This window comes from Anoplophora glabripennis, unplaced genomic scaffold (assembly GCF_000390285.2).
Source record: "Anoplophora glabripennis isolate ALB-LARVAE unplaced genomic scaffold, Agla_2.0 scaffold112, whole genome shotgun sequence".
NCBI classification, from domain to species: Eukaryota; Metazoa; Arthropoda; class Insecta; order Coleoptera; family Cerambycidae; genus Anoplophora; species Anoplophora glabripennis.
Genome location: NW_019416609.1, coordinates 324,105 through 468,283, shown reverse-complemented (window position 1 = coordinate 468,283; position 144,179 = coordinate 324,105). Strand labels below are relative to the sequence as shown.

The window sequence follows — 144,179 nt, the reverse complement described above, 5'->3', positions numbered from 1 at the left end:
AACAAATATTTTGAAAATAAAACGTCCTGATAATTCAATTTTTGAAGAAGTTATGGTTACTTAAAAAAAAGCTATTGTTTCAAAAATTCATAACCTTTTTAAAGTTGGGTGAAAAGGGGACAAGGTTAAAAGTGGTCGATTTGGCGTAGAATGCCCCATATACATATTGGCAACAAAATTTCATGATTTTGAAGTTTTACAAATAATAATTACCAAAAATGTACCTATAAGTACAGCAAATTAAAGAACAAAATACTCTTTTAAATATCTTTTGTGGAAACAAATTTTGACTACAGGAAACCAGGAGACAAAAAAAATTCTACCACCTCTGTTATATAGGGTGTCCCAGTTTATTCGATCACCCCGAATAATTTTCCAGGTGAAATTGAAAAACTTTCAGAACAAAAGTTGTATAGTTTTGAGGTGGGTCGTACGATAGTGACCTCGGTGTGATCAATTAAAATCGGACACCCTGTATATTATATTTCAGTTTTTGACAATAACACTGAAATTTAAAACGATGGAAAATAAAAATAGATTTATTTATTATCCAAAATGATCTAAATATGAATCATATTATATGACGAACGTCTCGTCCTTTGAAAGATTTCTACGCTTATCCTGTCGAGATGTGACTCAGTTCTTCTGTTCACTATAACGTATCGTTTTTCACAGTCACACAGATTCTCGTCATCCAACAAAAACAAATTAAAGATATCCGACACCGAATGGGTCCTATTTAAATGGAACATATCCCCTAGATGGATGTTATTTTTGTCTGGCCATCGTACTTTGCTAAGCAAACATTGGAATCAAGCTTAGCAGTATATATCGCATTTATTTTTTAATTTAGTAGAGGGTACCGTATCAATTCCATACACACAATTGTCTGTAGGACTTTTCACAAAAGGAAAATAAAAAATCTCCAGGGGTACATTGCATCCCATAGATGTTTTATTAGTCTGGACACTTTATTTTAGATTTTTTCTCCTCAACATTTATTTTTTAACTCCAACTGTTTTCGATTTAAAAAACTAACAATTTTTGAAATGGAAATCATAGTTGACCGTGGCTTAGTTAAAAATAAAGCGTTTTTCTCTCCAAAAATATATAGTTTATCATATTTGTGCGAAAAAGTATAAAGTTTGTATTTATTCTGCCGACTATACGAACTTGAATTTGTTTTTCTCCATGTCCAGCTATGTACAACAATAGCACCAAATGTTTAGTAGTGCAGTTGTTTTTAATCATGGCCAACTTCAACCTTTTTTATTTAGAAAAATGTAACGGTTGCAGATTTATATATTCAAAACGCTTAAAAATAAACAAAATAAAACGTATACCGGTAAAAATTTGATTTACCTTTCTTCAAGTCACATTTTTTTTTTACTTTTCAGAAATAATGTTACTAATTTTGTTGTTATCTAACCATTCTAACAATGTTTAAAAGCTTTGTATACCACATTAGGTAATTTTAAATAAAAATCGCGATTTTTTGTTTTTTGAGGTTATTATCTTAAATAAATGGAACAATGTTACACTAAGAAAAATGGAATTTTTGCTCTGCCTCCAATTTTATCCGTCCCTGAATGATTCTCTCTTAAAGAGAATAAAAAAGTATAACTTTTCACATGGTTATTTTTAAACATTTTGAGTAGAGTCAAAAACAAGACTTTTAATTTGAACTCTGTATTTAGAAAATTAAGTATTTTACGGTCAATGTTTATAAACTTTTTCTTACTCTGAGTTCTTCTATTACCAGGTAAAGTTTGGCTTAGTAGTCCGGGACAGACTGTATAGTACCCTGTTTGTTAGTGTTTTATTGTTCTTAATCTTACTGGTATTTTTTTTCATCAAATGTTATTTTAAGTGTCGTTGGAAAAACCTAGTTTGATAAGCAAGCCATGGAAAAATTAGAGTGAATTTGATAAGACACTATTTTGTGACAGAGAACGGATATAGGGTGTATCATGAATAGGACCAGTAGAGCTCAAAAAGTAGTCAAAATTGAAATCTGAAAATTTGTATACAGGGGTTTATCAAAAAGATCTATTCAATGAAAATAGTATCAACACTCTGTATATTTTTGTAACGGAAAAATCTATATTAGTTTCATATAAGGTACTGTAGGCCAAAATATGACGGTTTTCAAATTATTATCAATTTTCGAAAAAAATTGTGGGATGCAAGTGATTTTTGAAAACAGAATAACTCCGCCATTTAGCTTTATTTATTAATGAAATTTGGCATGGGTAATTTAAAAGCAATGGAATTCAACCATTTTATGTCAAATTTCCAAAAATTCATACAGAGTGTTTAAAAACGTGTGACCAATATTGTGACGTTAAAGTTGGATTTACTCAAAAATTTCAATTGGTACACCCTGTATATTATTACATTAATTAATACAGAATTAAATTTACTTTAAAATGATACTATAGTTCCCTATACCCAAAGTTAACGTTCTTGTGTAAATTGGTAATGATTGATTTCAACACAGAAAAATGTACGGTGGATTTGATTCACTAAAGAATTAAATAATTAACGGTGTGTGATTAAAGAACTGTAATTTTTATTATTGTTATACCTTCATCAAATACAATAATTCAGTATATTGAATTAAAAAGGGCGATGCTTTAAATAAACCCACCGCATTCGTAGATTTTTTCTGTTGAAATCAATAATTTTCAATTTACACAAGAACTGTTAACTTTGGGTATAGAGAACTAAGTATCATTTTAGAGTAAATTTAATTCTGCATCCACTAATGTAATAATTAATAATATAGAGGGTGTACCATTTGAAAATTTTGAGAAAATTCAACTTTAACGTCACAATATTGGTCACACGTTTTTAAACACTGTATGAATTTTTGCAAATTTGACATAAACTGGTTGAATTCCATTGCTTTTAAACTATCCATGCCAAACATTAATAAATAAAGCAAAATGTCGGAGGTCGGAGTTATTCTATTTTTAAAAATCACATCCCTCAATTTTTTTCGAAAATTAATAATAACTTGAAAACTGTCACATTTTGACCCATAGTATTTTATATAGTCTAGAATTTGTCGTAGAAATAAAAAATGCATAAATATACACTGTGTTCCGTTTGCAATAAGAGAGCTGATGACTTCCGTTATAACCGAAAGTGCGAGGAAGTTGACACTATTTTCATTGAATAGATCTTTTTGATAAACCCATGTATACAAATTTTCAGATTTCAGTTCTAACTACTTTTTGAGTTAATCCTACTGGACCTACTCTTCGTGATACACCCTGTATTTCATCATTATGAGTAAAGGATTCTGCAAGTAAATTATTGACATTTTAAATATGTTTTCTAAGTTTTCTAAGTGTCAAAAGGACGTTTTAGTTAACTGGGACGATAAACTATTTTGTTCTAAAACAAAAGAATCTTTTTCACACTGCTGTTATTTATTAAATTATTTGGGTAAATTGGTTCCTATTTTTGAAAAGTATGAATTTCAAATTGGTCAAATTTTACACCTCAAACTAATCAGCTGCCATTATTTTCTTCGTCCGAAAATGGAGTTTTTTTTAATGGATAAAGTTTAGACGTGAAGGCAATTCTTATTTTGTAGCACCAACGGTTTCATTTAGCGTATTAAATCATATTATTCTACATCGTAGTTTAGTTGATATGCAAAAAATCAGAATTTTGTTTCAATAATTTCTCCCTCAAAATAATAATTAATGAAAACGGAGAGCGGGAAAACACACGGAAGCCATATTGTGACATCACACCACTCGTTTGTGACTAGCCCACATACTTGGTGTCGTCCCATTTTGTTTATTCGTTGGCGCTGGCAAAAAAAAAAACTAAAATTAAAATAACTATTTTCAATTCATACTTGCAAAAGAAGAGTAATTAAAAAATTATAGAGCATGTTTGCATGTTATAAATAAAAAATAAGGCATATCTCTTCAGTGGCCACTTATACGTATTTAAATCAACATTAAACAACCCCATCTGATCTGTCGGTCGCCACGCAGTGCCGGGCCCTCCGCCCTGTTGCAAACTCTCCCTTTTTATCGATCCCCGGCAAAGGAAAACGGGAAAGCCGCTTCCACGACAGGAGTTTTCCAGAAATATACGGACATAAACAATAGTAAATCTGCGTCCTCAACCCACCGCCACCATTTGTTTGGGACCAGTGATCCGGTGGCTCGCTTAAATTACTTCGCAAACTAAAATCAATAGTTTTGGGATCTGGAGGCGCACGTGGGCGACCGAGGAAAAGCGGGAGGGGATGACGGAGATGACGGATAAAATAGAAACGTTGACGTGTGTAATTCGATTCGATGGACCGCATCTTTTGATACATGAGGGGAATTCATTAAATAACATGAATCGTCGAATAAGATTAGAAGAGCGGTTACAGAAATTATTTGTATCCTATTTTTCAATACAGCTGCGCTTTGCTTCGTAGGCCTAGTAGGCTATTGAATATATCCAAAAAAACAGTGTTAAAGGGAACTATGACGTTCAAGATACATATTTTATTACATGAATCGTTCAAATGGTCATTTTAGATGAAAAAACCGCGGAGTGCTATTAAATTAGAGGGTGGAAATTGGAGATAGGGGTGAAAATGCTACCCTTTCAGTTTTTTAATTCTAGCTCGAAAACGAAGCAAAATTTCGCTATAGTTCATAAGAAAAATTATTTAGAGAATTGAATTTCCCATGGAAATAGCTTATTTAAAAAATTTAAAAGAAAAATTTTATGCAAAAAACCGTTAATAAACTATTTGAAAAAAAGCAAAAAATTCGATTTTCTGATTTTATTTCACTTTTTTGCCTCTAGTTTTTTTTTGAGTAGAGATAGGTATAGGCATTGCTTCATAGAAACAAAAGTAGATAAAATTTCCTTCAAAACAAGAGGTTGTAAAGTATTTTTGGATGAAAATTGACTGACATATGGCCTCTCAAACTTAGACAATTTTTCGAATTTCGTCGCGTATACATTTTAATTCTCATTTTTTGCAAAAAAGGAAGGAAATAAGACGTTCAAGGATTTTCATCACATGACTTGTTCGAAGGGTCATTAAAAATGAAAAAACCGCGGGGTGCTATTAAATTAGAGGGTGGAAATTGGAGATAGGGGTGAAAATGCACCCCTTTCAGTTTTTTAATTGTAGCTCGAAAACGAAGCAAAATTTCAGTATAGTTCATAGGAAAAAATATTTAGAGAATTGAATTTCCCATGGAAATAGCTTATTTAAAAAATTTAAAAGAAAAATTTTATGCAAAAAATCGTTAATAAACAATTTGAAAAAAGCAAAAAATTCGATTTTCTGATTTTATTTCACTTTTTTGCCTCTAGTTTTTTTTTGAGTAGATAGGTATAGAAATTGCTTCATAGAAAAAAAAGTAGATAAAAGTTCCTTCAAAACAAGAGGTTGTAAAGTATTTTTGGATGAAAATTGACTGACATATGGCCTCTCAAACTTAGACAATTTTTCGATTTTCGTCGTGTTTACCCTTATACATTTTAATTCTCATTTTGTGCAAAAAAGGAAGACGTTCAAGGATTTTCATCACATGACTTGTTCGAAGGGTCATTAAAAATGAAAAAACCCCGGGGTGCTCTTAAATTAGAGGGTTGAAATTGAAGATAGGGGGTGAAAATGCACTTTTGCAGTTTTTTAAATATAGCACGAAAACGAAGCAAAATTTCGGTATAGTTCATAGGAAAAATTTTGTAGAGAATTGAATTTCTCCTCGAAATGGCTTATTTAAAAAATGTAAATGTAAAATTTTATGCAAAAAATCGCTAATAAACAACAAAGAAAGCAAAAAATAAGATTTTTTGATTTTTTTTACTTTTTTAATAAAATAATTTAGTAAAATCTTGAGATTTTAAGTACAATAACGTTTATTAATAATGTATATACAGTGTGTCCACGGATGGAGTTAACAAGAGGAGAAACTCTTGTTTTTGAGTTTATCGAAAAATGTCACTCTTTATAAAAAGATCTGCCCCTCGAAAAAATGAGTCATATAAACATCTTAGATTAGATATACAGGGTGCTCATCAATTAAAAAAACACGAAAATACCCATGAGAGAAGTACCATTATTTATTATTTTTATTATTTTTTTACACAACATTTTTATATAACAAATCTGTTTATAACCTCAAATAATGTCCTAATACAAATTTTAAAATCAAAATTTCAATTTTTGAGGAGGGAAGTAGTTATACATATACAGGGTGTCCCGAAATTCATGCAACAAAATTTGGTCATAGATTCTTAATATAAATTTAGGGGACCCGTATTTTTTCTTTTTGCCAACTGGCCCCCTCTTTCGGAGTTACAGCCCCCTGAAATCTACCCCTAAAAAGCCTTTTTTATATCTCAAAACCATGTACGAGAATCACTAAATTTGGTACACAGGGGTTTTATAACATGTGGAATCTCACAGTGCTACGTTTTTTGGAGAGAAACCCCCTTAAGACACTTTTTCGTGGGCTCCCTTGTCTTTGGAAACAGAAAAATTTGGAAGCAAATTTGATTTTTTTAAAAATTATTATTTAGAAAGTCATTTAATTTAGAAACTTTTTTGTCTCTTGATATTTGTTTCGTAAAACGCAGTGTTTTTGAGGAAAATGGCGAATCACGATATGCATTCGATCACATTTTGACATTTTTCTCGAAAATATTGCGTTTTACGAAAAAAGTTTCTAAATTTAATGGCTTTCTAGTGAACTGATAATTTTTAAGAAATTTAAATATGCGACCAAATGTTTTTAGCTCCAAAGACAAGGGGGCCCACGAAAAATTGTCTTAAGGGGGTTCCCCGTCAAAAAACGTAGCACCATCAGATTCTACGTCATAAAACCCCTGTGTATCAAATTTAGTGATTCTCGTACAACAGGGTTCTGAGATATAAAAAAAAGATTATTCTTAGGGGCGGACTTCAGGGGGCTGTAACTACGAAAGAGGGGGCCACTTGGCAAAAATAAAAAATACGGGTCCCGTAAATTTGTCTTAAGAATCTGTGACCAAATTTTGTTGCATGAATTTCGGGACACTCTGTAGAGTAAAAGTTAGAAAATCCTCTATTCAATAACCTATAGTCCAGATCTACAATCTTTTACCCACAAACCTGTATAAAAACTGCATTTATGTAAAAACATAAATTCATCTGGTTTTTGTTTTTCGTCGAATATTGTTAACAAAAATTGTCAAATTCAGAGTACCGCCATTTTAAATTTTGTATTTTGTATGGACATAAATAGACGAATTCAAGATACAGGGCGTTGAAAGTAATTTTTTAAAATCTAGTTTCGGTCCTATCTTCCACAAAATTCGACCGAATAAACTGAAATTTTGTTGTGTGGGGTTTCTGAGGATGCTAAATGCTCTGGAGTTATTAATTTTTGGCTATATCATACAGGGTGTTCAGTGCAGTACTCCGCGGGAACTTTTTTGAGGTTAATATTTTTGCCCCTTTTGTCACTCGCTGTTATGGCAAATTTTATTCTAAACAAAAAAGTGCCCTTGTAAGAAGTGCTAAAATTTGCTCGTTTTCGAGATAAACCAGGTAAATCAGGCGTCGAATTTATGCTAGTGTCTTTCAGAACACCCTGTATATAAAAATCCATAGAATAGCAAGAATACAAGATGTTTCTTCGAATAATTACATGATTTAAAATAGAGTATAAAAAATACGAGAACTAATAAATAGAATATATGTTTGAAAATATTCGGAACTAAAACGATGATCCAAAATCTGGAGTTCGAGTTGGTTACTCACAATCAGATCAGAATTGGTTCAGAGGTGAAACATGAACCACGTAAATCAGCAGGTATTTATTAAACGCTTTTGTATTAAGTTGCTATTGTGACGCATAAAATAAGTATTATAACTCCATTTTAAATGATATTTCGTCTATGTTTTGCTATTTACTTGGCTTGTCAACGCACTGAGTCAAACTTAGTAATTTCAGAGATAATTCCTAGATATTTCTCAGTTGATTCATGGGTTTATTACTCCGTGATACGTCGAATTACGTTAAGCACAATTTCTCTGTAGAGAATTATCGAATTTTTAAAATATTTCCATATGTTCGCACTATCAATGAATTAATGGGTACTTAGACCTATTATCTCGAACTGTTAGATTAAATTTTAAACGAGTAAAAGCATTGCTGATAAAGGTGAACGACTAATTAAGGTGATTTTTATGTTTTACGGCGACTAAAAATGACACACAAACCTAAAAATTGCGATTATAAAGATGCAGAGTTTCTTTTCTATTTCTTTTTGCTCTTCGCGAATATTTTCGGGTATAAGGCGCGTTTAGTGTTATTTTTGTGAAACTCTGCGTTTCGCAGAATGTCAGAATCAAGTCACGAACGTGGACAACTATTTTTAGCAATGTAGCGACACATTCGGTGTGGGCCGTTAGAAATGGGTCAATTGTGATATGTTTTTGTCACGTATTGGATGACAAAGTTTTGCCGTCTGCTAAATCTTTCCATTTGTGGGAATTTTAGTTCGGTGGAATCGAAAATGTATCGTGTAACATGCGCAGAATGTTATTAACTATGAAAAATGTAACAGAGATACGCGATTAGCTTTTGACGGAATATGTAGTTTTTAAAGTTCATATTTCTTGTTGACTCTCAAGAAATACGTTGCGATACTGTACTTTCAACTTCTTCCACTTGAATTCTAAATTCTAAAAAAATACACGCTGGTATTTTTCTCTCTCTATATCCACTCTGTTCTGTTTTTCTCTACAAGAAACTTAAAACTAATTAAAATAATGCAATAACGAGCAACTGGAACTTCTTTAAGATATTAAAGAAACTTCAGTCCGGTCCTGATAAATCTAGAACTGCGAGGGGGCTATTTTCTATGTACATAAAACACTTGCACTTTTTATCCAGTTCTCGAATCGAACAATCGAACTTGGGGTTTTTATAAATTTAGGAGGAAGTAAACTTCCGATATCTGTCGACCGATAGTACCAGAACTAATGGATGACATCATTTTTTATCTGTTCCGGCTTCGCTCACAAATAGATTTATTCGTTGCACATTCCCCAGATTGAACGGAAAATCAACCGCTGCTATCGCTAGTCCAGAAACTCCTGCGATAGAGTCGTTAATGGGCTACTAGACTTCTAAATAGGTAGACTCGGGTACATTAGGCTATTTAGATAAAACCCAAAGGTCTCAGCTCACAGCTTTGTTGGAAACGGTTTGAGAGCTAAGGTGGTTTTTACGACTACAGTGGCGTAGAACCGATGTTCAGGGTACTTTTTTTAAGTGGTAATTCCACTGTAACTTTTATATGGGTTGTTTGATTGAAGTAAGGGTAAAAGGGTTGATTTGATAAAAGCGATTGTATTATTGTCACGTTTTCAGATATACGACGAAAAATGCAGAAAAATCCATGTAATTTCAAAGCTAATAAACTTTAAACAACACCGAAGTTATAAATAACAGTGATACATTATTGGAAACTATTCAATTTAGATATTGTTGGAATATACAGTGTCAAAAAGTAAAGATTTGATACTTAACTTAAATTTATTGAAGATAATGATTTATACGGAATTTAAAAAAAATATTTTTATAATTTATAAGAAAATGATTTTCAAAGTTCAATATTTCGAAAACAGTTAATTTAGGTACATGATGTGCTATATGAATTTAGTTTCGAATTTCGAGAACAATTGAACTATGGAATAATATTTGACTTATCCTGTATACTTAACTTTTCTTTATTGTAATAGATTTTAAAAAACCCTAAAACGTTTGTGTCGATAGCGATCTCTCTTTAGGCGACAATCGACCGTTTCCATACGTATCAACGACCCTGTATAATGCTTACATAACGTTTAAGCTTCATTGTTTCTACTCAAATAACATTGCTACTAAATTTATACGGAGCTGTTGATGAAAACTATAAGTTAACAGTACACCTTTATATACAGCGATTTGTAAATTGTACGCCAGCCGAGCTATCGATGGAATCAGTAGTTCCAAAAATGTTTCTTCGTATTATTGTGGTAAATCAGTGAATATAAAAAATTTATTCTATTTGTATTTTCAAGCTTGTAAACATCCTGTATTATGCAGATACGAAAGGTATAGACAGTAACGATCGTTTCAGGAACACCTCCCACAGGCCTGAGCAGTTTGAAAGCGGTGTCGCGCGTACACAATGCACATCACGTTACCTTTGAAACTATTGTTTTTCGTCGTGTGCACGGGATTATCGGGCTTTGGAAAATGAATCCGCTGCAAGGGGATGTCTGATTATAACGATTTACGTCCAGCTGGCCAAACACCACCCCCGCCTTCTACCGGGGTGGCGGCAGGGGCTGCGGAAACTCGAATGAAGCGTTATTTCCCCCCACGCGACCATTGAGCGGTTTTCAGGACGGTGAAGTTTGAATATAATTCAATTAAATGAGTATCGGGCCCCTGTCAGAGCACGGCCATGGATTTTTTCTATAAAGGCGCCTACACACGGACGTATTGACTGGATACGTTTTGACAGCATCGACATGACGAGATCAACAACTTCAAAAGCTCCTCGGGTATTATTATTTCGACAAATCGATTCGTTTTAATTTTGACAGTCTCGATATGACAGCTGCTGGCTGTCAAGAGTGATTTACAACGTAAAAATTTGTATTGTCGCTCCCAAAATCCCTCGGAAATCTCTTTATCCAAAAATAATTCATTGTGTCATTTTGACAGCATCGATATGACAGCTGTCAAGTGTCAAGAGGTATTTGTGGTATCAGATTTGGAATCGTCGATGTCAAAAACTCTTTACCAGCAACATTATCCTTGATCTCGATTCGCTTCGTCAATATGACACCGTTTTGGCAGCTGTCAACAGTTAAATTGTATTTTTGATCTCAGAATCGTAATCAGTGACCCCGAAAACATAAGTGACGGAAATGTCGCTCTGTAGTCCAAGCATTATAGAGAAATGCTTACAGAAATTATTACCTAGACAAAAAAAATATGACCGTATAGAAAATTAAATTTTAAATTGAGTTTCCTGTTCTTTAAACTCGATCCAATATGGCGAACATGGTTAAAAAAATAGCAAAGTTGAAAAAAATGGTTTTTCTAAAATAACTAAAAAAATATAGCACGGATTGAAAAATTTTAAATGAGAAAGTTGTAGGTTTTAAAAAGATCTATCGACTGATTTTTTGAAAGTATCGATTGCTTTGTTACTTTTCGAGATATATCGAAAAAACCGTTAAAAATCTTCTCTTTTCTCTTCTTCTATAACTCGTTTACATTTACGTGCCCATATTTGCTATTTACTGCAAGCATAGCCCGCGGCAAGCCAAAAAAGTACATTTTTGAAAAATTTAAAAATATTAATTATTTTTCGAGATATATCGATTTTTTGAAAAAAAGGCGCTCTCGAAAATTGGCTAGATCTTCTCAGCGGATAGCCCTACAGTAACGATTTTCGGTTTATTTTCTTCGTAAAGAGTTATATTATCATGCTGTTAAAAAATGTTGACGATTTTATTAATTTTAAGGATCAAAAAATGACTTTGAATAAGTTGCACTTTTTTGGGTATGTTTTTTTCAAATTACTATTTCAATTTTTATTTTATGAAAATGACTTTTAAAGAAAGAAAACTAAACATTTACGGGTCTATTTTGCTTCTAAGGCGAAAATGCTATAATATTCGTGTTTAGCTACCCCAGATTAAGTACAAAAAAATAATAAAAATTGAAATAGTTATTTGAAAAAAACATACCCAAAAAAAGTGCAACGTTTTCAGTCATTTTTTGATCCTTAAAATTAATAAAATCGTCAACATTTTTTAACAGCATGATAATATAACTCTTTACGAAGAAAATAAAGCGAAAATCGTTACTGTAGGGCTATCCGCTGAGAAGATCTAGCCAATTTTCGAGAGCGCCTTTTTTTCAAAAAATCGATATATCTCGAAATATAATTAATATTTTTAAATTTTTCAAAAATGTACTTTTTTGGCTTGCCGCGGGCTATGCTTGCAGTAAATAGCAAATATGGACACGTAAATGTAAACGAGTTATAGAAGAAGAGAAAAGAGAAAATTTTTAACGGTTTTTTCGATATATCTCGAAAAGTAACTAAGCAATCGATATTTACAAATAATCAGTAGATAGATCTTTTTAAAACCTACAACTTTCTCATTTAAAATTTTTCAATCGGTGCTATATTTTTTTTAGTTATTTTAGAAAAACAGTTTTTTGCAACTTTGCGATTTTTTTTAACCATGTTCGCCATTTTGGATCGAGTTTAAAGAATAAGAAACTCAATTTAAAATTTAATTTTCTATATGGCCATATTTTTTTGTCCAGGTAATAATTTCTGCAAATTTAACATTAATCCGTGACAGAATGCTTGGACTACTGTTCTCGTGAAAAATGTACGCTTCAATTGCTCGAGTTTCAAGTATTTATTTTTTTTCTCTCCCGTTTTTAAGTACAAAACCGGCCCGAGGAACGGAAACACCTTGTATTTCTAATATAAAAATCCGTCTTTATTTCGTGAAAACAAACGCGACGTGCAATAAATTTTCTGGGCTTTCCTTGTCGTTAAATGTGAACGTTATTCATTATATAATAATGATGATAAATCTAGATAATCATGTCATCCATAAAATTCATTTTGTCGTGAGATAAATTCTGTTTGTTACTCACAAACCAAACAGGCTTATCTCTCTTTTTTTTGAGTACGAGTCAACAAATAATAAGCAATAACTGGGTTTACAATGTCGTAGCACAGTGAAAATGTCGTTGATATCATATCGTTGTCTCTAATGGTACTTTTAAGGGTGCCACATGGAGCACTGATGGTTACCCATCGTAATAAGAGGCCGCAGGTATCGTAAATGTAAATGCATACTTTGTTCACGAAGTTTATTTGATGTCAGTGACGGTCATTTCTAATTTTATTTAGGGATATGAGAGATGTAGTAAAATTGACAGTTTTGTAATGAAATTGTTCGAATTTAAAACAACTGAATGTCATTAATGTACTTGATTACGTTTCGCATAGGTGTCTTTTTCAGGTATAATAGGAAACTTTGTCTTTTATGTGGAACATATTTGAATAAAATATTTTTTTACGACTGTGTTAAAAAGTTTAATAAATATACAGGGTGTGCCATTTTAACACTCCCGCTGCCAATATCTCCGAAATGAAGAAATTTATTTTAGTTCCGGAAGCTGGGGCTGTTAAGTCCTTCGAATAGCTTCAAATTGCAGTTAGAGTTGTTAGTTCAAATCTTTCTGTATACATGGCGTGGCGATACTAAAAAAATTTTTGATTCCTAGAACGTCATTGTCAAAATAATCGAAATTGTTCTCTATCGACCAATATAACCGAGATTATACCTACAGAACATAAAATTTTATAAACCTCCTTTCGAAACAAACTATAACGATCGCAATAGAAAGTATAAAAAGTCTCATATTTATTTTCTTTAGTTTCAGGCGAAGAAGTGCAGAAGAAGAAGGGCTTCTTCAAGAACTTCTGGAAGAGATCGCGCCACTACTCCCTAGAACAACAATAGTAGAACAACATCCCCCCGCCCCTCTCCCCGCATAGGACGTTTTTGTGTACATTTTATATAACAATACTTTAATATTTCTAACCAATTAGTATTACTATTTGTATGGCTATTAAGATTTAAAAAAAGCACTTGGATCCCTAATATTGTACGCAGGGCGTCGGGCGTAACTTAACCCATACCAAATAATTGTTAAAAAAACAAATTTTCAAATAACTTTGTACCTACTTGAATCTAAAAAAAAAATGAATCTTGACCAAACAAAGCAATACAGTTGTTCAAATAAATATTGGTTAATTGCCCTGGGTTTTTGTTGTGGGACAATAGTCTATTGCCCCAGATTCTGTACAAGTAGACTTGGCAACGTTCAATGAAACCAACGCAGGAATTTGGTGTGGGCCGGCTCGGGTGCGACGCCCTGTACATGTAGATATTACCTACTAATTTATTACGTAAGTTAAGTGTAATAAATTCTAGAAACTCTCTCCTTGTATTCGTCTCATCTTGCGGATTACCCTCGTTTCGCTTTATAAGGAAAAAAATGTATAATTGTACATTAGTTTATTTATATGAAATATTTTTTGTCTGTGTGTTTTATGGTTTAATAAATTTATTTAACGATGCGTTTTATTGTGATTTTATTTCGCCTTATCGTTTTTATTTATAGCGCGAGTTTTACTGCAATCGCAGAGCAAATAAGATAAGGGGCACAATAAAACACGGAGTACTGCTTTCTCTGACAATAAAAATCGAGAAAAAAAAATCTGTACGTCCTTGAGGAAGAAGTGAAACCGCCCAGCATCGCGAAAATAACTTCGGTGTATTGTCCATTCGAGATTATTTGGCCACGGATACGACCTTGTACCTTTTGAAAACAAAAGTGATAAGGCTATTCGGCGCCCAACTTGCAGAAAACCTGTCGACTTGATAAACTCGTATCTATATCTGAGTTGTATTAAATCAACAATTTAATGTTAATAAGGAAATTATCCTTAATCTCTGCAGTGGAGTAATCTAGGTGTAATCTTGATAATAATTATTTGTTAATAATCCTTATCGAATTGCAAATGTTTCTCAATAAAAGCAATTATTTTTTTTATTCGATATCCTTATACGTGCGTCACCTGATTTGATCATTTGGTTATCATTAGAGAAATTACTTTTGGATCAATTAAATTAATAAATTTCCTTATGCTACAACGAGACCCTTACTTTCGTGCAACAATGTATTCAAAGGAACGTACATTTTTAAATAAATGAGTCTAGTGAGTCATTTTTAAAAATTACGAATACTTACGTTTATCTTTTTTTTTATTTCGTCCATTCACTTGTACAGGGTTAGTCACTATAACCTGACAACTTATTGTGAGTTTATTATTGAAATTACAAGAAAGTTTTTAATCCAAAAGTTTTAGCTTTTTTATGAATTTTTATAATACAGTATTGGAAAAAACAATTGAATAATGGAAATCACTAAATTAAAGATTTTTTTAATGCAACACCCTATATATTAGTGCATACTTATATAGCTTCGATTTCTTTGTTAAAACATTTGTTATATTAAATAAATTAATGATGATAAATAAACTTCTGTCAGTCATTTGTTTATTGCGCATGCCTCATCCATAGCCACTGCGATCCGTCCGACATCAATTTCCCTCCTGTCTTTTCAAAAATAGTTTTAAACTGAAAATGTTGAAAAGTCCTGAATCAAACAGTAACATATTACATATTTTTGAAAAGAGAAAAATTTAACGAAGCTAAGTTTGCACTAATATATATGGCGTTCCATTTAAAACAAAAATTTTCTTTAATTTACTGATTTCCATTATTCAGTTGTTTTTTCTAATGTTGTATTATAAAAATTCATAAAAAAGCTAAAACTTTTGTATAAAAATCTTTTTTTGCAATTTCAGTAATAAACTCACAATAAGTTGTCAGATTATAGTGACTAACCCTGTACATTTGAGAGCAACTATCCACATGGAACCTGATCAAAACCCCCCGCTTTGCTGGTTGCCGAAGTGAGAGTTCGGGAGAAACGGCTCTTAACAGGCCCGTACTTGGCCCACTCTCAATATTCATTTCAGTCTTTCGCCAGATTTTATCTCGGCTGTCCCATGCTTTTATTTTATACCTCTGTAAACCACTGGAAGTTGCAGTGGCCTAAGCATTTAAATATTTATACAGGGTGTTTCAGTGTATGATGTACAAGCCATTAACAATATATTATTCTACATCATCCAAAATCTTACTTCGAGAATGGTTATTAGCAGCTACACTTGAACAGTATACTTTTGTACGTAAAAAAAAATTGGAAATTGAAAAAGCAGATATACCTAGGAACAAAAAAGTTATCGTATTTTACAGACATACAAAGTGGCGCCCTCTATCAAGTAACAGCAAAATTATTAACTGGACTTTAATTCGTTGAACAGGTTATTTAAAAATAATGAAAACAAATTTCTTACTTTGATGTCCTGTATCTTTTTAAGTATCGACTTGTGCACTAAGGTAAGTTAATTACAATTTTTTTTTTGTATTCCTGTTTAATTTACGTTATGCACATTTTAATATTTACATTTTTGATTGATGTCAACTTACACCCAAAGAACGTGTATTTGTTTTATATTGTCTTATTTGTATGTGTATTGCTTAGTTTGTGGCAAATAAGCTATGAATAATACAAATTTGTATTTTTTATGCATTTAGGTTTTTCTTTTACTAAGAATATATCGGGTGTTCTCAAAGTTGAATCATTTATTTTAACAGCTGGTAGAACTCGTTAAAAAAGTCGATTTACTAAAAATCGTTTATATAAAAGTTGTCAAATTATTAACAATTATTAAAAAAAATTGAAATTTAAAAACTTTATAATACAAACCAGATTTATTGTCATTTTCGACCACTGCGTAGTAAAAAATAAATAGTAAGCAAATGGTAACAATTTTGAACAGTTGAGTCGTTTATTTTAACAGCTGGTAGAACCCGTAAAAAGTCTATTTACCAAAAATCGTTTATATAAAAGTTGCAGAAGAAGACTGCAACGTTGATAAATTCAAATTTCCCATACAAAAAAAAACCGAATACGAAATTTCACGAAATTAGTTCGAAGTAGTCGAAAAATATTAAAGATATTATTTATTTTTTCAACTTTAACACTGTAGCTCCGTTATTATCAATTTTTGGACTAAGGCAAGTTTAGTTAAATCGACTTATTTTGAGCCATACTCTGCTGGAGCGTTGTACAGACCTTTTAGACACACCCTGCATATTTGGACATTATTAAGTCACTATTCCTTCAAGTAAAACAGTTTATTCCATTTTTTTTCGAAACGATGATCGACAAATTACGTATAAATCATGACAGATCATAGTAAAAAGTTCATTAAGTGATCTACGATTTCCCAAAAGCCACATTCCTGCGTAGAAACAACCCAGAAAAAAACTCATCAGCGCGACCATACCTCTCGATACATCAAAGTGTGCTTTGTTTAAACAATATAGTAACGTTAAAGAGATTGTTGCTATAGGAGAGAACGATCGCGTAGTGCCATGGAGGTTGCGTATGGACCAGGTTCAAAGACCCTCAGAGTACAGGACTGGCGTAGGATGCTTTCATCGGTTTAGTTAGATATTCCTGACATTTTTTCAGTTCCAATACAATAAAGATTGTTTGATATTTTTTAACGGAAATATGAATATCATCTGTTTTATTCTGTCACCACATGAATCATTGCAAAATTTTTATTATGTTGTAGAACTAAGATGAGTATCAGCGTTGAATTTGATATACCCTTATCGCCTATTAGGTTCGTGACATTTTGAATGAGTTTAATTCAAAAAGTAAACGTTCAAGAGTTTCATCAGACTTGATTACTGATTAGGCAGAGTGAAAATCAGTGATTCGTCAGTGGCGTACCCTGAGGAAAGTATCAAATCCTAATCAAAAATCAAATTCTATAAGACAGTCGCCAGTGCTATGATGCTTTATTAATACTTTATAAAAAAAAAGGTGTAACGTTCAAGGATACGTCTCGGCAAGCCGATCTAATCAGCAGATTGCTTTGCGGGAAATTCTATTTCATCGCCGCTATGCTTTGGTTAAACGAAGGAAATTCCTTGGAGGTTTTCGTGGGGGGGTGTAGTAGTAGGGTAGTATTAATTCAGGCAAGTACGACGCCCGAGAGTGACCGGCTGTGTATCCAGAATCCAGCAGAGAATCGCACAGGCTACGCCCCGCCGGCTTCGATCGATGCGGCGCGAGTTGTACCTTTACAACTACGGCGTTGCCAAGTTTCCGGAAAATCCCCAGATCTGACGAATTTCATATCGCTCCTGATAGAAGGAATACAATCAGAAAGCAAGTAAATTCTTTCAAGAAAAATGCTTTAGGAATCTATTAATATTTTCTCATTTTATAAATGACAGGTATAATAAAAAAACTGATATGTAGATAGTTCTTTCTAGTTTTCAATATTGTGATTTACAGGAATTTTTGACGTGTGAAAGCATTTGTTGCATCTGCAAGGACTCGAAGAGAAAGCAATAGGACATTCTGGCGCCTGGGGCACAAGTTCGCGACATTTGGCAACGCTTAGAATTCCAATCACATCCACTTGAACGTGGGCGGAAATATCGCCGGCAAGGGACATATATTTAATAATGTTTCAGGAATGAAACGAGTTTTTATGAGTCATAATATATCACGTTGGAAAAGATTTTCAATGATATATTGTCGTGCCGTTGTTAATTATGAGTACAGTAAATTCGAAATATTAATTATTTTATTAGTCGACAGTACACAAAAACTCAATAAAAAAGTAGGTATATTTTTAAATTATGTGGATGTTAGACCTGAAATATATCGCAGATAAGATCTTACAATAGTTATTTATGCTATACATAACTACATGTAATGCCTTAGGGTTGATTAATAAACGAACATATAAATAAAACTGTAAACAATATTTATTGAATATTAAATGTCTGCTCTCTTTACAATCATTCTACAGACTGCCTAGCCCTTATCCCTTTTTCCTACATAATATATAAACATCGCTTTCAACTTACAACTATGATGGCAACACATACCAGAGTGGCATCATTGGACACACACCTGCATAAACATTCGTCCGTCATCTAATAAACATCTCAGTGGATATACAGGGTGCTAACATAAAGCAGTACATTTCTGAGGCGTAAATCAGAATATAAACTTAAAAAATCTAAAATTGCAAAATAATAACAAAATTCATGACATCGGATATTAGTTACAAGAGAACAAAAGCAGAAATGTTGCTGTATCATCGGAAAATGGAAGAGACTGGGATATAACTCTTTTTTATAAACTCCAGGCATTGTTTATGATTTATTTTATTTGTATTTATCAAATAAGTTTTATAAATTAATTAATTAACTGTGTTATAAACATTATGTGCCATTTTTATACAGGGTGTCCCTGAAAAGGATGGACAACGCTTGACCACAGGTTCCTTGGATGAAAATAAGACTATTTAGCCTAACTTACCTATATTAGCGCTGGCAACTGAAATCGGTTTTTTGGATAGTCGGTTAACCGGTTTCGGATAATTCGGATTTTTATGAAATCCGAAAACCGGTTATTCGGTTATTCGATTTTTCAAATATCCGAAAACCGGTTATTCGGTTATTCGAATCTTCAAATATCCGATTATTCAAATAACCAATTATTCGATGATCTACTTCCTTTTTTTTAGACATCGATTTGTCCGATTGCAATTGACCTTTTTTTTTGGAGATCGATTTCTTCGTAAACAAATTTGACTTCCAGATTTTTGTACAGACCTTTTTTTTAGACAATTGCTCCGGGTCTGTCTTTGTAAAGCACCGATTTTCAGATATCCGGTTTTGGCGATTCAAGTAACGGGTTATTCGAATAACCGGTTTTAGCAACTATTCGACTAACCGGTTTGATCTGAAATCGGTTTTTACGGAACCCGGTTAACCGGTTTCACTTTTTTCCGGTTTTTGCCAGCACTAACCTATATACAAAAGTGCACGCCTACTGAGATATAGCCTTCTAAATATAGAATAGATAACCCATTTTTTCAAATAATTCGAAAACTATTTTTCTTAGAAACTTCAAATTTGGTACACTTATTTCTTTATATAAGGGCAAGGTAAATATAGAATTTGGAGAGAATACATATACAGGATGTTCTATTGCTAGTGCATGTGCGCCACTGGCTATCCCATAACTTTTTGTGTATATGCCAATGACGACAGAATTTATATTTTTAAAAATAAGCGCTATTGTAGAAGTTTTTTTTCCCTTACAAAATTTCGATATCGTTTGTGGATTTCGAGTAAAATTCGCATTTTTTATACATGCCTTTTATTTACTTGAGGAATTTCTTCGACCCTTTCCAAAATTTGATCCTCCAGCCGAATAATTCCGGCCGTACATTATCCACGATTTAATATTGCAGATAAAAAACGTCCTGTTTCCCGAAGGTGTCTCTCCGCAGTAGCAAATGTTTTGTGATTTGGAGTTCTTCGATTAGGAAATCTTTCAGCATATGTTCGAACAGTAGCACAACAATTTCCTTCACACTAACCCAAANCAAACTTGAGCCAAAATTTCGGGGACCTTAGAAGATTGTTCGAGCATTAAATAACCGTTGTTATGAAGTAATTAAACCTACACAGAAAAGTAAAGGGACAACATTTAAATTTGCACATGATCAGCTTGTTACCGTGCCACAAAAGACAAGGTGAAATTTTGATTGATACAAGCTCTGACATTGAGCTTGTATCAATATATTGCTGTTATGTTAACGTTAGCTTATCTAGTTGATCCCGGTTTAGCCGGAAGAGATTTGTATCTGTTTTGAGTATTTAGTTGATCCCGGTTTAGCCGGAAGAGATACGAGTGTATCTAGTTGATCCTGGCGAGGCCGGAAGAGATACATGTGTATCTAATTGATCCCGGATTAGCCGGAAGAGATATGTGTCTATTTTGAGTATTTAGTTGATCCCGGCGTGCCGGAAGAGATACGTGTGTATCTAGTTGATCCCGGGTTAGCCGGAAGAGATATGTGTCTGTTTTGAGTATTTAGTTGATCCCGGCGAGGCCGGAAGAGATACGTAATTATCTATTTTGTGTACCTAGTCGATCTCGGCGTGGCCGAAAGAGATACGTAGGTATCTATTTTGAGAATTTAGTTGAGCCCGGTATATCCGGAAGAGGTACGTGTGCTACCTGGAGAAATCATCATAAATGAGAAAATATTTTATTTTTTAAAAGCTGCCTTTTAAAAACAAAATATTGTCAGGATGGACGAGTGGTGACTAATTTTCCACTCTTATTTCAGATATTATTCAGTAAGGGAAGTACCCGAGGACGTGCACTATTTCAGGATGGCCGTGTCGGCATCGCCCTTGTAACCGCTTATGAATTCGTAGCCACTCGAAGAACTGTCGTCGTCGATGGAATGTTGAGAGCTTGTTTTTGTTTATGTTACAGAAATATTAGAGTACCAAATTGTTATGTCTTCAGGGTTAGGTTTAGCCTGTGTGTGAAAGACCATCATTATCTAACTTTTGTAAACACTTCCTTATATGGTCATGATTGGTAAAAAGTAAATTGATAGGTTAAAGGAATGCACTGGGTACCGCCCCTGTGAACGGAACAAAACTGAAAGCCCGGGAAGCAACTGGATCATTCAATTGATGAAACAACCATAGCCGTGTGGCTTTTACTATTATTATTATTATTATTACTGTTATTATTGTTTTGATAGAAAAGTAGTGAACAGGTTGCTAGGGCTGACAGTGGCGGACCGTTAGTTCCTATTTTATAACTTGTATACCAGCTCCCGTATTTGTAATAAATAGTGTCACGTCACCCGTGTATTATTTCGATGGAGACAACATAGTAAACTAATTCCCATGTCCACCAAGTGTCTCCGACATCAGAAGTGGGATTCGTACGGCCAAATGGACGAAATGTGCAAAAAGTGAGTGTGCGAAAACCTGTGACGAAGGTTTGGAAAAAGTGAAGAAGTTAGAGAGACGTGAGATGTTGTTCTAAACATCCTGCAGTGTTGTGTTACCCGTTTCATCGTGCAGAAATGTCAAAATGCCTCCATTTGACCCGTTTTGGAGATTTGTCGACCCCGAAGGGTGATGTGCAATAGTAGATTTGTGGGTGACAAAAAAAACAAACCAGACGAACTGGAACTAATAATGGTGTTATCGAATTCCCGGAAAGGTGAAACTACTAGGTGGTTTGTTACTTTGGTTCCACGCGCGAAAGTCTTGTTAGACGAAGATTTCAACTAGAGCAGCCGAATGATGCTAAAAGTATGTGTGCTATGCTGCAAGGGAGACTTGGTAAGCGTCCGACGCTATTTCTTTCCGGTCATCATACTGGAACGAAGCGTCGCGCCCCATCTTCCGAGCACGAAAGTAGCCTTAACTTCCCAGTGAAATGTCACACCTGCGATCAGAATGGACATCGATCAATCCATTGTAGAAATCGTCAAGAATCGTCAGCAAGGGTTGTTATTTGCTAAAAGGGTTGAAGACCGGACTATGTTGCTCCCAACTGCCCATCTATAGTCAGAAAACCAAAATCCGACATTCCTGTGAAAAGAGTCAGTATGTATGGGTGAAAAGCAGACCCAGCTAGTTGATATGGATAGTTGAAGCTGAATTCTGGTGAGATCTTTCCTTTTGTATTTGACACAAGTTTAGATTGCTCTCTTGTTAACGAAAGTTACGTAGGTCACTCGTAGGTGGACGTTTTATTTAAACTCGCTGAGGGGTATTGATTCTGGCTCTTTCTTAAGTAGGTACCTTATATGCAAATTTTAATAGTCGTAGTAATTCAAGAAATTCAAGTCAAATAATTATTTTTGTTGTGCTCCATAATTTTATGTCTGCTCAAATTATTATAGGTAAAGATTTAATAGAACAAAATATCAGCGTGCGATATAACGCAGACCGTTTTTTTTATATATCGAGAATATCTTGTACAAACTCTAGTTGTAAATTTTGATGCCATACAAACCGATTTTAAGGGTAGCGATAAACAAAACTTAATGAGGCTTTTGTCAAAATATCGTGAAAACAGGTAGCTTAGAGATACGTTTGAAGGACCCGATTACATACGTTCAAAAAAAGACCCTATCGACAGTCTCTGTTGAACGAGATTTTGTGCGTAATAAAATAGATAAATTATTGCAAGTTAAAATAATCGTTCCTAGTAATTCGCCCTTTTCTAGTCTAATGATTTTAGTCGAAATGAAACATGGTTCGAACCGCATATGTATTGACTATCGGGAGCTAAATGCCAATACTGTACCTAATAAATATCCTTTGCCGCTCATAAACGATCAAATTAACAGAGTGCACTTAGCCTACTATTTTACTTCACTTAACATGGCATCTGGTTTTCATCAGATCCCTGTTCATCCAGACTCTATCGAAAAAAAAAGGACTTCTTTTGTTACCTTGTAGCATATTTCAGTAAGTCAATTACTTAGTGCAAACCTCGTTGTTATTCGTGTGATTTAGAAATTCTAGCTTTTGTTAAGGTTGTCAAACATTTTCGCCATTTCCTATATGGAAAACATTTTACAGTTTTTTTTACATATTGCAACTCCTTAAAAGCTTCCTACAGAAAACATGATTTAACTCCTAAAGCACATAGGTGATGGGCATATTTATAGTCATTTAACTTTGGCGTATTTTATAACCAGGGGAGACAGATGAAATATGCAGATTTTTTCTCCTGAAATCCTACCGATATAATAGTGATAGTGTCACTCGTAAAGGAAACCCTTCTACTCATATCGTTCACATTATAAACTTGCATATAGATTGGCATACAGTCACACAACAACGCAATGTTATAGTTAAAATAATTGCAAACTTAAAATCAAATGAACTCGACTCTTATCTAGCCAAAACTTACGATATTCGAAATTATACTCCGCTGCGTAAAATTGAAAGAAATGGTCGATCGTATTATTTAGCCGCACTTCCTAGGTCGGCTACCTGGTCTGTCATAAATCACGTACACTTATTTAAAACATCTGGGCTGGCAGAAGACTTTAGATAAACTTTATGAACTCTACTTGTTTCCTAAAATGTCTAAAGCGGTTAGAAAATCTGTTGAAAATTGCTTAGTATGCAATACATATACAACTAAATCGTGAAAGATTCAAATTCTTATACACCCCGTACCTAAAGTTTCTCAACCCTATTTATTTCTGGAAAATTAATAGATAAAAGCGACAATAAAGAATACGTTTTTGTAATCTTAGATGCTTTCACTAAATTTGTTATTTTACGCCGCATTCGATGGCTAACTGCTACATCTGCTCTTAATTGTCTTAAGAGAATTTATTCCCTTGTTTGACTGTCCTTCACGTACAATTAGTGATCAAGGTAAATGTTTCACAAGCACTGAATTTCGTACATTTTGGCCTAACTTTAATATCGAACTTCATTTTATTACTCTAGGCTGCAGTCGCACAAATGAACAAGTAAAACGTGGCTGCAAACTTTTAAAAGATATATTTTGACTACCGTTGAAACTGAAGAGAGAACAGCAAGATAACTTGGGTGAAGTTTAATTAGCTTTAAATTCCTCAAACAGTCGAGCGACCGGGTTTAGCCCTGCTGAGATTTTATTTGAGACACCAACCCATTCCTTGTAGCTGTTTTGCATTGACAGTTTGTTGATCAATTAATTCATGAAGTCGCTTCATCAAGAAATACAAGTGTAATGCACCAAATCTGCTGTCAAATAATTTCATGAATTTATTCATCAAGTTCTTGACGAATGTTCTAATTTTCGTCAATTTCTTCGTGAAGTTCGGAAGTACCAACCCAACAGATTTCCAGCCTCAGATCAGTAATGAGGTTATGTTATTGGAATATGTAAATAATTGTGTGGCGTCGTACTAGTTTTGTATTGTTTTCACTGATTTGTTACTTACAAATACTAATATTTATATAATATGTGCCAAAACGGTACCGCTGTTGTATCGCTACAATTATGAGTGGAAATGTGACATTTTTGAAATTTATTTGCTTCTTTGATTCGTTGGTAGAACTGATTCATGCGTCAAAGAGGTTGGCAAAGTCTGCAGCAGTGTAAAACTACTCTGTTTACCAATAAATTCGTGAATCCAATATAATTTACCTTCATCCGAATTTCGGAGATTAGCAAGGGAAATATGATAAAAGTAACACGATACGCCACAAATCGAAACAATATTGGAAGAGCCACTATCAAACCTTTTTCAGTAGGTGACTACGTGTACAGCAAAGTTAACAAAAATATGATTTTCAAACTTGAGCCAAAATTTCGGGGACCTTAGAAGATTGTTCGAGCATTAAATAACCGTTGTTATGAAGTAATTAAACCTACACAGAAAAGTAAAGGGACAACATTTAAATTTGCACATGATCAGCTTGTTACCGTGCCACAAAAGACAAGGTGAAATTTTGATTGATACAAGCTCTGACATTGAGCTTGTATCAATATATTGCTGTTATGTTAACGTTAGCTTATCTAGTTGATCCCGGTTTAGCCGGAAGAGATTTGTATCTGTTTTGAGTATTTAGTTGATCCCGGTTTAGCCGGAAGAGATACGAGTGTATCTAGTTGATCCTGGCGAGGCCGGAAGAGATACATGTGTATCTAATTGATCCCGGATTAGCCGGAAGAGATATGTGTCTATTTTGAGTATTTAGTTGATCCCGGCGTGCCGGAAGAGATACGTGTGTATCTAGTTGATCCCGGGTTAGCCGGAAGAGATATGTGTCTGTTTTGAGTATTTAGTTGATCCCGGCGAGGCCGGAAGAGATACGTGTGTATCTAGTTGATCCCGGGTTAGCCGGAAGAGATATGTGTCTATTTTGAGTATTTAGTTGATCCCGGCGAGGCCGGAAGAGATACATGTGTACCTAGTTGATCCCGGCGTGGCCGGAAGAGATGTGTAAGCGTCTATTTTGAGCATTTAGTTGAGCCCGGTATATCCGGAAGAGGTACGTGTGCTACCTGGAGAAATCATCATAAATGAGAAAATCTTTTATTTTTTAAAAGCCGCCTTATAAAAACAAAATATTGTCAGGATGGACGAGTGGTGACTAATTTTCCACTCTTATTTCAGATATTATTCAGTAAGGGAAGTACCCGAGGACGTGCACTATTTCAGGATGGCCGTGTCGGCATCACCCTTGTAACCGCTTATGAATTCGTAGCCACTCGAAGAACTGTCGTCGTCGATGGAATGTTGAGAGCTTGTTTTTGTTTATGTTACAGAAATATTAGAGTACCAAATTGTTATGTCTTCAGGGTTAAGTTTAGCCTGTGTGTGAAAGACCATCATTATCTAACTTTTGTAAACACTTCCTTATATGGTCATGTTTGGTAAAAAGTAAACTGATAGGTTAAAGGAATGCACTGGGTACCGCCCCCGTGAACGGAACAAAACTGAAAGCCCGGGAAGCAACTGGATCATTCAATTGATGAAACAACCATAGCCGTGTGGCTTTTACTATTATTATTATTATTATTACTGTTATTATTGTTTTGATAGAAAAGTAGTGAACAGGTTGCTAGGGCTGACAGTGGCGGACCGTTAGTTCCTATTTTACAACTTGTATACCAGCTCCCGTATTTGTAATAAATAGTGTCACGTCACCCATGTATTATTTCGATGGAGACAACATAGTAAACTAATTCCCATGTCCACCAAGTGTCTCCGACATATATTTAGAAGGCTATATCTCAGTAGGCGTGCACTTTTGTATATAGGTAAGTTAGGCTAAATAGTCTTGTTTTCATCCAAGGAACCTGTGGTCAAGCGTTGTCCATCCTTTTCAGGGACACCCTGTAGGTACACTAACTGCAATTATTTCCATAATACAACGTTGCCAAACGTTACAGAATTTCCCTAGAACCAGCACTATTCGAATCTACAATTAATTCATTTCCGGTACTAAATTTTAAGGTTCTCGAATGTAGGTTTACTTCTTTCAGCTTTTAGTAAGCGTTTCCCAACTACTATCGATTTTATCGTTCCGTCTCTATTGGGGTCCAAATACCCTTCAAGGTCATGGACTTTAATACGGTATAAAGAGACGTCACCCCTACAGACAATAATCTTGCAACAGCGTTCATTTAGCGGGGATAATCGCCAGCTGTACATTCTTTATGGACTCATTAAAGTTCCCTCTGAACATTAAAGGGTATTATCGGCTGGAAGTTTACTCTTCAATAAACTAAATTTAATGCCAAGGCCTGTTTGTTTGCCCCAACTTTGAACTTGTCGACGAAACGTTTGCGATAGCGATTAGGGATGTAATCATAGCTGATTAGGCATCGTTTGTTGATAGAATTATACTAGATCGCAAAAAATTCAGTTTATGACGGCATCAATAGGTCAAAAAATAGTTGTTTCCTTTTTTTTCTAAAATATTACGCTTATGATATCGCTTGAATACGCCACAGCCCACTAAAAGTTGATTAAATACATTTAAAGATACTTAAAAGTAAAACACCGTCCGTAAAAATAACAAATCGACACAAATACGTCAACATTCATCCATCCACCCATCCAAGGTACAATGATCCTACAATTCGGGGATGCGCTAATCTTAACAGCAGATGCGGCTTGTGGATCTTCAAATAGGGAGGCCAATAGACTCTTTTAGTGTGACGTCACATATTTAGACAACCCGCAAAAAATTGTCATAGTTGAAATTGTACAGACTGAATCTGACCCTTGTGTACTATTTACATAGATACTATAAAAATGAACAACTTCAAATAGTTCAAATGAATTTATTTTTACGAGGATTTAGAAGTATTTAAGAACAACCAGAATGTGTTTGGTATAATAGATAAAATAATGTGCTTAAAACTTACAAAAAACGATATGAAAGAATATTCCTACATTTAAATAAAGTAAAAATTTAACATTAGCCGTGTAATACTTCATGCGCATGCTCGGAAAGAATAGCCTCATGCGCATTTTCTCTTTTTTGTTTAATCTTGGCATTTTCTAGTTATACCAAGTATTTTATTGTTTTTCTTGGTGTTGTGTTATGTCAGTGTGTTTATCGAGTGTTTTTTTTTCTTCAAATGGTTTATTATAGAGGTACTCTTAACGACAACCAAACTTTTCTTGAATGCGCCTGCTCAGTAACATTGATGTAATTTTAATTTGTTAATTTTTATAAAAGTCAATATTGTTCTATAAATTTAAATATCTAAATTCTATAATTCTATTAGTTTGTCACTTGGGGTTCGAAACTTCTTAAATACTTCTAAATTACCAGAATATCGCAAAGTTCATGACAAAAAAGTCATTTTTTGGCACTTATGTCTAAAGCACATAAGGTCGAAAATCGATCTAGTAAAAATATTGAGAAATTATTCATGACGATGTGCACTGTGTGGTTGCCTATTATTTGGTGTATGTGACGTCACTACTAAAAAGGTCTATTGCTGATTGACAATCGCAAACACGATGACAAATCTTCGTCAATAAGCTGACTGNCTAACATTGATATAGTTTTGATTTATTAATTACTATAAAAGTCAATATTGTTCTATAAATTTAAATATATAAATTCTATAATTCTTTTAGTTTGTCGCTTGGGGTTTGGAACTTCTTAAATATTTCTAATATTGCCAGAATAGGTATAGCGATATTTAAGATCTTGACAAAGACATTTTTTTGGCACATATATAAAAATACTGAGAATTTCTTCACGGCAGTGTGTATTGTGGGGTTGCCTATTATTTGTCGTATGTGACGTCACTACTAAAATGGTCAATTTTAAACAGTACCTAAATGTTAAGCAGAAATAACTACTTTACTATGTTAATTCGTAGGGAGCGGGGCGAAATGCGAAATGGAGAGAACTGTTTTCTTAAAAAATATATGTCAAAACTAATTTATTTATTAATAAGAAAAATTAAAAAACATGATTTAATGGATTGATTTACCATATTGCATTTATGAACGATTTATTATAATCTGAAACCGTTTATTTTGCCCAAATGCACAAAATTGCAAAAGTATTTTCCCTAGAACTAGGGAAAAAATCCCCAAATTTGGCAACATACTTCAAATGATTTATGCGGTAAATCGATTATCTGATCCTTTTGAGACGCGAAATGGTGAATGATTTTCCCGTTGAAGGAACATCAATACTTAAATACTCTCTTAACTACAATATTTCTCAAATATACCTAAAAGAGGTGTTTATCAAGGGTTTAGGAATTATTAATGACAGTAAAATGATATCCAAATGTCAAAAAGATTAATTTTTTTAACGTATTATTCCGTTATTTGCGTTCGTACTTATTTACTTTATTGTAAATCAAACAAATTCTAAAAAAGTCTCATCAAATGAAGTCAATGTTCTTCGACACCAGAAATCTAGTGCCCCTACCAAGAGAAAAATTCTCGGCATTTGTTTCTACTGTCATGGTAACGTCATTCGATCGGCTACAAAACAGACCTGTGACGTTTTCGCGGTGATTTCTGCATACTTTGCCTTGCGATCGAATAGCGTCATTAAACGAGTTTTACTTCAGGAAAATTTACTTTTTGCGCGACAAACCTTTTAAGCCATCACAATTAATCAAGGCAATGACAGAAAATGATTGCATTAAGTCCGCGCCGTTAATTGCAGGATACAATAATTAAGCACCGATTAAGATGAATCGAACTAAGGTAAATCTGTTTGGTAGTTTAAAGTCAAATTTAAAATGTCGAACTGCTGATTACTTTGCCGCGAAAAGATACGGGAGGAAATTGCCTCGTTTAAGGCAGATTAGTCGGTGTTACAGCCTTCAATTAAGGGAATGAGAAAGTTTATTGTGAGCTTAAATCTCGATTTTGTATTAAGCCACAAATCTTTATAAAAACTTATTACTTTTTTTCGTTTTTGTTTGACGCAAGTTATTTTTTTATATTTAGGGCGGCAAAACACAAACATCAAATCAGGAATAGCTTTTATAGTATTTCCGAAGTCAGTTGAACATGTATAAAAACGCCTAACAATAAAATTTAATGAGTTTCATAAGCGTCCCTAAAAAAGTTTCCTGCTAAAGGTAAAAAATTATAATAATTTGTATATAATGTGTAGAAAATTTCTATTATATGTTCATTTGGCCAATAACATATGTTAATTATTTATGCCCTCAAACAATTTTATTATATTGATGGTAAATTTCGTTTTGTTCCGTTTCAAAAGGTCTCCAAAATGCCATGTTGTGATAATATTAGTAAACAAAATATCCCTTTTATTTCTCCCTTTCGCAATTGTAATATAAATGATTAATAGAAGGTGCCTATAATAAATTAAAATTACCTGAATCGCGCCAAATTACGCATTGCTGCACTGCACTGCTAGGTAATTTGTCAGCCACATGTCAGCTTGACAGCTGATTTATTGCCCAGTCGCCCAGGCTGTCTGTGTACGCCGTTTTCAGATCTTAATATTAATAAATGGGGTCCTAGCGATATTTTGAAAAAAAAAATCTGGGCTGCTATTTGTAATACATTTTTTTTAAGTTCGTAAAAAAATGTCAGCTTTCAAACAGCAATAATGCCATTCCGATTAAATTTTAACGATAAGGAAAATATCTACTTTTTTCGACCCAAAAAAAGGTAGATTTTTCGCATATTTCCAATTATTTTGCAATCCGCACACAATTTGCAAAGGAAAGTACAACCTTTAGAGAAAATTTTAAGCCCAAGATGGGTCACATAAATGCATTAATATGATTTATTGAAATTTGAAAAAATGTCTTTTTTCGAAAAAACTGTTTTTTTGCAAATACTATCAAATATTTTTCAATTTTACAAAAATGCATTTATTCTACTTGCCAAGGACTACATATTCTGAGTTTCAAAAAAAAACCTTTTTTCGTTTTAAAGATACTTATAGAAGTTTTTAAAAAAATTGTTACAATAACTAATACAATTGTTTATCAATTGGCTCAAAATCTTTATTTTTTTAATGAAAAAATACTGTTTTCTGCGAATTTTGGACGCCATTTTCAAAATTAAGCCCTAACATTCAACTGGGGTAAAGTAGTTGGTTCAATTTTACGGAATTTTTCCTAATTTTTACGTGTCTTCGCTTACTGAACTAAATTTTGGCAAAAAAACGAGGTATTTTCGACAATAGGCTTATAAATAATGAATAGACTTTTCCGACATAGAATAAAAATTACCTTAATATCTTCAAAAAGAGTAAAAATAAATGAGAGCTAATAATAGAATGTTTTTTTAAATGTATAATTACAATAAGATAAAATAAAAATTAGTTATATTGAAATATTTTGAAAACTGTAGTAATTGACAGTGGATGAAAACTTTGGAAAAGTTATCCATAATTTGCAATGAACAAGTGGCATTTTCCCAGAAAATTTAATGAATCGAAAGAATTTTTTGATTTACTCATATGTACTATAATGTACAGGGTGATTCACTTTTTATGGTTAGGATTTTAACCATCCATAGATCTCGTCAAAATAATGTCATTTTGAAGTATACACGTTTTCTTCCAGACTTCCTTTTACGGATATAAACTCTTGAAAAAATTTTTGATTTGGTTTTTATTTATTTTTTCATAAACTGTCAGACATTTGTTTTATATTTAGTATAAATCGATTTTACAAATTATTATGAAAATAGAACAATCGTAGGCGTCCGTAAGGTGCTCTAATAACCCCTATTTTTAATATAATTTCTAAGCCATTGGAAATTATTCAAAATGAATATATTTTTTTATATTCCGGATTATTCTACAGCAAAAAGGTTTCATCCTATTTTTAAATGAAATGCTTGGTATTTAAGAAAAATGGCTTCTTATGGACTCATTATCATTATATCACCCTGTATAATATTCATGTCACTGTAACCAATTTAATAACGTGGGATTTAAATTTGCTAGAGATGCTGCACGTTTACGTGGAAAAGAAAAGAAAGTCATCAGAAATTTCTAGAACTTTTGAAACTTTATGATGAAAATACGCCAGACAGTCTTTAAGAAAGAATTGTTTATGTCCTACGAGTTCGTCTTTCGAGGTGAGGCAGCCACATGTCTAACTGATTTTTTGAAGAAAATAAGTATATTATATTCCATATTTTTTATTTCGTCCAGGTGTCGATGTAAAGACAAATCGACCCATTCTTACACCAAATTCAGAATGGCATGAAACTGATATTGGTACAAAAACATCCCAATTGTTAGCAATGAAGTCTAGAAGAGGCGGAAGAGGGCAATGATTTCTGCGAAATAATTAAATTTACTAATGCTTCAATCGTGATTTCAACACCATCAATTTTTCGGATGCCTTCTTTTATTCCGTTTGATAGTGTCAAATATTCCGCTAATTTTCGCAAACCAATGAAATTTTATCTCAAAAATTTCACGAAAACCTGACGATATGTCGAGCTGGTATTTGAAACATCTGCCTATTCCCATTCGAATTATCAACCGGACAATAATTCTGACCATTAACTTTTCTGCTTATCCACCGCAGATTGTCTAATCGCAAAATAACGAGCCAAATACCTTTCGAGGTTCAGGCTAATCGGCGAAAACAATTCCACGCTGCAATTCCAGATAACAGATAATGTTTATCTCCTCGGCGATAATGGTTGGATAAGCCTAATCGCTTCCCGTTATCGATATGTGACAATTTCTTAAAACGGAGCTGGACCCAAAGACAAACTATTATTATTGATAGGATTATTTTACGATAATAAAAAATATTAACGTCGTTTTTCGTGTTGATTTCCGTTACTTTGCATATACAGGGTGTACTTGTACAAACTTTAACGGGTGAATCTTTGAGTAATTTTAAGGTAAAAAAGTTCATATGTACATGGGTCCGCAACAGCTTGGTTCTTGAGATACAGAGCATACAAAAAAAAATTGTGTGGTATTTTGATTAGGTATATTTTAGTTCAATAACATGGCAATTTGATGAAATTCGGGAAACTGGGAGTATTGATGATGAGAAATTCAAATTTTACACAAATTTTCTACTAATGCCATGTGCAACTTCTCAACAATTTTTCGAAAATTTCTGCCCCTTGGAGGAGGTTGAAATAAACAAATTTTTTCAGGTTGTTGCTGTGATATAGGAAAAAAAATCTAAGGAAGGTAGTATATTTTTCCCGTAACGCATAAACGGCAAAGTTAACCTAAAAAATTCATAAAAGTAAAAAAAAAACGGTTTTTCGCTAATAAAAAAAAACTTGAATTTCAATCGAAAAAAATTAAGTGAGAAAGTTGTAGCTATTAAAAAAACCTATCGATTTATATTTTTAAATATATCGATTGCTATATTACTTTTCGAGATATATTGAAAAAAACCGTCAAAAATCGACTTTTTTTGTTTTTGCTGTATCTCTTGCAAATTAAGGTTTTGAAACTAGTTACTTGCTATATGTGTAGCCCTCGGCAAGCAAAAAAGTGCCTTTTTTAAAATTAAAGAATAATAAAAATTTTTCGAGTTATATCGATTTTTCGAAAAAAAAGTCATCTCGAAAATAGGCTCTTCTTGCTCGACGAATAGTCGTAGAGAAACGATTTTTTTTTAAATTTCACCGGCCGCTATTTAACTGCTACAGTGCTTTTTAAATTCGCGTAAAAATGCCAGCAATCGATTCCTGTAATAGAAATTATCGAGAAATGAAAATCGAAAAAGATATTCAAGAAAAACGAGACTAAAAAATTTGTACTTTTTTCAAAATCATCTTTGGACATTTGAAATGAATAAAATCGTTATCACTCTTTTTTACCATGAAAGTACAACTCTAAGGAAAAAAATGAGCCTCTACGACTATTTGTAGAGCAAGAAGAGCCGATTTTCGAGATGACCTTTTTTTCGAAAAATCGATATCTCGACCAATATTTTTTAATTTTGAAAAAGGTACTTTTTTTGCTTTCCGAGGGCTACATTTACAGCAAGTAAGTAAACAAGTTTCAAAACCTTAATTTGCAAGAGATAAAACAAAAACAAAAGTCGATTTTTGACGGTTTTTTCGATATATCTCGAAAAGTAATATCGACATATTTAGAAATACGAATCGATAGGTTTTTTCTCATTTAACTTTTTTCGATTGGAGATCAAGTTTTTTTTTTTGGTTAACTTCGCCGTTTATGCGCCACAGGAAAAATACACTGCCTACCTACCTTTCTTACATATTTTTCCTATATATATTTTTTGTTCCCAGGTGGTATTTTTTTGTAAGCTCTTCTACCTATTCATTGGACTATAAAGATAACAATTCGACTTAGTGTCAGTAAACCCTTTATGAACAAAAAATTTAAATGCATTATCATTCAGAATGTCTCTGATGATACATTCTTCTTGCTGCGATACAGTTTTTCGGACATTCAAAACATATTTGCAACTTGCAGCATATTAGTAAAATTATTTGGCATAATTTTTCCCAAGTTATCGTAAAAAAAAATAAATTTATTGACTGGCAAATGCAACGAAGCTTTCGCAAATGTCACAAAAGATCTAATGACTAATATTTATTTCAGCACATTTTTATACGAGAACTAATAGTGTTTATAGTCCTGCTCTTACAAAAAGCGACTCGAACTGTAGATAATTCAGAAAACGTGTTTTGGATTTGCTTACGGCATCGGCATAAGAAAATATTACAGTGGAATTAATTAAATGTATTAACGACTCCCGAAACCTCAAACTTGAATTAAGAAAACTGCATATTTTACGCAGTCTAGTTTTTTTGTTGTTCACTAATTCAACCAGAATAATTAATAATTATGTTGTTTTTTCTCTTTGTCTTTCTTTTTTGTTATTTCTAAGTATACTTGTCTAATTATTTATATTTAAATCCACTTTCTACCAGTCTTATTTATCTGTACATCCATATATTTGTTATGCTGAAACATTATGATGTCTTGCCTTATTTACTTATTACCTATGTCTCGTATTTTTATTTTATCTTTATATGCAATAGTTGAAAAACAATTTACATCTATGTTACGGTTTTTTTATCTTGTCATTATTACTGAGAAATAAAGACCATCATCTTAACTGGTAAATTTTTTCTAGATTATCTAATTAAAAAATGACTAAACTTGTTCTAACCATGACTTGCTTGCAAATTTGGCAGTAGCTGTTTTTGTCTCATAGAATTTCAGGAAGTTTAAAACAATGCATATAAAATCAAACCCTTTATGAAAATGAATAAATTGAAATAATTCATAAAAAACTTCGTGAATAAATTACTAGCAACACACAATAAGTCGCTTATTCAATTTTTACCTAAATACATTTTTATATACTTACTATTTTCCATCTTGCAGTTCTGAAGTAATCGTGTTCTACTGTTTTCCATAACAGAATTTCTAACCTCAATGTACCTCATATTATTAAGAAGATTCGTGACACAACACCGTATTACCCAAGCACAACACTCGAATAAACGTTAGCATTTATCCCTCGACTGTTTGTTTTAAAATAACGAACAAAATCAAGAAAATTTTAACAAAAATAGAAGCAAATGAACAGACGGTTCTACCGTTTTGTCTTAAACTTGTTTTCTTTTAGCTGTGCAACTTGGTTACTACGATTTAAAGCTAGACACTGCGATTGGTTAATTTTAAAAATTCCACAAGCCGATTGACTGATATCTGATCTTGTTGGAAATCAGTGCAAAAATACTGTTGTGACGGTAGGGCCAACTTATTTTTCTAGAAATCTAAGATCCCTACATTCGTGGAAAGTTTGTTTTATGAATACAGCAATTATTAGGTAGGTACTTGGTCAACACAAGTCTAGAGATTTACTACAAACTTGTGAGAAAAGACAAATAATTGTGTAATGATTTTTTTTTTAGTTTAAACATTCAAGGGCGTTTTTTGCTGAATTCAGAATTCAAACTGCCTTAGTACCACCTATTATTGAGAAAATGTCATAATTTCCAGTGGAGTTGAAAATGAAATTAATAATTGTTTACGCACGACCACGATTAAACAGCGAACAATCCATGCTAATCGCCATGCTGATAAACGGCAGATTTGCCGGTTGTTACAAGTTGAGCCTGGGATATTAGTATCCCGAGCACGTATCCTATCTACCAGACGGGATGTGGCGGAGTGACTAACCGCATTTGTGTATATCCGGCCCTTCCTAATCATTGTGGCCGGCAATCGCTGGTGTCCAGGAAACCGTGAGTTTAAAATCGTCACAAGGTAGAACAAAAGAAAATTGAATGGCTTTTTCACATACAAACTGTTCAATTATCCTATTACTTAAGTAACTATCTCTGTTAAAAATGTATTTAGACGTACTATCTTGGAAAATGTAATTATTGAGGATTATTAGAGGAATTTGGAATTAATCCTTTATTTGTGGCCGAAAAATATCAGACATTAAGTAAGTACTCGGCGTAATACCTTCAAGGGTAAACTGATAAAAGTTCGACAAACAAATTTTTCATTTATATCATATTGGCTTAGACTGTTGGACCCCAGTTTTTTATAGTCCAGGAAAATAAGGAAAAAATGAGCGATCTTTTTTATGGAAAAGTGTACGTTTTGAGGTCGAAAAATATGTGTCACATACGCAACCATCAACATACAGGGCGATTCAGGTTTAATAACTCTTAGAAGTGTATTTCAAAAAAATTAATTTCAATAAAACAACTGCACACCACTTTTATCTTTATCGATTCCAGAAGTTATCTAGATTAAACCTGAATCACTGTGTATATCGGTATATGATTTTTCTCGTTTTTCAAAACAAGAACTGTCGTCTCGATGTATTTTTTCGAAAAAAAGTTTCAAATGTTCAAAATTAAATTTCTTACAAAACTGCTTCGATTTTTCCAATAATTTTGCCGTATATTTTTTAAATGAAGTATAAATTCCGTGAAAAGTAAAGTTTTGAAGCCAAAATAATGGTCAATTCATTTTTAAATAACAAAAGTGACTTATAGAGAAAAGAAAATTGCGGAAAATTATTGGAAAATCTTAGGTATGTAGTTTTCCGAGGTTTATTTATGAGCATCAATCTTATCATTTTATAGATATTCGAGGGTGTACATCGTAATGTAAACCCTCGTAATTCGTAAATTAATTATGCCCCTTTTTATAAATTCCAGAAAAATCAGTTTTTTTTTTACTTTGAATAATAAAAAATAAAAATTTGTAATTTAAATTTAATTTAATAGGAAATAAATTTTCTGGTATACTTAATGCAAAGGTATAATAGAAAAAATATATCAATTTTTTTAAATTTATTTACAATTAAAAAACAATAATTTTTTTTATTTAGGTATTATTTTTAACAATTTTTATGGACTTCCGTATCTAGGTTTCTTATGTAAAACTGCTTCATCGGTGTCGCAAATAATTAAAAAACAAATTTTTCTAGAAAATATTACGAACTGAAAACACTTCGACATTCGAATAAAATTCGTTTTAAAATTACATAAGTAGTAGCGATAGCAATTTTGACATTAGAAGAAAGATAAATAATGCTTTTCAACAGATTCAAGTAACAATAAACTTCGAATATATTACATTTTCGTTACTAAAAAGATATCGGGCCCGTGTTCGAGGAAATGGAGGTATTTTTGAGCGAGCATTTACTCAAACAGAATCATTAAAGTCTATGCTTATACTACGGTAGTTTCGTCTGTAGTACCAACCTTACATAAACTAATTTAAGCGAACTAAATATAATATATGCGAATGAAATTTATACGACACATACTAGCTTGTATATATTTTTCGTGTTTAATTCGCGGCAATTATCTTTTTGCAACATTGCCATGGCGTGGCGGTAAAAGTTGGGTCAACTGTCATTACTGTCAAGTGTGCTTAGCGCGTATTCCGTAAACATGAATGAACATCCAAGATACAAAGGAAAAGTAATGACTGAAAGCAATATAAAATGCGTATGAAACAATGTGGACTGATGAGAAAAAGTAAAATGTGCAAGCGAGAGTATATAATCTGTGGCGCAAACCGAGAATCCATATAACTATCAACAAGCTCAGTGCATGATAGTGAGACAGAACATCTATACTGTTCGTTTTGCACAAAGATCCTTTAAATTTTTCTTTCAAATTGCTGTTATATTACATTAGATTACGAAAAATTTATTTAATATTAATTATTACTACATATGTTTTCGATTGGAATAATTAGTCTATCTATAAATCGATCTATTCAAATATAGCGCGGCAGTCGAAGCGTTAAATACAGCGTACAGTGTTGCCATATTTCCTTTCATTGGATCAGATGTTTGTTCAAAGTCAAAACGTTATCTATTCATTTCATTATCTCAATAATTACTACATTGTAAGTGCATATTTTTATTGTTTTAAAATGTTTAGTAATATTTAATTCTTTAATTACAATTTCATTTCCACGATCCTAACTATTTTTAAGAGCAATATTCACGGTTGATTAAAGGTTTCCCCCAACTCGCTTTAAGATCATAATTTTTATCATTTTTCAAAAAAAGTATATTGGCAATCGATCTGATAATTTTACACGAAGTAGTTTGCATATTTATTAACATATTTCAATGATTTTGAAAACTTTCTTACCATTTTTTTTCGGTATTGAAGCTCCTTAAATAAGCGAATGATTAATGTATGTTGTCATTTAAGTAAAAGTGTTTTCAGTTCATTTTTTAAGTTTTACTCGAAAATCAGGTTTTTTTTCGAAAAACATAAAAGAGTAGTAATTCGTAGAAAATTGAAAAACAAATCCGAAAATATCATGATTGTTACCGTAAAGCAGTGGCGGACATATAGAAAATATGCCACCAATAACCTGTATCACCGCCACTGGAGCATCTAAATTTTAGGAAAAGGCCTCAGATTTTGGTCAATGTTTACATAAATACAAGTGCCTAATTTCAAATTATTTCACTTACTTTTTAACGAAGCATCCTAGATAAAAAAAATAAAAACGAATGATTCTTATTAAAATTCCCTAAAGAATACGAGGTTTCATTTTTAGTCACCGTTTGTGAATCACCCTGTATATATATATATATTTCAAAACACTGTATGTTGCTGGTGGTGGCCTGTGCCTGTGTTTGTAGTGTTCAGTATTTAGGGGCATTTTATCAATAATAACAACTAATTAAGAAGATGGACTTTCTTTATGCCAGGGTGTAACTTAATGTTTTTCTTGGCAAAATTTACGTTTGGTGTGTAATTTAATAATAATAATATTTCAGACGGTCTGAATCAGACCCATTTAAATTGGGACTTATATCTAAGTAACTGCAACAAAAAAATTATTGGACGGTAAACAAAAGTTTAAGAACCGCTGGTATAAATCAAACTTTGAAACTTCATTTGGTGGTGACAAAATCTTCAAAATAAGTTCCCTTAAACCAGTGAGGGTTTATATTGACTTACCTTGTACGTTATAGAGAACTCTAAGATCTGATTTCTCAAGGATCCAATTCGAGACCAATTCACAAGACAAAGAGTTTTTCATATGTTGCTGTACACCATTCAATGTTTAATCAATCTTTGGCAAATCAAGTTTAAAGGCAAAGCAGTATTTTTAGCACACAAAATCGATTGATCGATTAGGCTGAAATCAGGAGAGCGGGGCGGAAAAGAAAACATACCAAATTTATAATACAAATTTATTATGATTTTCATTTAGATACACAATATCCCTTGCGAATCATATCAGAAATTTTACAAAGCTACTTTCCGATTTTTAAATTAAGAGGTAAAAATCATGTCTTATACAAAGACAAAAATCTGAGCATTTAACGCATTACAACATTACAGCACCCTACGAGAAATTACGCGAAGGTCCCCATCGTAGACCCTCGCCTAATTCCGAGTAAGTTTTGATTGGTGTATTAGTCATAAGTATCAGGAAGAATAAATATTGGAAATCTAAATCTAACGAACTTATCACAAATTTCAAAGTATTCGCCGATCAACAAACCGTGTGTGTTTGGACAAAACTAGTGCTGGAACTTTCCAATAGACATAGGACTAGGTCACACCAATCATAGCAAGATTATTCATCGACATGAAGCGGTAAAGAAAAAAAAAACGCCAAAATAAAAAATCTAGTAGAAGCTGCTTAAATGACGTGTCTGCCGGCACGTACACCCGAGGTCCACGTGCCGGCAAAGATCGTAAATTTACCTTCTTCTATGGAACACACTTTACTTAGGTCTAGTTTTGTGCTTTCAAATCAACTTTTGGCAAATCTCGACCCTGGGAAGACCGCAGGTACCCAACTCGCGCCCGTCGCGTATCCGTTAATTAGTACGTGACCCGTTAATCCGGAAATATGATCCGTTAATCCAGAACTAGGATCCGTTAATTGGTAAATAGGATCCGTTAATTTGCGAATGCGATCCGTTAATTTATATCGTAACTTTCGGATATATCCGTTAACTCTGGCATATATATCCACGGAAACTTAGGTGTTAACGGATACGGAGAACGAAAACGAGTACCCGGGTGACCCCACTCGATACGAGTTTTTTTCCAAATCCAACATGTTACATTATTACAGTACAAAGCTCTGGAGGTGAGGGGGGGGGATGTAAATAAGGAGAAAAAAAAGAATAGAAACAGCGGGACTAGAGATTTTTTTATTAAAAAACCCTAAACTGTAAGTTCTCAGTATCAAATATTTAGAGATAGCAATGGTATAAGAAAAGCTAACACGAAATGCTTAAATTTATAATTAAAATTAAAAATACGGGCATTTTCAGAGGCCTCGCTAGGTAGGCGTGGCCTTTGGAAATCGTCCTACCTAAAGTATCCTAAATATTCTTAAAAAAAAAAACAATGTAAATGAGACCACAGTCAAAAAATTATATGATTGGGCGAAAGTGATTTATCTTATAAGCATCCGTGGTTTGGCTGAAGTAGTCAAAATCAAAAATCCTAAGACGGGGATGGGGGAGATGCTTATAATATAATCCACACTGTTCACTATGAAGTAAATCAATGAGCTGACCGCATTAACATATATTTGTAGTAGTTTAATAAAGGAAAACAATGTTCCTGTATTGAAAAACTTTATATACTGATGATGCACTCGATATACACATTGCCTTCGCTGTTATTATTGAAAAAAATACAACTTTAATAATTATATTTGTCGCCGCACGGCAAGGCTGCTTATAGCGGCTCACACTATCTGAAACAAACAGAAAAAAAACGCTTATCCAGTCGCCATTCTAAAGAATGTTTCTGTTTGAAACTATTATAAATGTGACGTTACATAGGGTCCAATTACAGTCCCTGTGGCGTCTCTACTACATTAGGCAATGTTAAGAGACGTTACATAAATGAAAAACAACATAGGGCCCGATATGCCTCCCTAGGGAACCCCATTGTTAACAAATAAGAAAATCAAAGTATAAACATTAAAAAAATTACTCACCTCTAGTAGCCACAGGTAATCAAGTAATCACCTAGCTTTTCTACCACTGACGCTGCTTGTTGGGGTTGGATTGGATCTTCATAGAGGGATACTACGACGGCTGCAAAAAAAACACTTACTTAATTTGTGAAGAAAATGGACGCTCTGCATTTGTTTATTAAAACAATTAGAACCCAAATATTTTCAATGATACGGTGTTGTTAGTAGAGGAATTTTTTAACATCTCTGTTAACGCTCCCTAAAACTGCTGTGGGAGGGTGAAAAACAAATGTCATCCGGCTTCAATTTACCGCCCAATACATCTCTGTCTGTCCAGGAACATTTTTTACTTCCCAGTAATTATCATGAACACGAATGCCAACAGTAAAACTGCCGAGCATGAAATTCAAGCAACGGTACAAGGAAAAAGGGTCGTTAACTTTGACAATTTCGAACCTAACAACAAAAATTATAATTTCGCATATTCTGGTAACTTTACGTGATGTTAAAAACTGGTGTATTATTCCAATGGTGATAAAACATATTGATCGAAGCTAACAATCCACTTTCCCGGTTCTTTCCAATATTTCTACTCACTTTACGTTTTAAATTCAACAGCGGACACCTGCTACGTGAATAAATGACCACGACGTTTAAAAATAAACCTGAAGTGGGCGGTATCTTTACCGTAACGTACCAATTAATAAAAATAAATGGAAATTGTTGCAATGAAAAAAAAAAGTGTAATTACCGTTTATGAGAAACGAGCATAAATCTATAATTACCAATAAATTAATAAATGATTCAATAATCGCTGGACGACAGTTACTTTTGAGATGGCTGTTCATGAAACGATATTGCGGAATTGAATTTAAAAAAATGAATTGGACAAATTGAAACGCCGAAATAATATTTTAAATTAATAATAATTAGAACAAAAAATAATAAAAATGGTTGGAATTGTAGGAAGTTGCAAAAATGTAATAGTTTCGATGGATTGTGTCTAAAATATATTTATACAGGTTCTTGAAATTTAATAATATTATATTACATAATAACAGCGGTAAAAGTTCAGTTATCACAAGTATTACGTGCATTCTTTATCTACAACTGTGCATTTCTTAAAAATATTTGATTTTTAAAAACGTCATAGACAGTGACATAAACAATACACAGTGGTTAAGACACTATATTGTTTGTATCTATTACTGTCTATTACGCTTAAAACCTTTGGCTGACTGTGAAAAAAAGAACGTAAATACTGAAAAATATTCTAAATTAATAGCATTTCTTAAAAAGTAATCGGTTGGATGCGGGCCTAAATCCAGAGTATTTAGCTGTGAACCTGTGAACAGAAGGGTAAATCCTTTATGGAAGCATCGAACGACGATTTTTTGATAAGAGTAGGAATTATTCTAATATTTGTTAGGATTTAACTTTATCTCAAGTACAAAATGTAAGAAGTAAAATAGGATCGGCAGGAGCCCGTCTTCGAAAAAGAGTTGGATAAAAATGACATCGAAAAACATGATAATACTCTTATTATTACATTCCCTACATTCCCGATTCATAAACACAATTATGTATGTAGAATTTATAGTTTATGCTGAGAAGAAATATTTCACTAATTAGGTACAGGGTGATTCACAACTTATCCAAAAAAAATTGGGAATAGATGCGGCATGAGAAATGGAGTCAATATTGTTAAAAAAAATTGTAAAATCCTTAGTTAGTTAGTAGTAGAAAAAATAAAAATTATTGAAGTTGTAGTACTTTCAACCAGTACATAGCTGGACAACTGTAGTCTCTAGCGTCATTCGCCTCAACGACTCCGAATACTGAAATCCGATTTTACAATCGTCGTTGCGATAGTGTTTACAATAGTTTTTTTAGTAGTGTCAAAAATGGCTTGCGTGTATAGCAACTCGTATCAACTGTATTATGATAAAGCGTTTGTGTTATAAAGTAAACTAAGTAATAATATAATAATATAATAATATAATAATATAATAATATAATAANAAATGTGTTTACACGTCGGTGGACAAAATTTTGAACAGTTGTTGTAACAAAAGGTATGTCAAATTATTTTATTATTTAAAACCACAAATTAATATTTTATTTTATAACAATAGCGGCAAAAGCAGTTGAATTTGTTGATATAAAATAGGCGCTATAAAATTCTATTTATTTTTTGCGAATTTTTTCGAGTTTTCGTCCGTTTTTATCACACAGGTTTTACAATGGACCAGTTTCCAGTACCGTGCAACTGACGAACGATCCTAGCTGTTGCACTAAGTGTTGCGAGTATAATTCAATGCCGGTCGGGGCATATAGCCCGCGGAGTAGTTGTTTCTTGCAACACTGGCAATAAAAAACATTGTGTTCGCTTCTTACTGTAGCCATTTGGGACAGTTGGGAGTCTGGAAGACAGATAAAGCCATTTGCGCTCCACGTACAAAGCTATTTTATCTTTAAAAAATTAATAATTCAATAGTTGTCATGAAACATAAATAGCTAATCTTTATTTTAACATTTAATCTAATCGTCTAAGCCTAAGCTGTAATTGTAACAAAAATTGTTTGAGTTGAAATTTCATAATTTGTGAAACGATCCTACTTTATTAAAAAATTATTTGTAACATATTTTTACTTCTTAAAAATTAAGTGTCTTGTTGAGGACAAAAAAATCTATTTTTATTTCAACATTTAAACTAATCGTCTAAGCCTAAACTGTAATTGTAACAAAAATAGTTTCCAGTTGAAATTTCATAATTTGCGAAACGATCCTACTTTATTAAAAAATTATTTGTAACATATTTTTACTTCTTAAAAATTAAGTGTCTTGTTGAGGACAAAAAAATCTATTTTTATTTCAACATTTAAACTAATCGTCTAAGCCTAAACTGTAATTGTAACAAAAATAGTTTCCAGTTGAAATTTCATAATTTGCGAAACGATCCTACTTTATTAAAAAATTATTTGTAACATATTTTTACTTCTTAAAAATTAAGTGTCTTGTTGGGGGCAAAAAAATATATTTTTGTTTTGCAGATAAGGTACCATTTTGGTGTATCAAAAAATGTTATTAGGAAACGTTTGACAATTAAGTTTATGATCACATAACAAAACTCAATCCATCAACATCTATATTTTCTATTTTATTATCATTGAAATCAGAACCGATTAACGCCAAATTCGACACATGTTTCAGTTATGTCATGAATTTTAAGGGACGATAGGAAAAAATGAGTAGAACATGAAAATGCGGTTAAAAATCGGATCGCTCCTGACAGCTGGCGGCATTGGTACGCCTCCCAAGCCAACTCGATGTCGGCCTAAAGCGTTGTTGCCAAATTTAAACATTTTCCTTTTACAAGACATCATCAATAAACGGTTGTATCGACTACTTTAGAAACTTATGTTTTTTCTTACTCACTTCAGTCAATAATAATGTAAAATGTTAATATATGAAATGAATGATATAAATTATTTTTTAAAAGTACGAAATTAACATATTAAAATGCCATTGTTGCCCAGCAAGGACCTAGAAAAGGTACGAGGTTCTTGTAGAAATAGTAGGTTGTTCCTCAACTGAATTTAAAACAGCTTCTATCACATTCAAGTCATTTTGCCGATGTTCTGCAAATTCTCGTCGCAGGATCAAAGAGCCGGTGCCGAGAAAACTCGTACATACGAAGGTTCGAGGACTCGGAAAGTGTTGTCAATAAGGGAAACGCCTCTGATATTCTCTGCTCCATATAAAACCATTTCCACATACATACTCAAAATTCGCAACGACACGCGAAACAATCCGAAATAAACTGCGGGTTACACAGTATTCTGCATGCTTTCTACATATCTCCTCTCTATATGTATGACGTGATCTCCAAATTTGCGGGAAAACAACGCGGAAAATGCGAATAACGGTGGTAGATTTGAATATTTTATTATTTATGTAGTAATGTGGAAGACATACCTCCGAAGGGTAGAGAAAAGGAACACCAAATTTGTATACACCCAAAGAAACTAATATTGCTTTAGAACTATCCTAGTAAGCTTTTATTGAATTTCTAAGTAAACCACATAAAATATGACAGAAGATATATAATTAAACACAAGCATCTTCATTTTGTTTTTAATGATTTACATACAAAACTAATTTTTCGAAACAAAATGGAACTTTTTGGCACACGAATATCTTTGTAAGCACAAAACTAGTAAATCAGCTTTTTTTATAGACTGCAAAAGTTTGTTCGATTATCGATCAATGTAAAGCGAGCTGCAGGGAGTGCAAAGTGCATAGAATATTCATACTCTCCGTCCTCAGCACGCTAGCCGACCGGTGTGTTGACCTAAATGCATTAAAAATACACACGCCGCATTCCAGTAGTCGCGCGCGACGCGTTTTCACAAACGACGGAAAACCGTCGCGACGACGCTCCTTCTATGGTCGACGGAAGTGCTTTGTTGGGCATTTGAAAAAGAGTCGTTCTAACATCAAAGAGGCAAGGTAGGTTCCTTGTACTCTTCAAATAATTCTAGAGAAAACCCAATGGGAGTCTGGTCTGAAGAGTGTACGGGCCACTCAAATGTTTTTTTCTGTTCACAGTATATGTAGTAGGCTAGTTTTATATTTTAAATAAAATCATTTTCCGTTATCTCCCAATATTTTCTTCGAAAGTTTGCAAGTATAAAATATTTAACGTATTTAATATTCATTTACAAATCCTTCAATGTTTTCCAGTTTCTAATGACGATGGAAAAGATTTAATCACAAACATTTTTCTATAAACAACTAATGTGGACATTACTGTTGTTCTTGCACAAAAAATATCGATATTGAACAAAAATATTGTTAATTTTTGTTTTAACGAAAGATTTTCAGGATGAATGAATTCTTAGTTGGAATAAGAAGCGACAGAAAACCGAATTATGTCTAAATTGCGACAGGTGTACCACAGCGGTCTCATTTGGACCCTTTACATTTTTCTTTGTCTATCAATGACGTTGACTTAAAGGTATTTAAATCTACATCATCCCTTAGTGATCATAAAAATGTATCTCTTCCGCGTGTACATTGTTCAAAAATATAAACAAATGCAGATTTTGAAAGGTAAATTTCATTATAAATATTGCATTGAAGGTGTTCCCCTAAACAACGTCCAAAACATTAAAGTTTTGGGAGTAAAGTTTGATACCAAATTATTATGAAAATCACAAACTACATTGGTGTCTGTACATTTTATACAAAATTCCACTTGAAACTAATATTCTCGATTCCAATAAATACAACCAAAGTTATCAACAACACCGTGGAATTTTACGTTCGCCTCAACGCTCCCAACCCAGATCCAGCCGGCGAACAAACAAACGCCCGTTACCTAACCGCCCAGATATTCCAAATATCCCTCAAAATCGTTTCCGAAAATAAACAAGCAGGCCAGTTACTCCCTACGGTAATCCTGATCGGTGCCATTACTCGATGACGTCATTTGGCAGCCGATATGAAAAATTGTTTTTGTAAGTTTCGTGCACAGTTGGCAGCATCGACCTCGTGTGACAGTGCACCTCGCCATATCGGGACAAAATAAATGAATGAATGAACGAACGACCCACGAAAATAATCCGAGGAAATAACAAGATTTCGTTCCGAACAGATATTTGTAGGTTCTTGTTATTGTGACACGAATATTGATGAATAAGTGATGTCATTAGTATTTTGGACTATTACTACACATTAAAGGACGTACATAATTATAGGAATATCCATTATTAATGATTTATTTTAATGAGGGATGGAATTCTTTAATTTTCGATTTTATTTCAGTATTGAAATACTTCTATACCACGGCCTACTAATTATTACCGCTATTGATCGGCATATGCACTCATAAATTTCTACTGAAGGTTCAAATAGTAAAACATTTTATTTTTTTCTGATTTCAGTCAATTTACTAGACACGCGATTTGCTAACCATTGTCAGGAGTCAGGAGCAAACATCGCGGTTTATTTAAGCGCAAGACATTGTGGGACACTTAGCGGAAGCTTTTTTTTTTAATCTTTGGACCTACCTTGTGTCGTTTTCATGCAATGTACGCCTACTTTCCCCAATTTGGCCCTAATTACGCGGTCTGTGCCGGAAAGGTATATGTATCTGTTGCCGGCTAAGGTGACGCCTGACGATGTGAGGATGTCCTGTTTTTCGAAACCTTGAACTAATTTGGCTAGCTCCTCTTTTGTTACCTGCAACAGAAAAATCGAAATTACCAAACGCAAACGGAGAATGAAACGGAATCACGTCGAAATAAAGTAATTTTCAAAGAGTATGGCCTTACGCTGAACACCCTGTACATAAAAAACTCGCACATTATTAACTACTCGAAATCTTAAATGTGTACATAAAAGGTCCACATAACCCACAAATGATGGTTAAAGATTTGATTTTTCCCAATTTCCTAAATATTTTTTATGGACAACTTTTACTCAAAAAAACATTTTCAGTATCTTTCTTTCAAAAGATGTAAGACAATATGTAAAAAATTAAAAAGTAGCAGATACGTCTATGCTGATTTTATCAACTTTGCCATGGAAAACATGTTTATAAGAATATTTATTCAATGAAAAATGAGACAAATACAGACAAATTATTTATATCAATAATTAATATAAACATTGAAAGTATCATATTTCCACGGCAAAGCTGATAAAATCTATAATAGACTTGATGGAACCAGTCTATTCTCTCTACAGGGTGTTAGAGAAGTTTCACTGCCTTAATTTTAACAGACGGTAGAATACGTTAAAATAAACAAAAAAAAACTTATATGACATGGGCCCTAAACTCAAACATTTCCGAGAAAAAATTATCAAAATCTCCAACTTCTACAAAAGTTCGATTAATGAAGGAATATTGACACAACTGCGTGCACAGAATGCCATAAAATACAATGTTTATCACTTTTTTGAACTTCTTTATGCTTAATTCTAAAAAATAATTAGCGTTGTAATATATTTAAAATTCGATAAAGTTCATATCGAGCAATTTGACAACGGCGCGACCACGGCTTTCCACCAATACACAATTCAGTTGGTATCTGGAATTGGACCGTGTCTGAGTGTTTTTTGCTTACCACTATTTCCTTTTCACGAGATGTTTTCTAGCGAGTGCGCGAAAATTGGATTCGAAGATGTCGTGCGCGTGCATCGAGAATGGCTGTGGATTTGAGCATTATGTTGTAGCTTGTTTTGTACTTGTGCGTTTAAAAATTAATGAATTTTGCTTTTTGGTAAGTAATTTTGGGTCATCTTAACCAGCGGTACAGCTTACTGTGTAGAATATTTTTTCGGGTAGAAATTAAGAATAATAAAGTAAAATTAAAAATAAATACGGGACTAGTTGAGAACTGCTAACTTCACTGCGGTATTTACGCGTAACACAAATTGTTCTAAATAGGAAAGCAACTATGCAGTGTTGCCAGTGTTACATAAAATTCTTAAATTCGCTACTTTTTATATGAATTAGAGAAAAAAAAGTTATTAGACACGCCAAAGAAATTTTGGTATATAACAAACCGTTTTTCATCAATTTTGGCACGGTGTCCTCACTCATCGCACATAGTTTCAGCTGAATCTATCAATCGAATCAAACCGTGCAAAAAATGGACCTAATAAGTATTTTAAGCGTATAATATTTCCACACAGATAGTTCGTCGCTAACCCATTTATCTCAAATCTAGTATATAAATAAACATTGGCAAATTTTCCACGTTAAAAATCGTTCGTAACTCAAACTGTTAGACACTGTAACACAAAGTAGTATCGCTTATTACTGCTTACTTAAAAAAAAGACAGCATATGCGTTATTTGTGCATGTAATTGTCTCTGCACGCTGAGTCATCAAAATCGTTAGAATTGCTAGCTGACTAATTACAGAAAACATTGAATAATTATTACATTCGTAGTTTTGAATTGCTAGCGACACACGTTGAATATTTCTTTAGTTTCTCGTCTTTAATAAGATAATTTATCATAAAGTTTTAGTGGGAAATAGTAGCCTGATTCAATGACAAAGGACTTTATTTGTACGTTTATAAGAAAAATTTATGAAAATTCGTGCCAGTTTTCAAACTCTTAAAAATGTGATCACAAGCAAAGTACCCAAATGTTTTAGAATATTGAAGTTATCAAGGAATATTGTCGCGAAATCCAAGAATGTCAGGATTTCAAGTTTCAATTTGTTTAAAAAAATTTAAAATTACTCCATTTCATATGATTTAGATGACTTGGATTCAGATGAGGACTTCTGAGAGGTCATATAATTTAACTAATAGTATATTAGTTATTAAATGATTAAATTCTGCTATTAATTGACTTTTATTATACAGGGTGAGTCGGAAAAAATGGATCAACAATAAGCTGGAGATACTAATGTCGCTGGTTTAAGTAATACAGGATGTTCAAGATATAAATATTATTTTGAAATTTCTCAATAATTGAGAAAGTTTTAATAGCATGACTCTGAAAATTGGTAGTATTGGGTTGTTTGGTATGAGAATTACAAATTTGAAGCTTCTTTTGTCCTTGCTCCTGGAGGGCGCTAGTTTTGCCGTAATATTTAGGTAAATCAAAACATATATTTTTTATCTGTTGAGCTATGCTTAAAACTTTCTCAATTATTGAGAAATTTCAAAATAAAATTTAAACCTTAAACACCCTGTATTTCTTAAACCAGCGACATTCGTATAAAGCATGATGAGCTCAAACATAATATTTTGGTGTCTAGTATCTTCAGCTTATTGTTGACCCATTACTTCTGACTCACCCTGTATAAATAATTCTATTTATGTTAAATTTTACAAAAAGGAAATTATAGATAATTCTTGTACTTTATTGGGGGTTGGCTAAAATGATATCTTAGAAGAAAAATAAAATAAGCTTACTAAGAAGAATTTAAGCTAAACCAATCTAGACATCTTAGTAAGAAAAAAAATGGACGCTACAGTTTGATCATCGACAAAATTATCAGCATATTAGTTCGACGGGAAATTGTTCACCATTCTACTGATCGAATTACTTCGCTTACTACGTCATAAAATGACATCAATTTGGAAGTATCAGTGTACCAAATTTCAATACAATTTAGCTGCTAAAGGAAACAACTTAGGATAGAGATAAATTTAGTTAAATCCATAAAAGTAACTAAATAAGAGGCTTTTATTGGATAGGGCGGATCGAACATGCATTCACTGAGGCCATCTCACGTTGTTGCAGCAAAACATCGTCCTTTATGGAAATTGTTAAACAGAAATCTGCAACCACATATCGAATCTGTATTTCCAAGCTTTCAATCAACAGAAATAGAATGCGTTACTGAAATATTTCAATGTGTGTGTGAATGTTTGAGGTTATAGTTTATCTTCAGGAACTTCAGGTAGGTTGCCGCGTTTTATACATTAATAAATTTGTTTTGTTTTAGATTAACATAATAAGGGATTTATTGAATCAATCGTCTGAACTGCCTTACAGTTTTTTATTCGTTTTTTTAATCCAAAATGAGTTTACCTGGTAAAACTAAACGTCAATGTTGTGCTCCAAATTGCAAAAACATTTCTTACTATATGAATATCTGTAGTACGTTCTATAGAAATAAAAGTTTTTTCAGAATTACAAAAGACAGACAATTACTGTGGATAGAATCAGTTTGAAAATTATGTAAATCAGAATTTACTCCAACAAACACATCATTGTTTTTGTGAAGACCAGTGTTTAAAAAACAGTAATAGGAAGTGCTGTGCCAACATTATTTTTAGGATCAACTACAAGTTCACCTATTAATTGTAATAATATCACCTCGGAACCCTCAGATAGTATCCAACATTCAGCAAAACAATTTGTTAACGTAACATTGCAGAATTTTCATAGTACGAGCTGTCAAACTTCAATTTAGGATGCTTTTTCACCTCCACCTTTTAAAAAACCAAAATGCATATGTTTAAGATTGTTATTTGCTATAAGTGTAGTATATTACATTGTACTGATGAAAACCAATTACTTCGAAACAAATGTATCTAACCATAATTTTTGTCAAGTCACTGTGCAATGCATTTTACATAAAGTCAGGTAAATAATTATTTCAAATTCTTTAAAATTTGCAATTTTGTCAAACATTTAAGTATCACTGCTTCAACTTTTTCATTTAACCAAGTGATAAAGTATTTCATAAGTAATGGGTCATGGAACAGGTGTTCACAATGGTTCACGTTAATTTCAATGGTTAACTTAAACTATTAATAGCTGTTTTGTGATCTATTACTTATTAAACTTTTTATTCTTTGTGTATTTGTTACATTTAAATTAACCGCCATTATGGCGCAGCGACATCTATTAGATAGTAGAATTAATGGTTACTCTAATTGTGTTTTCCAATGCAGTTCCTTTAATTATTTTATAGTCTGTGGTTTCCGAGTGTGTCGTCTGCTGCACCAGCTACAGATGGCGGTATTCTGCCGCTGCTGCCGACAGAATACACAGAATAAAACCCTCTTATTTAGTTACTCATATGGTTAAATCTGTTTATTTTGATGGCAGCTTAAGGCACACCCTGTATATCCCTAACTCCGAGGCCTGTTGGGCAATTTAAGAGCAATTCTCGTTTTTTTTTAACTGCAAGCTAGGCGGTCACTTATCTGTCGGCCGCGGCATGAAAAATGAACCCGCTATGTGGGACACGGACGCCTAGAGTGCCCCGATCGGCCGCAAAAAGAAGAAAACCCAGCGATAAGATCAACGACTGTGAGCATTGTCCTCCCGACGACGCGACGACTGGCCGTTTTCAATCGCTCTCGCCCGGCTCGCATGTATGCAGAATTAATTAACGCGATATTGTTCGCTTTCGCAAGACCAGCCGCCACACAGGCGGCTAAGCCGTTGAAAGTAAAAGAAATCGCCTCGGCCGCGTGCGCCTTAGAAGATGGTACGGTAACACGCCGATATTTTACCGTCACGAAGAACACTTACAATTAATAGAATGTGAATATAAACACCTATATGCCTATGGTGAAATAGCTTTTTATTTTATGTTTCAAGTTGTATCGCATTTGTATTCAAAACTGAAAGTTTTTGCTAGCACCAGAAAGTAAAAGAACAAAAAATTTACTTTAAGTGATAATGTTTTCACTAATGTTTTTAATGTTAACACTTACGAAAGTGATATAAACAACTTCATTAAGGCCGGTATTAGACTATAAAATATATTTGACAAAGATCTTCTATAAAAGATATTTTATAGGAAGTAACAACAAGCGATTACCTTTGATAAAATATTTAGCAGTTTCAAAACAATATGGCGGAAGGCAAGTTTGTTTGGTGCGTTTCGGCTACCAAATTGTTAAGCGTCACAATTTCCTTAAAAATATACAAAGTTCTTTGACAGTGTAATACTACTCTACACTGCTTAGAAACTTTTGTTAAAGAAATATTATCAAAAAAATATTTTATAAAAGATCTATGTCAAATATCTTTTATAGTCTAATACCGGCCTAACTACATAAACTCTACAAAAAAAAGTCTTGTGTAAATGACCGGAATACATTAGTATCAGTATTGAAACGAAGGACAAAAAAAAGGAGGAATAAAACGAACGAGAAATCCTCTACATAAGACTTTTGATACAGAGGATTCGATATCACAAAAAAAAAATTAGAGGATATTTAAGAAGTTTGAAGTAACTATTAATTTAGGAATCAAATATCTTTTTATAATTGAAAATATTGACAAAGCCATTTTTGATGATCTGCTAACGTAACTCTGATATCAGATTTATCACTATAGATGCTAAATATTATGTCAATAACATATTAGTTTCCAGTCATAAAAATGGGGGGAAGATTGTTTACAGGGTGGTTAATTGTATAATTTTTACGTAAATTCACGTTTTTCGATTATAACTTTTTTCCGTTCATTTCCACGAGAAAATAGTACAGTACTTTCTTTTCGTCTTCAAAAGACCTACAAAACTAGCCCTCGAGCGTCAAAAAATATTGATTAGATCAAAAGTTATAAACAGAAAAATTTTATTTTTGACTTTTGAATTAAACATTTATAACCTGCGAAGCATCCTCTCATCCCTTATCGCTGTCTAATAACTCACCCGAAATCTGGAATCGGCAAGTTGAACAGTTTACAAGTTATGGCCTTATTAACAAATTTACTAATTATTAGTCTGGACGATGCGGAGCATCTTCCACAATCGCACTGATTTTTTTTCATGGTAGATTTCATAATAATACATTGAAATCTATATATTTTTTTTTAATTTCAAATTTGTAAATTGGATTTTTTTTTATTTTTTAACCTTAGCTGCAAAATTAAATATACAACGCACGAGCGTGATATAGTTATATATTATTACATATTCGGAAAACTTATGAAAGGAGCTTTAAGTTAAAAAAATTGTCAAGATTCGTTGATAAACAACGAAGTTACAGACTGTCAAAGTTGACGGCCTATTGTTAAACAAATTAGGTTGGTAGCGGCAAAAAAATACTGTCATAACCGGCAACCCGAGTACTTTCCAGATAAAAATATTTTAATTGTGGAAAATCTTAAGTGCATAAGAAATATTGTCAAAAGTCAGTGGGTCGCTTGATTTTCGGCGAGCCGTGGCGCGGCGGAAGGGTGGGGTAAGCGAACGATAGCGTGTCTCAAGAAAATGACGATAATATTCATAGTCCTGCTGTTAAATAAGCGAAATTCGCTTAAAATTAATATATTTGACAGTCTGTAACTACGTTATTTTTCAACGAATCTAGACAATGTTTTTAACTTAAAGTTTTTGTCATAAGCTTTCCGAATATGTATAATATATAACTATATCACGCTCGTGCGTTGTTATATTTCATTTTGCAACTAAGGCTAAAAAATAAAAAAAATCCAGGTAGCAAATTTGAAATTAAAAAAAAAATCATAGATTTCAATGTATTATTATGAAATCTACAATGAAAAAAAATAGTGCGATTGTGGAAGACACTCGGGATCGTCCAGACTAATAATTAGTTAATTTGTTTATAAGGCCATAACTTGTAAACTATTCAACTTACCGATTCCAGATTTCGTGTTATTAGACAGTGATAAGGAATGAGAGGATGTGATGCCAAAACGTTATTGTAATAATAACGCACCTTATAAGTGTTTAATTCAAAAGTCATAAATAAACTTCTGTTTAACTTTTGATTCAATCCATATTTTTTTACGCTCGAGGGCTAGTTTTGTAGGTCTTTTGAAGACGAAACTGTTTTCTCGTGGATACGAACGGAAAAAAGTTATAAGCGAAAAACGTAAATTTAAGTAAAAAATTATACAATTAGCCAGTCTGTAAACAATCTTCCCCCCCCCCCATTTTTATGACTCTGTAAACTAATATGTTATTGTACATAATATTTAGCATCTATAGTGATAAATTCAGCTTGCCGAAACAAAAAGTCGCGTCCATCTATATATTTCCTGGCCTATTCAGGATAAGGCTGTTGATAATTTTTAAAATATCGGATTTTCGATATATCGATATTTTTAAATATATCAATATCGGAATTCGATATATCGAAAAAATATATCAATATTTCGATAAATCGAATCTATTTAAAAAAAATAATAGATCTGTTCAAAATTGAATTTTACAGGTTTTTAATGAATGAAATAACAAATCAAGAAAAACGTTAAATCAGTTTATTCCTCGTAATTATTACTACAAAAAGATAAAATTATGTATACCAGTCAGCAAGTTTTTAAAAACACTCGTTGTTTTATGTGTTCTATCTAATTCTATACCAAGCCATAGATGATGAAATTTAAGATGGGAGTATTTGAACTTAAAAGTGGGGATAAGCAAAATATATACTTATACCTACTTAAAATATACTTTTAATACTTATTTTGTAGATTTTAAGCTTTTTTCAAGGTTAGGAAGGATTTGTGACCTTATGAGCCAGATCTAATTTCGGATTCGTGTTCAGAGGATCAAGATACAAGAATATATTCTCTGAAATACAAGAATTAAGTGGAAAATTAATATTTTGGTAACAATTTTCAACAATTAACATAGTAAAAAATGAATAGTGTTATTTACGAAGAAGTTTAAATTTCTATTATGTACATGTGAAATGAAATGGAATAAATAAATTATAGGAAAAAAAAGAAAAGTCAAAAATATAAATTTTTATTTGGAGTTTGGAAACTGAAATTAAGGGTAAAATAATTTGTGCCATTTGGACCACTAATATCCTCACTATTACTGTACCAGTATTGTGTGCTAAAATTTCAGTTAGTTTCGTCATCCCATTTTTTAATTAATGAAAATGTTGAAAAATCACGGTTTTCTGCCTACAAAATTGATCTCTCACTTTAACTCGTCGTAATTTTTTTGTTAATTGATAAAGAAATTCCAAATCTTTACCGACGATAAGTCGAACTTTTGTCATTAGTTCTGTGAAGGTCATTTGTCTCAAAAGCCCTTCTTTTTCTATTTTTAAGCAAAACAGAATGGACTGCTATCTCCGTGAACATTGAATTCTTTAAAAAATTTATTAAAACAATAGTTATAAATATGATATTCTCAAAAACAGTATCGGAGTGGTCAATTATGTTCACGGTCCGGTCGAGGAGTGCGAGGTAAGGTTGATTTTGAATTTTTTGCCTTAATTTTAGCCGTAGAAACGCTGGTACAATATTTTTATAACACCATTTTTTTTTTGTATCTCAAATAACCCTTCAATACCACTTCCTGTTTTCTTCAGGAACGTTCCGGTGACATCATCGTCGCTTTTTTTTCGGCGCATTGTTTCTTCCAAGAAAAAAAACCTGATCCGTCGCACTGGTATTGTCGCCTCGCCGGGATATGCACGCCAGATGTCGATACCCATAAAAATAGTTTATACGTTACAAATATGGTAGGCGAACGGTAAAAGGTCGAACGGGTGTTCGTCGACATGTAACTGAGCCAAGGGAACGGTCCCCGCGAGGCGGCTGTTCTGGTGAGTCACCGCAGTGGCTCCGTTTTACGGGGAAGAGCGCCTGGTTGTTCTGGGTGTAACAGTTTTTTTTTATCGTTTTGGTACAGGAAGGAATGTCCGCGAAAATACATTCAGAGATTATGCAGAGAATGCCTCGTAAAACACGTTGCTTGCATTGTGGTCATCCAAAGGAATTTGGTGCAGTTAGCCATATATACAGGGCGAATTTTAAATGTGTGCATATACTTAAAAAAAAAAACGGTACAGGTTACTTTATAAAACATGTAATTAATAGTTTTTTTTGCGAATAAGTTGGATATAAAATTAATTTTAAAATAAATATGCTTGATTTTTAACAAAGTCCGGAAAAAAAATTTAGGCATATGATCAGCAATGTAGTGTTTCCCAGTTTTATATAAAACTTTTAAGTAGGTATCAACTTTTTTACGAAGAACGAAAATAATTAAATAAATATCTTTTTATACCTACCATACGTCAAACAAACTATGAAACATATTCTAAATAGCAAAAAATTAATAAAAAAAAAATTAGCAAGTTTTCTTGGAATCTCAAAAATACATACTGGGTCTTTTGATTATAATGTCATTAATTTTAAGGGAATATAGGGAAAAATGAGCAGAATACGAATACGCCATTAAAAAAAACTAAAACGCATTTTTACGCTTTCAAATCATTATTTAAACTCCCTTTCGGACCGCTCCTGACCTTTGGCCTATGTCGATAGTGAATCTTGACCTACCGTAATGTTCGGTCACTAACCTAACTCTAATATTCTTAACGCTTTCACTGTTTTTATAATTGAATATGAGTTTTTAGTATTACATATGTTCAAGTAGGTAATTATTCGGTTTGTAGTACGTATACTTCATTGTGCGAGTTATTACTTTCAGAGTTGTATGGTACCTACTTATTTAAAATGACAAATACGGCTAAAAAACACTCATTCGTTCTTAAAGTCTTAATAGATCATGAGCTAGCGCATATGTGTGTGGCGTCATCGAAAAATGTCTGGCATTTTGAGGTCTGAACAAGGTAGGTTAGTTAATGAAAATAAGGGTGGTTTAAGTGGTTTTAACACATCTTAAAGTGTCTGGCAGTTGATGCAAAAATATACATTAATAAGTACCTAACAATTTTCAAATGCCAGACGGTTTTAAATAGCCGAAAGGGTGGTTCATATGGGAGAACTCGCAAGAAAAAAAAACATTCGTGTACTTTTTGTCTGGCAATCGAAACAATGAAAATTTTTGTTATGAAAATGATAAAAATAAATTGCCAAACGGTTTCCAATGTTCGGAGTCGAGTTTCTCTGTGGAAAATTATGTGAAAACTTTTAACATTTTTCGGTGATCACTATTTGTCTGGTATCTATCTCGAGTACTTAAAATTAAAATCCATATTTTTTGTCACAAAAAATTTACCAGACAAATTGGTAAATGGAAAAATTGTGCCAGACGAAAGAAATTTCGTAAAAATTATATTAAAGTTTAATTGATTTATTTTTGTCGGGCATTTTGAATTTCAATTAGAAATAGGCGTATAAACACACAATTAATTAAATTAAAAAAGTTACAAAAAATTAACGAATCTTGTTTTTTTTTTTCTAATTTAAACGATTTATTTTTGTCTGGCATTTAAATAGTTGTAAAACAAAAATAATGAAAACTTCAGTGTCTTTTTTTTGTCTGGCAATTCGTTTTGTAATAAAAAATACAATGCAAACTCAAATTAAAAATGCCAAACAAGTTGGGCTGTTCGAAAATATATAAACAAAATTGAAAAAAAAATAAAATGATATAAAATTTGAATTTTTTAAATTTACCAAGGTTTTTCCTATTTTCCAGCTTCTCTTGGCTCGGTAAGTCACTTCCGTTGACAGCGTCAGATTCAGTAGGAAATTTTATGTCGGAAATAGTATCTTGCTCTAGCTTATAATATAAAGGGAAAAAGTAGAAAAAAATGGGAAATTTGTATCTTTTTACAACTTTATTTATTTATATATTTTCGAATAGCCCAACTTGTCTGGCATTTTTATTTCAAGTTTGTAAGTGTATTTTTTATTAAAAAACGAATTGCCATTAATTTTCGAACAATCCAACTTGTGTGGCGTTTTAACCTGAAGTATAAATATGTATGTTCAATAGTAATGCAAAATGCCACACAAAAATAAATCGTTTAAATTAGAAAAAAAAAGAAAACCAAGTTTTCATTAATTTTTTTGTGAACTTTTCAATTCATTTATACATTTTCGAACATCTCAACTTGTCTGGCATTTGTATATTGTGTTTATACGCCTATTTCTAATTGAAATTCAAAATGCCCGACAAAAATAAATCAATTAAACTTTACTATAATTTTTACGAAATTTCTTTCGTCTGGCACAATTTTTCCATTTACCAATTTGTCTGGTAAATTTTTTGTGACAAAAAATATGGATTTTAATTTTAAGTACTCGAGATACCAGACAAATAGTGATCACCGAAAAATGTTAAAAGTTTTCAGATAATTTTCCACAGAGAAACTTGTCTCCGAACATTGGAAACCGTCTGGCAATCTATTTTTACATTTTCATAACAAAAATTTTCATTGTTTCGATTGCCAGACAAAAACTAAACGATGATTGTTTTCCTTCTTGCAAGTTCACCCCTATGAACCACCCTTTCTTCTATTTAAAACCGTCTAGCATTTGAAAATTGTTAGGTACTTATTAATGTCTATTTTTACATCAACTGCCGGACACTTTAAGATGAGTGGAAAACTAATTATTTTATGCAAAAGGAAATTAATTTTCCAAATTTTCGAACACGGGTTGGCCCTTAAAACTACCCTTATTTTCATTAACTAACTTACCTTTTTCAGACCTCAAAATGCCAGACATTTTTCGAAGACGCCACACCCATGTGCGCTAGCTCACGTTCTATAAAGTTGAGATCCCTTGCACATTGATTTTGAAAGCAATTGCAAAACTGGACGAAAGGATGACCAGGAAATCAGCTGTTTCGCTACAACGACCGATCGCTGTGAACTCCGGCCTGAGTGGCGCCCTCCCTATTACGATTCGAAGTATATCGAGTATATTCGAAGTAACTTGTGTTGAAAAAGTGTTCGTTCAATTTTCAATAGACCTAAAAAAATCGCATATTTGAAAACTATAACTTCCCAAAACTGCAAACAGGTCTGCCACACATATTAGGCAAATACAAAGAAATATATACTTTTACTGTCATTTTTTTAAACTAGCTCACTATAAAAATATATCCATGTCATCTCCTTTCTTATTTGAACACCCGGTATGTTATACGCATCCTCGACGTTCCAAAAACCGCCGGGAAAACGTCCTACGATTCTCGATCGCTGTTACGTCATAAATTCCTTCTTTAGTGATTTTTTTTACGAAAAATTTAAACCCGCACCCGAGGGACGCGAGGAACGCAGCCAAAGGTCATGCGACCGAGACGACCTTTTAATAATTCAATCAAAGGGACTGCTGTAGCGGCAATCCCAGCCCGAGGCGGACTCTCCTACGTCGGTTACCGTCCAATCGCAATGTGCCTGGGCTCGAACAACGAAATAAATCAAGCGGGAAGGTGGTAAAATCGCAAACGACCTGTATATATGCTAATTATACCCCGTAGAGGAGCGGGCAACCAGGGCCATATATCACTCCGAGAGACAGTACCGGTTGGTAATTTTCCAGACAGCCTTCAGTTGATAAAAAGATTATAACTTCTGCTCTTTTGATGAGAACTTTTACTCTTAATTGCATTCATTCAACTAATTGGTTGGATGAAATTTCGAAAAAAAAATGAATTTCAGTTAAAATCTAGGATATAAAAAGTTCTAGCCACTATGCCAAGTAATATTATTACACAGGGTGTTCCAGTTTTAATCCATCGAACTTCAGAAATAGATAGGACAACCCAAAAATGACGATACTTTATCTGATTCTCATTTCGAGATATCAACCATTTAAAAAAAAATTAATATGATGTAAATTTGATAAACCCTCAATTGTATTTCAAACAAAATTTATTTCTTCTATTTTATTTGAAAAACAAACCATTTTCGAGTTATTATTTTGTTTAGTCTCAAATAAGCTTTTTATATAAAAAGAAAATAAAGATTTTAAATAAAATGTTAAGAATAAAAAACAAAAACGTAGACATTTAAAATTTTCTAAGGTGTAGTAAGGGGAAAATTTCTATGCCACTGATTTTCCGGAATTGTAATGATTCCATTGTACTTAAAATGGCGTTTTTATTAAAAAGTTCTTATACAATTTTCTGTGAAGCGAACAATTTTAGTATTACTTTCTTATGATATTATTTAATAACTCGTATATATTTTTCGAATAAAAAAAGAGGATATTTTTTCAATGAAATACTGTTGAATTGAATTCAATATTCCTAACCTATCGTTATCAATCTAGGAGACGATAATTCATCAGAATATTCAGAGGATGAATTTTAATATACCTACTTTTTTATTTTCTTTATTGTACATTTATACAACACTACATTTACTCACCATAATTTGAATTTTCAAAATACATATATATTTGTGTGGAATCATTAAATTTAAATAAATATTTTGATAATAACTGAATAATTTTATTTGAATTACTAAAAACCCTCTTAACCCGGTTATGATGCTTAAAGTAGCCTCATGTTTTGAAATGCTGTTTTTATATTGTTTACTTATAAGAGAAATGGACCGAGAAATTGAAGCGGCATAGACAAAGACGGATTGTCGGGGATTAAATTTTAGCTACCTGCTACAATTTAGTACACCCGGTCACACAAAGTTTTTTTAAAAGTACACCTCATCTATACCGATAATAAATAATATAAAAATATTGAATATAAGCACCAGTACTACACTACATTTATTTACGATTTAAGTGAATTTAATGTTTCTTCCGAGCTGTTGGCTTTATACTGACAAAATTTTATTAAAAACACAGTAAACAGTAACAAATTTATTTAAGTACCTGTTAAATCTATATCAATCTTATAAACATCACGCGCTTAAGAACGAGACAGTCATAGATTTATAATTTGGCAGTTGAAAAAAAAACGGTCCTTAATGTTTTCAATAATTTATATAGGTACTGAAAATTTTCTTTTCGTTATTTTAAATAAAATATTTTAATAAGTGTTTTTTATCTCGAAATCCTTAATTTTATAATTTTCTCTAATTGTTCCAATTTTCCACTTAAGAAAAAACGTTTTAATCAAATTTTTCAGGTTTATTTCCGACCCGACTTCACTTAAACATTTGGTAGAATTACTTAATTTTAGGATGTTGAAATATTCCATTGACAAATTTCTACAGGTGATTCTTACAGATATGTGTGTAGGTATATAACACTTCGGTTTCTAAATACTGGGTGATATATTTTTATTTTATTATAAAAGTTATTAAATAAGCTAATTCAAAACGACTCCATTCAATTTTTAGTTTATATTTGATTAGGTTTTCCTATTGATAAAAAAGAATAAAGTAAGAAACCCCGCTTTCGTAAAAGAACATGTCGTGAGAGAAATAAAACCAAGGGGTGCTAATTTATTCCATTCAAAGAAATAAACCAGATAAAAAAGATTACCAAAAAATACCATTTAACTAGTTGTTAACGTGTACTAAAATTGAAATTTCCAAGTTTAACCGCTTTCGCGAATAAAAAAGGAAATTTTTTCGGCCATTTTCAGATTTGAATATTTTCTTCTCAGAGGAAGCACAAATAAAAAAAATGTATTGGAAGTAGCCCCCTAAAATGACTTTCTAAATACCTCCTTAAAATATTTGCATATCATTATGAAACACCCTGTATATTGCTCATAATTATCTAAAAAAAAGAAATTACAAATTTACAAATATTAATTTAAAAAAATATACAGAACTTATGTAAATTTTCAAAAGAAATTAGGAATTATAATTCTTTTAGAGAATTGCTTTTTCGGATGGCCTACTTTTTAAAACTGGAATTGATGTTTTAACATTTATAGAATTTAAATTATCTATAAAATACAAAAATTTTACAAAAAATTGAAATTTTGACACGTCAAAAACGTAACAATCTCTGAAGACATATAATATGAATTAATTACCTACTTTTAATTTTGCATGTCCAATTCTAATGTACTGATTTGTACTTTTTACTAAATTATTTTTTAATTACACGTTTTAAACATTAGCTTTTTCTGTAACGTCATTTATTTTACTAGTTTTTGAAGATAACCCATTCAAACTCAATATATTCACTACATTTTTAAAGATCACCAGAATGTACAAATTGCCATTTGTAACAATCTACAGGGTGATTTTTTTTGGAACAATAACTTCTGATTCCTACTTTTTAATGCGCGAATTGAAAAGTAATACAACTTTAAAAACAGAGTGTATACATTTGACCTTTTTTTCTCATGTTTATAGTCAGAGAATTACCAGTACATTTCTGTCGGTGAAACATTGCAACACCCCTTATTTCTCAAAGATTTTTTTTTCACAAACTAAGCGTAGATCTCTGATCTAAAAACCGGATTAATGGGTTATCTATCTAGAACAGAAGCGGCTACTTTTCCGCAGGTGTTTTCGCGTCATAGCAACATTCGTATACGGCACCGATCAAGGTTGCGCAAACCCCAACCCGATTCCTTCAGAAACGTACATCCATTTGGCAGGCTTTCAAACTCGGTCTAAAATTACAGATATTAAGTGGGAAAATTTGTTTTCGCTCATCGGTTTCGCGAAATAGAACGGTAAACGTATATATAGGAAGGGCTATATTTAGATTAGGACCGATATTGGTCCCATTCAGTGTTTGGCAGCCGAATTATGCCGGTTTTGGTTTGCGACACAAACAAAACGTGACATCTGGTCGGTATAAGTGCCAAATTTTTGTAATTCTACCAAATGTTACTGTTTATTTCCAAGAGTGAACAAATTCCATTTGTGTTATTTAGATTCTAACCTCGATTCTAACAAAATATAATATAAGAATTCAACAATTACATATACAGGATGCTCTACAAGCTCTATGACAAACCTTGACAGAAGATAGCTGGGTTAATTTCATCAAACATTTTTTTCTTATATCAACATAAATACGATTAGTTTTTTGTTTAGAAGTTACAACCATTTTAAACCATGTTTCATACTTCAATCAAAGCAGCCTGATAAATAAAAATGATGGTTGCTATAACAACAAATCTTATTACAACCTGAAATTTTTTTAAATTCAAATTGCAATGTCGTGGTCCTTTTTTTGTAAAGGGCCTCTTATGCACAGGTATCTACAATATCAAATATTCAATCTTCCAAAGTAAACTCGCAGCAATAAAAATAACGGGCTATATTAACCATCACTGGTTTGTTGATAATATCTGGAATCATACTTTCGAACCAGATTTATGTTGCTTAATCTAATTGGACACGCTCACAGGCGACGGCTATTTTCCAGTCAGTGACACACCACTTGTTTTTTCCTGAGAAAAAAAAAAAATGATACTCGGCCGAGCAAAAGCAAACGAAATTGCAAGCATGAAATGCGTTTTAATGAGGCTTCTATTTCGTTGGAGCACACAAATTGTACCACAAATTTTTATTTGCATTTCTAGGTTAAGTGTACAACAAAACTATACCTTATGATAACACTAAGATGAAAAGAATTTTTTAAAGACTACTTACTTGTCATTATTTATTGAATTTAAGCAGTCTAAAAAAACATCAAAAACTGGTTACGACTTTAAAAATTTCACAAGACAAAATTGAAATTGTAACATTCTTTTTTACCAGTGAGCAGAAGTCAGACCTTTCCGAAGTCAAATAAAAATATAAAAAAAAGTATAAAAACGCCTATCAATTACACCAAATTCCGCATTGCTGCCAGGCAATTTGTCAACAACTAAAATTTATGGCGTTTGCCCGCGCGCGCATTGTTCAATTGGGCGACCAGACCTGTACATGGGTATGGCTAAATAAATATGGGAACAAGCAAGGAATTGTAACCACTAGAAGGAGCTTTGGATGTATTTGTTTGCGAATGTACATAAATAAATCAGATCTTCAGGAGACACAAATTTATATTGGTCGAATTTATATTCCCGCGTTTTATTCGGCTACGCCCCGCATTTCGATGATTGTCGATGACATCTGTCAAAGGAAAAGTGTGTAGCCGCTATTAACGTATTTGTGTTTAGTGTGTCACTTTCGTCTTATTGTTGTGTAGTTTTTATGTATGGACATTTATTAATGCTAAGACATGCTTAGAAAGTGTTATTTGTAAAGTTTTATTTAAAAAGGGGCGAGTAGCGGTCTTTCTACAGATCAGTAAACAAGCAATATGGGCGGAGTTTCAGGAATTACATAAGGGTGTTTTACATTTAGCACATAATTAGCAGTGATAGTGGAGAAAAAGCTAATTTGTTAAAAAATATTTAGAATTTTTAAGTGAATCAGGTATCAAAATAGTTTCTGTTACTTTTGATGGTGGTCCTTCAAATATCAAATTACGGCTTTACCATAAATGTTAGTGTTAATATTAATAAGTAGGTAGATTGTAAGTTTGTAGCAGTTTAGGTTATTTGTTGACTTATTACTGTTTCAAATTGGTTTTCTAATAAAAACTTGAAAAATAAACCAAACATTTGTCTTTCTATGATTTCTATAAATCACTAGTGGGTTATAAGTCATAATTTACTAGTGACTTATGACTTATAACTCACTAGTGACTTATAGGCCACATTATTCCTTTTAAACTAAAGAAATTGTAATATTATAGAGGGTGTAACTAAATAAGTGTAAAACATTTAAAGGGGTGATTCCTCATCGAAAAAAAGATAGGATCTTTCATATAAAGAAACTTCATTGGAGCATCCCTTGTTAAGATACAAAGGAGGTACATAAAATTTGTTTAACAATTTTTTTCACAAGCACTAAACAAGTTACAATATTGATTAACCTGACATTTTCTACTACCAAAAAGACACTTAAAGACAGTAATTTATTTGGTTTACCCCATGGTAGTAAGGGGTGGAAAACGCAACCCCTAAAATTTATTTCCAACGTAATTTTTTGTCTTATTATTTTTTTACCATTTAAAAAATTATTTCCGATAGCCTGTTTCATTCTAAAAAAAAATGTCTCTTGAATTTTTTGCCCAAATTAAACCAGTTCGCAGTAAAAAATTATTTTACGAACAACTACAGAGATACATCGTCATAAATGCGGACTGGATTTACTGTTATTTTGTAGTTACTACCTGCATTAAATGATTAAAGGGGAATAATCAAAACTAATTTAATAATAACAAAACATACAACATGTAGAAATCATAGTAAATGTTCAATATGTCTACCTTCAGACATTACGCATGCGTCTAGACGTCGGCGCATTGAGCCACGTATTCGCTCAAATATTCCTGGAGTCTCTCTAATTACCCTGCACGCATCGATAATGCGGTTTCTTAAGTCCTCTACATCGCGAACAGGAGTACGATAAACCAAATGCTGCAAATGGCCCCAAGTAGACAAATCCAGAGGATTGAGATCCGGGGATCGAGCGGGCCAATTCTGTGGTCCTCCTCGACCTATCCACTGATTTGCATATGTTTCAGTTAAATGCTGACGTGCTACTTGACTAAAATGGGCGGGAGCCCCATCATGCATAAAAACCATATCCCTTCTGACGCCCAAAGGAACTTCCTCCAGCAGTACGGGGGGATGCACTTTTCTTAAAAATTGAACGTATGCCTCACCATTTAATCGAGGAGGTAGAAAATGAGGCCCAATTAAATAATCCCCAATAACTCCGACCCACACCTTAAGAGAAAACTGTTCTTGATGGTTAGTTTCGACAATAGCGTGATGGTTTTCATCAGCCCATATGTGGTAATTATGAAAATTAATAATCTTGTCCCGAGAAAAACTACATTCGTCTGTGAATTCGATCGTCTTCAGAAAGTCACGATTTCTTCTAATCATTTCCAGCATCCAATTGCAAAATTCAAGACGGTTCGGAAAGTCTCGCGGTAACAGTGCCTGTACTCGTTGCAGATGGTAAGGGTATAAGAGATGTTCCTTTAAAATTCGAAATACCGTCATATGATCAACATTTAGCTGGAAAGCAATCTTTCTAGTACTGGTAGTAGGTTGTTCTTCTATCAAATTAAGTACTGCTGCCTCAAGCTGTGGTGTTCTTACTTCTCGATGGCGACCACAATCCTGCGTTCTTTTGTTGAATGAACCATATTCACGTAATCGTTGATGAAGTCAGACAAATATTCTATGTGAAGGATGCTGCCGTTGAGGATACATTTCAGCATATCTTGTAGAAGCTTCTAACCCATTCCCCTGCGACAGACCGTAAACGTAATGCATATCAGCCATTTCCTCATTTGTGTATGCCATTTTAATAACAAGTGAATTATTAAAGTAACAAATTAAGAACAGAACAATACACAATTAGTATTACTTCAATTTCAAAAATTTACAAACTGACAGCTTGATTCCAATTTAATTGTCAGTATCGCTAATGGCGGCCTACTAGATAAATTAGTTTCGTATTTTCGTTTTATGGCGATATGTATCTTGTTCGTAAAATAATTTTTTGCTGCGAACTGGTTTAATTTGGGCAAAAAATTCAAGAGACATTTTTTTTTAGAATGAAACAGGCTATCGGAAATAAATTTTTAAATGGTAAAAAAATAATAAGACAAAAAATTACGTTGGAAATAAATTTTAGGGGTTGCGTTTTCCACCCCTTACAACCATGGGGTAAACCAAATAAATTACTGGCTAAGTGTCTTTTTGGTAGTAGAAAATGTCAGGTTAATTTCAATATTGTAACTTGTTTAGTGCTTGTGAAAAAAATTGTTAAACAAATTTTATGTACCCCCTTTAAGGGGCTGTATCTTAACAAGGGATGCTCCAATGAAGTTTCTTTATATGAAAGATCCTATCTTTTTTTCGATGAGGAATCACCCCCTTAAATGTTTTACACTTATTTAGTTACACCCTGTATATAAGTGTTGGATAAAAGCATTCAATTAATCAGTACTGATGTCATAACAATTTGAATACGGTAAAAACATTTTATCAATTTTACTTCAATTTTTACTGTCTATCACCAATATCTAAAAATTATTTATAAAATGAGTAATCCTTTCAAATGTGTATTGGTATTTTGTAAATTTCAATATTTTGCCTTGTTTGACAGTACGCCACTGCTGTTGTGTCTCATTGTTTACATTTGACACTATCTTTATTTATTAGGTAGTTCTCTGTTTGCTACAGTTAAAACACGTGTAAGAATACACAAAGCTCCTTCTAGTGGTTAGAATTCGTTGGGAACAAGTTTTTCAAATATTTCAATGGCGAGTAGTTGTTGCGTAGCGACCGAAGCTGATACATACTGCCTAGCTATTTGGTCTTCAATTGAGATCGAAAAGACTATAGAAGTGAGAATTTTTTTTTCGCCTGAAAGAAAGCTTTTCTCGTTCCCTGTTTTTTCTACTTACTGATCCCTGCTGAAGAGAACAAATTCAAACATTTTTGGATAATATTGCCGATAGCACACATCTTAAGCTAGAGTTATGTACAAACGAAGAACAAAGCAAAATATCGAGGAAAAATAATGTTGATCATTAATATCTTCAAAAACTAAAACAAAACGAATGTCACCAGAATATCACCGAAAGAAATTCGCAACTTTATGGAAGTGTTCAAACCAAATTGTGTACGAATGCACTCTATGGGGAAAACCCCTACAAAAATCGCATCATGGAAAACACCACTTTGCGTTCTTGTAAGGCAAATTACTATTTGATTAACTGTGAAGCCATCTAATATCCATTTCTACCTGTTCCAAACGTTTTCTTGTTAAACAAATCACTGTTTTTACCTTGAACCAGTGTTATATATAATATCCAGTCATGCGCGAAGTCCGAATTTTACTAAATTTAGAATAATGATAAATCGGTTCCTCATTTTTTGTGTGCAATTCCACAGATGGCTGACTCGGGCAGTACATACTCTGTTACCGATGCCGATTCCTGGGGACTTTTATATTAAACAAAAAAACTGGGTTATATTTGTTACCATGTTTATTAATTACAAAATTTTAGCATGTGAAAGTAGCCGCGAAATTGTTATGTAACAGAAAAGCCGCAAAAAAGTAATTATACGAACTGTGAGGACAATTATTTCCCCCAACGATATATTTTATGGTTTTTAAGAGTAGAAAATAATAAAATTATCGGCTTTCATAATTTTAGACATTTTTACAGATTAATGACAGTGAATAGAAAACAATTCGCTATCTGCAACCCATTCAGGCCAATCCAATCGTTATAAATGGCCTGCCCTTATGAATAAGCAGGCTAATGGAATACCGAGGGTCGGAGGGAAATAGAGAGCTGTTCGAAAACTATAAAACCATCAAGGGCATCCGCTTGAAAGAAAGGAAGATGCAACGTCACGATTGAACATCTGTTGCTTGTTAGCGTTTTAATGAAAAACGTTTCGGAGTAGCGCGATGGAAAATTATTCTAGAGGTACTTTTCTACATCTTACTACGTTCAAAAGAAAAACATTATGCTATGCTTAGAATGAGGTATTACAGCTTACAAAAAAACTAAAAACAATTTTACTATTATTACTTGTTCAAGAGATAATTTTAATAACTAATAAATGGGTAGATTCTCCATTATAAACCCCATTAGCTCAAAAATCTATTGCTCACGTTGATTTTTTCCGCTTTTAGAAGCTGAAGAAGATTCTGAATATGTTCACATTGACCTAGTAGGCAAAGCAAATAAAATTTTTACTCGAAAAAAGTAATATCCGCGAGATTATTGTAAAATTGTCTAAAGGAACATAATACAAGACATCTATCTCTCATCCCGTGCGTCAAAAAACTTTATTAGCTAACTTTTCTATTTAAACCAATAAGTGTTTTCACTTTGCAGGGAAAACCATCAATTTTAGCGAAAAGTGACTCGCAGACAACTTGTAGGGAATAAAATTATCTACAAAATGAGACTTGTTAAATTAAAATCGGTTAATAAATAAAAAAGTTATTGCAAAAAAACAAGAAAAGTGCCCTTTGATTAATTTGTTTATAACTGTCGCATTTATTGTTAAAATTTTATAAAACCTATGACAAGTTGAGGGCTTTGCCATACTTTAAAAGTGTGCCAAAAGTGGGCGCTATAGGTGCAATAGTTTTCGCACAATTCAATTTGTTTACTACGGAGGCTCCAAAAGTTATGAACTTAAGCCTCTGTACAGGCGTTAATTTTCAATGAACGATAGCTTCATTTATTTATTTAATAATAGTAAAATAATTCAGAAATTGAAATTTTAATTAATATTTCGTTGAACAATAATTTGTGACATTTTTGTAAATTAAAAAAAAAATCAGTATAAAAGATACATTTTTTCTGGGGTTCAGGGCTATTCTACGAATTCGTAAATGAGGTGATTTTCAAAACGCAGTTTTTGAAACATAACACATTTTGAGATTATTACGTAATAATCATATGTGAAAAATTGTTGATGCTATAAAGATAATAATAATTAAGTGTATTAATAACCTGACATTAGAAAATATTTTTTGTGGTATTTTGTTTAAAACTTTTTGGAATACGAAAGAAATGCGTTTTGAAAACCAAAGTCGAAAACTACGTTTTCAAAACCAACTCTTCAAATATGCTCAGTTATTTTTTCGTAGAGCTACCCCAGTTTAAAAAAATATAAGTTTAATAGAAGCCAAGATATTGCAAAATTAACAGCGCGCATCAATTTGAACTTATCTTGGCTCCTGTTGGTCGTAGAGGGTACTTTTTTTTTTAAATTTGTATTATTTTGCCAGCTATCCATTGAATCTATTTTCGGTGAGGTAGCATAAATAGCAACAATTGTATTCAAATTGTTTATAAGCGAAAAACGCACTGTTTTTTAAAGCACAATTTGAGAATGTTAATGTCAAAAAAACGGCGATATTTTTTAATAGGTCGCTTAATTACGTCTTTAAGATTACAATGACGCTTTCAGAATCATGTTTGATTGAAAATTAACGCCTGTACAGAGACTTAAAGTTCATAACTTTTGGAGCCTCCGTTATAAACAAATTGAATTGTGCGAAAACTATTGCATCTACAGCGCCCACTTTTGGCACACTTTTAAAGTATAACAAAACCCTCAACTTGTCATAGGTTTTATAAAATTTTAACAATAAATGCGATAGTTAAAAACAAATTAAAAATGGGCACTTTTCATGTTTTTTTGCAATAACTTTTTTGTCTATTAACCGATTTTAATTTAACAAGTCTCATTTTGTAGATAATTTTATTCCCTACAACAGTCACTGTTCGCTAAAATTGATGGTTTTCCCTGCAAAGTGAAAAAACTGTTTTCCTCACTTATTTGTTTAAATAGAAAAGTTAGCTATTAAAATTTTTTGACTCACGAGATGAAAGATGTATTGTATTATGTTCCTTTAGACAATTTTACAATAATATCGCGGATAGGAATTTTTTCGAGTTTCTCTTTTATTTTCGCTAATTTTCCTGGTGTATACGGCATGTTGCTTTGGAATAGGAAGCATCAAATGTAGAATCTAAAGATCTTTTTGTGCGTCAATTTACAAAATAATGATTTTTTTGCAAGTTCGGTTTTTAAGATTGCAATTTTGTTTCTTTTTGAGATTTGAGATCATTCCGATCAAGAATATACACTTCTGCTAAAACATGTTATTTTCTTACTCATTGAGGTTTATTCCAGCAAAATATATCTGGAAAAATATTCTAGTGAGTAATTTTTAGTGGTTCTTAAATTTTTCCGTTTTCCAAATTTTTTCTTCATAACAAAAAACGAAATATGTAGTTATATTTCAAATACATATTTCTCTCGCTGAAGAAATATCTTTGTTTTGGTATGTTAAGACATATTTAACTAGCAGTTCTTCAAAATTGCAACAAATGCTCAAATTTACTATTTCCCGCGATACAGATGTGTCTCGTTCTTAGGCATTTTTCATTTTTTGACCTGGCCGACCTAAAAATTCGCCATTTCCCCACACGAGGACCACAAGAACTCAATTCCACCGAGTGCCAATATTTTATTAAAGGCATAAAACGGCACCAGCGGTCGTTTACAAGCTTGGAAACTTTTATTGTGCGCAATAAAAAACGAAATGTGTCAAGGTGATGCCTGTACGCGGCACATTGGCGTAATTGAAATTTATTTCGCTTATATTTTGCCTCGATATATCAAATAGAGTATGGTGAATTGTAATAAATTCACGTAGGGCACCCAGAGCGTGATCTACGGCACGTTTTGAAACGGCTATTATCGTATTTTTTTGCCGAAGTGTTAATGATTGGATCCTTGTATTGCGGGTAAATATACTGGGTGTTTAAGAATAACGTACTGTAAGTTCTAGGGGTAACAGTATGTTAAAAACTTGTTTAGAGATAAGATTTTAATGAATGTTGCCAATATCTCCCAAAGTAATCGATGTATCGTTTTGCAATTTGGCAGGCCTGTGTGGGTACATATTTTTTTCGGTGCACCATTACAATTTCTAGAAAATTTTTAAATATTTGCAAAAGTGAATCAAACCAGACGTCTCAAAACATTTGTCTATCAATTTTCAATACATGTCAATTAATTCTGACGCTTTTAGCAAAATAATAATAATAAAAAAAACTTTTACGGCCTGTACCTTGATAAAAAAAAAAGTGAATTTTATTTATTTTTTCTCCAGAAAGGAAGCAAGATGATGGGAAAAAATTTAAGTGACAAAAAAATTGCATTTTTAGTTGCTCAACGAGGTATATCGGGGTCCGAGGGAAGTGAAGAGAGCAGGGGGGGTCTTATGCTTTTATTATGGGACTAAAGCCCGCTGCCAATTTGAAAAAATTAAATTCTATTGAAATTATTTGCGATAAACATTATTTATATAGCAAAGAAATCTACTCACATGCACATAGCATACATATTGACTAATTAACAACATAAAAATATCATATTTAAGCAGTTTTAATGAACGCATAAAGACTATGTAGATGTGGCAACAGCGCTAATAATTGACTAGCAGTTGTACACACTGCGAACCTACAGACCTCGGACATCGGAGATATTGTGCGTCAAATTCGGGTAAAGATGCGTACGCGTTCAAAAATGTATTATTATATTGTATGTAAACTATGTAAAATATAATATTACATATAGCAAATATATCGTATTATCCTCGCGAAGATTTGTGTCCTTTATTTAAAATCCGTAAATCACGTGAACTGGTAAAACAACGAGAATTATGTTAGTTCTAAAGAAATGAAATGACACTCGCGTCCATCTCTCGTCCAAGTCGAAGAAAATGTTGGATGCAATTTTGAAGGTTCTGTGTTAGAAATTACAATATTACTCACCGTTCGTGTTATAATCTCTATTTTAGTAATGTTACAAAAGTTTTGCAACTATAACTCATTTTTTAGATATAAAGTTTGCTGAGAAATATTTATGTTCCTTTGTTATTTCGTACAAATGCTTTTATCTCAAGTATTACTAATTATATTAATCAAGTAAAGAAAAATTTATGTAACCCTAAATACTGCTGGGTAATGATTACGATGTTTTTATAAACCATTACTTAAATATATTAAAAGGATTTATCAACTGTATTTTTTATTCCAATAAATATATCACAGCTTCTAGTCTTTTTTAATTAATCTAGTTTTTAAAAACATTACGAAAAATCATCTGTTGTGGATAATTTATTGTTGATAACAATGTACATGGGATTTAGGAAAAATGTACATGTTTGAAATCAATTTCGTTTTTATCAAGTCTTTCAAATGTATTCCCTCCTTGCTGTCAGCTGATTGCGACGTTGCCACATTAATCCTCAAGTCAGACAGAAATGCAATTATTGGTTTCTTTTTCTAATTAATACAGCTGTACTATATTCAAAACTTACATTAGTTTTATATCAAAAATAAGATAATTCTAAGTTTTGTTTCACAATTTCTCCATTTTTTTCTCAGTTATGGGCAAAAAGAGCCGCACCGTCCATCTTCGCCATATAAACCTATGTTAAAATGAGCAACATTCAAATTTTTTTTTTTTAATATGACGCACAGAGGGAGCACTGGCTAATACGCTATATAAATTTCAAGTACATCTGTGCATGAATAAATTCTCCTTAATGTGAAAAAAATTATAAGTTTTAAAAAGTCAGTGACGTACATACTTTTTTTCAGACAAAAATATTGGTTAAGGTGCCTCTCCGGGACTTTAAATAATTTTAATCCAGTTAGGGCCAAATTAGCCCCTTTCTACCATAACTAATACTGCCAAATTTCAACAAAATCGGCTAAAGAATTATTAAGACTTTTACGAAAGAAACGATTGTTTAGTTCGACACCCTGTATTTTGAAAACAAACTGGACCTATGTTTATATAAACTTTTCGTCTTAGACCCTCTCATAGAATCACCTCTTGAAGTTTGGCCACGTACGTAAATAACACCATAGGGTGTTATTAACAATACATATAGATGTATTGTTAGATTTAGATAATATTAGCACAAAAATAAAAACATACATTTCCTTTGTAACGGAAATCGGTGATTTTAACCTAACCATTTTAATTACTTTTGGCATTTCAACCACATTTCGACAAATTATGAGTCACACTCATTTTTCTCAAATCACATCGGAGATACCACGTGACTCAGGCTGATTCTCGTAGAACGCCATGGAAAACTTTTGTCTTCCGTCGCCGCCGAATGAATCACCTTGGCTATGGCAACGTGCCGGTTTGTTAAATCAATCCATAAGCGCGAATCATTTGATTGAGTCAACGCCTCGTCATTCGAGGTGATAGTCCTTTTTGGACGTTTTCGATTACGACGACGACCGGCATGCCAACTAGATTATTAATTTATCGCGTTCGAATTGTTCGCTCGCGTCGACGTCGGCCGTCTGTAAACAAAAGCGATAACACGGACGATAATTGCGGCAGACGCTCGATTGTTTTTATGGGACGCGAGCGAACTTGCTAATGAAGAAAGCATATCGGTACAGGGTGTATACTGGGCACGTGTTTTTATAAACAATATTTTATTTTAAATTTTCAATTGCAAAATATTTTCTGTGTAGATAAACTGTCTTTTTCGTACAATATATCAATAAAAAAATCATATTTTTATATAAAATCAGGAAAAAACTAAGTTCTTTGGAATTAAACTTTATATTCAGTTCCCATTTTTTTTACAAATCAATGATTTATCAAATACAAAAATATCAAAGTAGGTCGATACAGAAAAGCAACTTTACCTTACTTTTTAATGAGACAGATTTAGAATAAATTATATTTCTTACTCATTTTGAACACCTTAATATAATTAAAATTTATTCATGAATTTTATTTACATCCTGTACAGATAAAAAACAATGGAGGTAATTCTTACAAAAATCCTTCTTTATCCTTAAATGACATAAATAAATTAAATTGTACGTGGTTTTTCAATCAATCATAATTATAATTAATCAATATTTTTTTTATTTTTTAAAAATATTTATCAATAATAGTTTTTCATAATCAATCGCGTTGGGGCATCTTCAATTAATTTACAAATATCTTTTTAGGTTCTTAACAATTTTGGAGATTTGGTTATAAATTTCGACGAGTTAAACTTTTTATAACAGAAACTAAGATTTTTCGCAAAACATACCTTTCAAAATAATTTGTACACCTAAAGTGTGAATTAAAACAATATTAGTTGGCAATTTCGATAAACAGGGAACGAGATTATACGTGTATGTCTACAACCAAGGTTGGCCAATATCATGATATTTATATAAATATCAAATATCGGACATATATTTTGATATATATCCGATATACCTATATCAAGTCTTGATATTTATTTTTTAAAATGAATTAGTTTATGTATAACTATTTAGGTAATTATTTTTATTCCAAATATCGAAAACAATAACGAAAAAATAAATATAATTTCCGAATCTAATAAAAAATATTTGCGTGAATATTAAATACTACGTAAACTAACCAATTTACACCAAATCAACATAGATTTCAGAAATATTAAAACAAAAATTACTGTCATCTGTCAACAGTTTTAGCAACTTTAAACCAGTAGGAATTATTATTTAAATTTTTGTAAATATCATGATATATATCAAGGAATAAATATCGTGATAAGATATCAATGATATATATACAGAGTGACCCATTTGAAAGCGGGCCACCCTCATAACATTTTTATTTATGGAGGGATTTTTACGAAATTTTTTTTGAAATGTAGAGGGGGGAAAAGTGTATTTTGGGGCCAAGCGCCGTCCAGTTCTTTTTTAAACTAAGGCCTACTAGATCACATTCAGAGGCTGAAAAATCCAGAATCCATATTAGCGATTTTTTTAGAAAAAATCTGCGTACGCCACTGGATTCGGCGTCCCCTGAAATGGATCTGTACCAAATTTCATGAAAAAATATTCAACATTAACGATTCTGCGGCTAAATTGCTGTCAAATTGTTTATTATGCATAAAGAAACTTTTTATCTAGTAACCCATGCGATAATAAATCAATCACAACAAATATTTAATAACACGTTTAATAGACATCATTATACCAAAATACAATGAAACAGACAGAAAAATGAACGAGAAATTAACATAAAATTTACAAAAAATACAATAAAATAAAATTAACACACATGAATTAAATTAAATTCTGGATTTTTCAACTAAATCTCCATTTAATTGAATGAATATTTTTGTAAATGTTGCCTCTCCTAGATTTTTTTTTATGGGGGTTCATTAAAGAAAAAGTTTACTACACTTGTCTAATGAATGCAGAAGATAGGCATGCGCTGAAATTACAACACATCAATTGTCTAATGTTATGGCACACATTCAAAAACAATACAATAAATGCATTCAATTAAATGAAGATTTAGTTGAAAATTCCAGAATTTAATTTAATTCATGTGTGTTAATTTTATTTTAGTGTATTTTTTGTAAATTTTTTGTTAATTTCTCGTTCATTTTTCTGTCTGTTTCATTGTATTTTGGTATAATGATGTCTATTAAATGTGTTATTAAATATTTGTTGTGATTGATTTATTATCGCATGGGTTACTAGATAAAAAGTTTCTTTATGCATAATAAACAATTTGACAGCAATTTAACCGCAGAAGCGTTAATGTTGAATATTTTTTCATGAAATTTGGTACAGATCCATTTCAGGGCACGCCGAATCCAGTGGCGTACGTAGATTTTTTCTAAAAAAATCGCTAATATGGATTCTGGATTTTTCAGCCTCTGAATGTGATCTAGTAGGCCTTAGTTTAAAAGAGAACTGGACGGCGCTTGGCCCCAAAATACACTTTTTCCCCCTCTACATTTCAAAAAAAAATTCGTCAAAATCGCTCCATAAATAAAAATGTTATGAGGGTGGCCCGCTTTCAAATGGGTCACTCTGTATATATATATATATCGGATATATATCATGCCAACCTTACCTACAACTAACAATGTAACATTTCTAATTTATAAAACAGTATTTACTAATATCGAGAATTTATAATCATCATTATTGTATGCATGATTTATAATTTGGAACCATATACAATTTTTCTGTATAGTCTTTCCGATCTCAATTGAAGAACCAAGAGGTTGGCAGTATGTAGCAGGTTCGGTCGCAAATGCAGCAACTCAGCATTGAAATATTTGAAAAACTTGTTCCCATATTTATTTAGCCATACCCATATACAGGTCCGGTCGCCCAGTTGAAGAATGAGCGAGCGGGCAAACGGGGCACAAACACAGCCGCACTGGGCAACCTGACCATAAATTCAGTTGTCAAACGACGATTCAGGTAAATTTAATTTATTATAGGCATCTTCTATTATTAATCATTCCTGTCACAATTGCGAAAGGGAGAAATAAGAGGGGTATGTTGTTTACTAATATTATTACAACATGGCATTTTGGAGACCTTTTGAAATGGAACAAAACGAAATTTACCATCAATATAATAAAAATTGTTTGAGAACATAAATAATTAAAATATGTTGGTCAAATGAACCTATAATAGAAATTTTCTACACATTATATAAAAATTATAATATTTTACCTTTAGCAGAAAACTTCTTTAGGGACGCCTATGAAACTCTTTAAATTTTATTGTTGGGGTTTTTATAACGAGCGTTCAAATAAAAACGTGGTTAAGTTGGTTCTGAAAATTTGGACGTAGGGCGTAGCGTACAGCAAATGAACTTAAACGTCATCTGTCAAAGCGCTATATCGCCGCTATCAATTTGAATATTTTCGTTTTAAAAAGCGTTTAAAATGGTGTTTTCTCAAGAACAAAAAGTGTTTATCATAGAGTCCTACTTTAGAAATGGACGCAAGATTGATGGAATATGGAAGTATTCTATTGAGGAATGTTTCATAGAATTTCAAAATCAATTTCCCGGCGTTGTTGAGTACAAAATTTTTCAAAGTGCAGTTCAGCGTTGTGTTAATGTTTTTCGTGAAACGGGCAGTGTAACAAGAAAAGAAGGAAGCGGCCGACCTAAAAAGCGGACTGAAGAATTAAAAGAAAATGTCCAACAAATAATGGAAAATGCGCCAAGAACTTCTGTACGTGTTTTATCACAAATGGTGGGAGTATCAGTCGGTACCTGCCACACAGTGTTAAAAAAAGATTTGCGTTTGTTCTCCTATCGTTTAACTTGTCAGCAAGAACTTCATGAAGTTGATTTTCCGCGACGGGCTGTATTTTGTGAATGGTTTTTAAACAACTACGGTGAACTTCATAATATCACCTTTTTTTCTGATGAAGCCTGGTTTCATTTAAGTGGTTACGTAAACTCACAGAATATGAGAATGTGGTCTTCTGAAAAACCAGATAACTTTTTTGTCGAGGGCCCTCTACACGCTCAAAAAATTGGAGTTTGGTGTGCTCTCAATCGAAGGAGGATTTATGGACCTATTTTTTTTAATGGTACTCTTACTGCGCAAAGGTATAGAGAAGAAATTATCGCTCCTTTTGTTAACCAGCTGGAAGAAAACGAAATTACAAACTTTTACTTTCAACAAGATGGCGCAAGGGCACATACGGCAGGCGAGACGATGAATATGTTGAGGGAAGTTTTCCAAAATCGACTAATAAGTCTCAATGCTGAACATGAATTTCCACCGAGGTCATGTGATATTACGCCGTGTGATTTCTTTTTGTGGCCTTACCTTAAAAACACTATTTTTGAACTGCCTATTCCTGATTTAAACCATCTGCAGGCTCGACTTATAGACAAGATTCGTGAAATTAACAATACCCCGAGCATCTTAGAAAATGTCTTTAATTCTTTGAGGAACAGGTGTGAAAAGTGCTTGGAACAAGGAGGGGGACACTTTCAGCAGCTGCTTTAATTTATTGTTATAACAAGGAGGGGGACACTTTCCGCAGCTCCTTTAATTGTTTGTTATTGTTATCACGATTATTCTTTAAAATAAAGTTATATAGTCATTAACGTTATTGAAACTGACAGCTGCTATACAGCTCGTTGAGAAATGAGTTTAAGTTGGTCGCTATAAGCTACTCCCTACGTCCAATGTGTCAGAGCCAACTTCGACCACGTTTTTATTTGAACTCATTATTTCCAATGAAATATCGTTTCACCACAAAAAGAACAATGACATATGTCATAGGGCATAATACGATCATTCATAGCCTTCAAGAGATTGCCTTGATACATTACCCCATCGTATTCTCTAACAGCGTCACAGCGCAAGTAATTTTTTTACCATTACTCGCCAGATTGCAGCTGTATACATTTAATAAAACAATAACCAGTTTCTCCTAATTCGAAATTCAATTTTTTTAACGTAAACAGTAAGACGCATAAATTCTTTAAAATCAAGATAACTAATATCGTTACCACATCGGAAACTTAGTTAAAAAACGATTATTCAAGCAGGTGTTTACTTAAACGAGACACCCGTTGGCTCGGCCCAAACAAACGAAGGACGACTCTTCGCCGTGTTCCAAAGCGCTCCCGACCAACTTATTTCTTATTTACACGCTCAGTTAGGCGCGCCTGTTCAGAAAACAAACGAATTAATTCGTCACGGCCAGATGACTAGATCGAAAGCAAAGAAGAATTACATTACCCGTAATGATCACCCGTTGAAAGTTTCCCCGCGCACACATATTAGGGAGCTAGGTTGTTGGAAAATTGAGGTATTTGGAGCGTCCTGAAACAGACGGCCTTGGACAAGGTCCAGGGACGTATTTAGTTGCATTTTTTTTTTAATTTTATGGTTTGGAACATTAAAGTCAATTAAATGAAAGAATCCGCCTATTTTTTTCCGCCTGTCTCTTAATCAAAGACGCCACTTGCAAATAAAGATTTAAATAGACGTTAATTATGCGGATTGTTGTAAACAAGCGATATATTAAAAAAGTAGATCATTGCCAATATTAAAATTAACATATTTCTAACCGTATCATGCATGAATAAACAGCCTACTTTGTTAAAAATACATCTTTCTAGGATGACGGGAAAAAGCGTTGCATTTTTATCGTCATAAAACATTAAAATAACGGTTTTACATGTTTAATGGCTGCTCCATTATAGTGAGGACAAAACTGTGTTTCCGTAACTGACTGGCATTGTCTATTATTAAAAAATTGCCGCGATTATCGTACCAGACTGTGAATTATGGTGGCGATTACCACTATTCATTATTCCATTAGCTAATTACCGTCCAATTTATATGGTTTATGGGTTTGGGCCAGTCCCCCGGGTGCACCGTTGTTCGACGTGAATCACAGATTTTTTATTAGATTTTTACGGGTGCCGCGGTGTTTTCGAGACGGTCAAAATGTAATGGCAGCATAAATGTTTTCTAATTAACTTTCTGGCGGTCGCTGAGCGTGAATTTTTAGATTTTTTTTCGTCTGTTATGCTCGCACCGCCGAGTGTGAAATATATCGACCGCCGGAGATGATTACGAGTGTTGCGGAATTGATTTAGAATTCAAGGAAATGAATAATAGATTTCTCTGATGTCGTGCTTTCTTTTTTCTTGTCGACGTTTTTGTATACGCTGCTCAAGTTGGACTTTTGCACTCGGTGATCATGACGCGAATGCAATAGAATTTTTATATTTTATCCAAAAAATTCGGATATTTCCAGGTTTTCCCGTTAATATTTACTACATTAAAAATAATAAAGTTGTACTCTACTTAAAATATATTATGGTCCAACCAAATTACACATGGAGAAAAAAAAAATGTTATCTGGACTTTTATGAATGGAAATGGTAAAGGGGCTTATAATAAACCTAATAAAAATAAATGCGTGAGCAGGGGTGGCGAGGGTTGATCTGGGGGGATTTCTGGCGAAAGTTGACGTCAAACATAAAAGTATCCAATACAAAAGTTGTAGATCATCGAAAAATTTACAACTTTTGTAGAGGTCAGTTTTTTGGGCCAGTCATTATAGCTTTTTTTCGGGAAAAAATACTATTAGAAGTTTCTCTGCGGAATATTGTTCAGAAACGTGTTATAAACAAAATATCAAAAAATCAACTCGAGACTAGTTGGGAAACTTTGTTAAAACAATGGTCAAAATTATGGAAAAGTGGTTTTTTGACTCGCGTAAAAAAACTGTTATTCATAGAGAAAAAAGGTTTATACAAAAAAGGTAGGTATTAAATAAATCTGTAAAATAAGACAAGTCCGATTAAATTCCGATAATTTGTTTATGCGCAAGAGCTCAAAAATGGTCGAAATTGTCCGCTTTTTTCAATTGCTAATAATTAATGCAATTTTCATCGCAGACACTTGTAATTCAGGATTTTTGAAGCTTTTTGCACCCTTAATAAGTGGTAAAAATTTCAGCCCAAAAACTTCATTAGCTTGGCGTTGGCGGAATTTGTTATCTAAGAAGATGCTATTTTCAATTCATTTTTCCCAAGCTCACAGGCGTTGTAGGGTTTCGATCATTAGTTGTTTTTGTACCTAAATAGTTGTATTGACATATGCATTTACTGATAATTTAATTTTTCAAATTTAATTTGTTTAAAAATGACTGAAAAAATGTTAATATTTATTACATCGTTAAGCGCGCATGCTAAGCCTCGCCTTCCCCACTCGTTCGCTAGACCAAGTAATAGAACGCATCGCCGCTATCTTCTTTTTCGAAATTAAATAGTTGAATTCACCTTAATGTTAATGTAGGACATGAAAATATAGCTCTTAATGTATACTCTCTCCAAATTTCGGCTCTTAATATTAATAATTAAGGTCACTGCGATTAAATAAATAAAAAAAATTATCTCAGCTTCTAATCAACTTACAACAACGATTTTTTTTTAAATTCGAAGAAAACTAAAGTAAAGAGGTTACTATTTTATTTTATAATAATTACCTATCTTAACAATTTAATAAATATTAACATTTTTTCAGTCAATTTTAAACAAATTAAATTTGAAAAACTAAATTCTCAGTAAATGCCTATGTCAATACAACTATTTAGGTACAAAAACAACTAATGATCAAAACCCTACAACGCCTGTGAGCTTGGGAAAAATGAATTGAAAATAGCATCTTCTTAGATAACAAATTCCGCCAACGCCAAACCAATGAAGCTTTCGAGCTGAAATTTTTACCACTTATTAAGGGTGTAAAAAGCCTCAAAAATCCTGAATTACAAGTGTCTGCGATGAAAATTGCATTAATTATTAGCAATTGAAAAAAACGGCAATTTTCGACCATTTTTGAGCTCTTGTGCATAAACAAATTATCGGAATTTAATCGGACTTTTCTCATTTTATAGGCTTATTTAATACCTACCTTTTTTGTATAAACATTTTGTCGCTATAAATAATAGTTTTTTTACGTGAGTCAAAAAACCACTTTTCCATAATTTTGACCACTGTTAAAACAAAGTTTCCCAACTAGCCTCGAGTTGATTTTTTGATATTTTATTTATACAGGTTTCCGAACAATATTCCGCAGAGAAACTTCTAATAGTATTTTTTTCCCGAAACAGGCTCTTTCATGTCCATAATGACTGGGCTATTTAGGATAACCTCAAAATTTCCGAGAAAAATGCGAAAAACAGTTTATTTCTTCTGATTTTTCGTTCTTTATTTCTCATTTCCGCAAAAATAATTTAATTTTGACGAAACTTGGTGAAAGTATACCTTTCTGTCTTAAATAACCACAAATTTTTTTAGATAATAAAATCAAGATGTTCCCGAGATATTCATTTTTTTCCGGTCTGAAACATTTTTTTTCAAAGAAAAATTTCCACTTAGAAAAATCATCGTACAGAGTTCTGCCGCTGATAATTTTTTTCGTTTTGACATATACTTTTTAGTGAAATAAAAAAATTACTTGCAACAATGAATTTTTCAATAACTTGATAATTTGTTTAAATTAACAAAAAATTCAAAAACTGATTACACCATTCAATTCTACGGAAAAAAATACAACAAAAAAATTGTCTCATTGTTTGACCCAAAACCTTATTTCTGTACAGTATTGCTTTAAACATCTAAAACGAATTACAAATGCACGGATGATAAATTATCTCAGGATGATTTGAGATTTCAGCAATACAAAATATTAACTGCAAAAAAGCCTACTGTTGACGCGAAATCCGAAACCCCGAAATTTTGTAAACTCGTTTTATTTTTTTTTTCTGGCTTTATTTGAAAACGAATTGCATATTTACATTGCCACTTTTTTCGCTCTATCCAATGGAGTCAACATTTTTGCAATCCGACGTTTCGTCTTCGAGGGGCCATCATAGGATTATTTTTTTTTAAATACGTCGCTGCTATTTTTATGACAAAATCTAGTCATTTTTAATTCTGAAAAGAAAGACGATGTCGATGAAGAAATTGATATAAAATATATTTTATTTGGTCCAATGAATTTAATTGCAACTCATCCCTTTCAAATTTCCAAAGATTTAAAGAAAATACAAAAATGTTATGAGTTCAGAAAGCAATGATATTTTAAAATAATTTTACAAATATATGTCTTAAGGACACTTGATTATTATTATTAAAAGTTGCACTTCATAAGCTCAAAAGCATTGTAAGTAATTTTTAGTGTACAATTGGGATATAATAAAAAAGTGTTACCTTTTGCCACCATCACTTTTCAATTATAAAATAATATCATATATACAGGGTGTTCCTTAATGATAATGCGAATACTCAAGAGTGTGATTCTACATGGAAAATTAATAATAGTTTGCTTTATAAACTACGGTTCCGTTGCGAAATTACGGGGTGTTAAAATTTTAGGAAAAGAATAAATTAGTTAATATTTTCGAAATTATGTTTTTCAATACAAACATAATTTTTAGCTGTAATAGCGGCGTGCGTACGAGCACAGACTGACATTTTTATAGAAAAAAAAAGTACGCCAATGGTTTCTTATTATTACAAGCTTTTATCTTGCAACTGAATTTTAAAAGTTATCCCCAACCGATCGAGCTGAAATTTTGCACACACGTTTAGTCTGGCCATGAAATTTCACCGATTATTCTGCATTTTGCGCCCTTGACAACTACCCCCTTAATCATTCTGGATCAGATCTGGATAAAAGTTTGCATCGCCTACATTCTGGGGTACCAATTTTCTACAAACCTATAGGTATAACTTAATCTTACAAAACAAGTATTTACAAGCGGCTCGACCATAACTTCTTGTTTCGTACGAACCCCAGACACAACGAAACGTCCCCAGACTACCAATTTCACGACAGGACAATGTGGCAACGCCCCATCCAACAATACAAAGACACCCAAGGGCGTACAGCCGAGTGACACCCGCTCTTCGAGCCATGTGCCATCGACCATCTACCATGAAACGACCATGACGACCGCTTATCTTTCATCTACAGACAAATGACTAAGCTCGCCTGCTGCCTAACGCGAGGGGCATTTCCGACAAAAGCGAAAGGCCCATTTGTCCGCGTGGCCAACTTATGAATATTGAAATGGGGTAGGTTAGGTCGTACAAGTACTCGACATTGATATCCTCTATCGCAACTTATTAGATCGACATGTTTGATACCAACGCGATACGACTAATCAGAAAAATAATTACGTAGCAATTCTCACAAAAAATGTTTCGTTTCTTCATTCCATTTCTAATTTCATCGAGCTTTTGTCGATGTTAGTAAAGATCTTTCAAAACCATGTAAGACTGGGAGGTGTATTGATCCAACCTATCAACAAGTGAAAAAAGGAATCGTAGCTACCCCGAGACGAAAAACATTTGCAAACAGATTACGCGGCCTCGTTGATTATATCACACTAGCATAAGCACCGTGTCACTTTTTTATTTATTTATATTGGATACTCGAAACGATTTGACACGGTTGCCGGTATGTGCGATTTGTCGCAAACTTGAAGTTTACTTTTTATATTTTTACAGGATTTGACTGGAAAACAAAAACCCATTAGTTGGTTGATTGGCTAGTTTGATAAATATATCAAAATATATTTGTTTTAACGCATATCGAATACTTTAAACTGCAAATAAGCTTTTCGGCTATTTCTGGATCGTCATTCAACGTCCTGCGGATGAAGAATAGGGGCAACACTGCGATCCAAGCGAAATTAGTAGGCGCTTCTCGACAATCGACTGGAGATGCGCCTGCTAGATGTTACAGGATCGACATCATAGTACATTTAAATAAACAAAAAAAAATATATAGGCTCCCAGAAAAATACGTTCGTAATCCTCGATTATGATGAACAAGTCATACAATATAATAAACGATGACTAAGTGGGCAGAGGCGTAGGTAGCTACCGAGGGTAAAAATTTAATTTTCATTCTAGGTAAAAAAATAATTATAGGAACTATCCTAGATAAAGTAGGTAATTAATTTATTGGTTCAATAGATTGTAGTAAACAAGCTTATTAATCATATAAGTGGTCATGTATATTTTTACTTATTATCAAAAAGTAGGTAGGACGTGTGGCAATTATTTAGAACAAGGACGTCAGCAAATACTACACTTTTAAAGAAAAATAAGTACGCTCGCGCATTATATACAGGGTAATAGCACCGGTAACTGCCGTTATAAGAACATTTGTCTAAAAAAGCTAAGGAAAAATTGAAATCATTAAAACTTTAGTAGAACAAAACGGTCTTTTAATAAAATTTGTACTGTTATATACGACATTAATACTAAATTCTAACGCGCCAGTACTTAATGTCCGTTATACAAACAGAAAAAAAGTAATTGGCATTTTATTCCTTAGTGTTCCAAGGAATTTTTTCAGGTGTGGAAAAATATATATTTGAGGCAGGCAATTATACAGGACGATTCTAAAATAAGTGTGTTCCTTTGAAAAAGTTATAGAACAAATATTTTGAACAGTTTTAATGAGCGCGGGTCATGGTTGCTTTGTTTTCGAGATAAACGCCGTTGAAATTAGAAAAAAATGGTATTTGATGTAAACTGATGAAATTTGGATGGTTTAGGAGTATAGGTAGAAGTAAGATTTACAATGTCAACTAGTGGAGGAAAAATAAAGAGCGATTGTCACTAGGGGTGTCAAAACTTCGACAATAAGTGTTCAGCAAATTCGATTTATGCCAATGAATTTTCCAAAAAAAAAGGATTTCTTGTAGTTCGTTCAAAGAACGAGCAGTTTTAGAGATCTGATTTAGTTTGTGATTTTTATTTTAAATAAGTAGGTACAACGTAAAGTGACAAGTTCAAAAGATCATTGGCGTAGAAATTTTTAATTTTCTAAAGGAATAACTAAAAATATATATCGAAATTTCTGCGGTAATTATTTTTTTAACTTTTGACGCATTACTTGTTATTTAAAATTGTATGTCTAAAAAAAAATTATCATGTGTTTTTATAGAACGAACAGTTTTAGTTTTATTTTCGTACAAGCAGTATTACAGTTAGACAGTTTTTTACCCTACATTAAAAAAAAATTGTAATCGGCCAAAAAATAAGCATTAAAGCACGATATCATGGTGTGGTAGCCTGAAGATGTATCGAATTTGATGAAACTTGGTGATAGAGGTTTTAAGAGATGCTGAATGAGAATACGTACTGTTTTTTGGAAAAAAAGTTGGACGTATATTATCCTACATTCTAAAAACAAAATTTGAAATCAGGCAAACAATAAAGAAGTTACAGTTTTGTATCACATTTAAGCGCGACACCCTGTATATAATACAAAATTAAAAGTTATGCCGCAAATTTTTCATAATTTCGTAAATTTCGTGTATGCACAAAATCAACGTTTCAATGCATTTCTATTTTCTGAAAACTCCAGAGTTAGCCTGTTTTAACATACATATCCCAATTTTCATACAAATTTCTTCCTAAACACGTAACTAACTATATTAGAAGCATTACTGATATAATTAATGCCTAAAATAAAAAATATCCGTGCCGCCTCTGCTCAATTATGACTCATAAAAAAACAATTTGGATTTTCCGCCGCTGTTTGCCCAAAATATTCAAACGGGGTCCAAATAGCAAAGGTTAAGGCTACTGCTAAGAACTCATTGACCAACAGGAGAGGGTGGACGATCAATACCCCACAGTGAAGAGAACAGACTGTTCGTTCAGTAACCCCCTCGTGTACTGACGTCTATTCATCGCGCCCATTCAGAGGGGGTGGATGAGAACTCGTGCGCTCGAATGGTTCTTCCAAATTGAAAGCCCTCGCGACTCGATGTAAATTGAAATCTGTATTGCAAAAGCAAGTTGTCCACATTTTGGCATGTCACTGGACGCTTTATTCTTACTTTGGACGGTTCTAAGATAGACGGTAACAATTCAGCGATGAAAACTGGTTCCGAATATTCCGTTAATGGCTGGATGATAAAATACCAGCCGACCTACCCAGTGTACGCTACAGAAAAATGTGCAAGGCCCTGATAAAGATGCAATTATAATTTTAACGAAGTATCGACAGTGCTAAGTGGTGGATTACTCACTTGTTTTCCACTCTTATCTTCCATTGTTTCGGAGCCGAGTAATTTGAATTATATTTTTATAAAGCGCTTATCGCGGGAGGTTTTAGGTAAGCCGAAGATAAATTTAAAAATCGAGATGACTCTTCATTGGCGTATGGCAGGCTATCTCGGTTTGAAAGCCGGTAGCGACAAATACCCGACCGCAACATATTTCTACACGTCGCATTTCGGAGGGCGGCCATCTTGTATTTAACCGGCTACTTTGTCAAACTGGTGCTAAAAATCGAGAATTTCACTAAAGTATACCCTGAAATGGCTTAACAACAGTTTCTACACAACTCATCAGCCTTTAAATAGTTCTTAAGGGCACGAATTTCGACAAAAAGTCTTAAAGAAAAAATGTGACCAAGCCCTTGGTTTCTTTTGTTCCCAGAATCCGTACACCGCGAGCGAAGAATTACGGACCAAGAACTACCTTGCGAGGGCAGAGTAAGAATTCAAGGGCAAGGTCTAAAAAACGAGAAACTGATCAGTAAGGGATGTGTGAATACTTACATCGAAGTTGTCTGATTTGGCCCACACATTTCCGTCATGTCCGGCGATAGCGGCTTTCGTAACGCAACGGGAAGCCAAGAGCTGTTTGTCAACGTAATCCTGCCAGCTCATTCTGGATAAAATTTAATAAAATAATCACCTCACACACGGAGCTACCCACTAAAAATGCAACGATTACAGCAGTTGCCGCACGACGAACTGAAGCCGAATACTTTTGCCTGGCGGGGCAGGATTTTAGCAGCGGAAGCTCGATTTGACAACTGAGGCTGCGCATAACTGTCACTAGCCGCTGCCAACCTAACGACATTAAAATGGGGGGCAACATTTGAATTACTAATCAGTTCTGGCGCACGATTTTCGGGTTAATCGGAGCAGCTCATTGGTCGAATTTAAAATTCCTGTATAAAATTTTTCATTTAACAAACGGCGTTTTCAGTTTTGTTTTAATGGTAATTGGTATAGTAAATAATTAAAACTTAGAAACCACGGTAACGAGACGACTACCATAATTGATTGACAGATACTCTTATCCTTTATATCTAACCCCAATTTCATTTTGTTGAATTTGCCTAAGCAGTAATGTGATAGATGACGAACGTATATTATATTCGAGAATTTTTGGTTTAACAAAAATAAGTAACCAAGAGATGGCGCTGTATTCGTTTCATTCTTAAAGAAAATATAAACTCAGTAATTTATTTTTGATATTATTTTCACAAATACACTATTTTATCTATGACTGTTTTGTATTTCATTAATATGTTGAAGTTATTTATTTGTATATTTATAATTACAATTATTTTTTGTAATAAACGTAAAAGTTAGTTGTACTCGCGATTGTATAAGCCTACTCGATTCTTTTCAGTTCAATTATATCCTGGCTTAAAATATACCTACTTAAATCATAAATTCAGTGTAAAAATAAGTTAACTAAAATATGATTTAAATTACCTTAATCTTTTATATAACTAATGTAAATTTATTATTCTAATACTTACTTACCTCTTTAATGGCTTTTTAAATTAAAACAAATTGATACCTCCCAGCACAAATTTTATAAATTGTGTTCTCCCCCTTTTTTTTTAGTAAAGTCTATGCCTCTTCTGATAAAAAGTTTAATGGATTCATTTTATTTAATTTTAAAGTTTCTGCACAATTATAATTTTTCTCGACCAATTTTACTTCAATTTTTAATATTTTTGCAGGAATTAGTGACTAACATTTTTCATGTCAAAAATTAATGTCACAACTTTTACAAAACTTTTTACACTTAACTTAGTCCTAGATCTATATTTTTCTATTAAAAATGAATATACCGAAGACAAAAATAACTCAGTAATCTTATCCTTCGCAATTTGCATGTTTTTTAATGTTATAAAATATTTTAATATAAACTTTTTAACATGCCTCATGTACAGTTGTTAAATGTGTAAATTTGAAAAATGAAATAAAATTTGATTTTTCAAATCTGCCCTGCCGGTACCGAAGGAAATTAAAGCCTAATGTAAATAAAAAATAAGTTTATTTATAATTAGTTTTAAAGTTAAAATAATTGAAATAAATTAAAACTTCTCTATGTATTTAGGAAATGGAATTACGGAAAAGTAAGGTTTAAAAAAGAAGCAAAACCACTGAGTTGAAATTAAAATGGAATTTAGATCTTTATTTCCAAAAACTGGTGCCCAGAGGTGTTTGTTGCTGCCTGCAAAATGAGAAACAGTATAAGACTCGATTCGAAACTAAATACTTTGCTATTAAAATACATCATCGACAAAGGATATGATTTGGCAATAACCATTTCAATGTAGACTTTGCAGAGTTTGTTACAACCGTCGCAATTATTTTGATCCATCTTTTTCATAAATATTTACCACATTTGTGCCATAGTGTATTCGTATTCTTTCATTTTAATAAATTTTGCAAGGCATGTTGGTTAAAAGTAACACTTTACACTAGCCGGCACACAGTTCAGATTTCAACCGAAGAAAATTTTTTGGAAAAACAAGTATTTCGGGTGAATCAAATTTAATTATCGCTACCGGGAAGCTATGTAGTGCAAAACTTGTTAATGTCACACATGTGCCAAGAAATTGTAGAGATTCCTTTGGATTTTATTTGAAAAATGAAAAGCACTCTTTAAAATTTACTTAAACTCCACAATTAGTTTATTTTATTCAATTTTTTTTTCAGTTGGATTATAAATAATGAAGTTACGGCTGATTTTCACTGTTTTCAAAATAAAATCCAACGAATACGAATGCAACTGCGGTGGCAACGTACTTTGGTTCAGTCTGTACCTCGGCGTATACTACAAATACTACAACGAAAGTTTGGTTGGTTTTACAAAACCATATCCTTGCTTCTCTGGATGATATGCAGCAATTTTATTACTGATACAGGGTTTTGGTTCTTGGAGAGGTACACAAATGTATCTAAAGAAGTGTTAACTGTGGCTAAAAAAAATGTATACAAGATCTCCCACAATTTACCGATGTAAAAAGCTAGTGCGAGATATAAATCCAAAATCGTACGAAGATGGTTGAAACTAACGGATATTTTTTTCATTTTTATTTTATTTTTCATAGAACATAAAAAAATTTACAGACCAATTTAAATAAAAGCATCCCATATGCATTGAAGATTCACTTTTTTTGCTAAATATTAAAAAAAAATAATTATGCTTATACAGGATGACACAAAAGTAAGGGAACCCCAAAAAATCTCGCGATACGCATTTCCGGAAAAACCAAATATAGGGAAAGTTAGGACTTTTTCCCTGGCTATTCAATGGTGACCATGCCATGACCACTGACCACGTGGTCGTTATGGGGTGAAGACGATTTTTTTTAACTGGGAACCCCCCTTTTTGACCCCAGAAATGGAAAGCCGAAAATTTTATGTTCAGATAAGACCTTGACCATTTCAAAATGGCGGCGAAATCAAGATGGCGGACGAAATTTTTGAAAGTTAACCAATTGTCACCAAATTTTATATACGGAGGTTTCCGAAGTAGCTGATCACGAATCTGGGGTCAGATTTTCAAAATTCAAGATGGCGGATCCAAGATGGTGGATGACGTTTTTTAAATTTAATCAATGGGGACCAAATTTGATATACGGGGGTTTTGGGGGTCACTGACCTCACATTCGTGATCAGCAACCCCAAAAACGGCCGTATACCATCACTGATGCAAATCGACTAATTTTCAAAAAAAAAATCGCCCGCCATCTTGAATTTTATAAATTTGACCTCGGATTCGTGATCAGCGATCCCAAAAATCCCCGTATACAACGTTTTGTGCAAATCGGTTGATTTTCGAAAAATTAATTCGCCATCTTTATTTTTTTAAATCCGACCTCGATTCGTAATCAGCGACCTCGAAATACAAAATTTGGTGACAATTGGTTAAAAATTTCGCCCGCAATCTTGATTTCGCCACCATTTTGAAACGGTCAAGGTCATATCTTCCCGTTTCCGGGATAAAAAAGAGGGTTCCCATTTAGAAAAATCGTCTTGACCCCATAATGACCACGTGTTCAGTGGTCATTGCATGGTCACCATTGAATAAATAGCCAGGGAAAAATCCTAACTTTTCCTATATTTGGTTTTTCCAGAAAATGCATATCTTGCGAGATTTTTTGGGGTTTCCATACTTTTATGCCACCCTGTATAAAGAATAAGGCACTGAATTTTGATAATTTGTGACAAATAAATCTGTCACTTTATTTAAGTCCCAATAATTGAAAGAACAATCCAATTTTTGTTCATCCTACTTGCCCCACTCCCAAAATTAAAATCTTTTCTGTAATAAAACGAAACTTACGGAACAACAAATTGGATTTTTTTATTTTTCAATTGATTTTTTCAAAATGGTAATAACGCAGATTGAAGAAGTCACTTTTCCTGTATAAAGGAAAAAAATAAGAGCCGTTTCATTTTAGCTCTACAGAAAACATGAAATATTTAGCTAGTCAAATACTTTTTGAATTACTGATTGTTAAAAGTTAGTGACTTTTTTTATTGTCATATACAGGGTAATTCATAAGTATGACACTTAACTACGAATAATAATTGTTAAAATATTAAGGGAAAAGATACAAGGTGTCAGAGCAAAAATTAAATTTTTAATTTTCCTTTACGATGTGCGAAGATTTTCGATTTCCGCGTGAAATTTAATGAGTGGGGGCCGTTTGGGGTGAGGANACAAGGTGTCAGAGCAAAAATTAAATTTTTAATTTTCCTTTGCTATGTGTGAAGATTTTCAATTTCCGCGTGAAATTTAATGAGTGGGGGCCGTTTGGGGTGGGGAATTTTAGGACGTCAATTTCGATCTAGATTGTAGAGGGCGCTGCATTTTAAATAGTAAAAATTTAATTTTTATTTAGTTATACGGAGATTTTGCACGAAAAGTAACTTTTCTCTAAGCTTATTCCAAATTAATGCAACAAAATTTGGTCATACATTGTTAAGACAAATTTAGGGGACCTGTATTTTTTAATTTTGCCAAGTGGCCCTCTTTCGGAGTTCCAACCTTCTGAAATCCGACCCTATGAAGTCTTTTTTTAATATCTCAGTACCCTGTTGTACGAGAATCACTAAATTTAGTACACAGGGTTTTTATAACATGTGAAATCTGGCACCGTTACGCTTTTTGGCGGGGAACCCCCTTAAGACACATTTTCGTGGGCCCCCTGCCTTTGGAACCAAAATTTTAATTTCTTAGAAATTATTAGTTAGCTAGAAATCCATTGAATTTAGAAAATTTGTTGTCTCTTTTCATAAAATGTTATATTTTTGAGGAAAATGGCGACTCACGATATGCATTTGATCACATTTTTCTCAAAAACATTGCGTTTCACGAAAAAAGTATCGGGAGACAAAAAGTTTCTAAATTTAATGGCTTTCTAGTGGACTAATAATTTTCAAGAAATGTAAATATGCGACAAATTTTTTGGCTTCAAAGACAAGGGGGCCCACGAAAAATTGTCTTAAGGGGGTTCCCGCCAAAAAGCGTAGCGCCATCAGATTCCACATGTCATAAAACCATTTTTAGGGGCGGATTTCAGGGGGCTGTAACTCCGAAAGAGGGGGGCCACTTGCCAAAAATAAAAAATTTGTCTTTAGAATCTGTGACTAAATTTTGTTACATTAATTTCGGGACACCGTGTATAAACAAATTAGAGATCCCTGACCCGCTATTTTTTTGAAAGTAATTTTTCCAGAAATTAGCATTTTTTCAAAAAAAATATGGCACTTAAAAGCCCTAAATTGCAAATCTTTAAATTGAAAATAATTCCATCCATAACAAAGCCTCGAATTTACTAAATTAGAAAAAAAATTATGTTAGACTATCTAGGTATTGGATCAAACAAAAAGTGTGAAACGGAACTCACAAAGAATCGAAATAAAAGTAAAAACGATAATAAAAAAAATAAAAAATTATTAAGCTGATAATCTAACGCAGAACTGATCTAGGCAGTTTTTCCTTTTATTTTGATCGTTTGTCTTCCATATACACTTTTTGTTTAATTCCATGGCCTCCTGGATAATCAAAGTAAAATATTTTTTTTCGACTTCAGTAATTTTAAGGCTTCGTAGGAAAGTTACGAATAAAGATAATTTCATGAAATTTAGGATATAGAGCTCAACGCTGCATTGCCAAATTTTAGATAAACAATCGATAAGACCTGCAAAATTATTTTGTAAAAAAAACATAGTAGGCCATGGACTTCCATCAATCTCGATCATTGTAATACGTTCGCTAAGTACGTTTAAGGAGGTATACGTACATTTTTTTTTTTGCTGAAACTGAACACACTGTATATTTTTAATTTTACATGATTTTTCAGAATTTTAATTTCTCGAATTACAACAGGAAACAAAAGATTAGCCGAATATTAATATTTTGACACCTATTATCCGCCAGCTAAACATACCACTACTTACGAATCACTTTGTATAAAGCAAAAGATTGTATTAATTAAATTTTTTTAGTGGGACGAAAAGAATTTACTTTTCGATGAACGCCCTGCAAATATTTAAAAAGCAAAGCAGTTATCTCCCATTTGTCCCGCCATACTCACCGTTTGATTCTTTCAAGTCGCTTGTCAACACAAAAAAAAAACAGTCAATCAACAAATCTTTAGACACGTCCCTAAAAAAAAGTCTAGAAATTTTATCACCACTTTTATTAATCTTAATATACAAAAAGGTCCACGAGAGAGGATAATCAAGGTTTTCCTTCTACATCTTTTATGGATATAATAACCTTTCCAGATACCAACTAAACCCTTGCGGAGACGGACGAACTGTGTGGAGAGGATCGCAACGTAACAAGCACCCGCGGGACGCCGGGGACCGCGACGGCCCCCGGCCCCTGGGGCCTCCATACAGCCACACGTCTCCCGAATTATAAACACTAACTATATATATCTTGTAACTAAAAAAAAAACTACACAATACAATACAGGTGGGATCCAAACAAGAAAAAAATGATAAATATATTAAAAAATTGACACACTCAAAAGTTTTTATATAGGCGTGCGGCGCTACACACGGCGCTGCCCTAAAGAGACGTAATGGCGCACAATATTCGCATATATATGTCGCAGTTTTAGCATAGAAAGCTAATACTCACACCATATGACCTTCAGGAAACGTCGTCGTACACACAGCAACACGGTTTAGATAAGATCCGCCACATTCATTGGCATTTCGTCAATCTTTGTATTGTAAAACTGCTCGATATCCTTAAGCGTGCGTTTGTCCTCCTCCGTTACAAAATTTATAGCTACCCCCTTACGGCCGAACCTTCCGCCACGTCCGATCCTAAAAGGCAAAACCCATCAAATATCTCAAACAGAAATATGTGCCATAAATTCTTAAAAAACGCATGTCGTCAGACAATTCAATTAACATCAGCACTCTCAGCGATCTTGGTGGAAAAATGTCATCATGATTGGTAGGAATGCAGCAAATTAATGTTTTCCCACACTATTTTTACTAAAGTTGACTTTTAATATAATTTAAGAAAGAAATTAGACGATGTTAAAAGTTTGTTACAAAATTTTACAAGAGATTTGGTACAATTTTAAATAATTTTTACTTTAAACCAATACTTTCAATTTTTTATCCAAATTGATCAAGAAATTGGCCAAAACACATACAAATAAATTTACAGATTTTCTATTCAATAAACTGTTCAAGAAATAACAATTCATTGTTTTTGTGGCACCTTTTTATATACAGGATGATTCACAAATGGTGACTAAAAATGAAACCTCGTATTCTTTGCTGAAGGGGTCTTTCCTATAAAGTTTTTATCTTCATTAAAAAGATACAGGGTTAAACTTCAAAAAATATTTTTAATTTTTTTAAATAATTTAAGAACTAGTAAGTGAAATAATTTGAAATTGGGCACATGTATTTATGTAAACATTGTTCAAAATCTGAGGGCTTTTCCTACAATTTACATGTTACAGTGGCGGAGATACAGGGTATCGGTGGCATATTTTTCTAAATAAAATAGTATGCCACTGATTTACGGGAACAATCATGATATTTTCGGATTCATCTTTAAATTTTCTACAAATTACTACTCTCTTATGTTTATTTTAATGATTTTATTTGAATAAATTCTCAAAAAGACCTCCATTTCCACAAACACAGGCGCGACACCTTTTTAGTAACAAAAATGTAATTTGTTCGAAATTTATTGTTGCTTGAATCTGCTGAAAAGCATTATTTATTCTTTCTTCTAACCGCTCAGGTGTATTAATTTGTTCACTGTATACCAGCCGTTTAACAGCACCCCACAAAAAGAAATCCAGTGGGTTGAGATCCGGTGATGTTGCAGATCAATGCACCGTCGTATTGGTACTACACGAGTTCTTTCGTCGCTAGAGGAATGTCATATAAAATAGTATATTCCATGTGATTTTGAGTTAGGTAAGAATTCCCGTTCAAACGTTGTGGCACACTTGCATAAATAGCGGGCAATGTCAAAGTTGCTATCGCAGCTTACTATGTACATAATTTTAAACCAAATTTTATTCAAATATCTAGTAGAGAGTAGTAATTTGTAGTAAATTGAAAGACGAATCTGAAAATATCATGATTGTTACCGTAAAGCAGTGGTGTACCATTTTATTTAGAAAAATATGCCACCGATACCCTGTATCTCCGCCACTGGAGCATCTAAATTTTAGGAAAAGGCCTCAGATTTTGGACAATGTTCTCATAAATACATGTGCCGAATTTCAAATTATTTCACTTACTAATTTTTAAATTACTTAAAAAAATTAAAAATTATTTAAGTTTAACACCCTGTATCTTTTTACGAAGCACCCTAGATAAAAACTTACATATACAAAAGACTGCTTAAAATTCACCAATGAATACGAGGTTTCATTTTTGCTCACTAATTGTGAATCACCCTGTATATTTCAATATAGTATATTACCTGGTGAATTATCATTTATTTTCGAATTTCAAAAATTGTTTCTTTAAATTAGTCTCTTGTCATGTTTATCAAACTTATGAATGATCGCTGCTACTCAATGGCTAGACTTTCAAACTGGCAGAGAGCAACCTGCTATTTCACATGTACTATGAAAGTAGAACCTGTGTCGCCACCAGGTGAAATAATGTTAAACTGTTTTGTCTAGCGGGAACATAGGTCTTGCTTTTGGGAAATAGCAGGTCACTCTGTGCCAGTTTGACCATTCGCAGACCGAGACATTCAGTAGTAATGACCATTCGTACATGTAACATTTACATTTCACTTAGAACAATAATTACTGACATTATTTGGAAAAATTGGTCATTTTAATTACTCCATGGTCATTTATTAATGAGATCGGACACTTATGGTCATTGCTCATTTTTGGTAACACCACTGCTAGTTTCAATAAATTGCCCAATTTATTTTTCAAGTTTTATGTTACCAACATTATTGTGATAACAGCAAGCCACAAACCACAAACGGATTTAAAACTTTTACCAGATTAACGTAACTAAATAACAAACACGTACTGTAGCTCATTTTTGAAATATTTAATACAAAACAATGTCAAAATCTAAAAATCACGAAAATTGACCAAAAAGAACCAGGCCAATTCATGAAAAGCTAGGAAAGTGATCAATAATTTATGTATTCGATATATCAGTATAAATATAATAAATAAAGCACATTTAATATTTAATCCCAAAATTGATTAAAAAAATTGGCGGCAATAGAACTAACAATTTGTTGTGTCAATTTTGGTGATTTTTTAGTGACATTCTACAATTTGACACTTCTATTATTAGGGACAAGGTTAGGTTAGTCCAACATAAATTATAAGTTTGTTAAGGACTGTGATCTGCATTTTGCACTTCCCATAACTCATGTATATTCTAAAATTGGTCCTCTAAATTTTACCAATATTTTGGCCAATTTATCGTAATGTGTAAAAAGATTACATAAATATCACAAATAGTGACAAATGTCACAATTTCTTGAAAAATTTGTTGGGTGAAGAATTAGTAACTGTCAAACAAGTTTAACAAATAAATGTTTCTCAAAACAAACTTCATTCTTGATTTAAATAATTTATGGCTCGAATTGAATTTAAAAATATATTTAAATATTTGAATTCCCTGAAGTCAAAGAAAATAGTTCCCTGAAATTACCATTCTTCTGTATAATTAATAAAAATTCAAATTCCCAGTACCATGATAACATTAAATTGTGCAATTGATTGCAATGAAATAATTAATCACATCATAAAATGACAACTGAACAAATTTAGAAATAGGGTATTTACCCAAGTCTGCTGTACGTTTTTAACACATTAAAAACAGCGAGTAATTTATTAAATTGAATTCAATTTTTACTCCTTTAATATAAAACAAAATAAAAAATATTTAGTTTCTTTCATCATTACAAGTTATTTTATCAAATTATTATAAAACCCACATCAGTAATAAAATACTGAAATCCATCAATTGATTCCCAATTTATGGAACCGTCGGTTTAACGGTTCCTGGAAGTTATAAAACGATGATTAACTAGAACACTTGTAAGGTTTTACATTTTTAAGATTAAGATTAGATACTGACTCAATGATAATATATTTTCCAGTGACCGATTTTACGAAACATTTAAAGTAAATTTAATTTTAATGTGAAAAATAACTCCATCGGAAAAACATTATTAAATTCCAGAGTCGTGTAACTTGCCATTTCCAGAAACACAGCTACTAGAGATAATTATTCAGGGTCGAATTACATATTCGGAAAATATAATCAACAACAATATTCAGGTTAGGATAAAGGTCAACAGGGAAATGTATATCCCTGAAGCGGTACAAACAACAGAAATCTAATTCTCAGTAGTTAATATCAAAGATCAGATCTGCTGTTAGAACTTTTTAAACATAAATCACTGTTGATTATATTTTTCTGCTTTATTTCTTCAAAGAGGACAAGCAGATTTGAATTTATTAACTGCTTTACTTTGCTACAAATGCAACTTTGACCAATTGAACAAGGGATTGTCGAGGTCATACCTCAACACAACAATCCCTTAAATCTGGTCATTAAATTGTCACAATTTGCTGTTTGTGGCAGCTTTTTAGATATTACAACAAATTGGCCAATTTATTGGTCGAATTTAAGTCTATCAAAGAAATAAATCACCATATACAGATGTGTCAAAATGTAACTAAAATTGGTACTTTTGAATAAATAACGAGTCACAAAAAATAGCAAAAATTGTCAAATTTGCCACAATTTGTATATTACGTGTACCAATATTGGTCAATTTCTTGATGAATTTGTTGGGTCACAAATTGGTAATGTTTTAGAATGCTTAATCGGAATGACTGTCGAATGTCGTTGAATATATTTTTATGTATCATTTCTCTACAGAGAAAAATCTTCAACAAACAAAAATTCTTGTTATTAACATTTTACTTTTATTTAATCTTGTATTCAAAATCAGAAAATAATTTCCCATATGAAGCTTTGGTTCAACTATTTAATAAAATTTATATTAATTCAAGAGATTGTCAATGAAATAGCTTTTCAATGAAATATTGGTAATTATTTAGTACAGCATAAAACTTTCAAATCTTCAAGACATTTTGCCAACCCTTCTATTTCCGACGCCCAGTGGGCCATCTTCACTTTTTAACGTTATTGCATTCTCTCTTGTTTGTCAACATTTTGATCGTCATCCTCTGAAGTAAATTTGCGGTACATAGTAACCTTATAATAAGGTTAATAAGTACCGCAAATTTATTTCATTGTCGCAGAGTGGACGCTCAAAATTACATGCGAGGTTGTAAAAATTGTCCAAATTGGGATACATTTTTTTAAAATACTCGTAATTATGTCCGCTTTCGTCACTGCGACAATTGTGATGTTTTAAGATCTCAACTTGCAATATCTTAATGAACAATATTTAGCGAATATAAAAAATGTAAGGCATAAATTTTAAAACCAGTTAATTTCCCTTTCAACCTTTCAACCACAAATTCTTGAAACCATAAGCCTAAAAACCGAACCTACTAAACCTAAATTCATTAAACTATACGCACAAAACCCAGACCCATAATATTTAAACCAATAAAATCTAAACCCACAAAACTTAAACCCACAGGGCTACGGTTTCAAGAATTTGTGTGCAACAGTGAAATAAATTTGCGGTACTTAGTAACCTTATTATAAGGTTACTAAGTAGCGCAAATTTATTTCAGACAATGACGATTGAAATGTTGACAAACAAGAGAGGACGCGATAACGTTATAAAGTGGAAATGGCCAAGGAATAAATAAATATATAAATATAATATTAAATAAAAACATTTCTCCAAATTTCTGAAAATGTGAGTTACTTATCCCAAATTAAGTATATGCGTTTTAAAAAGTGTACAGACGTTAAAATATTATGAACGATGAGGATTTGAGTGTTCTGAGAAACGTACAGGTCAGAATTATTAAAAATGTTTCTCGAAAACCGCACAAAAATAATTTCAGATTTCATGGATTAGGAAAAGTTTTATGAATTTTTTAGAGTTTTACGCAATAGTAAATAACTGCCAATATTTTTATTCGCTTTTTTTAGTGTTTTCTGTTCCTTTATAATTTTATTTTATAACCTATTGCCTTCAGTGTTTGCGACTATTACTGATGTAGCAACACAAATAAAAAAAATAGACCTTCGTAAATAAATAAATAAATAATACAAATAGATTAACTGTACGATTTTAGAAATATTGGGGCCACTCGAGGCAATTAAAGAGTTGCTACAATCTTTAGACCAAAAATTTTGTTTAATGTTTTATTTCACTCAATATTTGTGCCGAAATATTTTGAAGGAATAAAAACAAAATTCCCACTGTTCTCTGAAGAACCATATAAAGAACAATTAATTAAACAACAATAACGAGTTACAAAACAAAGTTTCCGTCGAAATATTTTAAAATAATAAAACAAATGTAAAAAACGATTAATTAAACGATAATAACAAGTATTTCAAGACTCACCTATGAATGTAGTTTTCCCTATTCGATGGCAAATCGTAATTTATAACTAGTGACACTTGCTGTACATCGATACCCCTGGCGAGCAGATCGGTGGTGATAAGGACCCTCGAAGACCCCGTCCTGAACTGACGCATGATGACGTCACGCTCCCTCTGTTCCATGTCGCCGTGCATGGCCGACACGGTAAAGTCCCTTTTGTGCATGTTCTCCGTGAGCCAGTCGACCTTACGCCTGGTATTACAGAAGATCACGGCCTGCGCAATCGACAAGGTATCGTACAAGTCGCACAACGTCTCCAGCTTCCAGTCCTCCCGTTCCACGTACACGAAGAACTGTTTGATACCCTCCAGGGTGAGTTCCTCCTTCTTAACCAGGATCCTGACGGGATTCCTCATGAAGGACTTTGTGACGTCGAGCACGTCCGTCGGCATCGTGGCGGACAGCAGGACGACCTGGACGTCGGAATTTAACAATTTGAATACATCGTGGATCTGGTCCTTGAACCCCCTGGACAACATCTCGTCCGCCTCGTCTAGCACAAACATCTTTATGTGGTTCGCTCTTAAAGCTCTGCGATTTATCATGTCCTGCACCCTGCCGGGCGTGCCCACCACCACGTGCACGCCCGTGTCCAGTTTTCTCATGTCCTCCCGAACGTTGGTGCCGCCGATGCAGGCGTGGCATTGCGCCGACATGAAATCCCCCAGGGCGATCACTACCTTTTGGATCTGTTGGGCCAGTTCCCGAGTGGGCGCCAGAATCAGTGCTTGGCATTCCCGCACCGAGGTGTCGATTTGCTGGAGGATGGAAATGGAAAATGTGGCAGTCTTACCGGTACCAGACTGGGCCTGGGCTATGACGTCGTGTCCTTTAATACAGGGGATAATTGCACGTTGCTGGATGGCAGAAGGCTTCTCGAAACCGTAGGCGTAGATACCCCTCAACAGTTCCTCTTTCAGGTTCATGTCGTCGAAATTATCGACCACTTCCTCCCAGTTGGACTCGATGATGCCATCGGGGTCCATTCCTGGTGGACCGTCATATCCCTGTAATTCCTTTTCTTCACTAGCAGGGCCATTCTTGTCCCACTCTTCGTTACTAAAAACAGAGAACAGTTAGGGGACAAATAACCTTCAAATAACAACCTTAACACTCCCAGCATATGCTGCTGCTCCTCGAAATACCTCACATACCCTAGGAGGTAGTCAAGGGTTAAGAAATCAAAACAAAGCTCTTTACTGGCGACTATATCTTTGTTATATAATGTGGCGTGGAAATTTAACATGAAAACTAAAAAAATATCACTTTCTAGGGGGTGTAAACTTAAATTTTTGCCAGACCTATGAACCAAAACAGTTCTATTTTTAAACATTACTCAGCTCTTTCTAGAAGATTTTTGCCGAGACAATACGGCATGCAGTGCGAGATTTCTACAAAATTTCTTGCACATTTCCATGCGCCATGTTGGCAAGAGCTTATGAACATTCACGCCGAAAAAAATGACTAAATATGATTAAAGTACACCAAACAGGGGCAGTTAATTAACAGAAAATCATAAAGCAGCCACATTGAAGTGTTTCTACTTACGGTTACACGTTACACACAGTTTATTTTCTCAAGGAAAACAAAACTTACCGTCGATCTTGTAAAGACATGTTAACTTCGCGTTTTGCTAAACGGAAAAGACTGAACAAACTGCCAAGGTTGCGAGCGCACTGTTATGTTTCTACGCGCATAAAGTCTCCCACTCTTTAAATATTTAGGGCCTAGTTTACCCTTATTTACTTCAAAATAATTCTCCGTTCACTCTATTATTATAGTTACAAGTGCAGGTTGTTTGGAATCCCAAGAATGTAAGTTTTTTGTTGTGAAATATGTGCTGGAAGGTGGCACTATATTTTCGGGCGCAGTAACATGGCTGCTTCTTCTCTATTTCCGGAATCTCACTGTCAAAATAACCGCCAAAATTCAAAAGCAGATTGAAATCTGACACTTGTAAATTTTGACAAAGCCTATAATGGCTAAAAAATTTACTTAAAACTGATTGGATACTACTTGATGAAGACGGCGTTTTGTTTCCAAACCAGTTCTTTTATTTCGAAAGTGGCACAACAGAAATTGTTTTAGAAAATTAATCAGTAATTTTGTTGAATTATAAAAATGCGGGTATCTTTTACTTTATTCAAATGTTGCTACTGATTGATCTATAGAAAAACTGTAACAGTAAGTACCTATTTTTGTGATTGATGTCAAGAATGTCAGAACTATTTTTTTTTTAATTAAGAACATGCTAGAAATATTAGAATCAACTCAACTGACAACATAATGCAATCAGAGTAGCAGATTTTGGCAAGTCGAGTCACATCAACTTTAAAGTTAAAAGCTATTGCGACATTTCTGGTTAGAATTGATGCAAGATATGTAGTATTGGAAAGCATCCAAATTTCATATTTAGTGGTTTTTGTAGTTTATTATACTTATTTTTATTTATTACTAACCATTCCTATTTATATGCAAAACAAGAACTTTTATAATATACAGGGAAGCCTTTACTGTGCCACTTATTATTTTGATTTGTTAAATTATATTATTTGCGCTAATGCACTGACATTTGGAACAAACGCTTTGCCAGCAAGAAAAATCTGAAATCAAGCATTGAAATTTTGCACTTACTCTGTTTTTTATTGAGAAACTTGTCGCAATAACATTTCGTCATATCTCATACAGAAACAGCACTTTATTACTGAAAAAAGTTAGTTATTTTGATATTCCCATATTTCCAAGGCTCACTATGGATTTCAAATATGAAATCGTGGCACTTTTGTTTCACAAATGAGCACCGCTGGATCCTGGAAGGCCAACACTAGCTTCTTTTGTCTTTTGCGAATCGTTCCGCTTACCTGGACACGCCCTGTATAACTTTAGGGGTCAAATAATAAAAACACCTTGCTCACATTTGTTTTATTAGGAAAATAAGTAGATATTACAAGTGGAAATGTATCTATTAATTAGTTTTGATTGTTTTCTTTAATTATAGGTCGGAATAAGCCTTTATGACACATAGGCATCAAATTTTTAAAACTACTAATTAAAATATATTGCACATTTACCCAGATATAAAAATAAAATATTTCTAGATTAATCCATATAAAATAAAACATATACATTTGAACGATAACTGTTCAGTTAAAAATTACTTTCGAACTACTTTTATTTAGCAAGCGAAATTTTAACTAGTACTTTCTTCCATTAGAAGTAATAACTATTAAATTTGTACGGTTCAGTAATTACGTTTTCAGCAGTCTTAATAATTTCAGGTGGAAGATTTTTTCTATATAAATATCTTGGCTCCTACATACTTTTAATAGAAGAAATCGGTAAAAGACATCATAACAACTACCACGAAGATAATAGCGAAAATGCACCATCAATCACAGACAAATTCGTGTACCTATTAATTAATTATCCATATATGTAACAATAACATAAGAAAATATAAAAAATACAAGTCTAACATTCCGAACATCTATAAAAAAATAAATATACTCGCCGATTAACATTTCCGCTGGTGTTTCCTTAAAAACTAAAAAAATTGTTTTAAATTGGTGAAAATGATGACAATAATTCGATAAATGGTTCATTTTACTGAGTAAGCGGATTGGAAAAACTGAAAAAAAAAAATCGTTGCATGACGTCATTCACGGATATGAAGAAATAAATAGTTGTTTATGTAACTACAGCAAGTTTTTTTTGGGATGCGATTTGAGACCGAGAGTACATGTTGACAGCACAAAGATCATCGAAAACACCTTTTGTTACGAGTTTCATGCAATATTTTTTCTATAAACATTAGGGTGGCCCAAAAAAAACGAATATATTTTTTTCGTGTCTCTTGTGAAAATATGTTAGTTTATTATGTTTTAAGAGCCTCCTCAAAAAATCAGTTGAAAAAAATATTTTTAGAGGTCACTCAAGATTTTTAAAAATTTCCAAAATCGTCAAAAATTAATTTTTTTTCTAGTTATTTTCATTTTCTAGGTTGAAAAAAATCTCGATGCTGAAAATTTCAAATCGATATTTTAATTTCTAGTCACTCATAATCTTATTTTAACTTTCAAAGTAGTGTTTTCGAGCGACCTCTAAAATATAAATATCAATGAACTAATCATTTTTTTTTATTGAATTTGATGAACAAAAGAATAGAAATAAATCGCGAGACATTTAAAAAATTTTTCGAGGCAAAATTTACTACCGCACTGTGAGTATCAAATATTTATAATTTTTTAATTTTTTAAAATTTTAGTTGGTGCGAAAATGTGACTTTTTTATACTAAATTGACCGTCAAAAAGCTGAAATCATATAGATCGCAGGAAAAATATTTTTACACTAAACCGACCCCTTCATTGTCCTAATACCAATTTAAAACACATCTTTCAGTTTCTCAAGGCGTGAAAGTGGAAATGTTAAGTGGCTCACCCTGTACAATACACATCCACTTCAACAATTAGTTCCTTAACAATGTTTTTATGTAAATCTAACACATTTATCTCTACAGAGCTAAAATTAATTTATATGAGGACTAGTAATATGCAAGGAAAGATATAATTATTAATTTTTTTTTATTTATGAAGCGATTTTAATATGTACTGGACCATTAACGCATCTACAAAGAGTGACTGCAAAAATCGCCCGTTTTTTCACAATTCGCAGAGAACTAAAGAAAATAGATAAAAATATGTTTTTGAATCTCAAATTACTCGTCGTAAAAAATTAAGATGAGCATAGCTTTTAGTTTTTTGAAAATTTCCAAAAATCACCCCTATTTAGGGGTTGAAAAGACGCCCAAAATGAAGAATTGAATATTACCAATAAATATAAAAACTATTAGCATGTGAATTTTTCCATCGAATGATTCTTGATACAAAGATTCTCATGACTGAAATAAGTGTGTTGAACTAGAAAATCCACCCTTAAGCGCGCTCAGGGGGTGGAATCATCTCCAAAAATAGAGAAAATCAGAAATAATCGTAAAAATTCCCAAAATAATATATTAAGATAATTCACATGCTAATAGTTTTTATATCAATTGGTAATAATCAAATTCTTCATTTTTGGCATTTTTTCAACCCCTAAGTAGGGGTGATTTTAAAAATTTTCAAAATACTAAAAGCTATGCTCATTTCAGTTTTTAACGACAAGTAATTTGCGACCAAAAACATATTTTTATGTATTTTTTTAATTCTCTAATTCTATGAATTGTGAAAAAACGGGCGAAAATCACAGGTTTTTTATGGTCACTCTTTTCAGACGCCTATTTTGTTTCTTTGATAATGCCCTAGATGTCGCTACGTTATTAAAACAAATGAGCAACGAATATCCTATAATGACGACAATCTAGTCACCTGGATCGACAATCAGTGGTCTGGTTACAAAACTGCATATAATTCAGCACCAGTTCAATGTAGAATGTAGAACAGCTCTTTGGTACATAATGAATTTCTAATTATTTAAAATTTCATATAATTGAATTGTAAATCATCAAAAATTCAGTGGTTTGTCCATTTTTCTTAATAATAGTAATAGTACCTAATAAAATTAGAAATTTGCAGTGGAATGGAGAAATAATGTTCTTAATATAAGATACACTTCATTAAAAAAATGATTATAAAAATATAAATTCGTTAAATGGAGAAAAAACGAGTGAGCAATGACGTTTTGCCATTGTCAAGATTCCGCATCGGGCATTTTTCAAAATTTAACAAATTTTTACCACTTTTTTATTACTCATTTAGAAATGAGCTTTTACTGTGGACTTCAGATTTTTCAACATATTTTAATTTATTTCTGTTAAAAATAAAAACTCGCCTTTTACAATAACAAAAACCTCTCCATTTTTCAACTGATGATATTGTGGGAAACAACCACACGTTCTGTCCAGCATTGAATTACATCCTCAATATCTATCAAATAGCTAAGATCATTCATCAGCATTATCTTCAGACATAGACCGATGTCTCTAATTTTTCTAAAGTTGCGCAGTCATTTTTGTATTCTGCGCACAACGGGCTTGTTCACCATTTTTTACAATTCATTTTATAAAGGAATTGCATCTAAAAATGGCAAAAATCCAAATTTCAGTCAATAAAAGTAAATTTTATCGGGTCAAAAATTTTTTTGACCGTATTTACTCCCATATATTGTTGAGGGACCATTGCCGACATGAAGTACAAAGTGTCATATTTTAAATATCACGCCTACTGGCACAAAGCATTACTTTGTACCTACTGGGGTAGGTTGCTCTGTCAGATATAACCTACAAAGTACATCTCATATTTGAAATGTCATTGCTGTACTCAATGCCTACTGTTTACTAAATATTACGGTTGTAATTCGATGCCGGACGGAGCATGTATCTCACAGAGTAATCGTTTCTCACATTATCATTAGCTTAAAGTTTATTTCACGTCAAATTACCATTTTTTCTCAAAAACCATAAGAATGTCAAGGATAAAGGTAATAATAAGAGTGCCAGGAGTGAATTTTCGTACCCCTAGCATCTACTCCTAGGTTAGTAGGTCACTCTTTGCCAGTAGATACAAAGTGACACCAGTAGGCACTACATATACTTTGTAGGTTATATCTCACCTACCGTCCATTTTTGTATAACGTTTTCGACATATTTGAAGTTTTACACTTGGTGCGTACTGAGTGTATTTTCATCCTGTATTATCAACTCAAATAATGAAAGATAGGAATATTCAATTAAGTCGATAATGCTAAAAAGGGGAAAGAAACTGGAAAACGGGTATAATACGCACTTTAAAAAAATATATAAAATTTATATCCCACTTTCGTATTAAAAATAAACTGCCGTTTACACTTTTTTCGAGGCAGTGACGGAATATTGCCAAAAAAAAAAACGTAAAAAATAATCAAAAACAAAACTGAACGTTTTCCCTTTGAAAGCAATTTTACGTTAATACAGCAGATGTCACCCCCCTCGTTCTTGCAAATACAGCTATGCACACAGGTTCTTGACCCGCTACCGCTCTTTATATTAAAAATAAACTGTTGTTTACCCCATTTTCCCAGACAGTTAAGGAATATTTCCAAAAGAAATCTAAAAATATCCAAAAACAATACTGAATTTCTTCCAGATTTGTGTCCCGACAATTCCGAGAAAAAATAATTATTGCAAAGACAAAAACAATAATGATTTCAATTTTCTGCCGGATCTTTGTCATTTTAGTAAAACCCTTTCCGCTTTCTACCCGGATCAGACTTAAACGACCCGAACCTACAAAAACGCGCACGCCAGAATCATCAGCAGCACCAATATGGGAAAGACCATATAGACGGCCATCCGCGGGTGACACGTACTCGTCAACAACGTTATGTCGTCCTCTTCGTGCTCGATACCGTCCCTGGTAGGCACCTCGACTATAACCGTCTCGTCGGACATAAACCTGATCGGAAACTTGCACTCGGTCTGATTCACGCATTCACTCCCGCTGCTCGTGTTGGCGAACCTGTACGTCGGCTTGTAAATGTCGAATACCGCGTGTATATCGTTCCGGACGAAATCGTTATCGGAATAGAAAATGTAGTAATAATACCCGTCGGAGGCCACCAGGTGTTCCGTTATCATGTGGTTGCTCTTCTCCAGGTAGTCCACGTTGCTGCAGGATTTGCTCGGGGAGAAGCCTCTCGTCAAGAGGATTTTTCCGTCGTAGCAGATGAGTAGGTCCGTTTCGAAGCTCGACACGCTGTTGCTCGCGTCGTCCAGGACTGAGGAGACGTTGAAGGCGTTGCCGCCGTGTGTTATGTGACCGTCTAGTGGGTTCATGCTCCTTCTGAGTCTCTCCTGTCCTAGAAAGGAGAACGGTAATTTGAAATAATTGTTTAGTTTGTGAAGTGAGCCATGGAGGCTATACGATAGCATTTGTTTTACTATTCTTCTGTTTGCTTGGCCAACTTGTATTATTTATTTCTTATAAATTTCCTTTAATCCGTAAACATTTGAAAAAAAGGTGCATTATTTTTGAGATGGCTTTGAATATATTATTTTTATCATTGTTGTAAAATTCTTAATTTACTTTTGGAAAATTTTCACCAGGCACAAACAATTTCATATTTTCTTTTCTTAAAATTGATTTTAATGCTCTCTATTTTCCAATATTTACAAAAGCAACATTTTTAATTTTAAATATGCGAAATTTTAGAAAATCCTCTGTATAAACACAAGCCCCATTCAAAATTATAAAAATTTATAAACTTTATTATTATTATATTTTCCTAAATGAAAGTTCATAAAAAATTTATCCGATCCGATTGATTTTTTTTTAGTACAAATAAAACAACAAAGAATCAACCATAAAAATAAACCTCAAGAGCTCCATACCCCACAATATTATAAAATCGTCTAGAAATTGCTCTTTGAAGCGACCAAATCAAAGATCAAATAGAATAAATTAATAAAGATTAAAATTTTTCTGTTTAAAAACATGTTTTTTAAGACATCAACTGTACAAACGCCCCCCCCCCCATCTAAATCCGCCCATGTTTCATACACAACCTGAAATATAAGCCTACTTATGATTTCTTTGAAAAAGTAGGCCATGGAAACACTGGGCGTTTGTTTCATTATTCCACTGTTTCCTCGGCCAACTTGCATTTATATCCAAACTTACCATCCAATTCTCCTTTAAGTTTCTTTATCTCCTCTTGTCGTTTGCCGATATGCCTTTTCTGGTGCCTAACGTGCTCTCCGCCGTCCTTATTTTCCACATTGTACCTCGAGCTACTACTATTTTGTTGCTTTGCACCATGGATAAAGTTAAATTTGCTATTTCTATGCTTTCCCAACTCTATCCTCTTCCTAACTTCGTCTTTATCATCCGTAAAGTCCTCCGCGGCTGAATTGATGTCTATAGACTGTTTGTCTACCAAACCAAGCTCCTCCGCGGCTGTTTCGTAAGTCACTTTAACCCTGCTGTGTTCCACGTCCATTTTTGCCCCGTACTTCTTCAAGTTGTGCTCCATTAAGCCGCAGGTTTTCAGGTTTTTTTCGCCCCTTACGACTAGAATCCTCGATCCTTCATACCGGGAACACACCTGCACATAAAAACTCATTCATGTAAAAAAAACACGATTTTTCATGTATACTACCTTCAGTTTCACCAGCGCTCCTTTTAACAAATAGAACCCCCAATATTCCAGAGTATCGTCAGGCAAAGTCATCGATTTTTTAAGTCTTATGTGTTTCCTCTTTTGGCTCAACTGCGGCTTACCCCTAAGTTGGAATGCGTTAAACGACGTGTTCATTTTCAATGACAACGCTTCACAGAACACCGTTGACAGCCCGTCCTCGATGGGAACCACGTCGGATTCTGCGACGGGATGTGTGACGTCGGCAAAGACGCTGTGTCGCAAGTACAGGGGGATTATGATGAGGATGGTGGGCAAGATGGTCGTCATGAGACAGAAGACTATGACTCGTTTGACTCCATGCATCTTTCTGCCGTCTACAAATAAACATAATTATATACGAGACTTTACATCTGGATAAAGCGTCTAATGCTCCAAATAAAAGTCTATACTTAATTATCTTGTAATAAATTTCTGAATTATAGATTTAGGGAAACTAAGTACCTACTACTTATCTTATCGTAATGATTATTGGACCTGAATTTATATATATTTTATAACATAAATTATTATTATTTGTGAGAAATTGTAAGCACAGTAGGATGTACCAATAAAAAAAATGAAATTCTTATGCAGTATTGTAGATTCAAATATTTCTTAACTTTTTTAAATTTAAATTACAATTTTGACGGGTTGTTATAACTGATAAACACGATTTTAGGTCTTCTGCAGATTATAGATAATAAAATATTTTTATATTTTACTTCCTTATTGTTATCTTTAATGACCTCTAATTCTAATATTTATATTTTTAGAGTATTGAATTTTATCTACATACTTGACGCAGTTAAAATATAAGGTGTGCAAATATTTTTTTCACAACTATTTCACCGCCTGAACACCCGCAAATACATAATCTAATCACTTAGTTTAGAAAAAACAAAGACTATTATAAAATATCAAAATTTGTACAAATATATAACCTTAGAAATGTCAGGTGTGACCGTTTCGAAGAATTATCACAATTAGCACCCATTAATAACTTCTACACACAACCAACACAAGGTATTTACATAGATTCAGTCTTGTATAATAAGTTATTTTTATCAAAACCACGATCAAAACATAATTTAATTTGAAAAACCAGTTCTTTCACAGAAATTGTTGTCGTTTGTCAACTAAGTATATTTTTCATTCACAAGAGGGCACTGTAGTTATGAGCGGTTATTTTAAAATTCAAATACCTAAGTAATTTCCGTCACCATTAGTTACACAGATTCCCTGCACATATTAAGACACACATGCAATAAATAATTCTTATATTTGTCCAACAATCACTATTAATTATATTTGTTTGGCAAATTCCATCCGAGTTTCCCAATTTCATTAACCGTAAAAGCGTTGACCCGTGTTGAAATTTATCAACGACTATCACTATCTCACGTGAAAAACAGAAAGCAGTTTGCTCACCATGCAGCTGCGGTATGGAGCTGTATTTCTGGCCATTGTAGTAGGATATTTTGTTGGAGGAATTGACCATCTCGCAGATTTAAATTGTGTGATCCGAAATGGTGTGAACTTTACACATCGATGTTTTTAACAGAAAATGCTTGTGTTTAACTCCCAATAAAGAGATAAACTTGTTATTGCCCGGTTATCAAGAGTTCCTAGTTCAATATTTACATGACGCTAACAAGTTTTAATTAACACTTAAAATATCGTTAAGAAAAACAACCAGTCGTGCTGATAATAGTAATCTCCGAAACCTAATAAATATAACTATTCGTAGGCTTAAATAATAATATATTTGGTTTTATGTAGTAAAATGTAATTCCAGGTTGTTTGAACTTGTCTTTCTTTGTTGATTTATCTCTATTGCTGGATAAATCTGAGATAAAACACAGATAGGCTTAATCCGTGTGGGAATTAACTTTTTTCAAAACCGTGAACGTGGAAATTTTGCATATTTGCTTACTTACCACTTAAGTAGGTACCGGTGACTCGGAGTTAAATCTGGAGAGTATGGAGGACAATTCCTCTTTAACTGTAAATTAAACGCCCAGATGGAATAAAATAAGAAATATATTTCACAAATTTACGATAAAATTTCACACTTTCTAAAATCACAAAACGATATTGCTTTATATTTTAATAATGGACAGCGGTTTGTAGAAACCGTCTTCTCCCTTAGTTGAGATCAGAGAGAGGTGAATGCTGTCCAAATCGCATTCACCGAACACGAAATCTTTGTACTTCTGCATTATTAGAGAGGCGTCAAAACTCTCCCTTTTGACCCACCTCTTACGACTAGGACTCGGATTGTCTGGACTTTTCCTGTACTTTGTATTTATCAATGTCATGTGCAGTTTGACGTTTTCCGTATGTCTCAACACCAACCCTACAAGAAGAAGAAGAGAAGGTGTGGAGTATTACAACTTTGAAGCTATACAAATGTTACCTTTTTCATAGAAGTGGTTGGCGATGTCGTTCGCTATTTTTTGCAAATTCCCTTCATCTGTTTCATTGATTATCTTTACGTTTGCAAACAGCACGTCTGTTTTTTTATAATTACTTTGCATGCAGTCAATTCCTTCCACACGTAGTCTCAGGGGTCCCGTTTTTTCCAACAGTGGACTAAAATCAAGGGCACCAATCTCAAAGGCTTGATACGTTACCTTAGCGATGAAAATAACAGACCGTGATACTCCCAAAAAATTATTTACTGCACTGACCCTCACTTAAAATTACAATCTGTGTAAACAAGAAAATACTCACCACAAAACCGTGTCTTTGTATTCTTCCAAAGCTTTCACTGCTTCTGCTTTCTCTCTTTCATCCGAAAGAGCAAAAACAATTATTGTTAGATGCAACTTCAGAGGACTCTGAAAAATAGACTCGTGCATCCCTTTTATTTCTTCTCCATTCAGTATTTCAGCCTGAAATAACAAAAATTCAGTCCCGATTTAAAGAAATTATATTGTTACTAATTTTAATACCTTGAATTTCTCAAAATTTGTTTGAACTTCTTTACTTAATATAGGAATTGATATGAATTGGGCGGCAGTAAGTTGTTCTCTAATAGCTCCGATTACTGAATGAATTTCATTCACTGCGTCTTCGATGTTCTTCTTGTCGTGGCCGTTGATAGATAATTTACCGTTTTGTCCATGCCTTGGCCACGAAATATTTGTTTGAGTTTTATCGGACAAATGTTTTATGTCAAACTCAGTAAACTGATGTAACTTTATGTAATATATACTAAAATAGGTTGAATTGAGTGGAGACAATAATACTCAGATTCTACTTACGATGGCAAGTGAAAACTAAGAGATACTTTCCCATTGTCGTCCGTTACAATATCTATTTCATTTTTATATTCAACATCAACAATATCGACTTCCTTCGACACAGTTTGATTTTTAACTGTAAAAAAAAACTAAATAAACTGAAAATATAACCTCTTTTAGCAAACTTACAATCAGCGTGAATAATAGTTCGCTGACTTGTCTTCTTTGTATTCCTCTTAAATTTTCTTATATTGAAACATTTTCCATCTATCCACATACGAAGTGGTTTTGCCGTTCTACTAGATTTCAACATTTTATTTTTTTCCGACACTTTTTGCGCCTTATTTTGAACTTGATCCGCGTGACCTCTACACCACAGACCACGGAATTTCATAAAAATTGAATAAACTGAGAAAGTAAGACCAGTTGCTAAACCACAGGTTATTAAAACCCTCTTAATTAGCATATTACTGTAGAGTTAATTTAAAAATATATTAAAGTTATTACACATTATTCTACGGTATTATTTACAAAAAAAATAACCGCAACGACACAACAATTATACTACCAACGCCATCTTCCGTAACAACTGAAAAACAAAAAACACAAAATCGATGAAAAATGCAGTGCCGTAGTCATGGAGTGGCAACTATAATAGCCATTTAAACGAACAAATTCTCACGTTTGGTCTTTTGATCCCCCACGTTCTTTTGGGTCATCCCCATTTTAAAAAAAAACATAACCTCACAAATTATATGGATTTATATTTTTTTAAAATCATTGATGAAGCATTTGTTTTACAACTGGCAAATACATTTGAATTAACCCTTTCCTCTTTTTATTACAGTCATAACATTGTGTTTTGGGTATTTTTAAGTACCTATATAGACTAAAATTTTTCATCTCAAATTAGAAAAGAATGTGAGATCTTAAATACTAACCACACTATTAATAAGGAACTGTTATATCTTTATCGCCCTTTAGATTTGCATCCAGGTACACTATAAAATGTATTACTTACAGTATTATTAGTTTTTCTTGGGCTGCTAAACTTTACATATAGTATCACAATTTTGCATAAAACTCAAGGCTTTGTTTATGTTCTCTCCGATTTCTTTATGAACAAGTTTCGTCAGAGGACGAGGCGCTTGACTTGAATTGAGAATAGGCCTCGTCTTTGAAAGAATCGTATATAAACCATTGTGATGCTGTAGAAAAAGTAGCGGTTGAAACGTTTACATTTTATTCACGTTAACTTTTGAATACTAGCAGTTTAGTAATAACATTTTTCTACAAAAGTCTGTATGATGAAATGACGTTTTTGTAATAACAAATATTTGTTTCTAAACACACACTAATAATTCACATAAATGTTCAACTAACAAAAAGGCCGCCCACATTCCCCTAAATTCATTAAAAATCAGTAACTCTTCCTTTTCTTTCCCAATCCCCATATCTTGTGGGTTCTGGACCTTTAGGGCCTCCAATTTCTCCAGTATGGGGATTAGTATTATCGGGCCACGGCTGTAGTGGCTCTTCTTCTTGATAGGGGTGTTTTCCTAATGGTTCATCTAGTTTTCCAATGGGTGTCTTTTCTCTTAATTTCTTTTTGAATTCTTGCATCCGGGGACTCACTATTTCATTAGATGAGGAGAGTCTTATTATGCTTTCTAGCAAATAAAAAATTGCTCGATATAAAAAGTAAAAGTAATCGTAATTCTTACCATTGTGAGTTAGTTGAAGAGGTGCAAAGGGCGATTGCTTCATATTTCGAAGCATATACATCATAATACTCATTTTGCGGTCTCTTTAATTTAAAATGTTTATTTATTTACGTTAAATGACAATCACAGCGTTAAATATTTTTTCAATGGTCCATGCCTCTTAATTGGAAATTGGAATTGATATTGGATTGGAATGCATATACGTATTAAAATAATGGAAGTAGAACTAATTGTTTGATCTTGCACGTCACTATATTATTGGATGTACTAGGAGGCGATCAGAATTTCAGCCAATAAAATTTTTCCAGACAAAGATACTAACGGTTCCGCGTCTATTTACCTCTGATTTGTAATAAGTAGTCTAAAACGATTTTTTGGAAGAAGATGCAGAATCTAGAAAATTTAACCTAATTCTTGATAATTTGTCAACATTTCAACGTCACAAAGCAGGTGTAGATTTAAAAAAAGGTGTAGACATGTTCGAATTTTTTAAAAAACTTAGACGATTTGATGCCTACCCTAAAACACTAGAAGATGTTAGAATACAGACATATGGGGGCGGAACTAGTATGTACCTAAAATAACTGCTAATTCTTTAACTTATCATGTTTTTTTTAGTTACTATTATTAGTTTTATCATTATGGGTTTACTGTTTTGGACTGAATTAGTCAACTATCTCACAGCAAATGTTACAGAAGAACTTTTTGTCGATACATCAAGGAGTCCAAACATTCAAATTAATTTGGATTTTACAATTCCAAAGATTTCTTGTGATTGTAAGTTACTAAAATAAATATTTTTGTTTGTTGGTGTAATTATTGTATACTTAGTTTTAGCTTTAGATGCAATGGACTCCTCGGGTGAACAGCATCTTCAAATAGATCACAATATTTACAAGAGGAGGTTAGATCTTCAAGGTAAACCTATCGAGGACCCAAAAAAAGAGGATATTACTATTAAAAGCAAGAATGACACGGATGTAAGTAATATAATAACATTACTCAAACAATTATTGATATAACGGGTCTTTTAGGTTGCCGTTCAAAACAAAACGGAGTGCGGCAGTTGTTACGGTGCTGCACTCGACCCCAGTAAATGTTGCAATACGTGCGACGACGTAAGAGAAGCTTACAGGGAACGAAGGTGGGCACTGGAGAATTTAGAAAATATATCTCAGTGCCAGGAAGAAAAAATCAGCGAGAAGCTGAAAACGGCTTTCACGCAAGGTTGCCAGATATACGGTAGCCTAATAGTTAACAGAGTTAGCGGTAGTTTCCACATAGCCCCCGGGAAAAGCTTTAGTGTTAGCCACGTACATGTGCACGATGTACAACCGTTTTCTTCCGGCGAGTTTAATACGACGCACACAATCCGGCACTTATCATTTGGGACTAGCATCGACAGTCGGACTCACAATCCGTTGAAGGATACTGTAGGCCTTGCGACAGAGGGTATGTACAAAGTTAAATGATACCGTAAATAAGAGTGTTGAAATCTCATTCGAGAAGCAAAAATTAATTCTAAGAGAATGTATAAAAAGTGATAAAGTATATTTATGTCAGTAGAAAGCAATAAAAATAATTTCATTGTATAAACAAATCTACAGGGTGACCCATTAAGAATGGAAACACTCGCGTACAAAAGTTGTTTATGGACCGATTTGAACAGGGTTTTTTTTTAAAGATAGATCTCCAAAAGCTCTACCTTGATGCAAAATTTGAAGACTAAATTTTGATTTTCAATCCTACTACGAATTTTTTTTTAAGTGAAAAATAGCAAAATTTTGTTAGCGATTTTTTTATAAAAAATCTGACTACACCACTGGATTTAGGAACCCCTCAAATGCATTTGTACCAATTTTTGCGAAAAAAGTTTGTCCCTAAAAAAGTTATGACAATATCGGCATCACCAGTGTTTGCCATTATCGGTGAACCTATTATTTTATAATAGGTTCACCGATATAGAACCCAAAGGGAAACAAAAATTAATTAACAAACACTGGTTTACTANCTTAATGATAAATAATACCTATCTACTCCAAAAGGGCATTAAATCGGAAAAAACTAGTTCTCTTGCCGTCTGATCATTTTCTCCAGAAAGGCGTACTATTTCAATTTTCACATGTAAAGTTAAACTTTGAGCCATCCCAAAGAATTATGGAACTTATTTAACCATGCACAAAAAATATTACAATGTGCCACTACTTGCGAAGTTTGACATTTGTTGTCTTAACTTCTATTTTTCACAGCTAACCAAATTTTGTTCATATTATTTTTAAGCAACGTTATTTTCTGGATATCTCGTAATAATAATAATTTGACGAACTTGTTGTTTATTTTATGTATACTGGTTTTTATGGTTCTTATTAATAATTATTAAACCAATGTTTGTTATTTAATTTTGTTTCCCTTTGGGTTCAGTCGGTTTTTATAAAAGAATAGGTTCACCAATAACGGCAAACACTGGTGATGCCGATATTGTCATAACTTTTTTAGGGGCAAGCTTTTTTTCGCAAAAATTGGTACAAATGCATTTGAGGGGTTCCTAAATCCAGTGGTGGAGTCAGATTTTTTATAAAAAAATCGCTAACACAATTTTACTATTTTTCACTTAAAAAAAAAGTTTGTAGTAGGCCTTGAAAATCAAAATTTCGTCTTCAAATTTTGCATCAAGATAGAGCTTTTGGAGATCTATCTTAAAAAAAAACCGGTTCAAATCGGTCCATAAACAACTTTTGTACGCTAGTGTCTCCATTCTTAATGGGTCACCCACATATTTCATTAAATCGACTGAAACTCTACGAATAGTAATGTTCAAAGCTAAACGAAATGTGATATTTTGTTGAAAGTGTAATTGTCGAGTTGGTAGATTAAATCATTTGTTTAATTTTGTAACAAAAAAATGTGTATATTGTTTTAAAAACCATTAGCATTTTCTGAACATTTTTTTAATCTGAAATTTGAGTTAATTTAAAATTTTATATACAGGAAATAGCACTGAAAGAGGGTCACAATTTTACGGAGACTATCTTTAGAAATTCATGTAGAAAGTCTGTTTTTTAAAATACCGTTGTGAATACTGAAATTTTTTTTGAATCCTATTTTAGTAATTTTCACACCCTGCTGATATATCACGCGAAAATTTAACAATGAAGACACATAAACACACAGTACCATCACAAAACATTTAAATATAGTTTTATAGGGTTATACACTTACACAACACAAGATGCTCCATTAGTTTGATAAACTGAAAACTAAAATATAAATAATAATAAACTAAAACAGAGACATATTCAGCCTAGCTAATTTTGCCAAATTAACATTTGGTCGTTTGTTTTTTGTCCGCCTAACTCCTTGTCATGTCTTATCAGGTGGATTGAATGATATTGTATAGTTCTCTTAAACTAGCCTCAATCTGAGAGGCCATTGACACAGATTGGTAACAAATACATTTTATTAAATAACTGAAATTTGACTTTAAAAATCTTGTAATTAAGCGGTAATTAATTTAATCTCAACTACTACCGATCAACAATTTGCGGAGAGAGCATAGTTTGGGAAACAATAAAAACGACAGGAAAATAATCACAATTAAATATCGTCCGTACTGATAACATACAGAAGATCCTTTATTTCAGGAGCTTTAAGTGAGCTCAAAATTACACGTAATATATATATTTTTTAAATGGTTGACGCTTAGGATTCACGTTGTAAACATTTTTTGTTTATTTTGATCTATACCATCACATATTAACCATGCGGCACTTATACTGCAGACACCCTGTGTATTTCTTGCAATACCTCTGAATCTTAGCTAACCCGAAAACTACTTTTAACAAACTCGATAAATGAACGAACTTTTATGTACTAAAAATTTATTTCCGAAATAGTGAAGAAACGAGTAACATATTTTACACTAAAACTAGATCAAGACAGGTAATTAAAGTATCTTGTTCAGTACGATTGCACGAGATTGTGCGGATCAACATCTCAGACCTGATCCGATGGCCAAAAATGTGCCAAAGGAACCTCCACCCTGTAACATGACTTTGCCCACCGTGTTCACTAGCTCCTTCCCTCTCAAACCACCCCTGAAAAGAAAAAGAATCATGGTCTATTCTTTCAATCAGACGTCAGGGGAGAAAACGTAAAATTAATATAATTATCGAAAGATAGTTAAATTACGTACCGCAGTGCTGAGAATCCACCGAACAGTGCTCCACTGGCCATACCCACGCAGAATCCTAGGAAAAAGCCCATCTTCATCCTGTCCATGCACGAGGGACCTTGTTGTTGGTACACACCACTGGGAACAGGCATTTTGTCTAAAGAATGATGTGTACCTTAGATAACCTCAAAGGGGTCAAGAACGGTCACTATTTAAGTACACGGAGAATTTTTTGTGAACACCGGAGTATGTGCACTCTAAATCGTCGAATTTTCAGTAAAAACTTTTCAAAACCGAAATTTATTTTGTGAATTACACTTTTTAGACATGTGTGAGTTACATATTACGAATACAAGTCACAAGAGCGTTTTGATAGACACGACGTAGGATCGAGTTGACAAATGTCGGAATGTTGCAATAATTATCGTAATATGTATATATAGTATACATTCACGTGGTGATGTACAATTTTTTTTATAATTTTCAGGTTCAACCATGTTCCAATACTATTTGAAAATAGTGCCAACCACATATGTGAAGAAAGATGGAACTATTATAAACTCGAATCAGTTTTCAGTAACGAAGCATCAAAAAACAGTGTCGATGTTGAGTGGAGAATCGGGGATGCCTGGTATATTTTTCCAATACGAATTGTCTCCGTTGATGGTGAAATATGCAGAAAGTGAGAGATCTATTGGACATTTCCTTACAAACGTGTGTGCTATTATCGGTGGAGTGTACACTGTCGCTGGACTTCTCGACACCTTCCTGTATCACTCGGTGAAGTTGATACAGAAAAAAATTGAATTAGGCAAATTAAATTAGTTTTATATTTTGTACAGAATAAAATAATTTATTTAAGTAGTTTCTCGTTTTATTTATAAATAATATGATGGTAGTCACCAAGAATAACTAGTGTTCAAACTAGTGTTAGTAACCGGTTTTGTTTGAAAATTACCAACAAATATTTTATAATGAATTTAAAATTTGTCAGTAAAAAAATATCACAAATTTAGAATGAAACGGAAATACTTCTGTTTATTTGAGTGGTCTCACACAAATTCTGTATCCTGTACCATGTGAACGGGCCCTTAGAATTTACAACGTTCAGCGAATAGATTATATTGTTTTATTCTTCTAAATGTTTATTCCAAGTTTTGTCACATGTAATTTTGACAGCTATTTTTATAGGTTAATAATCTTTATAATATTTGACAACTTTGACATTTTAGTAAATAGATTCTTGAATATAATAATTTTGAAATAAAAAATAAAAATTCTTGATTGAATGATAAGGCGATGGAAGTAACTAAAGAACCAAGCTTCCAACTCTTGAGTTCCAAAGATTTCGCGCCTGATAAATGTAGGTGTATTTTTTTTTATTTTACACGTTATGACAAATAAATATTGCAGATGTAAGGGACTTATCTCAAAGTTATGTGGGCGGATCAGAACTGCAAAATCTCCGAAAGAAAATACAGGCTCTATCAGAGGAAACCAGCAATAACCTTAAACGAAATGTCTACCAAAACTACGTGCAGTTTATAGACACTGCTAAAGAAATATCACGTATCCTTATTTAACTCTCATAAACTCTACACTTTTTTTCAAACTGTTTTCTTAACTAGTAGCATAGATCTTGAAAGTGAAATGTATCAATTATCACACCTGCTTTCGGAACAAAAATCTTTGCTCGGTGCCTTATCTACCACCTCGATTTTAGAGGACAGCGCCCCTATAAATATTGAAAGGGAAAATAAAGTGGGTGAGAAAGATATAGAGGAAGAGAATAAACAAAAAATAGCTGGCATTTTAGAAAAAGTGGAAGGATGCAAGGTAACGGGTGATATCTGGCGGATTCAAAAAGTTGTACAATGTAAATCTTTTAGGAATTGTTAGAAGTGCCTGGTCGCACATTTTTATATGAAGGAGATCTGCTGGAAATTGACCCGACGGAAAACACGGCCTTAAAAACCGTTCATGTGTACTTATTTACGGATGGATTTATGATTACGACTAGAAATCCAAACAGGTAGGTGTGTACTTTAAATGGGGTTCAGTTAATCTGAAACATATTTTTTAAATTAAATAATTGAGTTATAATTTGTTTTTTGAGGTTATGTTAACATATTCAGTAGATATGCAAATTTCCAATAAAAATCCGTGTTTATGGCGACATTTGAGAAAATAAACTTATGGTATGTGTTTCTGAAGGTTAAATATCGTGTTTGTATAGATTTAATACCCATTCAAAGATACACTCTGTATAGTTAAAATTATTGTATTTCCTCCAATAGAATCATGACTTTTCAGTCGTGGTTTGATGAAATATGTTTACGAAGTGATGTACGATCTCAGTAGTTTAGCTGTGGTCAATGTTAGAGACTTGGGGAATGTAAAACATGCCTTCAAACTTCTGATATTCCCGGACACTCGAGTTTTTCAATGTTCGTCGAATTCAAACAAGGTAATTCCAGTAAATAAAAAATTTATATATTCCGTCAATACTACATTGTAGAAAGAATGGTTGGACAAGTTTGACCAAGCTAAAAAGACAAGATTGGCGCAGGAGCAGCAAAAGAGGGAGTCTATCGTGGAAAAGTCCCCCTCTCGTTCGTTGTCTATGGAATCTCCAAGTCTAAATCGTAACAAATATTTTCCGAACATTCGTCCCACAAGATAGATATATCAAATTTATTTTAGCTTTCGATGATGCGGAAGAGGATTCAGGGACGATACATCCCGAATGGTTCATGGACATTCCGGAAGAATTGGATGTTTGCGTAGCTCAGAGACATTTCGAAGACGCCCTTACGTTTCTACAGAAAGCCAAGGACTACATCAGCCAATTCGTTGCTACAAACACTCAACCGGATCAAGTTGTGATCGACATCCAACGCAAAGTAACGAAAATGTAAAAATGCAAGTAACTTAGCGTATAACTTTTTATCCGTTAGGTTGAACAGAGGCAAAACAACTTGACGGAAGTCCTGATGAAGGAGCTGGAAGTAAACCCTGATAAATCCTTGCAAGGCGGTCTGAGAGCCGCTAGGAGAGCCGTACGACTTCTCAACCAACTAGGACGATCCACTCAAGTTTGTTTTACGATTACTTAGACGTACACTTCTTAAACGTGTATTTTCTAGTCCTGCGACTTGTTCCTCAAATTGTGTAGCAGCATGTTGAAGACGCAGTGTAAGCGGGTCAAGAGAGAGGGCTCCACCACCATGTACGTGAGACACTTGTCCAGCGTGGTGTTCACTAACATGTGTCATATGTCGGATGAGTTCCTGAGGGCATTCCCGGATTCCCCTAGTTGCGCGTCAGGTAAGAATATGCCAGCTTTTACGTAAACGTAATATTAATTCCACTGAGTTACACTTTTAGTTAAAGCTTGGTTTAATGCTACATTTTCTTTTTATTTGCAGCTTACGTTGTATGGGCTAGCGGGGAGCTGTCGCTCTTCACCACTCACTTCGCTAAGCAGGTGTTTATGCCCCAAACGTCTCTCTCCACCATAACGGAATGCGTGGTTATGGTTAGAACGCAGTGCGAAAGGGTAATTTTTTTTATATTTGCATTTATTTCTTACATTGTGCTACGTTTAGCTTTACCAATTGTTGACCCAGTAAAAACTGTAGAGGAAATCACAATTCGCCTTGTTTGAGGCACACATTTTTTCACATTAAATCTGCCAGATTGTTCATTCTTCGGGCCGGACCAACTTTTAGAATATAAATAATTGATAAAACAAACCGCTAACCATAATTCGGGAAATTAAACATCTAAGAGATTCCATTTTATATTGTTTTTTTTTTTTTTTATAGTATTTTATATCACAGTTTGAATTATGAAAACTATCTCCCTCAAAACCTTTAATAGTTGTATTTGTTTAAAATTGGGCATATGGTAACATTATTATATTATGTTATCATTGACACTTATTTTTTTTTAAGATAATTTAACAATACTGCCAAGAAAATGTAAAAATAATCAAATACAAAACCAAACGAAGACCATACGGCAAAATCGATGAAAGTCACTTTTGTTTCATTTGCTAGAAAATGAATGTTAAAGTTTAAAGCTAAAGTCGGAAATCATATAGGTAATTTAAATTTTAAAACAAAATTTATGTCAATGGTCACACAAAAAAAAATAATTGTACTTTTCATGCGACATATCGTCGTTTTAGTAAGAAAAGCACGTAATTCCATTGATCTAAATTCTTGCGCCAAATTTGGTGTCCGAAGGTTTTCGGGGTCGCTGACCACGGATCCGATGTCAATTTTGCAAAATTCAAGATGGCGGATCCAAGATGGCCGAACAAATTTCCAACGAATAACGTTCGCGGCAAATTTGGTATACGGGGGTTTCCGGGGTCGCTGATCACGGATCCGAGGTCAATTTTGCAAAATTCAAGCTGGCGGATCCAAGATGGCCGAACAAATTTTGAAGAAGTAACACATTCGCGTCAAATTTGGCGTTTCTTTTTTTTAAGTTCTCGAAGTATTTTCGCATCATTTTCTGGCGTGTTTATGTCATCTTCATTCTTCAACAATGCTGTTTTTTCTGCATTATATTTATCACAAATACTGTAGGCATCGCTGCGTGGATGTCCAAATTTAATGTTGAACTCATTGTTAAAAACTTTGCGATAAAACTCATATGAAACATCAGGAAGATTTAAGTCCTTGTATATATTGTACGTTTTTTTATTGTTAAGATTGTCTGGTAAATACACAACTGTAGATTTTATCGACTGTAGTGGCTCTGCCTGCCGCTAAATGAGCTAACATGATCTTTTACGACCCCAAATGTGGCAGGAGGCTTTCCACAATGTACGTGCTTATATTTACCCCTCATCTAGGCGCATTACCAGTTTTCGTTAGGGACTCCTGAATTGTTTGTAGGGGACGTCCACTAATGCCATGTAATGAAACAAAAGCGAATCGCGAAATTTGGCTTCATTTTCAGTTTTTTTGGCCTGCGGTTCTCTATTGAAGTCATGAATACGAGTCCAGTTCTGCTCGACATGCTATTAAATTCCCTAATAATGGTATTTTTGTCCAATATTTTGAAAGCTTTGCACCTGAAGCACTGTTTACAATGCGCAGAAACACCTACAAAGTTTTTGCTGTATTTCGCACCGACTTTCAGAGTTTTTCTAGTGGTCTCAGATTATTTGTTTCGTGAATAACTTTTAGACTATCAGCGATAACATCAAGCAGCCTGAGCCACTCGATTCTACTTTTTACACACATTTTTTTGGTACTAATTCCTTATTATACCGTAAAAATTGACTTTCGTTTTTGCGGTGTAGTCTTCAAATGTTGCCCTATGAGAGTGATTTTAAATTAATGCTATAGATGTCGCCTCTGCCATTGTTTTTGTGAACATAACCTATTCGCTATAAAAACAATTGTCAAAATTGAAGAATGTAACCAAAATTGGTACTATTAAAAAATTATTGTCACTAAAAATTGAGTTTTAAAAAAAAACGCTTTAGCCGATTTGAATGAAATTTTTACGGTTTATTAAAACAATTGTCATACATCAACTGGACCAATTCGATTTGATCCAGAATTTTCAGGGGCGTACCCTTTGTAGAAAAGAATATCACCCTGTAGTGTTTTTGCGGTTTTTATGTAATATTCAGATAAATCTACTGAAAATAGTACATTTGTGTCTCTCGACTCTTTTTAGTGTCTCGCTTCGTATTTATTTTATTTTTTCTTTTCTACAAAAAAAACGACTTGCTCGCAGGATACACCCCTGAAAATTCTGGAACAAATCTAATTGGTCCAGTTGATGTTTGAAAATAGTTTTAATACACCTTAAAAATTTCATTTAAATTGGCTAAAGCGTTTTTTTAAAAACTCAATTTTTTTTTTAAATTAACACCCTATGTCTCGGAAACGAAGCACTTGCGGACCCATGTTCATATGAACTTTTTTACATATTTTGCTGAGCGGAATCTCCCCTATGCTTTTGTCACTTCAATTCTGAAACACCCGGTATTACATGGGTAAAAAGATGGTAAATATAAAACCTGTTGTATCTCAATATAAATTATACTAATTCTTCAGTTATGCACGTACGGAGTTGATTTATGCTACCAGTTAGACGGCGCTCTAAGATCCCCTCTAACCCGAGGCCTAAGAGAAGCCAGAGATAAGCTTATAGATTCTATTAAACTGAGATCGCTCGACGACAAATGGATTCCCATGAATTTGCACTCAAAATCGGCCGTGGCGAGGTGCCTCCAGGAACACTCTAACATGGGCCTGGAGCTGAGTTCTTACATCACCGGTAAGCGAAGGACCGTTTAGTGACGCCCCAAATAACCGAAACGTTTTAGGTGATACCTGGATACAGCTTACGGCAAGCACTTTATCTTTCACAAAGATGTTCTTGACGTTGTTGGAGGACTGCATGCGGTTGAAAACTACGGAATTGATATTCACCATCGACGAAACGTTGTACAACGTGTTTGAAGCGCAGATCAGGCATACCGAGAATTCGCTTAGAAACGAGTTGAACCAAGACGTAAGCGTTTATAGTTTATTTTGGTTTTGTGGTAATAGTCCAGGCAGTATCTGTTTCGTGTTGGGTAAAACGCATATAATCGGAGTGATAATTTTTCTATGCAAATAGAAAAAAACGTGGGCTTAATTGTTATTGCAAAAAAGTATATAAAAATTGCAAAAAAAAACATTGTTTTCTTGGATTTCTCGTCGATAACTTAGCAACTATTCATTTTAGACAAAAATGGAAGAGGAAAAAAGTTTTGTAATTAAATTTTGATCAAGATAGAGTTAGTTGTAATTCGAAAAAATAATTATTGTCAATGCAAAAATCGGAAAAATCATTTAAAAAATTGCAAAAAAGGCTAGTTTATTTGTCAATTTTTTTCAGACATTTGAATAATACCTATAAAGGATTTGAACACATTAAGGACATTTGAACACATTTTGAACACATTGAGGACATTTGAATAATACCTATATAGGATTTTCATACTTCCAATTAAACTTCTTAGTGCATAGAATCATGACACCAAATTTCATCCAATTCGGTTCGATAGTTTTTACATAATACCTAAATTGTTTAATTTTTTTTTTTTAATTAAAAAATCAAATTTCTAAAAATCTGAAGCCTTTGAATACTTGAAAATTTCACCACAAAAAGAAGAGCTCTCAAGCTTTAAAACGGTTTTTGAAAAATTCAAATCGGACAATTAGATGAGCCGTGGTGATTGTTTAAGCATTTTCGCAATTTTCACGCTTATAAACAATTGCAATAATTTAATGTTTTTTTCAAATTTTTTTTTTATTTTAAAATATGGTTTGAAAGTACTCGGAAAGACGAGTATTTAAAAAAAAACCTGATGATCCGCCCATTATTTTCGGAGTTATAGTCCATTAAAGTTAACCCTTATTTACTGCAAAACTATAAGGGTATAAGGGCTGTTTTTTATGAAATATCAGTGGTGGGGGGGAGCAAACACACAGCTACTCCGATCTGAATTCTCGAGTTCAGAAATGCTCTGAGTATTGCACCCATTGCCAAGGGCAAATGTGTAAACGGTGTAGACGAGTTCGAAATCGATTTTGAAGAAGACGTCAAAAGAAAGTGCAAGTGAACTCGACAATCAGATTTCAGTCGTTAGAAAATGATATTTTGCAGTTGCAGGACGACGAAATAGATTGTGATAATACTGATGAGGCATGTGAAAAATCACCAACTTGTAAAAGAATTAGATTAGATTAAATTTAAATAAAAATTGAAATCCATAAATAGTTAAAATTTGAAAAATCATGAAAAGTGTACTGTTTATTGAAGTATCCAAAAGATTCTTATACTTTTTTATATAAATAAAAAATAAATTATAGATAAATATTTTAAAAGTACACGAAAAAATTAAATTTGTAATTATTCACAATTTATTTTTTTTTAAAGATTTTTAGAAATTTATCGTACAACTAAAAATTAATACCAATTTTCAGTTGTTTATTTAAATAATTATTGTTTAAACAATTTTATAATATTTAAACAAACTTACTAGTATTACCTGGTGCAACATGCAAAAATTTTGGTCGTGAATATTAACATAGTAAATAAATAAACATAATAAATTAATCATTTTTTAAAGTAACTGTTTATCGGCATGTCAAAAGTCCAATAATTAATAATAAAAGGTAGTTGAAAATATGATAATTGAATGTTTTAAGTTGCGAGACATCGATTTAAAAAAAAATCATCGAAATTGGTCCATTTGAAGCTGAGATAAGTGAAATTTTTTCGAGCGTCGCAGTTTTGAACTCGAGAATTCAGATCAGAGTAGCTGTGTTTGCTCCCCCCACCACTGATACCTCATTGATTTCACGCGGTCTTGAATATCTTTGAGTGACGTTTTAAATGGGATGCCCGTGATTGCAAATTTTGAAAATTTATATTTGGAAAGTACTCGGAGTGACAAACCTATTAGTTCAAAAAACAGCCCTTATAGTTTTACTGTAAATAAGGGTTAACTTTAACGGGCTATAACTCCGAAAGTAATGGGCGGATCATCAGTTTTTTTTTTTAAATACTCGTACTTTCCGAGTACTTTCAAACCATATTTTAAAATAAAAAAAATTTTGAAAAAACATTTAATTATTGCAATTGTTTATAAGCGTGAAAATTGCGCATATGTTTAAACAATCACCACGGCTCACCTAATCGTCCAATTTGAATTTTTCAAAAACCATTTTAAAGCTTGAGAGCTCTTCTTTTTGTGGTGAAATTTTCGAGTATTCAAAGGCTTTAGATTTTTAGAAATTTGATTTTGAAAATTTTTTAATTTAAAAAAAAAAAAAAAATTAAACAATTATTATGTAAAAACTATCGAACCGAATTGGATGAAATTTGGTGTGATGATTCTATGCACTAAGAAGTTTAATTGGGAAAAGTATGAAGATCCTAGGTATTATTCAAGTGTCTGAAAAAAATTGACAAATAAACTAGCATTTTTTGCAATTTTTTAAATGATTTTTCCGATTTTTGCATTAACAATAAATATTTTTTCGAATTGCAACTAACTATATCTTGATCAAAATTTAATTACAAAACTTTTTTCCTCTTCCACTTTTGTCTAAAATGAATTGCTAAGTTATCGACGAGAAATCCAAGAAAAAAAATTAATTTTTTTGTAATTTTTTATACTTTTTTGCAATAACAATTAAGCTCACGTTTTTTTTTTTATTTACATAGAAAAATGATCATTTCTGATGTTATTTAGAAGCCGTTAAAGCAAAAATCTCCGATCATATGCGTTTTACCCAAGTATACCCTTTTTACAACAGATACCGCCTGGACTATAAAGTGTAAATTTATTTTCAGCATAGGCAGTTTGTTGTCAGAAATGCGGATTTCCTGCTCGACACAGTTATAAACGTGTCGCAGAAGAAATACAAGGACGCCGTGGGGTACGAGTGTCCCAGTCTTGCGAAACTTCGGAAAGAATACTCTGCCATAACAAGGGGGGTCTCTCCCGCAGTCCGAAGCACCAAAACGAAGTATTCCTCAGAGTTTTTGTAAAATACGAGTCGATTATAGAATGTACCATTAAATATTTTGTTACAGTGCTCAGTTTTCCATGTCGCCTTGTATTAGCTAATAAAAATTGCAAAAAAAATTGAAATTTGAAGATTATTTGGAAATTACGAAAAATAAATACCCAACCGTTCATTCAAATATAGTTTATTTTAACAGTTACCAAATCCTTCAAAACAAAGAATTCGCGGGCTCAGTAAATTTAAAATTATTGTTAACCTAATAAATATATATACATAATACTTAACACACGTTACAATATCCAATAGAGTCGCTAGTTAAATAAATATTGTCAGATTGTAGGAACGTTACTGTCGTTACTCAGCTTCTGCCTTTTCTTGGCCCTGATATCCGCCATGGTTTGCTCGATCGATCGTATGTCCTTCTTGTTCTCGCTAGGAACTGAAAAGTATTGCATTGCCCAAACAATTTCCGCACACATTCAACAAATTACTCACCAAACCCGTACGATTTATTGGTCTCTGTCTTTTTAGCCGCGTCCAACGCTGCATCTTGTCCTATTAAATGTGCATATTTATCCTTGTAGTTCGAGTTCGGAGTAAATTTTTTATTTTTCTTCCGACCGGTTTCCACCTGTTCTTGCTTTTCCTGTTGCCTCTATGATAAAAAGTTATTATATAACGAGTTTAAATGCAATTGCCGATTGAATAAGTACCTTCTCGAGTAACTGCTGCTTTACTTGTTCGTTCCACGGTTCACCTCTCCTTCTTGCAGCCAGTTCATCTTCGCAGGGAGGGTTACTTTTATTGTATACTCTTACGTACCTATCCACACCGTCACAACCAAACGCATATGAAAGTAATCCATTCGATTCCGCTGCTTCGTGTCTAGAAAATTAGAAGTATGCCTCGACTGCTTACCGTTTTAATGATTCAACTTACACAATACTCCTGCAAATTTGATCCATGGGTTCGAATTTTAACATCACATTTTTTGGGTCCTTGAAATGCGACTTAAGTTTGGCCTCCACTCTTTCCTTGAACCGTTTTAGTTTTTCTTTCTCCTCGTTCTGACGCTTTTCTATTTCTTGTTTTCTTTCTGGACAACAACAAATGATTCATAAAGTTTCCGAAAATACATTCAACTTACTTTTTATCAACAACTTTTCTTTTTCTGTTGGTGTAGGAGGTTTATCCATTGAATTCATTATAGATCCTAACAAATCCATTTTTCTTGTATAAATTTTCTTCTTGTGCTATTTACAAACCCAAAAATTACAACCAAAACCAAGTCAAATTTTTATGGTTATCATCACAAAATCAAAAGTTCCTACTCCTAGTAATTTGCGTCTTTGCCAATTTTTTTTATAGTTTATTTTAAAAAAATAACTGAGTCATATAAATCCAAGTCCTCAATTAATAGATTAATATGAGAATTATCGTAATATATACTTTTGTGCTATATATTAAACTGCAAAATATGCTGGTAAGTTCTAAATTACTTTTACCGCTGTATTTTAAACTTTATTTTATTTTGTCCTATGTAGAAGAAGATGAAGTGTTTTGAAAGAACTATTGTGTCAGTAAGAGTGGCTACTTTCTTTTCGTAGTAATGGCACTAGTTCAGTTTGCAGTCAAACTGAATATTAAATACATATTTGAGTGAATATTGATGAAATATAAATTGACAGATGTGTCTTAACACATCTTATGTTTTAAAAGAGAAATTTTTAACGTACGGTTTTTTAACGGACCGGTAAACTGACGGACCAGTGAAATTACCGGTCGCGCAACGTATAACCATTCATACGTTTCGGTAAATTAGTTTAGATCTAGTTGAACAGTATTGTAGTAAGTAGTCGTCAGATTCCTATGTAAAAAGAAACACAATAAGAACTATAACTTTTTAATATCTAATATAAAATCGCTATCATTGTACTGATGTACTGCAAAATAGTAATTATACTGATTTTAGTACATTTGTACTGACAGGAACAAAACTGAACTGAACGACTGTAGCAAATTGCATATAAATTTCCTATCGGAATAAAGTAAGAAAGACGGACAAGTTTGATTGTGAACAAATCCATTAGCCTTCATGTGTTTTTAATAAACAATCCGGTGACGGACAATTAAGTAGAAACCCATTCGTTGATGCACTGGTACCGCACCATTTTTTTTACGGACGCCGATAAGTGTGAATGCTCAAATTTGTTTTTACAGTATCCGATAATTTCACCGGTCCGTTAAAAAAACGGATAATGTGAAAGAGCATTTTTTTCGCTGCTGTTGGTGGCACTGCGGTAAAACGTCAAGCGAAGCCGACAACCAACTACGAATATCTGTCAAATCGCCAAATCAAAAGTAGAAAACAGAAAAAAATGGCAGCGGAAATAAAACCAGCGACTCAATCAAATGAACGGTTTTGTACGACGAAAAAACCCGTTTTGCTCTCAAAATTAGACGGGTGTAGTGATGAAATAAATGCGGCAGTCCTTATACCAGGCGAAGAAGGAATTATAAGCGTTTCAGATGATAAGCAAGTATTAAAATTTGCAGTGATTCACTTTCTAACTGGAAATTTTCAGGACTGTGCGGGTATGGTTGAAGCGCGACTCCGGCCAATACTGGCCAAGTATTTGTCAGTACATGCCAAGTGGTACTACTTCTGTATATTACACAGTCGAGACAAGGCAACTGTTTATCGGTCAGGAGAATGGAACGGTGTCCGAGTTCTCTTTAGCGTCAGACTTTAATAGGATGATGCCTATAAGGGAGTACCTGGCGCACCAGGCCCGCGTCACAGAAATTATATTTGCCATAAACTGCGAATGGGTGCTGAGCGTTAGTAGGGACAAAGTATTCTCTTATAATTGCACCCAAACTGGCCGAAATCTCGGTACTTATAACGCTGAAGCTTGGTGTACGTCTCTACAGTATCCTTTTTAAAAATATTTGAGTTTTTAATAATGGTTTGTAAAATTTTATTCTTGTAACGGTAAGTAATAACAATAACATTTACAAAATGCAAACAAAGCAGTTGAGACCACTATTGCATATTGCTTTGCTTGTCAATAAAGTATTTAAATGATTTGTTTGCCATTATGGATATGGCCTTGTTTACAAATGGGTAATGTGACATCATTATTTACATTATTTATTTGGCAAATGAAAAGTGTTTATATAAGTTATTAAACACAACCTAATTAAATTGACTAATATACGGGGTGTTCTAAGTGATTCGGACAAATCGTGATTTATCTTTGGCGTTTTTCTTAATGTTATCCTAGATTCGATGCACAAACCAAACATGCCTTTGTGGGCGATTATTCGGGTCAAATCACGATGTTGAAGTTAGGCAATAATGGTCCGACCGTTATTACGACTCTGAAGGGACATTCGGGATCGATACGTTCGTTAGCCTGGGATAGCGAGAGACAAATGCTTTTTAGCGGCTCGTTTGACCACACCGTCATCGTGTGGGACATCGGTGGGCAGCAAGGGAATGCTTACGAGTTGCAGGGACACCATAATAAGGTACTGTGGTTTTTATTTGTACTGTCAGATTAGAATGCTTGGAAAACATCGTTGAAAGATAATTCTGTCTTCTTATATTAAATCATATAATGCAAAAAAGGGAAAATAAATAAATATGGGGAGTGTTACAAATCTTGCAGCATTTCGTGCTTGGCAAAATGTAAAACCAGTTTTGTAAATTCGTTCTGCGGTCTGGGCATTTTGTTTACATTCACTGTATATCAATTACTTGTAGGTTAGTTTGTGATTATGATGTGTTGTAATAAAATATTAATCATTAATAAAAATAGTACCCAATTACTTACAATTTGAAAAATTGACCTCGAAAAACGTTTATTAAGTAATTTTTCTATTATGAAATTTTTGAAAAATGTTTGAACCCTTTATTTAATTCTAAATGATTTAAATTTAAATAATATTCAATGCTGTGGAAAGTAGAATCTGCAAAAACAAACATCGCATTGTGTTTTTCGTCATCGGGAAAAAAGTCTTGTTGTTTTCGGAAAGCTAACTTTTTTGTTTGGCAATTCGTTTTCTTTTTTGGTCGTAGGTGTCCGCTCTCCACTATTTAAACAGCACCAAACAATTGGTAAGTGCGGGAGAGGACGGCGTCATCGTTTTCTGGGACATGAGCCACCCACGACAGGAAACGCCCGAGTGGGTGGAGTCGGACCTGTGCCAACTCTGCGGCCGACCGTTCTTCTGGAATCTCCGGGCCATGATGGACCAAAGACAGCTAGGATTGCGGCAGCACCATTGCCGCCACTGCGGCAAGGCTATTTGCGAACGTTGTTCGACGGGGAGGATTACGATTCCGACCATGGGTTTCGAGTTTGCCGTTAGGGTTTGCGAGCCGTGCCACCAGGCGTTAAAAGACAAAGAGTAAGCGTTGTTTTCAGTTTTTGTTGTGTTATTCTTGGAAATTTGTTTTTAGGAGACCTTCTTTAGCGACTTTCCACGATGCTAAGCACAGTGTTGTAGCGATGAGTTTAGACGAGACTGGTAAGAGGCTTGTGACTGTAGGGCAGGACCGTTTGATAAAAGTCTGGGATATATCAGCCTTGCTTTGAATTTATTTCAAATTTATTATACTGGAATGTGATTCAACAAAAAAAATATTCAGCATACTGATTAACGTGCTATGATTTGTTAAATTTTAGTTAATAAGTTTTGTATTTATGTTACTGTATAGGTTCTATTAAAATTAATATATGTATATTATATTCATCTAGCATTTATTATCGTTCTATTATTTTTAAAATAAAAGTTATTGATTAATTTATAGATTTCCAATTATTTCTTGTGGAGAAACGGTGATAACACTCGTTAACATTAGAAATCAAAGAGCTATGCAGATTTCTCTGCATCAGTATCACTGTAAGTACAAAGAACTAGCTCTACTAACAATCAGATGGCGCTGGCTCCACCTAAAGTCCCTAGAAATTGATAAAATACTTCAATATATTATGTAATTACTGAAAAATATTGAAATAAAATCAGGACATACATTGAAAAATTTGATTAAAAACATTTTTTGGGCTAGTTTGTACCAGAACTTTTTATTTTACAGTTTTTCTTTTTCAAAACAATAATTTTAAAAATGAAGGTTAAGATGTAGGAGCGCCATCTTTCAAAGAGATGCCAAAGTTTTACTAACATTTAATATATAATGTTGGAAATTAATTTTGCACTTGGTTAAATTTATACTACAATTTTAGACAGCAATATTTTTAAAATTTGTTTTTAGTTATCTGACAAGTAAAAACATCTTTTCATCTCGATTCGATAGTTGACAACAAATTTGACAATAGCTTTGTTCCTAGAGCAATCCCAAATAGTTCCCAACAATCAAACGCATGCACATTACGATATAAAACTTAACACGATAATTAAAGTTACTTTCACGTTCAGACTGTTTAGATTCTAGATATTAAACGGACCTTTTAAACACAATTCATACATATGTGAATACGGAAATTACACATTATATACCTTGTATAGTTACTATTTATTCACTCCAAACAAAATTTACTCCACGTTGCGTGAATGGATAATACACACGCTTTTGTATAAAGATAGGGTTTTTCAAGAACCACCTTTAGTTTATTTGGTTCATTGTTATTGGCAGCCTTTTTCCGATTCAAATAATTAGTTGGCGCCGTCAAGCCAGGTTGTCAAACCTTTCATTTTTTATTGAATATTAATTGCTACACAATTTTTCTAGCTAATTATGATTAATTGTGTGGAAACATAACTGCCCACAAATTCAGTTAAGTTTAAAGTCGATTTATTTATGAGAACCATATCAAACTAATCGCTGCTGTTTGGCTCCGAAGTGAACGTAACCTCAAAAAATAAGACGCTGTCATTTCAATAAAACATTTGATATCTTCATGGTAAATATGGTTTTTTGAAATCTGAAATTACTAAGATGTGGCCCCTACTTCTGGATATGACAAAAGAAGAATCCGTCCAAAATCTCAGAAACCTGGGTATGTTCGACTTACCTCTTGGTGTTTCATTTAAAGTAATGTCCCCTTTTTAGAATTGGAGGCTTACTCTCACCTTGTCTCCGCCCTAAGGGCACAGGGGCCGTTGAACTCAGATAAGCGAAAACTGCTGAAGGAAACGGGCATCGCCTTGAACATAACTCAGGAAAGGCACAAGGCAGAAGTTAGGAGAGCCATCAGTGATGAAAAGTTAAACACAATTGCATATCAGTAACCAATTCATTGACAACCATTTAGCTTAGGACTAACTAGTAAGTTTTTAGTGTAACCGGTCACACCGAATCCCTGGAGGATTGGGCGCAAGAGGGCCGCCGTCTAGTACCCCTCCTACCTAGAACTGCCCCACAGACTGCTTTCTCGGCGCTGGCTGACGAGACCGCCGAGGTTGCATCCCAAAGTAATAAACAGTTACCGTCACCTTCAAATACTGAGAGAAAAAGACAAACTGTCGCACAGTTAACCGGTGTGATGCCCGAAACTAGTAAAACTTCATCTTTTCGAATTCCAGATCCGCCTAAGGTGGAGGACAGTAAAAAGAGGAAGCTCTGTCCGGAGAACAGTAGTTTAGCGCAGCACCTTTTGGCCCCAAAAGTTTGTAGAATACAGCAGCTATACAGGTAGGTGTTTTTTTACTTTAAGCCCTAACAACTTTATCAAAAATCCTTTCTGAAGGGGAACTTGCAGCGAATCTCTTTGTTATTCTAAAGTTGGTAAATATAAAGTTAATTTTGTTTTTATATGAAAGATTTTTGAACAAAATAAATTAAAAGTTCGTTTTTGCCTGTTTTCGTGTAACTGCTGCTTGGCTTTAACCCTAAAGGTTTTAATGTGTGAATTAAAGGTTGAAAATAGAATAATAAAGCCTACAACAAAGTAAAAAAGGGATTTTTTTGGAGAGTATCGTCGGAATACCGGAATAATCGTCATTTTATTTGTCTTTTTTTATCCATAAATTTATGGCAAATTTTGCAAAACTAAACTAATGTAATACTCTAATTGGTTTATATCTAGACTTGAAACTTCTTTCTTTAAAAATGCAGGGTATAACTTTGAATGGGTCGCAGTTTGTTTTTCTAAATTCCTTTATGAAAATTGATTTTTTTAACCTTTTTTTTCCATCATTTTCATATCTCACCGCTAAATAGGCTAGTGTATGTTCAAACAACCTTGTATGTAGATCCAATTGGAACATAAACGTGCATTGTTTTCAAATCTCATCTGTCTTTATTGGAATTTAAAAATGAAGACACACAAACACACCGTACTGTCACTAAACACTGAAAACACGTCATATTAAAGTGTCTGTTAACACAAGAAGCTATTTTTTTAACTGTGCGTTTCTGTAATAAAATTTATTTCAGACAGCGGTCGTCGAAGACAAAAACGAAGGACCTGCACAAGAAACCGGACCAAGATCAGCTGGAACTGATCCAACAGCAGCACCGGGTCATGCAACAGGTCCCCCAACCTGTCCAACATCAAACCACGATCTGCCCGCTTCCGCAACAACCTCTGATCAGCCAGAAAGTGAACGTACTCCAAAACATCAGCCTGCAATCCCCCAAGGAGGAACCTCTAGACCAGGAGGAGGTGAACGCTAACATAAAGCTGCCAGAACAAGTTCCCAACATACCGGTGTGCGCGAACGAGAATCAAGCCCCGCGACCCAAGCTGATCACGAATATAAAGCCGAACACCAACATCACGATCAAGCAAACGTCGGCTCAGCCTCCCGGACCGAGCACCGAAATGCAAAAGTCTATAAAGATGTGCTCCGCCAAGAAACCCGTCACGAAAACCGTCAACTCGGGGCAGAAGTTGATCGTGGTTTCCAATGCCCAGACCATCCCGACTAACAGCATCCTGCAGAGGACGTTACAGATACCGTTTGTGAAAAACGTCTCCATCAAGAATTTTGAGAAGTTCAAGATCGTCACCAGCAATTCGGTCCCGACGAACATCCAAGTCGCTAACACCACCAATTCCGGGGTGAATTCCGTGAAGCACAAAGTTGTTACGGTGAAAACCAATCCCACCACGAAAAAAGTGATCCCTTTTTCGCAGCTGCAGGTGTTGAATTCGAAGGGTAGCATCAAGGTGTTACCGTTGGGCGGGAAGATAGTGGGGAAGACCATGTCGGCATCGTCTTCTCCTCTTTACATAATGAACACGGTCGGAGCTTCTCAGCCATTCTCTAAAAGCAATTCTAATTCCCAAGCAATCGCGACCGCCAAAGTTCAGGTCGGGGTGAGTGAGGACGCTTGCCCCGCAATTCTGGAGAACGGCGGCGAGGCCGTGGATAGGGTTAGCAGGGAAAACGGTAAATCGTCGGTGTTGGCGGACATTTTGAAGGCTTCCGGCGTGATTTCCGACGACGGAGCCGAGGATTACGATACGAAAATCGAGGAGTTCCATATTCCGCAGAATAAGACGCGTGATGTTGGGCCGGAGTGCGTGGGGATCGAGGCGGTGGCCGGTGAGGAGGAAGTCAGTGTTAAAACTGAGCCGGGGCAGGATTACGGATATGCGGTTTTGCCTGTGCAGGTGCCCAAGGAGGAACAGAATGATTTTATTAGTAAGTACACTTAAATTTATTACATTTCAATATTCTTTTGTTTATACCTACTATGCGGGAATTTTCTCATGAATTGAATTATTTTTTACCTTGTTTTCGGAATTTTCATACCTCGCTGCTGGACGCGGTAACATAACCTCAAACTGCCGTGCGATCCAATTTCGTAGCCACAGCATGAAAGTTAAAACCGATCTCTCTTGAATCATATACATATGTTTTTAAATATCACACGGAAATTTAACAATATACGGACACTAAACACTGAAATAAATTACTTTATAAAGTTACACACTTATACGTCGTTTGTATTGTGTATGTCTAACGTTCTGTTTTCATATCACTTCGGGTGGATTGTTATTATGTAGTCGATATTCAGAGGTCAACGACAAAGATTCACAAACTAAACACAGTGCTTTAAAGAAAGTAGTAACAAATATTTTGAATAAAAATTTGGAATGATTTTAAAAAATATTTCAAATTTTGATAGATTTGATACTAGGTAGAAGCAAAAAACTAACCTGATGATTAGCAAATAGTTTTAAACATTTTTTTATTATCTACATCGTTATTACTTACATTATTATTTGCATGTGTAGCATTCTTTGTAGAAACGGCTGCCCTTTCTGTCCAAAAATTGAAGCAACCTAAAAACTTCGTTTTGGGCTCATTTGGTAACTATACTTGTCTAAATTTTATTAAGCTGTGATCATTTAAAAAAAAACAATATGGCGACCGGTAGGGCCAGAAAACTTCGAGAAAGTCATGAAAATTAAGTTGTTGTGGTTAAAAATCGCAGAGGTGGTAAAAAAATGTAGGACAAAGCTTATTCTTATGTATTTTGACCTGCTAAATACGAATCTAACCTTATTTTGGCCCACATCTCAAGCATTCGTGCCTTACGTCAAAAAAAAGATCCATTACTTTTCGACTGTGTGGGTCAGCGATTTGGCTGCCGATATTTTCTCTGAAAGTAGATCGGAGAAGGTGATCCTGAAAATTTGAGCTCGATACGACCAAATCTGGCCACAGTGAAATTTTTTGAAATTTAAAAAAAGGCGATTTTCACTTTCAGAATTTTATATCTTTGGTTCTATATACGTTACAGACTTGAACCAAACGGCATTCTTCTCTACTCACCTCGTATTTTGGAAAAAAAAAATAATTTTGTTTCAAACTTAAATTCGGATTGGCTGGACGTTTTAACTGAATCACTATTTTTAAAATATTCCTAGATCAGTAGTTTTTGAAGTAGAAGGCCAAACAATGGATTTAAGTTCAAAACAAAATTTTATTTTTTCTTCCAAAATACGAGGTGAGTAGTAAGAATGTCATTTGGTTCAGGTCTTTAAGTTATACAGGGTTCTAGGAGCTAACACAAATGTAGTCCTGCTTCACTATAACACAAACGTTTCACCATAATACAGATGCTAGCTGTCTTGCTTCACCATAAATTAAAACGATATCCATCAACTCTGAGTTGCTATACACGCAAGCCATTTTTGACACAAACTAGATACTAAAAAACTATTGTAAACACTACCGCTACGACGATTGTATTGGGAGTCGCTGAGGCCACGTGACTCTTCACCCATATTGTGAATGATGCTGGAGACTACAGTTATCCAGCGATGTAATGCTTGAAGGTAGTACAACTTCAATAATTTTTTTTCTCGGTAACTATAAGGATTTTACAAAATCTTTTTTTACAATATTGACTCCATTTCTCGTGCCGCATCTATTCCCAAATTTTTTTGGATAAGTTGTTAATCACCCTGTATAGAGCTAGATATAAATTTCCGAAAATGACTAAAAAATCAAAATTTCCACAGTGGCTGGTGGCCGGATTTAGTCGTCTCGAGCTCCAATTTTCGGGAATATCTTCGTTTCGGCCCTACTTTTAGAGAAAAAATTGGCAGTCAAATCAGTGACATGACAAAAATAAGGTTAGATGCCTATTTAGGGGATTAAAAGAAATAAGAATAAGTTCTGTCCATAATTTTTTTACCACTTACGTCTGACCGTATGTTACTCTCAATTTCTTCTCAATCGACGACTTCGAGTAATGATCACTGAGATACATATTTCTTTAAAAATAATCGGACTTGTCTACCATTGTTTACATAAATCGAATGTTACACACGTTCAACATAAAAATTGGGTCATATATTAAAAATACCCACAAAGGCAGCTGTAAGATTCGATTTCGTTTATTCATTTATTATTCAATATGTATTTCTGCGAAATTGTTTACATTGGCCACCTACATCCGAATGTTACACAGACTCGACATAGAAATTGCATCATACAATAAAAATACCCAGGAAGGCAGCTGTTAAAAGTTGATTTCTTTCATTAATTTTACATTCAATATGACTTTTACACCGATAGCAACTCCTTTTCACAAACACGATATTTTAATACTGTTGCATCATATTGTCAATAAAAAAATTGATTTGAAAAGATAAAGGATATGTTGAAGGCACTAAACATGCGCTCAACGAAATGCGAGCCTCTGAGGTTTACCGCATAGTTTTATTTGTTCACGGAAGTAACAAATTTGTTTTATTGTTAAATGCCAATTTTCTTTGCAGAAACGGAACTGTACGACGGCAAAGACGACCCGGTCTCAAACGAACTGATAGAGCCAGAGACTTTGCCGAATCAACTGGAAGAACTGAAGGTGGAGACGGAGGAAGAGGACGCCTCGACCGAGGAGGCGCCGCGAGTGATAGTGCAATCGGAAGTTTCGAAACCGAGTGATATTAATGAATCCAACTGATATTTATTTATTTTCTAGCCCAATGTGTATAATTTGTAAGATTTTTTGTAAATTTTTGTACGTTCTTGATCTGGAGATGATTCGTTATGGTTTGGAGAGTTTTAAAATAAATCAGAACTGGTTTTTACGATGTACATTGTAGAAATATTTTTAAACAAGTCTTGCTCAAAAGATATTGATATTTTATTTGTGTTGGAAGGTTCATGTCAGATATATTTATTTATTGTGTAATGGAAATGATTTGTTAGACTTCATTTGTACATAAAATATTTATAAAAGGACGTGTTTCGTTTCTCCCCGATTTCGCAAAAATAAAGCTACTGCTAACATTGTTTCACAGTAATTTACTGTACGACTTTTATTAATCGTTGGGTGGGTCCAATTTTTTTTTCATTTAGTAACATTTGTTGCTAATTACGAATATAGTTTGAACAGAATTATTTTTGGTATTAAATATATATTTAAGTCTGCAAGCTTCAACCCATATTTTTAAAAGATTTTTGTTATATGTAAAACAGAAAACATGATGTCTTTATTAAATAATTTGCTTTGGTTGCCGGTTGTACAACAAAAAATGGAACAATATATTTCAGGGAGTCATTTTTAATAGACAGTAAGTAATGTTAATAATCACCACAGGTATAAAAAATTTGATAAAGATCAATCACAAACACAATATAAACATGAGATTTGCAACACTTTAAAACATACACGACGCGAAAACCAAACTATAAAGATAAGTTAGTTCTTCACTTCCACATGGATACGATATCACAAATCGTTATTTGATCTCCACGTGACGTCATAACATGGCCGTGAGTGTGAACCATAGACCAAGTTTATAAGGTCTATGGTGTAAGCATATCATATCTATTAAGGCTCCTGTACACGTTTGGCCAACTAGTTGGGCCAATGAGTTGGGGCAAAAATGAGGACACTGTTTACACGTTGGCGTTGCTCATTCTGCACTGGCCATTTAACGAGCATGGATGTAGATTATCCGCGATAATTTTTAAGATGCAAGCGCTCCAAGCGGCGAAAGCAGTAAGCTCCGAGACAAGGTAATTTTGACATTGCTGTTCGTGTTTTACACATTCATTTGAACATTTGTCTTATTTGCCATTATTATTAGTAATTTTGTTATCGAACTGCGGTTATTTGACTTTTGTGTTATATTATAGGTTCTAAATATTTCATAAATAAATTTTAAGGCAAGTATTTATGTTTACTTTATTTGTCTAGTAGCATTACAATTTAATGTACATTTTATTAGGTTATAGCTATGAACTTATCCGTTGTGGAATACATTTCCTATTTACATATATGCCAACGAAAACTCCCGTTGTATATCAGAAGGACAGGCAGATTTTAAAGCTGATCATGAGCTATATGAGAAAATTGGGCAAAGTTAATTTAAATTTAGAAATTTATATTGTCTGCAAACTAGTGCCCTTACTAACAACCCTCATGAAATTCACAGAGTATTATCTATCGGCATTAATATTTTGAATATTTCCTCAATGGTTTGATGAAAACTTAATTCTGAAGAGCAACCTTGAACTGAACAATAATAGTTTGACAGTTTCTTCTTTCTATCCATAATTGCTGAAGTTTTCTTCACACTATTTTCTTAAAATAACGGTTTTCAAAAAATGAACACTAAACACAGTTTTAAATAAAATACAAAACGAAATGTCACAACGCAGAAGAAATGTTTACGTTGTTTCGCTAGTATCACTTGTCACCGTCAGAGGGCGAGCTCTTAGCTGCATTCGCGAATTGGTTCAATTTGGTACAAATCTATAAATTGCAAAACTTCATCACTATTTTATACTGCCGTCGTAGCTNCAGGTAGATTTTGCTCGTTGCAATCACTTCACCTCACAAACAAGCACGTCCGCTCAGCTCGGCTGTTCGCACTGAACTGAAGCTCCGAGACAAGGTAATTTTGACATTGCTGTTCGTGTTTTACACATTCATTTGAACATTTGTCTTATTTGCCATTATTATTAGTAATTTTGTTATCGAACTGCGGTTATTTGACTTTTGTGTTATATTATAGGTTCTAAATATTTCATAAATAAATTTTACGGCAAGTATTTATGTTTACTTTATTTGTCTCTAGCATTACAATTTAATGTACATTTTATTAGGTTATAGCTATGAACTTATCCGTTGTGGAATACATTTCCTATTTACATATATGTCAACGAAAACTCCCGTTGTATATCAGAAGAACAGGCAGTTTTTAAAGCTGATCATGTGGTACTATATGGGAAAATTGGGCAAAGTTAATTTAAATTTAGAAATTTATATTGTCTGCAAACTAGTGCCCTTAATTACTAACAACCCTCATGAAATTCACGGAGTATTATCTATCTGCAATAATATTTTGAATATTTCCTCAATGGTTTGATGAAAACTTAATTCTGAAGAGCAACCTTGAACTGAACAATAATAGTTTGACAGTTTCTTCTTTCTATCCATAATTGCTGAAGTTTTCTTCACACTATTTTCTTAAAATAACAGTGTTCAAAAAATGAACACTAAACACAGTTTTAAATAAAATACAAAACGAAATGTCACAACGCAGAAGAAATGTTTACTTTGTTTCGCTAGTATCACTTGTCACCGTAAGAGGGCGAGCTCTTAGCTGCATTCGCGAATTGGTTCATTTTGGTACAAATCTATAAATTGCAAAACTTCATCACTATTTTATACTGCCGTCGTAGCTCGTAAGTACAATTATTACGCCGCAACACTATTCCTTACGCTTAAACGGCAACTACGAACTGAAGAAGAGGCCAACGTGTGAATGCTGTGGGCGGATTGCGCCAAGATCTTTTGATGTGTGGATGAAAAACCGACAACAAGCTGATTATTCTGTGCTCTAGGCAAAGGCAAAATTAAAACGAACACGAGCAAGAGGCTTTAGACGTTAAAATAATATAATGATGTTTCATATACAGGGACGTTTTCGAATTAATATCTTGATTAACATTGTATTTGGAATAAATATATGGTTGTGAATTCAGAACTCAACAGAAATTCCACCATAAGTCTAACAAACCCGTTCTTAAATTTTGTCTTTAATAGTCCGTTGATAACACAGCAGAAAGTGACGTATTTCAAATTCTTGTGTCAACACTAGCTGATGAATTCTCTCAAAAATTTACGCTGTAAAAAAGAATGCGCCCGGTGCTTTCTTCATGATCTAAAAGTACTTTCACACTATTACGCGAAAACGCCACATTTGTTGCGTACTCAATGGTGATTGGTCAATTTTCTTAAATTGACGTTGTCAAGGTCACTGCGCTGACAGTTGATTTAACTTTAACTTTTTCGCGTAAACGTCAAAAAATAAGCGATATTTATGTATTATGTCATCAGTCAGATCAATCATACATCATTTTAATTTTGTGAAACGGGTTTGTTTTATTTTTTATTCGGAAATTTTGACAATCGTGAAAATTTGGAATGGAGGAGGTGAGATATAGGTATTATAAATATTCATTTTTCCATAAATTTTTCTATAATTACAATTCTGGCCACTGTGGTTGGTTATTAAGTAACCATTGCCAAAATTACTGGGGTCATAAATACTTCCTGCTTTCAATAGGGTTGTTGATCAAATTTCAAAAAGTAGATAATATAATTCTACACGTACTAATTAGTGTGTATGCACAATTAAAGATTGAAAAATGCGTCGGAACAGTTTTAAAATAATTATTTAAAACTGAATTTTTTATATTTCAAAACGGCTGTGACGTCATAAGGGGCACCTTGTAGTGAAATTATGTGTAGATGATTGCGTGAAGGAAAAAAAATGGAGGAAGAAGATGCTCTGTCAACACTGAAGGTGATGGTGATAAGTTTTCAAATTTGGCGTTCAAGTCAAACGCCGCCTTTCGGCGCAATAGTGTGAAGGGTTTTTATAGATCTCTCTACTTCCCGCCAAATCGCGTTACAGCAGCGCCTCTTTTGACGCGTTCCCGTACCATAAGACAAACGAATTTCACCAGTACCGTACTTTAAAATTTATTCAGAACGCAAAAATGTACACTAAACCCCATTCGGTTATTCGCGAACAAAGCACCTTTTAATTTCTCATTATCTCGGTTAAAAAAAATCAGGTATACGATGAGCATAATTTTAAAATATTTATTTTTAACTGGTATTAAATAAAGAAATACATGTTTTACATACAAAACATTTAAAATACTTTAAAGTAATGTTAAAGGTAGTTACAGTTCTCTACAAATATAATATATAGGGCATTTCGAAAAAGGTGACACAAATTCAGGGTCAACAAGAAAAAAACAAGTCGAACCGTGGGTCTACTATATTTTACAAAACAATCTGATAATTTTATGCTGATGCTGATGCACACGATTGATTTACAAGATTCCAAAAAACTCTTATTAAAAAAAAACATCTTACATGTCCTTCATCCGAAGGACCAAATTACCTCATTTTTTACGTCTTCCGCCTAATTTATGGCACCTGTCTTCAAAACACCCTGTACATACTAAGCTCTCACTCACACATCCTCAATCGTGCCAATGAGGCACAAATAAACTGAAAGAAAGTATTAAAACTACAAACTAATTAATAGCATTGATAAAAGTGTACGTCATACAACAAACTAGTAAAGAGAATTAAGAACCTGCGCCTTCCTCTGATTTTCCGGCGCCGTCCGACTCCTCTTGTTTGTCTTTACCGCCTTCCGGCACC

The 144,179-nt window shown here is 33.3% G+C and overlaps 13 protein-coding genes across 18 annotated transcripts in view; 5 read left to right on the top strand and 8 right to left on the bottom strand.

Moving 5' to 3' along the window:
* The window catches only part of LOC108904534, a 194,314-nt gene extending 180,124 nt beyond the window's left edge, over positions 1-14,190 (top strand). For all 4 annotated transcript variants that reach the window (XM_023455072.1, XM_023455071.1, XM_023455069.1 and 1 more), the window contains exon 14: positions 13,503-14,190. In XM_023455072.1, coding sequence (XP_023310840.1) covers positions 13,503-13,588 — 86 coding nt within the window. In that variant the 3' untranslated portion in view covers positions 13,589-14,190. The remainder of the gene's footprint in view (positions 1-13,502) is intronic.
* A 26,042-nt stretch (positions 14,191-40,232) lies between these two features.
* On the bottom strand, positions 40,233-87,858 carry LOC108904532 (profilin). Its single transcript, XM_018707128.2, has 4 exons — positions 87,632-87,858; positions 47,110-47,281; positions 41,057-41,156; positions 40,233-40,810 (listed from the first exon to the last, which is right to left on the bottom strand). Exons 1-3 carry the CDS (start codon positions 87,740-87,742, stop codon positions 41,059-41,061), a joined length of 381 nt encoding a protein of 126 aa, XP_018562644.1. The 5' UTR covers positions 87,743-87,858; the 3' UTR covers positions 40,233-40,810; positions 41,057-41,058.
* Positions 87,859-89,267: 1,409 nt separating this feature from the next.
* Positions 89,268-101,888, bottom strand: LOC108904533 (eukaryotic initiation factor 4A-I). The gene is made up of 4 exons (XM_018707129.1): positions 101,796-101,888; positions 100,161-101,258; positions 94,269-94,459; positions 89,268-89,333 (listed from the first exon to the last, which is right to left on the bottom strand). Exons 1-3 carry the CDS (start codon positions 101,813-101,815, stop codon positions 94,315-94,317), a joined length of 1,263 nt encoding a protein of 420 aa, XP_018562645.1. The 5' UTR covers positions 101,816-101,888; the 3' UTR covers positions 89,268-89,333; positions 94,269-94,314.
* Positions 101,889-105,375: 3,487 nt separating this feature from the next.
* On the bottom strand, positions 105,376-110,883 carry LOC108904538. 2 transcript variants are annotated; one of them, XM_018707135.2, is made up of 4 exons: positions 110,779-110,883; positions 109,330-109,685; positions 108,852-109,275; positions 105,376-108,030 (listed from the first exon to the last, which is right to left on the bottom strand). In XM_018707135.2, exons 1-4 carry the CDS (start codon positions 110,846-110,848, stop codon positions 107,459-107,461), a joined length of 1,422 nt encoding a protein of 473 aa, XP_018562651.1. In that variant the 5' UTR covers positions 110,849-110,883; the 3' UTR covers positions 105,376-107,458. The 2 variants fall into 2 exon arrangements, with proteins under 2 accessions (XP_018562651.1, XP_018562652.1); XM_018707136.2 differs by lacking the exon at positions 110,779-110,883 and adding an exon at positions 110,292-110,445.
* Positions 110,884-111,372: 489 nt separating this feature from the next.
* Positions 111,373-113,146, bottom strand: LOC108904521 (activating signal cointegrator 1 complex subunit 1-like). The gene is made up of 6 exons (XM_018707114.1): positions 112,785-113,146; positions 112,617-112,731; positions 112,305-112,566; positions 112,084-112,244; positions 111,767-111,942; positions 111,373-111,706 (listed from the first exon to the last, which is right to left on the bottom strand). The coding sequence occupies exons 1-6, from the start codon at positions 113,059-113,061 to the stop codon at positions 111,450-111,452; spliced, it is 1,248 nt and encodes a 415-aa protein (XP_018562630.1). The 5' UTR covers positions 113,062-113,146; the 3' UTR covers positions 111,373-111,449.
* A 655-nt stretch (positions 113,147-113,801) lies between these two features.
* LOC108904519 (succinate dehydrogenase assembly factor 4, mitochondrial) lies at positions 113,802-114,550 on the bottom strand. Its single transcript, XM_018707111.1, has 2 exons — positions 114,320-114,550; positions 113,802-114,265 (listed from the first exon to the last, which is right to left on the bottom strand). Exons 1-2 carry the CDS (start codon positions 114,390-114,392, stop codon positions 114,009-114,011), a joined length of 330 nt encoding a protein of 109 aa, XP_018562627.1. The 5' UTR covers positions 114,393-114,550; the 3' UTR covers positions 113,802-114,008.
* Positions 114,551-114,744: 194 nt separating this feature from the next.
* LOC108904512 (endoplasmic reticulum-Golgi intermediate compartment protein 3) lies at positions 114,745-119,354 on the top strand. The gene is made up of 5 exons (XM_018707101.1): positions 114,745-114,886; positions 114,938-115,096; positions 115,151-115,299; positions 115,354-115,771; positions 118,978-119,354. The coding sequence occupies exons 1-5, from the start codon at positions 114,796-114,798 to the stop codon at positions 119,313-119,315; spliced, it is 1,155 nt and encodes a 384-aa protein (XP_018562617.1). The 5' UTR covers positions 114,745-114,795; the 3' UTR covers positions 119,316-119,354.
* LOC108904513 (reactive oxygen species modulator 1) lies at positions 118,181-118,868 on the bottom strand. The gene is made up of 2 exons (XM_018707102.1): positions 118,512-118,868; positions 118,181-118,413 (listed from the first exon to the last, which is right to left on the bottom strand). The coding sequence occupies exons 1-2, from the start codon at positions 118,640-118,642 to the stop codon at positions 118,305-118,307; spliced, it is 240 nt and encodes a 79-aa protein (XP_018562618.1). The 5' UTR covers positions 118,643-118,868; the 3' UTR covers positions 118,181-118,304.
* A 355-nt stretch (positions 119,355-119,709) lies between the features above and the next one.
* LOC108904537 (exocyst complex component 8) lies at positions 119,710-128,193 on the top strand. The gene is made up of 13 exons (XM_018707134.2): positions 119,710-119,853; positions 119,904-120,059; positions 120,127-120,326; positions 120,380-120,522; positions 120,804-120,957; positions 121,009-121,135; positions 121,194-121,393; positions 121,448-121,585; positions 121,637-121,817; positions 121,919-122,049; positions 124,577-124,799; positions 124,849-125,036; positions 127,872-128,193. The coding sequence occupies exons 1-13, from the start codon at positions 119,790-119,792 to the stop codon at positions 128,067-128,069; spliced, it is 2,103 nt and encodes a 700-aa protein (XP_018562650.1). The 5' UTR covers positions 119,710-119,789; the 3' UTR covers positions 128,070-128,193.
* A 22-nt stretch (positions 128,194-128,215) lies between these two features.
* On the bottom strand, positions 128,216-129,471 carry LOC108904536 (sperm-associated antigen 7). Its single transcript, XM_018707133.1, has 5 exons — positions 129,195-129,471; positions 128,987-129,143; positions 128,761-128,932; positions 128,543-128,702; positions 128,216-128,486 (listed from the first exon to the last, which is right to left on the bottom strand). Exons 1-5 carry the CDS (start codon positions 129,271-129,273, stop codon positions 128,377-128,379), a joined length of 678 nt encoding a protein of 225 aa, XP_018562649.1. The 5' UTR covers positions 129,274-129,471; the 3' UTR covers positions 128,216-128,376.
* A 954-nt stretch (positions 129,472-130,425) lies between these two features.
* LOC108904517 (WD repeat and FYVE domain-containing protein 2) lies at positions 130,426-132,808 on the top strand. Its single transcript, XM_018707106.1, has 5 exons — positions 130,426-130,583; positions 130,633-130,980; positions 131,335-131,581; positions 132,132-132,463; positions 132,516-132,808. Exons 1-5 carry the CDS (start codon positions 130,426-130,428, stop codon positions 132,649-132,651), a joined length of 1,221 nt encoding a protein of 406 aa, XP_018562622.1. The 3' UTR covers positions 132,652-132,808.
* Positions 132,809-133,746: 938 nt separating this feature from the next.
* On the top strand, positions 133,747-139,651 carry LOC108904520 (BRCA2-interacting transcriptional repressor EMSY). 2 transcript variants are annotated; one of them, XM_018707113.1, is made up of 6 exons: positions 133,747-134,073; positions 134,127-134,301; positions 134,355-134,488; positions 134,600-134,708; positions 135,453-136,666; positions 139,258-139,651. In XM_018707113.1, the coding sequence occupies exons 1-6, from the start codon at positions 134,013-134,015 to the stop codon at positions 139,443-139,445; spliced, it is 1,881 nt and encodes a 626-aa protein (XP_018562629.1). In that variant the 5' UTR covers positions 133,747-134,012; the 3' UTR covers positions 139,446-139,651. The 2 variants fall into 2 exon arrangements, with proteins under 2 accessions (XP_018562629.1, XP_018562628.1); XM_018707112.1 differs by having other exon boundaries at positions 134,355-134,708.
* Positions 139,652-143,592: 3,941 nt separating this feature from the next.
* Positions 143,593-144,179, bottom strand: part of LOC108904514 (hsp90 co-chaperone Cdc37) — a 2,030-nt gene continuing 1,443 nt past the window's right edge. The window contains exon 5 of the mRNA XM_018707103.1: positions 143,593-144,179. This exon is cut by the window's right edge and continues 197 nt beyond it. Within this exon, the coding sequence (XP_018562619.1) occupies positions 144,104-144,179 (76 nt within the window). The 3' untranslated portion in view covers positions 143,593-144,103.

Excerpts from the sequence above, each read along its gene's own strand:
- LOC108904532 (XM_018707128.2), bottom strand. The coding sequence starts at position 87,742 with ATGAGCTGGCAGGATTACGTTGACAAACAGCTCTTGGCTTCCCGTTGC. Across the intron at positions 47,282-87,631 it reads CCAAATCAGACAACTTCGAT|GTAACAAAAGAGGAGCTAGC; the intron begins GTAAGTATTCAC and ends TTTCTGTTGCAG. Across the intron at positions 41,157-47,109 it reads TTGCATGAAAACGACACAAG|CCGTCGTAGTATCCCTCTAT; the intron begins GTAGGTCCAAAG and ends TTTTTTTTGCAG.
- LOC108904533 (XM_018707129.1), bottom strand. The coding sequence starts at position 101,815 with ATGTCTTTACAAGATCGACG. Across the intron at positions 101,259-101,795 it reads ATGTCTTTACAAGATCGACG|TAACGAAGAGTGGGACAAGA; the intron begins GTAAGTTTTGTT and ends CTCTGTTTTTAG. Across the intron at positions 94,460-100,160 it reads AGGGAAAACTACATTCATAG|GATCGGACGTGGCGGAAGGT; the intron begins GTGAGTCTTGAA and ends TTTGCCTTTTAG.
- LOC108904538 (XM_018707135.2), bottom strand. The coding sequence starts at position 110,848 with ATGGTCAATTCCTCCAACAAAATATCCTACTACAATGGCCAGAAATAC. Across the intron at positions 109,686-110,778 it reads CTCCATACCGCAGCTGCATG|ACGGCAGAAAGATGCATGGA; the intron begins GTGAGCAAACTG and ends GTTTATTTGTAG. Across the intron at positions 108,031-108,851 it reads ACTTAAAGGAGAATTGGATG|GACAGGAGAGACTCAGAAGG; the intron begins GTAAGTTTGGAT and ends TCTCCTTTCTAG.
- LOC108904521 (XM_018707114.1), bottom strand. The coding sequence starts at position 113,061 with ATGCTAATTAAGAGGGTTTTAATAACCTGTGGTTTAGCAACTGGTCTT. Across the intron at positions 112,732-112,784 it reads AACTATTATTCACGCTGATT|TTAAAAATCAAACTGTGTCG; the intron begins GTAAGTTTGCTA and ends TTTTTTTTACAG. Across the intron at positions 112,567-112,616 it reads CTTAGTTTTCACTTGCCATC|TATATATTACATAAAGTTAC; the intron begins GTAAGTAGAATC and ends AACCTATTTTAG.
- LOC108904519 (XM_018707111.1), bottom strand. The coding sequence starts at position 114,392 with ATGAGTATTATGATGTATATGCTTCGAAATATGAAGCAATCGCCCTTT. Across the intron at positions 114,266-114,319 it reads TCTTCAACTAACTCACAATG|AAAGCATAATAAGACTCTCC; the intron begins GTAAGAATTACG and ends TTTATTTGCTAG.
- LOC108904512 (XM_018707101.1), top strand. The coding sequence starts at position 114,796 with ATGTTCGAATTTTTTAAAAAACTTAGACGATTTGATGCCTACCCTAAA. Across the intron at positions 114,887-114,937 it reads GACATATGGGGGCGGAACTA|TTACTATTATTAGTTTTATC; the intron begins GTATGTACCTAA and ends TGTTTTTTTTAG. Across the intron at positions 115,097-115,150 it reads TCCAAAGATTTCTTGTGATT|TTTTAGCTTTAGATGCAATG; the intron begins GTAAGTTACTAA and ends TTGTATACTTAG.
- LOC108904513 (XM_018707102.1), bottom strand. The coding sequence starts at position 118,642 with ATGCCTGTTCCCAGTGGTGTGTACCAACAACAAGGTCCCTCGTGCATG. Across the intron at positions 118,414-118,511 it reads GGTGGATTCTCAGCACTGCG|GGGTGGTTTGAGAGGGAAGG; the intron begins GTACGTAATTTA and ends TTTTCTTTTCAG.
- LOC108904537 (XM_018707134.2), top strand. The coding sequence starts at position 119,790 with ATGGAAGTAACTAAAGAACCAAGCTTCCAACTCTTGAGTTCCAAAGAT. Across the intron at positions 119,854-119,903 it reads AGATTTCGCGCCTGATAAAT|ATGTAAGGGACTTATCTCAA; the intron begins GTAGGTGTATTT and ends TAAATATTGCAG. Across the intron at positions 120,327-120,379 it reads AAAAAGTGGAAGGATGCAAG|GAATTGTTAGAAGTGCCTGG; the intron begins GTAACGGGTGAT and ends TAAATCTTTTAG.
- LOC108904536 (XM_018707133.1), bottom strand. The coding sequence starts at position 129,273 with ATGGATTTGTTAGGATCTATAATGAATTCAATGGATAAACCTCCTACA. Across the intron at positions 128,933-128,986 it reads CAAATTTGCAGGAGTATTGT|ACACGAAGCAGCGGAATCGA; the intron begins GTAAGTTGAATC and ends CTAATTTTCTAG. Across the intron at positions 128,703-128,760 it reads AGCAGCAGTTACTCGAGAAG|AGGCAACAGGAAAAGCAAGA; the intron begins GTACTTATTCAA and ends TTTTTATCATAG.
- LOC108904517 (XM_018707106.1), top strand. The coding sequence starts at position 130,426 with ATGGCAGCGGAAATAAAACCAGCGACTCAATCAAATGAACGGTTTTGT. Across the intron at positions 130,981-131,334 it reads GCTTGGTGTACGTCTCTACA|ATTCGATGCACAAACCAAAC; the intron begins GTATCCTTTTTA and ends ATGTTATCCTAG. Across the intron at positions 132,464-132,515 it reads CAGGCGTTAAAAGACAAAGA|GAGACCTTCTTTAGCGACTT; the intron begins GTAAGCGTTGTT and ends ATTTGTTTTTAG.
- LOC108904520 (XM_018707112.1), top strand. The coding sequence starts at position 134,013 with ATGTGGCCCCTACTTCTGGATATGACAAAAGAAGAATCCGTCCAAAAT. Across the intron at positions 134,302-134,354 it reads TTAAACACAATTGCATATCA|TGTAACCGGTCACACCGAAT; the intron begins GTAACCAATTCA and ends GTAAGTTTTTAG. Across the intron at positions 136,667-139,257 it reads GGAACAGAATGATTTTATTA|AAACGGAACTGTACGACGGC; the intron begins GTAAGTACACTT and ends TTTTCTTTGCAG.